Genomic DNA, 115522 nt, shown 5'->3' on the forward strand with positions numbered 1-115522 from the left:
ACCCGCAAGTGTATAGGGCTAATGTAGTAAATAGTAAGCAAAGAGTATCGTATCCACACAGACAATCAATGTCAACCTAATTACCATGAACCAACCTCAACTATTATCTAAATGAATCATAAAGTTTTGATTTTCTAAATCTACTTAAAAAAACAAGATAAAAGCAATTAAAAACAAATAGAGAACTAAAAGCAAATAAGAGAAAACGGATGTAGATCAAGGATGAGAAGGGTAGAATCCTACGGGATCGATAACAACTATCCTATGCTCAATTAACTTCCAAAGGCTCAAATCTCTCGATTATATTGGCAAAGACGTCAATTTCTTCTCTTTCAAATTAAACTACTCAGTTCTTAGTTCTTGTAGTAAAATCCACATGCATTTATAAGGTGATCAGTTAAACAAATGTATAAGCACAGAAGAAATCAAAATAACCACATGAGCCAAGGCATAGAAAAATGAAATCAATTAAACATAAGAATTGTTGTATCTCCCACGTAGAACTCTACAAAGGATTTAGCTACTCATGTTCAACACAAAAATCAAAGAAATATTCAAAGAAATATTCAAAAACATTGTTTGAGAAGGAATAAAACTAAAAGATGAACTCCTAGAATAGGATTGGGCGGATTGGAGGCCTCGTCTTCAATCTTGCGATGAATACTCGTCCTCTGCTCATTCTTCTCTTCTTTCTAGGTGAAAAAGTTGTATTTCTGGGGTAGGAGGCGTGTAAGTTGTGTTTGGAAGCATTTCCTAGGCATAGATATACTTAGGGTTGACTTTGGGCCCGAAATTAACTGTCGGACGAAGCTGGCGGATCGCCAGGTTGGGTGTGCGTCGAAGCTGGCGAGTCGCCCGCTGCCTACGGCGTTTTTCTCGAGTTTTTCTGGCGTGTCGCCGGGTTCGTTTGCATGCGAACCCGGCGGGTCGCCAGCTATGTCACTGCTTCGCGCAGTCTTGGTAAAACGGCCATAACTTCTTCTATTGAACTCTGATTGAAACGTTTAAGATATCCACGCGAAGCGCTTTCAAAGACGAAGAGAATGATATGCATTATGTGCAAATCAGACTTCAAAATCTCTAGTAAAACTGTCTCGAACTAAAGCTTCTACACATCCACATATTTTGTACATTTTTCTATACAATCTTCACAAAATGGTCAAAATACCAACATAATAGAGAAGTAGTTATAACCATGTCTCAAAGTACACAATATATGATCAAAACCTAGTAAAACTACCCTCTAAAATCATGTAAAATCCAAGTGAATCAACTCCCCCAAACTTAAACAATTGCTAGTCCTCGAGCAATGAAGAAAAAGAACTAGAAGAAACTTGGATTCAAAAGAGTTTTAGATATCATCATCGTCTCAAATAATACGGAATAAATGAACATATCACAATACAAATTCCATCAAGTTAAGCCGTTGAATGCACTTTTACTACTAACTCGTATATCACCTTGGATTCATGCTTCACTCGGTATGTATATGTGTGTATATTCACCTCACTCAAAGTGTATAGGATATCAAGTAACACTCAAATCAATAAAAAATGCTTGGTTTACCATATGCTTGCTCAATGTCTAACCTCTCCTCTACTTCGTGTGACAATAAATCTAGAGTCCGAAAGGTCTTTTATTTAGGTTATAATGTTGGCTCTTTGGTAAGGTGGGAAATATTTGGCTAAAGTGACTAAATTCCCATAAAATGTGAAATCCCAAGACATTACACAATCAACTTTTAACTTCAACCATTCTCAAAACACTTCTCGATAATAACTAGACTTTGTCCAATTTCTTCCCAACTTCCAAAGACCTCAACTTATTCTCCATATATCTTTTCTTTTCTTTTTTTTTTCGTCACGCTTTCTTTTCTTCTTTTTTTTTAAAGTACAACCAATTTCCAACTTGATAAGCTAAACACGACCAATTTCGTTCAATAACTAAAATCTCCTACATCTTCTTTTCATATCTCAACAATTCTAGAGTCTAGATTCCCATCGCACTTGATTAGCTTGACAAAAGAAAAGGCAATAGGCTCAAACTTGCTATCAAAGGTATTATATAATAAGGTTAGTGTTTAGGTAAAAAATGAGGCTAACAACGATGGCCTAACATCTTCCCTTATCTTTAAGGTCAGGTCACTACGTAGACTCAAGAAGACAAGGAGCAAGTTCTAGAAACATATATATAATTGATGATAAATCACACATGAAAGAATTAAAAGCTCAAGTCTCACTGGGCAAATAGCATGAATCAAGACAAACAAGCAATTCGTTACTTATGCATCCTATTACTCAAACTCTCAAGTCAATGATCAAGTGATAGCTCAAAGTGGAAGGTTCTTTTAACATAGACGACTAATCTTCACCCAAATTACTACCAAGATTTTCAATTCAATTTCATTTTTTTTTTCTTTTTCAATCAATCCCAACCAATCAAAGCAAGCATTCAAGGAGTTCTAACAAAATAATTCTATCCTAAAACAAAATAAAGCAACAAAAACAATAAGATACGTACCTCGTTAGTGTCCCTATCCATAATATCATCCCCCCAAACTTATTCAAAGCTAAGCAAATAATAAGTTTGAAAATTTGGTGGAGAAGGGAGACCTACATGGTAAGCAAACAACAAAAAACACACCAAAAACAAAATGAAACGATAAAATTAAAAGTTACCTACTAGGGGTTACCTCCCCTATAGTGCCTTTGGTTATCGTCGTTGGCTCGACGTCGTCCATGAGCTACATCATGTCACGCCATTGGTGTTGGATTTTCTATCAATCTTGGAAGCATATGATCTAGCCAATCTCTTCTGATATCTCATGGAAGCCGTGCGTCATGGATCTCAACTACAGCTGGATTCGACCGGCAACCGCCCTATCGATATGATATCCGAAAGCAATGAAACTGCCATCATCGTCTTCGTCTTGGAAACAGCTTCACGTGGGTATCTTGCACATATCAATCGGAGTCCGAATGAGGGAGTAATGAAGGTTTTACAGAATTCGCGCAAAACTGGCGTAGAGTTCTAGAAGGAACACCCGGCCGGGTGTTTTCACTCTGAAAATCACCCGACCGGGTGAAATGCCGAAATAACGAGGGAGTCCAGCGAGAACACCCGGGCGGGTGTTTTGCACCCTGCAATTCACCCCAGACTTTTTCCACATTTTGGACCCTTAGTATAAATGCCTTTTGATGTCATTTTTTTCATCCTAGATAAGATTGTGATTGAATTAAAGTTATCTCCCTAGTGAGTTTTCCTCTTTGAGGAATGTATCTAATTCCTTCCTGATAAGGCTCGTTTCATGCATTGGTTTTGGGTTAAAATTATATGCTTTTGGGGGAGATAATGCACAAATTTTGAGCTTAAGTGTGCAGAAATCTGTTGGATCCGGGAGTTTGTGTAAATTGACCTGGCAGATGCAAAATAGCTGATTTTGAAGTAAAATACCAGAAGTCGTCGCTCGAACCTAGGAGAATAAGGAAGTTGACGACAGGAGTAGAAATGGAGCAAAAGCGCAGAAAATGTCATCTACCTGGTCAAGGAGACATAATGGCGTAAAGGAGGTGAAGCGCAGAAAAAGTCATCTACCTGGTCAAGGAGACAGAATGGCGTGCTGACATGAAGATTCTCAATTATTGCAAGGGTAAAATGGTCAAATACCGACAAGAAGTTGCCTTAGGGTTGAAGTTAAAGCCACTCTGTTTTATTTCGTCAATGGTGTTGAAGCTCTGTTCTATGCTCTGTTTTTACTTGGTTGTTTGGAGAAGATGAAGTAGGAGTTAGTTAGAGAATCAGATCTGCTTTTTGCTTTTGCTTTTTGGTTTTCCAGCTTTTCTGTCAGCCCAACTAGTTTGAGAAAAATGGTCCCCACTTTACTTTTACACTTTGTCTGCCTATTTTAGGAAAGCCTTTAGCTTGGTTAGTAAGTTTCAATTGTTTTCTTTAGTTGGGTTGTTTGGAGAAGATGAAGTAGGAGTTAGTTAGAGAATCAGATCTGCTTTTTGCTTTTGCTTTTTGGTTTTCCAGCTTTTCTGTCAGCCCAACTAGTTTGAGAAAAATGGTCCCCACTTTACTTTTACACTTTGTCTGCCTATTTTAGGAAAGCCTTTAGCTTGGTTAGTAAGTTTCAATTGTTTTCTTTAGTTGCTTTCATGATTTATTAAAATGATGAAAAATATTTTCGTGTTTTATTTTCCTTCCGTACTTCTCCCGTCTCCTAGGTCAGGTAAATAGAGTCCAGTTTAATTCCGCCAGGTCAAGTAGATTAGAGTTTTAACCCACTCAATGAATGCGTGGCAGCAGCCGACCCCTTTTCCGCTTGTGTCGTAGAAACAATCTCGAGTAGGTCCATGGTCTCTGTGGTTCGACCCCGCTCTTGCCGCTATACTTCGTAATATTAGTTGCAAAAGTGGGAAAATTATAAATCTTGTTGAAAGGAGGGACACGTGCACACGACACACTTGCTAAAACCCGACCCTCTCAAATGGGAGGGAGTTAGTGCAAGTCAGTTGTGCGTCTGTTTTCTAGGTCTAGTAGTTAGTAGTGTGTCGCTTAGTAGATAATTCTGTGTTTATGCATAACTGGTGAATAGAAAGCAAAGCCCCTTAGTGAGAGTGATTGAAGAGAGAATGCATGTCAACTTTGATGCCTTTTTCCTTAATAAATCAAAGTCGGTTTGGATGAAGTAAGGACGATAGAATATGCCTCGACTAATCTAGCTGTGAAGCCCTTCATAAAAGTGAGTTATAAGCCTTCAACACTTCATACTAACACAAAATGAGAGGGCTACCACTTGATGCTTAGGGAAAGAACTTAGAAGAAGAAAATTTTTGGTGATAGAAGTAACCTCTCGGGCCTAGGGGAAGGGTACTGGATATAAGCTGGACGAAGTCCAGGGTCAAAAAAAAATAATAAAAATAAAAAAATAATAATAATAATAATTTGGAGTTATAAGCTGGACGAAGTCCAGGGTGGAAGGAGAAAATTATAATAAGAGCTAAGGCAGGAGAACTATCTGACCCGAGGCATCAGTGGTATAGCATATAAAGAGCGAACGATCCTAACATCCCTGGTAAGGAATGAGTGATCGAGCGAATCCAACAATTGGTGAAGTTAGGGGCTATCTTGACAAACTGACAAGCCGATTAGATAGAAGAAGGGAAGGGGAAGATTCGGAGACTGTAGGTTCTTGAATTGACCTTAATCTTGTGGGGATGGCTGCTAGAAAGTAAACCAGTTTATGCATTTATGTGTTTATGTGTTTTAGAATGTGTGTTTGTGTCTGTTTTCTTTGTCTAAGTCCTTTAGAGTCTAGGTCTAGTGTTTGTTTCATTTCTTTAAAGTCGGTCAAGTGAAAACCATGCATTGAAACTTGCCTTATTTCTTTTATCTTGTCTTTCATACTTGAGGACAAGTATGGTTTAAGTGTGAGCAGTTTGATAAGGCTCGTTTCATGCATTGGTTTTGGGTTAAAATTATATGCTTTTGGGGGAGATAATGCACAAATTTTGAGCATAAGTGTGTAGAAATCTGTTGGATCCGGGAGTTTGTGTAAATTGACCTGGCATATGCAAAATAGCTGATTTTGAAGTAAAATACCAGAAGTCGTCGCTCGAACCTAGGAGAATCAGGAAGTTGACGACAGGAGTAGAAATGGAGCAAAAGCGCAGAAAAAGTCATCTACCTGGTCAAGGAGACATAATGGCGTAATGGAGGTGAAGATCCTCAATTATTGCAAGGGTAAAATGGTCAAATACCGACAAGAAGTTGCCTTAGGGTTGAAGTTAAAGCCACTCTATAAATAGAAGCTTTCCACAATGAAGAGGGAGCGCTTAACGCTATCGTAGTTTAGGTAGGAAGCTCTCATAGGCGCTTAACGCCACCGCTCTCTTAGTTTAGTTAGTTAGTTTGTTGCTTTCTTGGCTTAAATATGTAGTTTCATCGGAGGAATTGACGACTTCACCTTTGGATCTCAACTTATTTTCAGTTTTATGAAGCTTTGGTGTTTATTTTCATGTTGATGATGCTATTTACTTATGTTTCTTGGATGCTTTTCGCAATTTGTGGCTTAGATGTTTAGATCCACACTGTTTACATGATTTCCAGTAGTTTTAGAGGTTTAAATCTAGTTGTTCACGTGCTCGATTTCTGAGATCCGATAGTTTAGGTGATGCATGCAAGGTAATCTGTGTTCATTTCGTTTTCTGCTTGACCCAGTAGCGTAGATCTGGTAGTTCTAGCTTGAATTTCGTGTTTACGTCTCGTTTTGAAGCATGCTCTGTTTTATTTCGTCAATGGTGTTGAAGCTCTGTTCTATGCTCTATTTTTACTTGGTTGTTTGGAGAAGATGAAGTAGGAGTTAGTTAGAGAATCAGATCTGCTTTTTGCTTTTGCTTTTTGGTTTTCCAGCTTTTCTGTCAGCCCAACTAGTTTGAGAAAAATGGTCCCCACTTTACTTTTACACTTTGTCTGCCTATTTTAGGAAAGCCTTTAGCTTGGTTAGTAAGTTTCAATTGTTTTCTTTAGTTGATTTCATGATTTATTAAAATGATGAAAAATATTTTCGTATTTTATTTTCCTTCCGTACTTCTCCCGTCTCCTAGGTCAGGTAAATAGAGTCCAGTTTAATTCCGCCAGGTCAAGTAGATTAGAGTTTTAACCCACTCAATGAATGCGTGGCAGCAGCCGACCCCTTTTCCGCTTGTGTCGTAGAAACAATCTCGAGTAGGTCCATGGTCTCTGTGGTTCGACCCCGCTCTTGCCGCTATACTTCGTAATATTAGTTGCAAAAATGGGAAAATTATAAATCTTGTTGAAAGGAGGGACACGTGCATACGACACACATGCTAAAACCCGACTCTCTCACTTCCTTAAAGGTTGCTTGTTTCAATTTCATAGATTGATTCAAGTAGAGGTATGCATCAATGGGTTGTATCCATTGAGTAGTGGAGCCAAGGGGTGATAGAGCTAATGAAAGTTGTCTAGGGTTGTTTCCATTGTTTTGGTCAAGGTCGTATGGTTTTAGCTCTTTTATCTCATCATTATACACATGCTTTTCATTCCTATTCTACCATCCTCTCTTGTTTAGATTCAATTTTTGTTGGTTGGATCTTTTATTATCTTTTGCTTTGTGTTGAGAAATTGAAAACCTACCTCACAAAAATATCTAGATCAAGCATCTTAAATGGGTAAATTCTTGGGAAATAGACCATAAAATACATGGATCCTTATCATTTGGTATCTAGAGCCTAGTACCCACTAGGTGTTTGATCTATTGTTGCTTTGAGTTGGGTTATTTTTCCTTTTGTTCTTTGTTTTCCTTTGTTTTGTTGGGATGATCGGATTGATTAATTGTGCATAGATTAATCTGAAATTTGGTGTGTATGATCTATGTTATGTATCCTAGAGACCTGCAAAACTTCATCGAAAAATTCCTTCGTTTGCCTAGTTAACTGTGGAGATTAACATCATTGCTCTGTTTTGGCATAGTTGGGGAAAACCATACAAAACCTATCCAATTATCAAATCTGACTATATATGGCTATTTTTCCCTTGATTTAGACTTGTTTGTGAATCTATCCACTAAAATTCATCCAAATTGGGCATGGGAAACAATACCAAAAAAATTCATAAAGATCAGCCAAATTTCAGCAAAAAGCTTCATCCCATGTCTTGTGTTCTTTAGTGTGTGTGTTTGCTCTAGGCCTAGTTTTCCTTGCTTTCATATGTTTAATCATTATTACTTTGGTATTTACTACTTGGTGTCCATATGTTCTTGAGGTGTATACCTTGATTGAGTTGTTCGGGCGCCAACGAGTGGGAATTGGATCGAGAGTGTGTGATACTAGCCCCACTATATTCTAAACCTACCGAGTGACGTTGGTGAGTGACTTGGGGGGGTTGGGATACTACATTGGGGTGAGTTAGCTTCTTAAATCTTTCTTTTTTATTTTTTTACTAATCTCTAACACTAGTCTCTAGTCTTTGTTTTTTCATGTTTGTAGGAAACTTTGGTGCTTCCTATTACTCGATCCAACAAGATGGGAGACATCCACGAGGAGGAGGAAAGGAAGGGAGCGGGCTCAAGTAGTCCCAAACCCGAAGGTGATCTAGTGAGCATGATATCCCGAATGATGAAGGAATTAGAACAAAAGGTGATGACCCAAATGGATGTTCGGGCAAGAGAGTCCGATGCTCGGGCAAAAGAATCCGAAGCTCGCATGTTTGCCGCTCAAAACACCTTGGTTGGAGATTTAAAGGAGGTTCGTGCATCAAGATCCGCCACTCCTAAAAGTGACCATATACATCTCAAAGCTTCCGGCATAGAACATGTAGTGTCGAGGGGTAATAGAGCCAATATGCAGGTTGGAGGAGGAAATGAAGGGTATGGTCGTTTTGGGGTAGGAAACCAACATGGAGGGGTGGAGTCTTGTGGGGAGGTTGAAGGAGGGAATACGAGAAATCAGGATGAGAATGAAGGCTATGGGAGATTCGGGATGGAGAATATTGGTCGAGGGCCTTTTGGAGGAGGATATGGAGGGAATGATAGATTTAAGATGGGCAATCAACGAGGAAGAGTTGGGCTTTATGGTGATGATAGAGGTGACTATGAATCAAGGTACCATGAAGATGGGCTTGGTAGGGGAAGTCGTGGGGAACGAGCTCCAAAGTCTCATGGAGAATGGAATTCTATGAGGGTGAGAAATCATGATAGCTATAAGGAGTGTGAAAGACTAATTGAAGAAGAAGTTTCATGTAGAGCTCAATTGAGGCCTACCTACCCACGTGGTGGTGTAGACACAAACCAAAGAGGTAACTACTCAAGTCATTTGACTATATCTTCTTCTTCCATTTCTCACATAAACCTCTTGGTGTATATGGAAATGTCTCCTCTTCGATGAGCTTAAACTAAATTAGTAGAGAAAAAGAACGAGAGAGAGAGAGAGAAAAAGCTTGAGAGTGAAAGTGAGTCTAAAAAGCCAAGAGAGCGTGAAAAAAGACAAGAGTGTGAGGTGCAAAAGTCAAGAGAAAGTGGTGTGGGTTAGAGAAAAGAAAAATATCAAATGAGAGAAAAACCACAAGCACAAGTGAGTAAATGGTGCTTGTTAGATGCCAAGGCCAACCTTGGGTGGGCACCAAATGACCCTTTACGTCTTGCTCTTGGTGAGGAAAATAAGCCCTTACCCACTAATACTTCTTCTATGTCTTTTTGTGTTGATGAGTTTGTAGGAAATTTAATTGAAGGTATGGAAGTGAAGCAGCAAATTGCACATGGCTTGGAAACTATGCACCCGAAGAAGGAACAAGCGGAACGAGGGCAAGTGGATGAACTCCTTGCCCAAGGTTCAAGTGCACTATCCTTGTCACCTTGTGATGCTCCCTTGCATATAATTACACTAGAGAAGTCCCTTTGTGTTAATAGATTTGTTATTGATGACTTGTGTAGAAAGTGGTCTCATGAGTTTGAATATTTGAATGTTAAATCTATCTTTGCATCATATGTTGATCCTATCTTGATAAATCCAAGCATTGATAGATGCCTAAGCTTTCATTTGTTGGTAATTTTGAGCTTCATGAGTCTGCGGATGAGAATAGTAGGACCAAGAGGAGTGACATGGATAGTGACTTTAGAACTTGGTGTTTGCTATGTTTTCATTGCAAGGTGGTTAAACCCTTCAATGGGATTGGAGTGTTCTATAACCGTTTTGTGAAGGATTTTTCCACTCATATGTCTCTTGCGGATGATGTTGTGAATATGAGCATAAAATTGCATTGTTCCCATAATTGTGGTCTTATTTTTATATTGTTGGAGGAATTGTGTAAGACCTATTTTGATAAAAATCTTATGATGCTTACTATGACTTTACACAAGTTATAATGTTGTTCTTATTATACATGTGGAGCATAAAGATTTATGGATACATTGTGCATATGCTTTTGACCACTTTTTGAAATTGTTGAAGCAAGTGAGTAAAATCCATTGTGATGAACTTTGCTTGTTGAATGATAATCCTTCTTGCAAACTTGATGTGTGTTGTGATGAACCTCCTCTATATTTTGACCAAGAGTTTGTCAATTTTTGGAAGAGAACTTCTTATTTGAGCAAGAGTGGTGTGTTAATGATTGAAAATGATTGTTCGTTGTATGAGCGTGAGAATAAAATTTTTGTGCTTAGACCTCTCTTGATAACTTTCCATTTTGCACCATATGAGGACCCTTTCTTGTATATGCCTAGTCTTGATGAGAATGCCAAATCTTTTGTCAAGATGTTCAATAATTTGGGCATCATTTGTATAGGAATGATCGAGCCAAATAGAAACAAGGTGCTTGGGGCATGTGTGTTTTGGTATGTTGCTTGATTTTATTGCATGTCCATCAAACCATTCAATGGAGTTGGGATATTTTATGGTCTATTTGTGAAGAACTTTATATCTAATGGCTTTGTTTGGGACTACATTGTGAAGGAATGCCTATGTTTATTTGCACCCACATCTTGTACCAATATTGTGAAGTTGTTTGAGTTTTGGTATGAAGGGTATCTTGATGAGTTTGTCTTGATTCCTTATAGGTGGGATTTGGATATGAAAGGATTTTAATTTGTATTCTCATCTTTATTGTGACTTGGCCTTGAGCTTAAGGGAACATGAATTTGGAGGTCCATAAAACATCTTTGGTTTAGTATTGTCTCTTAGAGCCGTTAGTGGTCTTAATCCTTTTCATCATACTTTGATATTTGATCGACTCTTTTTCCATTTCATAGGTGTGCAGAATCTGTATTTGAGGGCAAATCCTTTCCAAGAAGGGGAGAATGATATGACCATGAGTGCTAGACGTCAAGTGTCTTCACCTCGACGTGAGCCATGGATTGATTGGGGTCCAAGGAAGAGAGTGAAGACGTGCCAAGGATTCAATAAAGCTAGAGGGTTTCCCGAAGATGCGAGGAATAGAGAAGATTTGGATTCGAGGAGAAATCCTTTCCAGGAAGGGGACGATGATACGATCATGGAAGCCGTGCGTCAAGGATCTCAACTATAGCTGGATTGAACCGGAAACCGCCCTATCGAGATAATATCCGAAAGCTATGAAACTTCCACCATCATCTTCGTCTTGGAAACAGCTTCGCATGGGTATCTTGTACATCTCAATCGGAGTCCGAATGAGGGAGTTATGGTGGTTTTACTTTGAAAATCACCCGACCGGGTGAAATGGCGAAATGACGAGGGAGTCCAGAGAGAACACCCGGGCGGGTGTTTTGCACCCTGCAATTTACCCAACCGGGTGAATCACCTGAGACTTAGATTTTGTGGGCCTTTTTCCATATTTTGGACCCTTAGTATAAATACCTTTTGATGTCATTTTTTTATCCTAGATAAGATTGTGATTGAAAGTTATCTCCTTAGTGAGTTTTACTCTTTAAGGAATGTATCCAATTCGTTACTTGAAGGTTGCTTGTCTCAATTTCATAGATTGATTCAAGTAGAGGTATGCATCAATGGGGTGTATCCATTTAGTAGTGGAGCCAAGGGGTGATAGAGCTAATGAAAGTTGCCTAGGGTTGTCTCCATCATTTTGGTTAAGGTCCTATGGTTGTAGCTCTTTTACCTCATCATTATACACATGCTTTTCATTCCTAATCTACCATCCTTTCTTGGTTAGATTCAATTTTTGTTGGTTGGATCATCTATTATCTTTTGCCTTGTATTGATATATTGAAAATAGCCTCACAAAAATACTTTAGATCAAACATCAAAGGGTAAATTATTGGGAAATGATTCATAAAATACATGGATCCTTATCATCTTCTTCCACCAAGTAGTTTTCAAATCTCCATCACAAATTTTGGTTTCCACTTTGGGTGAATTTGTAGCTTTTGTTTTCTTCTCCTTCACTTTAAAATTTGATGCAGTCTCTTCTTTAGAAAGTGATCCACCACATGAACCAAACATTTACCGTGGCAATGAAAAATCCCCCAATGTGGACTCAATTGCTTGTGTCTTTTGGATCTCTACAACATGCATAGCTATGCATTCCATGTTCATAACCAGTTCATCGTCTTCACGACTCTTCATAGCATTGTAAATAGATAAGATGTGTCGTCTGTTGCCCATACGAAGGGTGAGCTCTCCCTTTGCTATATCTATCAATGCTTTTCCTGTTGCTAGGAATGGGCGCCCCAGGATAAGCGGTACATTCATGTCTTCATCCATATCCAACACTACAAAATCGACGGGAAATATAAAGTCATGTACATTCACCAGAACATCCTCAACAATTCCTTTAGGATAGGTAACTGATCTATCTGCGATCTGCAGTGTGATTGTAGTCGGCTTGAGAGTGCCGATCTTCATTTTTCTGAAAAACGATAATGGCATCAAATTTATGCTCGCCCCCAAATCACACAGTGCCTTTGTCTGTCTGTCATTTCCAATGACGCATGAGGTATTTGAAACTCCCAGGATCTTTAAGCTTAGCAGATAGCTTCTTTTGAATTATCGCACTACAGTTTCAAATATGTTCACCGTCTCATAATCAATCCACTTCTTCTTCTTGGAGAGCATATCTTTTAGGAACTTTGCATATGTAGGCATCTCTTGCAGAGTTTCCACCAATAGTATATTAATGCACCTTCCTAAAAATATTGAGAAATTTGGAGAATTGTTCATCTAACTTATTCTTCTTTACCGCAAATGGAAAGGTCACTCTAACTGTCGTAGGAATGGATGGAGGGGGAAACTTTTCTGGCACTGCGTCGTTCTTGATATGAATGTCCACCTTATTCTTTCCCTTGGAATTCTCTTTTGCTCTGACGTCTTCCTTTTGAGTACTTTTCTTTTCCTCTACATGCATGTGAGGTCCTTCATACCACCTCTCAAGTGTATGGCCTTACAGTCTTTGGGATTGTTTAGGGTTTGTGCTGGGAATTGGCCCGGTTGATGTTGGACTCCCACAGCTTGAGGGATCTGACTTATCTAGTTGTCAATGCTCTTCATGTGCACGTTCAAGCTTTGCACATCATTCTTAACTTTTCATAGCCTTTGATTAGTAATCTCCATGTACTTGTCAGTTTTCTCCATGTACTTGGTAGTCTGAATCATGAATGCTGCCAAGATATCTTCTGTAGTAGGCTTCTTCTGCTCATCGACCATTCCATTAGCTACTGTGAATCCTGGTGGTGGTTGCAAAGCATTGTTAGGATTCCCATAGGAGAGATTGAGATACACCTTGTTACATAGTTGTTATAGTTACCACCCCCTTGGTTGGAGCGATAGTTGTTGAAGTTCATGTTATTCCCTCCTTGGTGCACATAGTTGACACCTTCAACTCCCCCTTGAATCTTTGGCCCTGACTGTCTCATCTCCATAATTTCCAATTGTGTGGTCAAGAGATCAAGCTGCTTTGACATTCTGTCTATTCTATCATCTTCTGATGCAGAGGCCACCCTATAAGACTTATTTCTATCATTATTTCATCCTTCATCAGTGGAAGCTACTCGCTCAATCACTTGCATGGCATCATTCTCTCCTAATTGAAGGAGTGCTCCTCCTGCTCAAATTCAGCTCATGCATTGCATCTGGAATGCACCCCATGTAAAAAGCTATGACTTGATGTCCCGGACTTAGACCATGCTTAGGGCATCTCTTCAACAGTGTCTTAAATCTGGCCCATGCTTCTCGGATTGTCTCATGAGGCTTCATCTGGAACTGAATTATCTCTGCTTGCCTCTTTAGAACTTTGTTGGGTGGGAAGTACTTCTCCAAAAATAAGTCTACCATGGCATCCCACGTTTTAACAGATCCATGTTGTTGTACCAATCTCTAGCATCATCTCTCAAGGAAAATGGGAATAGCCTTAGTCTGATCTGTTCATTTGTCACCCCATTAAGCTTCACCGTGTTGCTGATCTGAATTAACTTGAGATGCTTGTTGGGATCTTCATTGACCTTTCCCCCAAAAGCATTAGCCTCAGCCAATTAAGCAATCCTGGCTTGAGCTCAAATTGATTGGCATCGATCTCATCGTTGCCAATTGGTGGGTTCTCTACCTCTCTGTAAGCGTACATGTTTTGAACTGACACTATGACTTGTTGTTCATCTTTTTCCTTTAGTTGTTTCACCAGATCTGCAAGTTCTATTTGAAGTTGTTGGACTACCGGATCTGAATGTTGTGCATTGTTCTCTTCGTTGTCCGCCATTGTTATTGCAACAGGAGTAGGCGGTTCTCTCTTAAGTGGCGAAAGTGATCGCCCTTGGTTGAGCCTTCTCTGAGCGTTCCTCCTTCGGTTGGATGCTTCGATCTCAAGATTGAATAACTCTAATGGTTGCCCCTTAGAGCGAGTGAACATACAACCTGAAAAGAAAAACACAAAAGTGAGAATAACTCAAAAAGAAAGAAAAAAAATAAAAAAAATAAAGCAAGTAAAATCTAGATTAGTAATCTTAATTTTTATCACGATATTAGGCTATAGTAACACAAAATTGTGACTCAACTTATTTTTATCACAAGTATACCTACAAGTGTACGGGGCTAATGTAGCAAATAGTAAGCAAAGAGTATCGTATCCACAGAGACAATCAGTGTCAACCTAATTACCACGAACCAACCCCAACTACTATCTAGATGAATAAGAAAGTTTTGGTTTTTTATATCTACTTAAAGCAAGGTAAAAACAATTAAAAACAAATAGAGCACTAAAAGCAAATAAGAGAAAACAGATGTAGATCAAGGATGAGAAGGGTAGAATCCTACGGGATCAATAACAACTATCATATACTCAATTAACTTCCAAACTATGCCAACCAAGGGTCTCAAGGGTTATTAAGCTATCACTAAAGTAAAACTATATCTTCTCTCGAAGCATATAATTTGTAGATTGCTACCTAGAACCGAAGTCTCCTTCCTAGAACTAAGGCAACAACTCCTAATAGCTCCTAAGATACTTAGCTTCATTCAAAGGCTCAAATCTCTCAATTATATTGGCAAAGACGTCAATTTCTTCTCTTTCAAATTAAACTATTCACTTCTCAGTTCTTGTAGTAAAATCCACATGCATTTATAAGGTGATCAGTCAAATAAATGTATAAGCACAGAAGAAATCAAAATAACCACATGAGCTAAGGCATAGAAAAAGGAAATCAATTGAACATAAGAATCACTGTATCTCCCCCGTAGAACTCTACGAAGGATTTAGCTACTCATGTTCAACATAAAAGTCAAAGAAATATTCAAAGAAAATATTCAAAAACATTGTTTGAGCAAGAATAAAACTAAAAGATGAACTCCTAGAATAGGATTGGGCGGATTGGAGGCCTCGTCTTCAATCATGCGATGAATACTCGTCCTCTGCTCGTTCTTCTCTTCTTTCTAGGTGAAAAAGTTGTATTTCTGGGGTAGGAGGCGTTTAAGTTGTGTTTGGAGGCATTTCCTAGGCATATATATACCTAGGGTGACTTTGGGCCCAAAATAAACTGTCGGACGAAGCTGGCGGATCGCCAGGTTGGGTGTGCGTCGAAGCTGGCAGTCGCCCGATGCGTACGACGTTTTTCTCGAGTTTTTCTGGCGGGTCGCCGGGTTCGTTTGCATGCGAACCCGGCGGGTCGCCAGCTATGTCACTGCTTCGCGCAGTCTTGGTAAAATGGCCATAACTTCTTCTATCGAACTCTGATTGAGACGTTTAAGATATCCACGCGAAGCGCTTTCAAAGACTAAGAGAATGGTATGCATTATGTGCAAATCGGACTTCAAAATCTCTAGAAAAACTGTCTCGGACTAAAGCTTCTGCACATCCACATATTTTATACATTTTTCTATACAATCTTCACAAAATGGTCAAAATACCAACATAATAGAGAAGTAGCTATAATCATGTCTCAAAGTACACAATATATGATCAAAATCAAGTAAAACTACCCTCTAAAACCATATAAAATAAAAGTGAATCACTTTTTCACATTTAACTTTGTCTTCCCCCAAGAATGGTTTACAGTTTACATGTTTATTCATGAAAAATTCTAAATCTTCCATGAAACCTTCTACTTATAAATCTAAATGGTTGATCAATTTCACGGTCTGATTTTCTATTTCTTTTGTGAGATCATATATTGCATAAGTAGTCTAAAAGCATATTAGCACATCGATAAATAGACAAGTAATAATTGTACTCTCAATAAATAAACGGCCTAACCAGACTGGTTACTATAACGTGAAACAAAAATATGAGAAATAAAATTCAATTACATTGAGAAATTAATGGTATTTGACAATGATTATAGAATAGTACCTAATTCGTTTAGGCGTTGGATTTTATGAGTGGTCCAACCACCTATCTTAGATGACTTGAAAATGATGTAACGTTAGCTTTATTTATTTACTTACCCATATCTGAATACAGCAGAGCTTTCTTTTACATAATTCTTCTGCAGCATGGAAAGATGATTAATAGCACATGTACCTAAGATAGGCTTCAATATAGATTGAAAATAAAATGCCGCTATTATAAGTTTGGTCTATCAGGGCATCCACGTCGTCGTGCTCTTGGGTGCGGGCACAACATTGTTAGAAGGAGAGCACACGGGCATTGCATGCACAAGTTCCGTCGTCCAAGTTGTTGGTGACACGTGCCATGTTTTTAAAATTAATATTTTTATTATAAATTTGTACATTGAATTTTTCAAATACTATAGTGCTCAAATGCACGTAAATAGTGTGGTGCTCGATGGTTGTGGATAGCCTTACAATCTCGTTTTTAAAGCATTGCTTAATGCTTATTTCTTCTGGGTTGTTTGCAGTAAATTGCACTACAACTAAGATTTATCTACACAGTAGTTCTGTGCTTTCAAGGGCATAATATATTTTCGACATTTTTCCATCACCATTTGCATTCTAAATTAACTAATTCTTTTATTCCCTAGATCTTGGAAAATAGCCAAATGGGGCCTTTTTTTTTATGGACCAAGTCATGTCCAGTCCATATATTGAACTTGATTAAATAAGAGGTCCAACACAATTGAAGTAACACAAAGGTTAAAGATGTTGAAAATTTGAAAAAACGTATAATTACGATACGGAGTAATTTAATATGTACGAACTATGATAGAGTTCGAAATTGAAACATTTATTTATGAAAAGAATGCATGGTTCTTCCGAATTATCATTATTTTTCCCTTATACATTAAGGTGGTGTTGTTTTAATGCTAACTCATTTCTCGTTATTTTTGTGTTAATCTTTCCTGCCAATAAATGTGGGATATGTTGGTGGACCTATCTCTATTTTGATCTGGGCTAAGCTTAATTGTATTAAGCACCTGGTCCTAATGTGTGTGATGACCCAACTGCTTTTCAACCCGTTACTTACCCTAGGCACACCGGTGGCCGCCACATAGCACTCTACGAGGATCCTGATTGTGAGCTGTTCGATTAGAGGTGTGTTTCTTATGCGAGACATTTAGTCTCATTGACTCTTGGGCTCTATTCATTTGGTCTGCTAAGTCGGAGGATATTCAATGGTTTCTAAAGAGTTTCTAAGTGTTCCAGTGTTATGAGAGTGAATCCTGTGAGTCTGGTGTGTTCTTCGTGTTGAGTAAGCTGTGGTGCGTGGTAATCGGTGAAACCCTAGGATTTTTGGTTCAGGCCGTCCTATAGTGTTCATCTTGTGATTGTTGATTGAGAAAGAGGAGATCCTTGGCCGGTGTAGTTGTTGTAATCTTCTCGTTTTTTGTTACTTACTGTTCGTTCTAAGATCCGTAAGGATCTATTGTCCGGTGTTACAAATGGTGCTATTGAGCGTGCAGGTGATATTCAGTGAACGGCTAAGGCTTGAATAAGTGGAGAATCAAGTAGTGCCAGGGTTCTTTAGATATCTTGTATTATATTATACTTGTGATTAGCTTGTGTAACTGGTGTGTGCTTGAAAGATTGACAATCTATCGAACTTAAATGCAGAAAGAGGATTCGGTAATTAACCAATCACCATTGGTCTGACCCTACAATAAAAAATTAAATTTAAGGACATTTTTATATAAATATGTTGAAACCAGTGTTTTAAAAAACGGACCGGACCGACCGGTTCGACCGGTTGGACCGCGAACCAGCAGCTGATCCAGTCCGGTTCGGCCCCTAAAACCGTTGGCATGTTGAGCCGCCCTGAACCGTCGGAACCGGCCGGTCGGACCGGTTGAACCGAAAATCGGAAACCAGTTTTATTTAAAAGCTTGTTTAAAATATGAGACTAGAAGGAATTGAACCCTAAACCTCTAGGTAAGAAACTAACACCTCTACCACTTCACCACATGGTCTTGAATGAAATATTGTGAACATTAATTATTGTTATACATTAACTCCATTATTGTGAACATTAATTATTGTTATACATTAACACCCTAGGGTTTTGTCCACACAAATTAATAATTTGTGTTTAGTTTTATACTTTAAAATAATTTTTAGTTATGATATGTTTAATTTTAATTATAAGCCACTAAATGTTATTTTTATTGATGTAATATGGAGTATATATTATTAATATAGTTTATTACTCCATATTTACTAATAATTCAAGTTTAATTTTATGTAATAACTAATAATACTATTATAGTATATATTTATTCAAATTAACTAAAAATTGATATTTAGTTTTATATATTGTCTATAATATTATTTCACCATATAAATGTTTGAGATAATATGAATTTTATCTATTTATTATATGTAAAATATGTACTTTTTTTGGCTACATTATGTAAAAATTTATATATTTAATAAATATATAAATTTTACCATTCACTTACTTTAAATACTCTTAATATTTAATTTACTTAAAATATTTAATATATGTTTTTGTTATATGTTAATATTAATTGTAATATATTACTCATTAAATTTAATATATTTTGTAAGAGCATATTTAATTTTATATTTGCAGGTAAAACGGTTCGACCAGTGATTGAACCGGTCGGACCGGTTGAACCGTGAACCAGTAGCCTCACCGGTTCACCGGTCGATCCGATTTTTAAAACATTGGTTGAAACCTTAAACTGTATACAAACGATACTCTATCTATTACTCCTTCTGTTTTTTAAAAATAGCAAATATTTCCATTTTTGGTCATTTCTTAAAAATAGAATCTTTAAAATCTTTCTATTTTAGGACATGGATCCTACAATCCACTAACTCTACTTTCACTATTTTTTTCTATTCATCTCTCTTGCTTTATTCATTTTTCTCTCTCTCTCTCTTACTTTACCTATTTTTCTCACTTACTTTACCAATTGTGCATTAAAACATGTGTCGTTTCAAATGTTTCTATTTTTTGAATACGGAGGAAGTATTTGAAGAAATGAACAAAACAGAATGGAACTGAAAAAAATTACACCAAAAATAATAAAACAACTAATTACATATTGAGGTGTCGAAAACACTCTTTCTGCAAAATAAATTACGTTCACACTAATAATCTCATATTAATGTATTGTCCCTAAAAATAAAACGATTCAATCCTAGCATATAAAAGCAGGGGCGTAGCCACCTTATGGGATATGGGGCATTTGCCCCTCCTCATCCAATCATTTCTTTGTATATTTATACATAATTTTTTGATTTCATACTTCAACCACACTAAATGCCCTTCTCAAATACTCTCTCTGTCCCACTAGAAATGAAACGTTTTCCTTTTTGGGTTGTCCCATTAAAAATAAAACGTTTCTTAAAATAGAAATAATTTTATCTCTACTTTTTCCTCTCTCTTACTTTACTCTCTCTTCTTTAACTCACAAAACAACACTAAATAAAATCTTGTGCCGAAAAGCAAACGTTTCATATTTATTGGGACGGAGGGAGTACATAAATTTTTCCTATGTATTATATTTTGAGTAAAGGCCATAACTGGTCCTGAACATATGATCATTTTATTATTTTGGTCCTAAACTTTATCTTTTGGACTTTTGGTCCTGCACATTTCAAATCGGATCACAATTGGTCCTCCGTCAATAGTTCCGTTACTTTTATAACTGTCAATGGGTTTGACAAATTTTGACCAAATTAGACTTTAAGTTTTAATTTTTAACACACTAATTAATTCCCTAATTCTGATTCCTCGTCGCCCTCTCCTTCTCCTTCACAAATCAGCGAACCACTCCAATTCGTCGCCCTCTCCTTCTCCTTTCCTTCACTCTCGGAGACAAAGTCGCCGCTGACTACAAATACTCCATCAGCATCGTCGACATTGGCCTTCCTGGTCAGATAACCCCTTACCCAACTTTTTCTCGGCGATTTGGTCGCCATCGCTCCAGCACCCGTCGTCTCCTGCTCGAAATCGGGCTGCTGGTGCCTCGCGATTCGCTGCTGCTGGTGCATCGAGACCAGCCCCAGCCCCGAATGAAAGCAGAGAGTCCTGTGAGTCGAAAATCAGCAATGAGGATTCTCAATTCGGGGCTGGACGGCGATGGCTCCTACTTCGATCAGCAGCCTCGCAACTGGCGGACAGCAGTGGCGGCGATGCCTGTAGTGGCGACGATATGTCGGCAACAGCAGCGAGAGAGAGTGATAGAGGTGTGACAGAGAAGGGGAGAATCGGAGGGGGAAGAGTGAAAGATGGGCTGAAGGTGGCCGACCGCAACTGCTCTAACTGGACTCGCGGCGACAAAGAAGCAGCGGCGGGCCGGCGGCGGCAATTGCAGACGGTGGCGGCGAACATGATGTGAGAGAGAAGAGAGGGAGGAGATGAAATTAGGGAGTAATTTGTCATATTTAACAATTTAATTTGGTCAAAATTGGATTTAATACCCCATTTTATACTGGCGATTGTTAGCGATGAAGTTGATGGCCGGCGCTTTACCATTCAGAACTTCAGCGAAGAGGTCGGAGTTGTTGAGCACGTTGACGTCGTTGTTCGAGCCGGGGACCCGAAATACGCATGCCAAATCCATAGCCGATAGTCGGCGACGGCCTCGAGTATAACGGTGGGGTGGGTGCCTTTGTGGCCGCTCGTGTATGACCCTTTCAACGCCACAGGGCAATTCTTCCATTGCCAATGCATGCAATCGACACTCCCGAGCATCCCGGGGAATCCGTGCACTTGTTCGTGAAGTCGGAGCAGAAACTGACAATCTGCGGTGGTTGGCTTCTTCAGAAATTCGTTGGTGAAGGCTGCCCGGACGCCTTTGCATAAGTTCAACAAACAAAGTCTCCCAGTGGATTCTTCGACGTGCAGGTATTCGTCGAACGAATCCGCCGTTTGTCCAGTAGCAAGTGACGGATCGCCGCAGTACATTTCTGGAGCGTCGTGTGGCTAGGACGGCCAACAACGTCGAACCCTTCTCTGAAGTACTCTTCCCGTCCCGCCAACGTATTCGCGATATGCAAAAATAGCGCGCGTGACATACGGAAACGGCGACGGAAGTAGATATCTCTCCATACCGGGTTCAGATTGAAGTAATCACGTTCCAACCTTGCGGCGGCTTCCTCCTCCCTACGTCGATCTTCTTTTAGCGATTCTTCCATTATTCGACGCATTTGCTCAAATGGATCCATAATGGATTAAATTTGGGAGAAGAAAAAAAATAAAAGAATGATTTTATAGAAGTGATTGGAGAGGAAAGAAAGACAGATGAGTGAATAGATGTGTGTTTGTGTGTAAAATGGAGATTTGAGAAGAGTATTTATAGAATAAAAAAAAAATTTAAAATATGACCGTTGAACGATTATATTACCGTTTTTTTTTTTTCAAAAAATTGATTTAAAGAAAAAATGAATTATGACGTCATAATTCCGACGCCCACTCGCGGGTCAGCGAGTGGGCGTCACGCCAGCCGCCCGCGCGCGCCACGTGGCGCCGGGCGCGTGTCTCGCGAGCTCGAGGTCGACCTCGCCGGGACGTGTCACGCGTCGAGACAGCCCATCTCGTCGGGACGAGACAGAACCTGCATCGCTGTCTCGATGCCGTCTCGTCTCGTCTCGACGAGATCGAAACTGAATGCCCTGTTTTATGTTATCTCAGAGTCATTAAAAACGAAATAACTCTCAAATTAATATAAAGAGGTAAAATCACTTATAATAGAAAGAAGTATTACCGAACCAATTGAAACATAAAGTGATTGAATTGAGCATTAGCAAATGAAAACGCATAATTTCAAACAGGACAACCTGACAATCATAAAGAAAAATACACAGAGATGACTCATGTTGTTGATCAGTGTTTGAATTTACAAGGTCGTGGGATTAATGGAAATTTTTTCAATAAAGCTTTGCAACCAAATTTTGTACAATAAAAAATTAGTTTATTTAAAAAAAATATAATTTATTTATGTATTTAATTAAAAAGTGTAGATACATATATATAGTATAGGGAACGTGCATAATATTATGGTATTTGTGTATATTTTTTTAAAAAATTTGAATCATAAAATATAATTAATGCATACTTTAATTCAAATTTAAAAAATAATAGAGAAATAATTCAAATATACAAATAAAAAATTGAAAATGATGCCAAAAACTAATAAAGTGTTTTTAATTTATTAACTAACTATATTTATTAGTTTAATATTTAATTAACACATCAAAATGACCAATATAATCTTATTTTTGATTGTACAAAATTTGATCATTTATCATTACTCTTTTGAGGTCTTATTAGAAAAGGCCCAAATATACGTACCATGGATATATAGATTAGTCAATGAACTGGAAAGCATATATAATAATGTCTGTCAACTATTAATACTTTACAAAATTGTTACCTTAATTATGGCATAGTGAACAAAGCACTACCTTTATACTTATAATAATATAACGAGTCGAATCTTTTCCATCACACAACTTTTTTTCATAAAAAAAGAAGCCCAAAGTATGAAAATATGCAACATTAGTAAATACATTCCGACATAATGAACGAACATACGTCATAAGAAACTGTTCTTTTTACAAGATGATCAATTATGAGTTTCAATTAGTATAATTACTTAATTATGAAGCTACGCAAAAGACCACTAAACAAAGCTAAGGATGACATAGTAGAGAGAGAAAGAGGAATGAATGCATACATTATAGATACACAATTGGGAGGTGGGCCCTTCTCAAACCATTTCAAAACATTCCTTTTCCTGCTTTTAAACACACTTTCAAGAAAGCAACTGCTTTATTACTTCTTCAAACACCTCTCTCTCTCTCTCTCCATGGATTCAACCGCTGCTCAATGGCCTCCTCCACAGGTATAATAATAAACACAAACTTATTTTTTGAAAATTCATGTTTTGATAAAAGATTAATATGATAGGTGAATGAGAAGGTGAGGTGGTCAGGATCAAATGAGAGGAAAATGAGGCCTCAGAAAGAGAGAGCTCTCAACTGCCCTCGCTGCAACTCCACCAACACCAAATTCTGCTACTACAACAACTACAGCCTCTCTCAGCCCAGATACTTCTGCAAAACATGCCGCCGCTACTGGACTGAAGGCGGCTCCCTCCGCAACATCCCTGTCGGCGGTGGCTCCCGCAAGAACAAGCCTTCTTCCATTTCCACTAATTTGGTGCCTTCGCCACAAAACCCTAAATCCCACCATTTCAAAGCCCTAAGCGAGATCATCTCATCTTCACTGCCGCAGCAGCAGCAGCATCTCTCCTTGCTGGCGGATCCGTACTCGTCGTCGCTGGAAGGGCTTGTGAGCGGCTATGGAAGCTTCCAGGGGCTTCCGGAAACGAGCGGGAAGCTTCTGTTTCCCAACAATGGAGGAGATCATGGATATTGGAATGGTGGTGGATCATGGTAAATTTATCCATTAATTTTCTATATTTTTTAATTACTGATGGGAGATAGCTTGGGAAAAAAACTGACCTAAATATTGTGTTCCAGCGTTAGGTAATTATATCTATGTGGAGTAGTATCTTTGGTTGTTATATAATAATAATAATAATAATAATAATAATAATAATAATAATAATAATAATAATAATAATAATAATAATAATAATAATAATAATAATAATAATAATAATAATAATAATAATTACTATTATTAAGGATGTTGGTGTTAGAAGCTTGTTTTTAGATATGGCTTCAGGTTGCAGTAGCAAGTGAATAGAAGAAGAGATTGCAATTGGCCTTGATTTTTGAATGGAATTAACCAGCTGCACTACTAGTTTATTCTTCTATCAACACAAGGAGAGAGAGCTACTATGGAAGTAGAATTAAGTCTCATTTTCTTTGTCTCTATAATTGTGTAATAGGAGTAACTTAATTATAACTCAACTTTTTAATTATTCAGCTTAGTAATGGAATTGCTATATCTTTGTTTGGAAACACTTACTTTTTTGTTAATGTCTTCAATTCTCTGATTTTGGTATATCATGCATGCTATTGATTTGGAATCAGAAATATTTACAAATATGTGGGCACTTTTTTCATGAAGATATTTGATTATTGTGGTTAGGTCTAGCTAGTTAGAGGAGATAGTTTGTACACACCTGCTGCATCTTCAGAAAAAAGAGGAAAGGAGATTTACCTAATAATGGTATTGATATCCAAACAGGCATCAACTGTGATACAGACTCATTCAATTCATTCACACATATAAATAGATATATGTAGTGGCAATAAATAGATAAATTTCCCAAGTTGCTTTTAAAGAGTTCCCCATGCCATGTTCACCTTTCCTATCACTTGTTGAAAGATCTGAAAAACCCTACTCACTTTTGTCATTCAATGGGACCCACAAACATTCCCCTAGACAATTGTGCTGCTGAGGAATAATCTCCTCTCCCACACTTATATCTATTCCACAGTACACCCTAATATATTTAATATAATATATTGTTAGGAACGTAACCCAACGCAAACTTCAAACTAGATTTAGACAGTTAGATTTCAAGATTTGACAACGTCATTATTGTGACATTGTCAATCGATTGACATTGGATTGATATGTTCTATTGACGTTATTTGTCATCAGTTAAGATCAAATTTTGAAATTTAACAGTCCAAATCATAGTTTAAAACTTTTGAGTTTGCATAAGAGATGCAATTTATATTTTATCACTATCCTATTATATACTATTATATACCATTGGGTGTATGGATTTTCATATATTGTTATTTGCTGTAATCCACTGTGTGGTGTGGGCATAATCACGACCCAAAAATGTGTAGCACCACAACCCATGAAGAAGTTTATTTTGGCATCGTTTCCATATTTATTTTCCCATTCAAAAATTTACTTTTCATTTTCTTTTTCTTTTAAAAGGAGATCAATATTGATTCTGCTTTAACATCAACATCCATGATTACTTCAACCCCATTTTATTAGATGGAAGACTCAACTCAAGTCAATTATAAATTATTCATTTATTTTCGGGTAAAACACATTTAAAGATCCTTTTACTAATAGTACTTCCTCCGTTCCACTGAAAATGACTCACTTTCCTTTTTAGTTTGTCTCAACCAAGATGACTCATTACTAAAAATGAAAACACCTTTCTCTCTACTTTATTCTCTTTCACTTACTTTACTCTCTCCACTTCACCACAAAATAAAGTTATACAAATTTCCATACCGCCCAAGAAAGCGGTCATCTTTCTTAGGACGGAGGGAGTACATTTTATTTCATTAGATCCTTCTATAAATGTTTTGGTTCATTAGGTTCATGTACCAATGCATTTTTTGATTTAAGAGGGTTTTTGGTTAAATGTTTATTTAACGGACTTCATAATTAATTAAATCTTTCTTGTGATAATTACATTGAATTTTTTCTCTTATTTATTTTGAAATTAATCCAATTGCAACGACATGAAATATTAATAAATTTTTGTTTCCCAATGCTTCTTGAATCAATATTGCAGCTGAATTCGTTCCAAAATAAATAATTTGAAAAAAATCAACTAACATAAGAAAAGTTAATTAAATTTTGAAGTATGTTAAATAAATATAACCAAATTAAGTACAAAATCTCTTAAAACATCTTGCATTAGTAATAGTATAAGGATCTAAGGGGAAAAAAATGTAGAAAGACCTAATGAAACAATATGTATTTATTGGTACAAGTATCTAATGAATCAAAGAATTTGTAGAAGAACCTAATGAAATAGTAATATACTCCCTCCGTCCCTGATTAAGAGTCACACTTTTCCATTTCAATCCGTTCCCAATTAAAAGTCACACTTCATTTTTACCATAAATAATAAGTAGGTCTCACATTCCACTAACTCAATTCACTCACATTTTATTATAAAATCAATATAAAAAATGGATCCCACATTCTACAACTTTTTCAATCAACTTTTCTTTACATTTCTTAAAACCCATGCCCGGTCAAAGTGTGACTCCTAATCGGGGACGGAGGGAGTACTTAGTACAAAAGCCTCTAGTTATGTTTTGCCTTTATTTTCGTATGTATTAATTACAAAAATACATAACCATATAAACAATTTTAGCATTTTCACGCTTAATTTTCGTGAATAAAAAGTGTATTTATAATGCCAACAGTAGAATTTAGTAATCAGATTCACATATATAGAGAGAGAAGGAGAGAGAGTAGCGTCCGTACTATTTTATCGTTTCGCGAGTTGGAATGCATGTTCCTTGTTTCTGCTATATAACGGCCACTACTAGACATATCACATTCACAACAATGCAACTACCCTCCATGTGCACTATCATCGCTGTCACTAACACAGCATATGCCTCCTTCCATAAAATTCCTCAATCAAAACATAACATCCTATTTTCAATACGAATCAAATTTCTTGTCTTCACTTTCAACTTACTCTCTCTTCTCCAGACTCCAACAAATTGTCTCTTTTGGCTCCAACCACATTATCAAATGAAATCACAATATTCTACTCAACAAGCACATCACATAATAACGTGCATTGGAAAAGTTTCAACCCCATTTTCAGTACAACATGGTAGACACGGAATCGATGGAAAACGCATATGAAACGTATCTCAGTCACAAGACCAGTCACTATTGGCAGGACTATTATGTCAAAAAAGAAAGGAAAAACGGAGAGAAGCTACTGGTTGAGGGACGTACCTACACGTCCACAATCAACCAGTAGCGTCCACAAATCCTGAATCACCAAAAAAGCACATAATTATGTGCAAAGTATTGTCTTTCCCTAATCAATAATCCATGATTATTCTAAAAATATATATGTATATCATGCCTCCAATACAGAGCCCAATTTCAAAACGACTAATGTTGTATGAGACAAGTAGGACCCCATAAAACTCAAGTGGAAACCAAAGTCTCCACAACCACAATTACTAAATACTATTTGTCCCCTACGACTAAATACCAACCCATAAATTAATGGAAACATCAATCAACTCAACAACGCACTAGTCATCCTTTTGTCTCCACAGAACATAGTACTCAAGCATCTGCATCTATGATATAAAAGTTAAAAAAAAATGTGTGACAAAATGCAAACAGTACTTAATAAAAGAGTTCCATAGAGAGAGTATCCAGCTTCTGAGGGGTTTACCAATAGCTAAACAACCGACATCTTTTCAGTTCCCAAGCTGCACAACTTCAGCAATCTCTAAACCCGAATCATAAAGATGTAGGACTTGAAGCTGAACCTTCACATGGATGCTTAATAGACACAAGTTCATTGATCAGCGTTTATTCCAAAGATGCGAACTTTATGCATGTTTGGGAACTTGGCAACAACCAGAACAAAAACAGCTAGAGTGTTGAAGAAGAGCATAGGATGTTGATAGTCAGTTGTATGGGAGGCTATCAAGTACCTGATAAAAGAAAGGATGCATCCATCAAATACACGAAAAAAAAACTTCCATATGTAGACATATGTTTGGACTTCGAGTCAACCCAAAAATGCACCATAATATACTACATGATGATTCTTTGTCTAGCTAAAAAGGAAATCATTCATGTAATAAGTTTTCCCATTTTAAGTCCCATCATGCGCACAAGCATAGAATCCCCTGAAGAAAGTATATATAGAGCACGGTAGCATTCTTGTAAATGAGGATAAGTAAAGACGATAACAGAAAAAGAAAATGCACTCTTCCGAGTCAAACAAATCCTAAAACATAAAGTACCGCCAGAAAGATAAGACGAAAATGTCGCGCAAAGGGGTCGGATCCAATGTAGGAGCTAAAAGGCCGAATGCAAGACGCCAAAAAGAAAATGAAAATCATATAAATACATAAGAATGTAGTATCTCCTGACTTCAGCAGAAATTGCATGCTTTCAATATTCCTATTACGGAATTGGAAATGTACCAGGTATGCTGCCAGGTTAAATTGTGATTTGTGATACTTTTCCAACAATCACAAGCCAATCTTTCAACAGAATGATAGATAAAACTGTCTTTTACCATATCATGGGACATTGCTTACAGCTCAATTTAAAGTATAACTCACTTTTACAGCTTTAACTTCAGAAACTTTCCAGGCATTGGAGGCTAAGTTCAGTGGTTAGTTATCTGATTGTGAATATTGATTTGAAAGTACTAAACTGCTGTGAGGACTTCTATTACCAAACGTGCTTTAAAATAATGCAAAGAAAACGAATAAAAAGCCAAGATAACGCAGCTGCATACTATTAATGTTCCATGTTAATCTTAGAAAAAAGGATGGAAAACAATCTTTCCACATGTTGTGTAGGGTAGATAATTTTCCATAGCTAGGATGGGGAAAAATAATTTGGGCAACCCCATTTCCCTCCTTTTCACTCCAATTCATTATAATAATATCATGGGCACTGCTGTCTGCTTATATATATTCAGCTTGAAAAGGAGAAATTTGTTATGCAAACAGCAATGAAAAATATGATATTTGAATAATAGATTTACTATGAGATTAATTAATGACTGGCCAGCCACTCTATTCATACAATAATTCTCATAAACAAATATCTTATAATGTATACTTTAATTCTCAGTGACTCAGCCTCTTTTAACCTTAAAGGCCACTGCAAAGAAAATCTTAAAATTAACATCACATGGCTAATGAAAGCACTTTGACTGCATGACATACAATACATTTGGAAACTCTCAAGGAATGCTTTACATGTACATTAGCTTCACAAATGAAGAGGGCAGGAGGATGGATTTAATCTTTCCCAAGGGAAACATACAACTGAACATCTCTTTTATGGCTAATGTAGAGAAGAGGAGAATCGAACAACCTTTCTAAGAATGAGGTGTTATCAAAATGTTATTTAGAAAAAGGAAAATATAGCAATCGTATCTTCAGAAAAAAAGTTATCATTGTTAATTACTCTTATCTAATCATAACCCTTCTTACACTGTATCAGAAGATAAAGGATATTGTGCTTTAGCAGGGTTCAGATCCCCTGCCAATTCTTAACCTAGTAACCTCAAACTTCAATTCTATCCCTCAGGTGACAGAAATGGTTTAGCTTAAAGGACACCAACATACAGTAAAGTACCAGTATTGTTGCTTGAGAGAAGATGTGCTTAGAGGATTCACATATTCACATTAATCGAAACAAAGCAAAAAGTATAAATAAAGCCTATATAACTAAAAATGCAGTATGAACTATAGCAAGTAACAAAAGACCAAAATGTAAGGGGAAGAATAGAAAGTGATATGAAAACTTACAAAACTACAGGAACGACTGTTAAGAACTTCCTATTACGAGTAAGTTGTTTGCCACTGTCTATTTGCTCCCACCAAGTCAACCTATTGTAGATACCCTGATCTTCTGCAAATGGAGTCCCCTTCTTCCAGTGAAAAAAGTGATATGTGACCTGAAAAAGATCTCAGAAGATAAGAATATGAAAATTTGTGACATCAAATAAATGCAAATATCCTTTCCATGGTAAAGTTGTAGCAGCTAAACAAACAGCATCAACAAGGCTCAATCGTGGAATGATGGAATACTCAACCAATTAATGGTACATTTCCCATCAGAAACTGATACAATAAGCTATCCAGATACTTCATGCATACAATTAGCACATCTGCCTTTAACAGAAAATGGACATCACTACAAAGCTCTTTAACAGTCAGAAACAACATTGGATTGACTTTATTTCAACTTTTAGCCGACAAACAATAAAAAATATCCCTGGAAGTTATAACATTACAAATTAAAGAATGAAATGCGTGAACGCCTCAGTACCTAGAAGAATTTAGATAGGTATATGTTGATTATTGAACTCTTATATTAATGCAAATGAGATTTCAGTACCAAATGTAAAGTTTTGATTTGGTTTCCACGCAAAAATGAAGGGGTTGGGGGAGTTTTTGTAAGCAAAGAGAAGTTGAGCATGTATATAAGAAGTATTACTCAAGTTGGAAAACTTTAGTGGAGAATCACTAAACGTGGCATTATTGTTGACACTGAGAGAGCTACCAAGAGTTGGTGATCGATTCAACATAGTATCTTCTATTAAAACGACATGTAACTATAATTAAATAGGCATATGAACAATCAGAATATCAATTCCCCCATACTCAAGATAAGGAATTCCTCATAATGCACTCTTCCAATGGCTTTCCAAAGACTATCAAATCCTCCTTGTTTTAACATGACAAAGATTAACAACAAGTCAATCAAAAACAGAACTCCACATCATCCTGTGTGAAGATAATTATTGGATCCGCAGCATAAATCAAATCACTGCAATGCTTTCAGGATCTTAGAATTCTCCAATTTATCATAAAAGAGAGAAAATCTAATTGCGTAGCTTAATCCGCGTAATAAATCAAAATTCGGAATCAGTATCTAAGCTTATTCAACAGAAATTTCCTAGAAAATATTAAACAGAAACAAAATTCAAATTCCATGAGGAAGCGGTAACACTCAGAATCGATGATCAGAAAATCCTAGCAATAAATCTAGTAAAAAAACGGAATCACGACATATGCATGAGGAGGAAGGAGGCATACGAGGAAATGAGAGAGATGAACGACGGTCCACGCCATGCCGGGAGAGCAAGCGAAGACAGAGAGGACCATGAGCCATGAGAAGAAGAGTATAAGGATGTAGGTGCTCCAGACGCCGGGGTAGGTAAACCATTCCGTGTTCCGGTTCAGATCCGTCGTCGGCGCAGCCCGAACGTACAAATTCGCCATATCCCCTTCCCAATTTCTTCCAATTCAGCTCAACTCAACACTTTTCTTTTTCTAATAATAAAAATTGATGTTTGGATTTACAAATTACGGTGAGACTTGTATTCCCCTCAATTTCTTTTTCTTTTGATTTTTCTTTTTGGGGAAGTGTTTAGGCTTTTCCGAGAAGCCGATTGCAAATTTGAATACGCATAAGTGGGCCCCGATCAAGGAGCTGGACACTCTAATTTAAATACTATTTAATTATTTTACTCGTATCAAAATACGCTCAACTATAAATTTATCGTTCATTCATTAGTCATTTTGAGTTTTTTATAATCATAAAATTGGTGTCTAAATAAATAAATTTTTATTTATTCAAAATTTTCTCATAAATTCCAAAATTGAGGCGCATATAGTAAGGAATGAGTTTTGACTTATGGCTTGTGAGAGAATCTGAGTATTTCCTAATTATATTGAAAAGTAGGATGGAAATAGATTGATTTTCTTTTTGTAATTTTGTTGTTTAATAATAACCAATAAAATCTATGCATCATGTATGCATAAGTGTGCTGCCTTTTGCATAACTGAAAGTAGAAATTGTAGTTCTAACAATCGAAATCAAAATGTTAGAGAGAAATATGACATTGATTAAACTGGAAGGAAGTACACAAATTATGTTTCTACAAAAGTTGGAATGGAAACTCGAAATTATGTAATTAGGCCCCTTTTGATTGCCTTGATGCTAACTGTGATAAGGTTGTTGTATATGGATTTCCTTGATATTGTGGATATAGACATATATCACATTGAGCTTTGGCTACCATAATAACGTTGTTAATTTGAGTTATATGATTTTTGTTTGGCTCACATAAACTACAGATAGCAAGGTGCAATGTTAGTTTTGTCCTCATCAATTTTTTGTACTGCCAACTTTATCCCTGGAAACCCCAAGTTATTTTGGGGCGAAATTTAGAGTGTGGCGCCCAAACATAAAACGCGCGCCTAAACTAATTCTTTTCGTTGGTGATGCCCATGGAATTTAAATAGTGTGATTGAAGACTTTATCACGAATTCGCGTTGACATATCGCGACAGGAGGTAAGTTTTCTGAAATTGTTATTGTGTTTTTGGTGATTGGAAGATGTATTTGTTCAGAACGGATGTTGGGTTAGTTTTCGAAGATTTATTCACATGGTTCCGAAGTATCCTTGCCCGATTTATTGAGGTTAGAAGTTCAGCCGTTGTGCGTCGCATCTGTGATATGTTTTGCTCCATAAATTATGTTTATTCCGATGGGTGCTTGTAATTATGCTTTTTGTTTATTTGAAAAAAAGGATTTACGGTATTGTTTGTTATATTTTGCATACGCACATTTCATAGCATACTTTAACATCAACGGACATTTTCCACATCTTTTAGGGCTGTCAGAACTTGAATATGTGGTGATAAGTGTCTAATTAACATGTTTATGTGGTGTGATTAATGATTCAAATGTGTATTCTGAGTTGTAAAATTGTTTGGTACCATTGCAGTAGACATATCTCACATATCTTGCTTGTTATGGCATCCCCACATATGGATATCACATGTGTATCGATTCCCAAATTTTGAAGCTGCAGCTACTTACTTTCAATCTCATTTGATATTGCAATGTTTGGATTGTCCCCTTGATAGGTAGTAGCGACTTGGCATCGAAAAAAATGTGAAATGGGATAGGTCAAGGCGCGTCTGGTCCGTTCGTGAGGAAGAGATCCTTATGGCCACGTTGAAGAATTTGACGGCGAATGGGTGGAAAGCCGACAATGGTTTCCGTACTGATTACCTAATGCGGGCGAGGGAGGCGATCAAGCGTGAATTTCCTAATACGGACATCATGCCACACCTGCACATATATTCGAAGATAACAACTTGGAAGAGGCAATACAATTCCCTCAAGATGATGCTGAATCTTAGCGGTATTGGATTCAATTCGGATGGCACTTATAAAATAGAGTGTGATGATGAGCAGTGGCATCAGTTTGTGAAGGTTCGTTATTGCACACATATCATTACGCTTTAGTAGATGTATACATTCATCCTACTGATTAAAATAGTCCCTATATCGTCATTACTACACTATATTCTTTGAAATTAATCACTGCCTCATTGAAGTATACATAATTACAACATGCACAGTGCTTCTTCCTACATACATTATAACAAACATACTTGAGGATTTTGTTGTGCAGAAATACAGGCATGCGAAATATATGCGTAACAAATCTTGGCCTCAATTTGAAGACTGGATGGAGGTTTTTGGAAAGGATAGGGCTGATGGAGAAAGGAGAGTTGATGTTGGGGCTGCTGTCGGACAAATATATAGACATAGAGAGGAGGTACCTGCCGACGATAGTCAATCACACCCCATGACTTGGAGGAGCTGTTTTGATGAAGTTTTCCCAGAAGGAGTTTTACCCGAGATGATCGATGAGAGTCAGTCTGTTACCGATGGGGGGTTTAGCGGGCGCAGGTATTGGTGCAGGAGTCGGGCCAGAGGGGAGCATAGGAGGTACAACAGGTACTGGATCCGGTACTGGTTCAGGTGCTGCTACGAAATTGCCCAAAAAGGATGCGAAGAAGCGCAAAATAGAAGACAAGATGGACGGAGTCATATCTCTAATGGGTCAGATACACACCGACACAAACGAGCGCCTAAAAGAGATATCTTCAAGGATTGGGTACGAGTTCGATCTTAGTACCAAAAGAACAGAGGTGTTTGAGCAGCTAAAAGGAATTCCAGGCCTATCTTTGAAGCTACAGTTTTATGTATCGAAGAAGCTTGTGAAGGAACCTGAACTCTTGGACCTCTTCCGTGGATTGCCGGAGACTGCTCGGGCGGCTTTTGTGTTTGATCTCCTTGAGACTGATGGGAAGCTTTAAATTATCTAAGGCATAATAGTACTACTATATGAATGTTTGTTAGACTTTTAATGGCATAGCTCTGTATTTGTTGGTGAATTGGGACACCTTAATTCTCATGTTGAAACTCCCCAAGTTGTGGTTGTTAGTACATCCGACTATAGTATATGATTCGCCGCAAATTGTGTTTTTTGTAGATTCCATGAACAATTGTATGCTCATCAGATCCGAGTATGAATTTCTTCCAAAAAATGTTGCTGGATTTGACCCGTCGATAACATATAGATAATACTTACGTCGTAGGCTCAATTGACACCCCAAATTATACAACATTTTTACTAAATGAGACCACAGAACCCCATTACATTAACTGATGCTTACATCAACAACACACGACTTAAAAATTTAAGGATACACTAGTCCACAAACAAATTATCTCAGTACCAACATACCACCATGCACATAAGAAACCATAATAAAACGACTACAAGTGTCCATAAAGGTCAACTCTCCGAGAATCTTTATTGCGCGTTTGGAACGGGACTCCAAGAAGCACAAGAGGAGCCTTTAGGCGATGATAAAATCACCGTCCCCCAACCGTTAGCCTGAGAGGCAGAACTCGGCTTGGATATGTCGGGAAAGCATGTAAGGTCAACATCAAAAAGCTTCCGACGAACCCTAGCTGATGGGCCGAGCATCGGCGACGTTACTTCCTCAGAGTCAGCCGGTGACTCATACTCCCTCCGTCCCATAAAAGTTGAGTCACTTTCCTCTTTGAGTTGTCCCAAGAAAGTTGATACATTTCCATTTTGGGTAAAAATTAGGGATTTTAAACACCTTAATTAATGATGCCCTTATTACAATTAAAATCTAATTAGTCTTAAAATTTTCAGATAAAAATAAAAATAAAAATTCACCCACCCCGGGTCCCCAACTAGCAAATTCATTCCATCCGTCCCTCTCTCTCTCATCTCAACAACTCTCTCTCTATTTTGAAAAACCCTAGATTCACAATTAACTTCTTCTCTTCGCCGACCCTTCCTTCTCTTCCCCTAAATCTTTCTCTTCATCCCCTTAATTGCTTCGTCGTCATTGTGGGAACGTTGGCGGCGTTAGCCCATCATCTCTAGCCGCCCTATCTCTCTCGATTTCAATTGTACCATGGACGATTGTAACCCAAATGCAGAGGGTTGGGTGAATCCTCGCCGCCCCCTCACGGTGCAACACCCTCGTCGCGGTGAGCTCGCTGGCAATGTTGGCCCATCATCCCCAACCTCAGTTTCTCTCCACCCTCTCTGCGCCACGGACGATTGCAACCCAAATGCAGAGGGTTGGGTGAATCCTCGCCGCCCCCTCACGGTGCAACGCCCTCGTCTCGGTGAGCTCGTTGGAAACATTGGCCCATCGTCTCCAGCCTCAATTTCTCGAAATTCCCCCTGTACCGCAAGCGATTGTAACCCAAATGCAGAGGGTTGGGTGAATCCTCGCCGCCCCCTCACGGTGCAACGCCCATCGTCTCCAGCTGCCTTAGTTTCTCTCGATCATCTCTGTATTGTGACAGAGAACAATCGAAATGATGATAGTTGGGTTCAACCTCGCTGCCCCCCCACCGCGACGCCACCCCCACCTGAATTTGAGCTTTTCGGTGGCTGGATCGACAAATGTCACATGGATTTGGGCACTTACGATGATTCAGCCAACAAAAAGAGAGAGCGCAGATCAGAGAGCATAAGCATGGATGATTCTTACTTCGATGAACTCCCTCCTCACCCATGGCCTATGGAAGGTGAAAGTTGGGATAGGGCAGTAGCAGAGGCTGAGGAACATTGTGCAGCTTTGTTTGGTAGTGACTATACAAGATACCATCCAGGAAATCCACCATCTAACGAGCCTTGACAATCTTCCTTGGTGAGGTAGATTTTTCATTAATTTGTTCTTGTGGTGTGTTGAAGAATTAATACGCTGTTGGAGTTGAATAGATTAGTTTGTTGCTGTTGTTGTGGTGTGTTGGATGAATTATTATGTTGTGGTTGTTGGGGCTGCACAGATTAATGTGTTCTTGTTTGTTGTGGTTATTTGGCTTGTGTGTGCATTGGTTTATATGGTGTGTGTGCAACAATGAATTCATTTACAAAAACACATCATGCATCAACTTCTGCCCTACAAAATCATTGACAAAAACTGATTATGCATTATCCTATTCATTAGAAAATCCATTTACAAAAACACATTCTACTTAAGCTTTAGCACTACCAAACCATTGACAAAAAACTGTTAATGCAGTATCTTATGCATTATAAAATCCATTGACAAAAACAACATTTATACCAAAACATAGATGCACCAATCTTCACAGTCAGCAACCTTTGTCTTCACATACCTATAGCCCTGATACTCCAATCCTTCAATGCTATCCTCTGCTCGGAGATAAGAAATGCATTCATTGAACAACTCTAGTGGAACTTGTAAGTTCTCAGGAAGTTGTCCACTTCTCCTTAATGATGCTTTCCCCATGTGTGGAATTTTGTAGCAATTCTGGCCCTTCAGCCTCATTATCTCTAGCATACAACTTTGCAATGATAGGAATACATTGTCTAGAGTCACAGGGCATAAGTCATGGAAAGACTTCTCCACTGCCTTAACTAAATCATCTATGGTGTTGCATGCAGTCTGCAATTGCAATGATTGTATTGCTCTAAACCAACCCAAATCATTAACGTCAGTATCGGGCGAGTTTGGGGGTTGCTGCACTAGTTGTATATTGAAACCATTTTGAGTGGCAGCAGCCCTAAAATCTGGGTCATGATTTGCTATGTGTGGTTTTGCATTGTCTTGTTGAATAGTGATAAACTTACTTTTGCCTTCAGGCCATTTCTCCATTATAGTTGGGATGACCTGAATCCATAAACAATGAACGCATGCATCAAAACATTTATTCCACAATTATATGAAATGCATATATGTATGTCTTTATTGCACAAATATGCAAAGATTTTCATTGTATCATCAAATAATTGATGCACTGAAATGCAACAGATTGTGCATGTATAAAATGCGTATATAGAAAGAGATATAGAATTCATACATTACCTTATTTATTATGCATTGCTTAGTGACCTCTTTGGTGATGCTTGCAATAGGCTTAGTCTCTAAAGTACCTGCACATCTGTTTTTGTTGTTTCTTTTTGCTGGAACTTGTTCCGTGAATGGGAAAATGCCTATTTTTCCATCAAATAGAACCTCTCCATTGTCTGAACAGTGATCAGGTAACAGCGCACATAAACATGATCTTCGAGATGTAATTTTTGTTTCTACAAGTGCGATGTGGTTCATCCTCTTCCGGTGCCAAATAGTATCGTTGGGATCCTTTAGTGATGTAGAACCACTTCTCGTCTATGTGGACAGTATTGTGCATGTTCCTAAACAAGATCTTGTTTAACATTCTGTCAAGTTCTATGGCTTCTAGTGTAAATGTCAATCTTAAAAGCTTGTTTGGGGCTGTTAAGTCAGGACGTATTGCTGAAGTATGTGACCTAATCAGCCCAGCGCCCACTCACCTCCATACTGTCGATTTACTGCATCCTAATCCAATCGCTAAACTTCTAATGTTGGATTTTTTCGAATAATGCAGACTTTTCATCAAGGTTATATCAAAGTGAATTCTTTTTGCATGTGTGGTCTTCTTCCTATTCACTAATTGTATTGCTTTACCTTTGTCTTGTTGTTGTTTTGCAGCATTCCAATATCTTGAGATAGTTTGTCTTGACATACCGAACTTTTGCTGAGCTTCCTTGATGGTGCCACGAGGGGGTTTTCCGTTCACGCACTTTCCGAGGATGAATTGGACGACCAAGTTCTTCGTTTATGTGGAATACTCCGTGTGACCCATTCTGCAAATTCTGTAATGAAGTGACGAATGTTGAAATGAAATTGCAGAAATGAAGTTGTGAAGATATATATTGAAGTCTGTGAAAAACTTATTGAAGTCTGTGAAAAACTTGTAGGCGCCATATTTCTGAATTTTTGTTTTCTCCGTTGGCGGCAGTTTAAATTTTTGAAATGCTATGTTAAATGTATTCGCAGGTTACATACAGTAATGAATGAAATGTTTGTTTATTCTATTCAAGGAAATGTTTGTTTATTCTGTTCAATAAAATGTTTGTTTATTTGGGAATTTTGTTTTGAATTCCAGGACACGTATATAAACTGGACTAAATTAGGAGTATAAAATTAAATTAAAATATTTTTGAAATTATAAAGTGAAATTCAATTCATAAACTAATTAAAATAAAAACAAATTTAGATTTGAATTTCATATAGAAATAAAAAGTAATCCTACTACTCCACTTCAGAATAATATTACAATATTACTACTAGTCAAATCACTTCATCCACTATCCACTTAATTAGCAACCCACTTAAAACACTAATCTCTTCTTTCTTAACCTCTGTGCCCAAAAGTTGTGACTCAACTTTTATGGGACGGAGGGAGTACGATTTTCCAGGTAAGGGCGCGGCTGAGATTACGGAGTCGGATATGACGATGACCTCTGTGTCGTCAGAGATAGTAATCACTTCATTAGGGCTCTCAACCTTAACGTCATTTAAGCCAAAGTAGCACGCAAGAAGGTTGAATTTCGGCTCGTCACTATAGAAATATGCGGCGGCAGATGCGTCCCTCTTAGATTTTGCATACATAGAACATCATTATGTGAGTACTTCCATATTTAAATGAGTTTTGCCATAAAAATAGAACAATGGAAAGGTACACACCTTGAAAATAAGCTTCCAAGTCGACGGTTCGGCAGTCACCACCCGGGCTTCCATATTCCACTGCACTCATTTAGTTTGAATAAGTTTCTTAAACCGTTTGTGTCGGGCCCGCAGTAGTTGAACACAGATCGAAATTTCTTCGGAAGTGAGGTCGGCACCAAAAGGTGGTTTCATGATCGAACATAAGCTGCGCAGCACATCATCGGGAACATTTCCATTCTCCCGTGTACGATCCCTCCTCAGAGATATCAACGTTGAAAGAAGCATGACATCCATTTCTCGCGTCCACTTACCTCGGTAGAAGAACATATCTTGTTGAGGAACTTCAAAATCCATCTCCACAACAGGTTAATTGTTTTGCATAATGCCTTTGTTGGGGGTTGTGTGCACTTATACAATGCGTTTGGACTACACCGGTACATCTAGTTTCATTTATGGGGTATGGTTGTGCAATTAATATGTTTTAGCTCTATCTCTAGTCTACTTCCTAAACGGCGCCTACCTCGTTCTGTACTATGAATTATCAACGAGGTAGGGAGGATTTACTCAGCAATTAATTATCAGAAAAACAAAACACACACAAAGTACTCCTTTAGTTTTGTTAGATATGAATGTGTCCATCTTCTAAAAATCACACATTTCTAATATGAGAGGCACGTGTTGCATACTAACTTTGGTGCTTCATCGGTGGCATTTTTCCAGTCAATCATACACCGACATGCATATAGGCAAAGCATATTGCCGTAAAATAATACATGCTATATAAGTTAGCAGAATCTTGAAAATAAATGCAGACAATTTACAATTGTGATCATCATAATTCCTCCCTCTGTGGAAAATTAATTATTTGTATATATGACATGTTAACTTGCCTCCAATAATCAGCGATAGTTTTGTAGAAAGAGTCGGTTTTTAATAAATATATGATACTCCTTGACGTATACTTATTTGTTATTAGTTTAGTTTTAGGTGTGATTTTTAATAATGTAACTAATTACCCACATGAGCAATTTTTATTACTTTATATGAAAGCATCCATCTATTTTATGAATCTATGTGACTTTATGTTAATCTACCTGATATTTAAATTAATTCTTTGCAAACCCTCATAACATTAATTCAGTAGCCAATCCATATTGTTCTAAGTTTTAAAAAAAGGAATCCTATGTGCATAGTGTTTGACTATAATCAATGAACCAATCCATATTGATTCTTTGATTCAGTGAATACCACAGACTCATTTTTTACTCTGCTAAAGTAGCTGACAATCTTTTAATTCATGGGCCATTTGATTCTGCGGAAATGCAGGCGGTAGGCGTATGAATTTACAATTCCACAGCCTCATTCACACGCATAAACCAACCCTCTGTTCTCTTTATGAAATTGCAGTGAATTGGTACTTCAAATCTAATCGTTGATACAGAGCTTATTCGTGCGTTGTTTATGTTAAATACCCAATTCTCCCAACTCATCAGCCCACCACAAATCAACTATCAAAACACGAAGCATTTGTAGGATTGGCTACAACAGAGCTATGGACTGTTTTAGACTCCCTTCTTTCATGAAGAAGTTCAACGTGGATGAGAGTTCGAACTAGTTGGTAAGGATTAGATTAAAGTTCAGATTGGTTTGGGATGTATATATAACACATATTCAATCTTGCAGAGACTACCACCGAAGTTTGTTGCGCTACATGGGGCGGATCTCCCCTTCGACTGCCGACTCGTGAGAGAACGGAGAAGGAGTTGGCCTGTGCGCCTACTCAAGATTGTGAGTGGCTGCCATTTCCATGCCGGTTGGCCCGAATTCCGAATCATTAACAACATCGTCCACGATGATATTCTAACATTCACTTTGGTCGACGTTGGTACGTTCCATGTGAAGCGGTATAACCCCCGGCTGAGTGATGTACAATGTATGCATATCGGTTCAACGTCGAAGGGGTATGTTGTAATTCAAATTCATCGCAGGCGTGTAGCCTTTTTGATTAATAAAGACTTTATTTTCATATGTAACAAATGAGCAGATGTCCTAGAGTGTGACTCCGACCACAGCAGCGTGCCGGATGTTGATACGTCAGACGATTACGAGCCTTCAGAGGCCGAAGTGGAGTCCTCGGATGAAGATGGCTATGCTCCCGAACACGGTGGTGTGGGTGACGATGGCTGCCCAACTTTCGTGGTCACCCTTGACCGCTCGAATATAAATCGTTCATTGGGGATACCACTTGCTTTTTGGCGTCGCCACCGGATGAATGCACTACAGGACCCCGTGTACTTCAATGTGAACGGAGACACATGGTACATCGTCCTCGATTACAACGATCACAAGATTTGGGTGAAGAGAGGATGGTATCTGTTCAAGTATGGCAACAATCTGGTGGCCGGTGTTCGATGCCATTTCAAGCTCATAGACCGTAACGAAGTCCAATTCTTTGTATGGTTTGATCGTCCGTAGGAGGTACAAGGGTCAGCGACACGTAGGCAGCAGCTAGTAGTAGTAATTTGCGTTTCTTTTTCGGAGCTCGGTAATAGGTGACATTAATTCACCCAATTTTCCCTTTCATCTTGGTTTTAGATGTTTGATAGTAGTACTCGATCGGTTGTATGGCTAGTGATCGTTTTGCTCCATGTATCACCGGCCTTTAATGGAAATCAGTATCGCTGTGTTTGCCAATATTGTTGCCATTAGTATATTGGATCAGTAGTAATTATGTTTGTTGCATATCGTGACGAATTTGGTGCTAATGCGAAAATCCACTATTGGAAAACTAGAATAAAGCAGTCATCTTTTATATCCAAACATGTCAATTTCATGAAAATTAGTCTACAATCAACTGAATAATGTCTGATTTTACTGAAAATTAGAATAGGTTCGAAAGGAAACGTCTGCACAATCTAAGTTACTTATGGTGTCGTTCTGCCCACATTGCCCTGGCCAAATCATCGCGTTTCTTCGTCCACGATGCAGATGGTTCGACGCTGCTAATATGCCCCCCCGGCTGCTGGCTCAATGTCGCTTTCATCGTCATGTCAGCCTCATTATCCAACTCCGCCTTGACCGAATCATTAGCCATTTGACTCCTTATGTAGTTATGTAGCATGAAACAAGTGATAATTAGTCCAGTTTGCACATCTATTGGATAGAAACTTGCCGATCTGAGTATTCCCCATCGCATCTTCAACTCAGCAAATGATCGTTCGATCACATTCCTTGCTTTCGTGTGTCTTAAGTTAAACAACTCTTCTGGATTTTGTGGGGCCCGTCTCCCGACGCCCCATTCTTTTAGATGGTAGCGCACGCCTTTGTATGGTGTCAAACGGCCCCTTAGAGTTACAACTGAAAAACATGCACACGTCACTCATACCATATTTAATTTGAAGGTAAAAATTAGATAAGTAAAATCCTTTGCAAAGAGAGTTTACAAATTGCAAATTGCAGTCACCAAATAATTTCACTAGGAAATTAGTTACTTAAGTTAAATTGAGTGTCACAATTTTATGCAGTGGATTTTTGTTGTACTTATGGGAAATTGTTTTTACTATGTCGAAACCAATTTTAGGTTTTTGGGTCAACTTTCTCTGTTGTCTCTCTTGTCAAATATGGATTACAATTCACCTCAAAATTCTCCTTAAAATCATGGTTTGATCTAAATTCATGATTTTTTTACTGTAAGATGATTGTCATGACAATCACTACAATACTAGGGTAGTTTTGATAATTTGAGTAGTTTTGAAATTTGACGTGTGTGGGAATTATAATGTCTTACCCATACGAAAATAGAATGTAGGTTGTAAATAAAGTATATGTTGTGCTGTAAAAAATCACTAAAATAAATGGTAGAAAAATAATGATAAATGAGATAATTTAGCTATTGGGTCATAGAGCGTTTTTGTTGTGCTAAAATTAAATTTGTGGTCTTATTTGGGCTTATATTTCATGGACTTTTTTCTCTTTAATATAGCTATTGGGTCATACCTCAATCGCTCATAAAATCTTAGGTTGATAAAACATATGCCATCCATCCCATCAAAATATGCGTTATATTCATTTTAGTCTGTCCTAGCAAAATATGAACTTTCCTTAATCACCGGGACAAGTGATTAAAAATTTTAAAAACACCAACTATTGAACATACATGTGGGCTCCACATTAATAATATTTAAATGTTTAAAATTATTCATATTTAGAAATTGGTCTTATTTTGGTGGAGTGCCCAAAATAGTAAACTTGTCTGTTTTTTTTGACGGAGGGAGTAAGTTTTTTAAAAATTAAATGACTCCAAACAAAATGACCCGTGATCTTACAATTTGCAAAAAAATTAATTTTTTTTAAGTAACTTAGTTGTTTATTTAATTTTGTGGGATGTACTAGTAGGGATATCAATTAGGCTAACTTGATCGAGTTCAGGCCAACCCACTCGATTTGCCGGGCTATTTGGATGGTGGCTATTCACGTTATGAAGTTTTCGTGTCATAAATTTTCAATCCTAACCCTAACCCATTGGGCCACTCAGGCCTAAAAACTTTCGAAAATAATTTCATGTATCAAAATTTTTCTCTAATTGATTTTAAATTTCAAATATTTTTCTTCTTCTTAGTTTTAGAATCATATAAAATCTTCAAATTTTCATAATTTTCTTTAATAATAGTTGGGAGAAGACTTTCATCTCGATTAACATAAACAAAGATAATTCAAAATTAAATCAATCAATTTGAATTAAAGCTTGTGTCCGTGAATTATTTTGGATTGTTCATAATTAATTCTCCGTGGAAATTAAAAATCATATCTTACATGAATCATTATTAAAATGATAAATATATTGAGATTTTTAATGGATTAATTCTTAACTTTATCTTGATTGGCGTTGGTGGTGGTAGGACAGATAATGAGACGATGGAATAATGAGTCGAGGTGGAACTTGAAAGTTAATAGTGTGGGGTCAAGTGGAAAAGTGTAGAATGTAATAATTGTGAGTATGTGACACTTGAAATTCAAAAATACAAAAAACCCCTAAAACTTACTCCTCCGTCCCTGAAAATTTGCCACTTATTTCCATTTCCCATGTCCCTAAAAATTTGCCACATTTCACTTTTACCATTTTTTATAGTAGATCTCACATTCCACTAACTCATTCTCACTCACATTTTATTATTAAACTAATACTCCCTCCGTCCCAAGGTATTAGACCAACTTTCCTTTTTGGACCCAACATATTAGACTCATTTCCTTTTTTAGCAAAAAGCATCTATCTTATTCTATTCTCCACCTACTTTTTTCTCTCTTCTCTCCCCTACTTTTTCCCTCTCTCATACTTTACTCTCTCCACTCTAACTATTTAAATATCAATTCCTTAAATCATGTGCCCAAAAGAAGTGAGTCTAATACTCCGGGACGGAGGGAGTATATAAATGTAGGACCCACGTGCCATCAACTTCTTAAACTCACTTTCTATTAGTACATTTTTTAAAAACCGTGTCAGATCAAATGGTGACAAATTATAAGGGACAGATGGAGTAATATTTTTTAATTTAAAAGTTGCAATCTGTTTGGACCAACCCGTTTAACCCGTTTTGTATTCGGGTTACAAAATTACAGCCCTAATGTGACACCCCGAATTTTTGTTCGCTTTTATCGAGATAAATCAGATTTAGTAGCATAATTAATTTCTTTTAGAAGCCGCGTGGATTGGTAATTTTTGGAATATCGTGTGATCTCAACCTTTAAATACTAAGTATTTTATTTTGGGAATGAAGTGCAAGAATAAATTACAAGTGGTGCTCTTATTAAGTTAGCATTAAAGTACTTGTGAAGAGCAAGAATATTGGATGCAAAAGAAAAATATTAGAGAATGGCTTGCTTGGAGAAAATAGGATTCAAGGAGTATTATTTCAAGAATGATGGAGATACAAATAGAACATGCTATACAAGTTGTAATATGTGAATGGAAGGGACAACACATCCCAAGCTACTCTACCCTTCCTAACTACACAAAAGATTACATCCTTCTTTTCCTCTCTCCGCCTCGTTTCCACCCCCACAAAGCTCCAAAGGGACAACCAGGTTACACCAAGGATCCTGCAAAGGTGATACACCAAAAGGGTATTAGAAATGGATCAACAAAAAGTAGAGCCTTGGAGCTTCATCAAAATGGTAAAATGCCAAGTTGTATTAGATTATGCATTGCATCATCATCCTGCCAGAGTGGAGGAGAAAAACAAAGTAACAAGGGCCATGATCTCATCAAAGATACCTTGACTTTCACAAATTAAGTAAAGAAACATTATACCAAGGCCGAAAAAGAGATAGAGCTGGCAGCCCCAAAATAGGAGTCTCTTTGCCCCCAAGACGTGCACAATTAAGTAAAGAAGCATGATGCCAAGAAAGAGATGGAGCTGGCAGCCAAAAATAGGAGGCTTTGCCCCAAAGTTTCCAACACAAGAGACCAAGTTGAGGCCTATATAAACTGCCTTCTCACCTCCCTTTTCCTCTACCACTTTGACACTCCAAATTTCACAAACATAAGCATTTCAGCGAGGAGTAGAGAGGAGGGCGAGGAGAGGCAGCGGCAACGCGGAGGAACAGCCGCATAAACCGAGGATTCACCAAGTGAGGATAAATTGCTCAAGGCAAGTGATGTCAAAGCGAATAATTGATGTAACACCCCGACTTTTGGACATCTTTTAAGCTCTTCTAAAAGGAACGCCGAATGGCTAGACAAAATTTTTTTTAACAAGATGATCGTTAAGACGATCAAAGGAGAATTTGGACATTTAAGATCGATCAAGAGAAATTTTCGAATTTCGTTTAAGTACAAAAGAATTGAAGTCCAAATAAACAATCAAGTCCACAATGATATAAAATACAAGTATTGGGCTATGTCTATTTTTTCTCTTGAGCCCAAATTCTTTTATGCTTGGCCCAATAGCTAGAGAATCAGCCACTTGATGCCCACCTATCCCCTTCCCACTTCCTGCAGTGAACAAACAAAGACATTTAATACCAAGGAGGACCAGCAAAAATAAAACAAATATGACAAACCTCCTACCTGTGAAATATTTTTAGCTCCAACCTCAGCCCCTCTTGCACCGACAGCTTCAGTGTGTCCTACACATCAAACAAAATCAGTTAGGGGACAGCCCCTTAATGTTATGCAGTACTTACCCAAAATGAGCTTGATATGCCTAAAGAAGGCTTGAAAAGGGGAGTCAACTCCTAGCTCAAAATAGTTGATCCCCACCTGCACAAAATCTGCTCCCAACAGACTTAGCAAGAAGCCAATAGAGCAGATTTGCTCTCTGCACACACCCCTTGACCAAATCCCAACCAACTCCAGAATTTAGTATATATATATAGGTGCACAGCTCTAATCGTTTCCTTAGTGATACAAAATCCTTTTCACCACCATAACCAAGAGAGAGTGTTAGGTAAAATGAGCTGCCTTGCAACTCCAGCTTCAACCAAATCCAACAGCCACCCCAAGAAAGGAAATCAGGTATCCACACTCTCGTCCTTCTATCTTCATGCATCTCAAAGTTAGAATAGGAAAGCATGAATCATCTTAGAGAAAACATTTCAGTATGCTAAGATTTAGTTGAACAGTAATAGACTAGCACCCTCTCTGCATTATTACGGACATCATAGTCGGCTCAAGAACATAGAAGCATGGCTATAGGAACCTCATAACAGTAGCAACTATGGGACATATACCATATAGATTAAAACACCTTTGAAACCAAGCTTGATCAAAACATAGGTGTGCATAACAAGTAGATGCTTTAAAAATCACATAGCCACTGCCCAAGTCCCAACAAAATGCTTAGTAATGAAGGGGGTTAAAAGAACTTAGCTTTAGAGAGAGAAGCTGTCCGGCGGTGGTCGAGCAACGACGGAGGCAGCCGACGCGGGTCGCCGGCATCGGTGTGACTGCCTCGCGAAGAGGGCAGCGGCGAGCGGCGAATGACGGCGATGGAGAACTCGTCGGAGGGAGCCGAGAGAGGGCTGGAGCCCCGACGGGCGTGAGTCACCAGAGAACGCCGGAGGAAGAGAGAAAGGCGACGCCTTTCCCCTGTCGGCGATTTCGCCGGCAAAGAACGAAACGAGAGGAGGGAGTAAGCGGTGCTCGCTTCTTCAATTTAGGGATTTTTGAAACTGGACGAATTTGGGGAATGTGTACGAATTGGAGAAGGGAGGCGAAGCGGGCGACACTCCGGTGACGCAGAGAGACGGCGATTTCGCCGGAGAAGAGTGGGGCGTGAGGGAGAGACGCCGCTGTGTTGCCTCCAAATTGGGGATTTTCTAATTTTGAGTTGTTGTAGAAGAGAGAAAGAGACCGATAGATGAAGGAGTATAATTTGGGCCTTCTATTAAATTAATTAGATTTGGGCCTAGAGGCTATAATGTTGGGCCCAAGTATTATTTAAGGAGTGGGTTATGGTTCTGGGCCAGTTAAATAACAAGGAATGGGTTGCCTAATTTAATTAGTTGGGTTTATAGATGAATTAATTAAGAGGGCCGATTAATTGTGAAGAAAAATACACCAATTATATGTCTAAATAGTTTGAGTCGAGAATTATTTATGAGAAGTTGGAATTTATTTAAGGATTGAGTTGGAGCTTAATTAATTAAATTCCGAATAATTTATTTAGATTCCGGGAAAATAAAGTAGTAAAGTGGGAGACGCGAAAGTCGACCGGCGTCGCCCCGCGACGCCTTGGGCGGCCACTAAGGAAATGGGAGGAAAGAGAGACGACGTTCTCGAGCCACGTAAATAATTAAGTTTAATAAAGAAGTGCCATTAATTAAATTTCCAAATTTAATTAATATGCAAGTTCTAAAATTTTCCAAGTAGTAAGCAAAGAATAAAAGAAATTAATTAGGGCATGCATTCCTATAAATATGAGATTTTGTCTCGAGTCTAATTAGTATGTTGTTATGTTATGTTTTTCACAAAGGACTATCTCCGCAAGTTAAGATCAGAGCAAGAAATTCAAGTAAAGGAAATTAAGCGAACAAGGTGGGCTTTTCTAACCTACACTATGATTGTGGGCTTTCTATTTAAGATACGAATGATGCCTTTAAGTTTAAAGTACAACTTTTATGAAAAGTGTTATTGTGAAATGATACTACGTGAGCTTTGTATGATATGCTTTGAGTTGTTTACGTTCCCAGTATGTTTTGCAGTTCAGTTATTTACATTCTCATTATGAATGCGCTTTCTGTTATTCAAGTTATCAGCGTGTTTTGTCTTGCCAAGTTTTGTTTTGAACTTTGTCTATCTGTTTGTCTAGCAAGGGCCCTAATAGACCAGTTCAGTTTAAGCGAATCTGGGTCTGTAAGTGGGGTAAGCTCATACATACCCAGTTCACACAGTTTCAGATATGGCCTTAGTTCCAGGAAAAATAGACTGCAGTCACAGATTTTACTTAGAAAATGCTTATAGTGTCCTCGGGCCTTTAAGATAAAAACCCCGAGCAGTAGTGGCTTGACAAAACTAGTTCCTTTTCAGTAAAAAAATATTTCGGCACGTGTCCACTGAGTACACCAAGTACTCAGCCCTGCATATGTTTTAAAAATGTGCAGGTTGAGCAGCGATGACGGCGGGCGGTGTTGAGCATAGACAAATGAAGATCCTTCGATAGAATAGTACTTGGATGCGTCGTGTCTCCATACACGATGTCATCTGCTCTTTACTCTTCCGCTGCAATGTAAAAGTCGAGTTTACACTCCTTGTATTATGCACTCTGATTTATACATATATTCCAAGTTATTTCAGTTCATGTTCAGTCGTGCCACAGTTTCCCCCTTTCTTCCCCGCTTCTTTCATCCTCCCCTAGTCGCGATCAACCGGGCTTTCTATCCTTAGAAAGTGCGGTCGTGACAATTGAATTGAAGAATAAGCATATCAGGTGGGCTTTCTTTTAATATCCAGCACATTAGTGTGGGTATAAATCAAATACTTGCGAAATTATGAAAAATCATCTTTTCTCAAAATGGAGCTATGATTCTTTTCAAATTGTTGTCATGACATAAATGTTTGTTTTGATGAATTGAATTGAATAGAATGGAATGGAATGGACGGAATGATGGGTGACTGTGGGAGACTACCATCTCCCGAGCACTTGACTGCAATGGAATGATGGGTGACTGTGGGAGACTACCATCTCCCCGGCACTTGACTGGAATGGAATGATGGGTGACTGTGGGAGACTATCATCTCCCCGGCACTTGACTCGAATGGAATGATGGGTGACTGTGGGAGACTACCATCTCCCCGGCACTTGACTAGAATGGAATGGAATGGAATGCTGAATGAATGGGATGATAAATGATGAATGAACTTAGTCTGCAGTCGAACTTTAGCTCACAAAAGAACTTAGTAAGCTCGGGCCTTTTAAGAAAAACCCCCGTGTGTTACTGTGATGGCTTGACAATTATATATTGTATGTTTTGCTTTTCGGCCCGTGTCCACTGAGTACTCCTGTACTCAGCCCTGCATGTATTTATAAATGTGCAGGTTGAACGTCAAGAGGATGGAATGATGATCGGAGTCGATGCAATTAAATAATCAAGTGGATCTTCCAACGATTCGTGTCTTCGTACACGAAGTCGTTTAGTAAGGACTTATTCCGCTGTGCTTTTGTGAAGTGAGAATTGTAGAATCTCACCATCAACTCGGATTTATTTGAGAATATGTTTATTCTATTTTCAAGACCATGTAATGAAATACTTGACTTCTATGATATCAATTGACTTGGCCTTTGTGCAAATTCTCAAGTTCTAGCCCTTTTCTTTCCCCGCTTCTTAAATCCCTCTCATTAGTCGCGGTTTACCCGCTTTCGCTATCCTTAGCAAAATACGGTCGTGACACCTAACCCGCTAATTTACCGGATTATTCGGGCCAACCAACGAATTTCGGAATCCCTATATACTAGTCTCCATCAGCAGATTTCACACGCGTCTACGGAGTCGATCGCTTTACTATACATGAAAAAAATATTTTTAAAATTATATGGTCAAATATGGGCCACCAGATCCTAAAATTAGGTTATTCATATTTTAAGTTATCAATTGATTATATCTTATTTATAATGTTGTTTTTTAGTATCCTTGCCTATAGGAAACTAATTTTCGATGGATATTATGTTTTGAAAGTAATTGAGTTATTTGTTATTTTATGTTGAGTATTTGTTTGTTCTAAGTTTTATTTCAGTTATTGCGATCCTTGTTTCTGGTGGACTGAGGCTTTGGATTATTTAATAATTGCTTCATCCATAAATCTCTTTCAAGCAATTTTTTCAACCGAACTTTTTATTTTCATTCAATCCTTCTTTTATTAGAGCATCTCCAATCATTTACACTAAACTCAAACTCATTTTAATGTAAATGGCACACCAAATATGATTTTATTCTAACCATTTACACTAAACTCAAACTTAAAAGAATATTCTCTATATTATGCCTTTTTTACTCACAAAATTTGAAAAACTTTTAAGTTTTGGTTTAGTCTAAACCAAAAGATAGGTATTTTTTTCTCAAAAATAAAAAATGTGATTGTTTTTGAGTACTATTGGGACTAAATATCTATCTCATTTTAGGCTTTAGAGTATCCTTGGAGATGGTCTTACAATGTATATATATGTATATGGGTGTGATCAATTGCTAGCTTTCTTAAATTGCTAACTATGTTAACTCATCAACGCAGTGTATAAAAATATAAACACAATAATATTAAAATGTCAAAATATAATTTTGATGACATTTTTAATATAATGCGTTAATGAGTTAGCAAAGTAAGCAATTTAAAAAGGTAGCAATATAATATACCCTAAGTTGTATGCATATACGTGTGTTTTATATAAATTTGAGGACTACATGCACTTCAACTGAAAAAAAGAACATTGTCGAGAGCAAGAATTGCCAACTACTAAAACAATTAGGAGTACATTTTATATGCTGTTCAAGATTGAATATGAAATAAACATATACTGGTACTAATCATATGATTTGTACTCCCTCCCTTCCGTCCCTGAAAATTTATCATTTATTTCCTTTTTTGCCCTTCTCTAAAAATTTATCACCTTTTACTTTTATTATTTTTTATAGTGGATCTCATATTCCACTAACTCATTCTCACTCACATTTTATTATAAAATTAATATATAAAAGTAGGACTCACATGCCACCAACCTTTTCAACTCATTTTCTATTACATTTTTTAAAACTCGTGCCGGATCAAATGGTGACAAATCATGGGGGACGGAGGGAGTACTATATTTTTAAGATAAAAGAAAGTTTAGCCGATAAATTCAAAAAGAGAAATTAAAGCAAAAGTGATTTAATTGGCATTGCAAATTACAAATGTACCTTTGTCTTCAACCCCAACAACCACAGGACTGAATAATTTGCTTATGTCAGTATCTTAATTGTTTGTTTTATTTTGTTGGTGGGTAGGTGCGTGTCTAGATTACAATGGTGATATTGAGATTTTGATATGTTCATATTTGTGAAGGCATTGATTGGACTCGTAATTATTTTTGCCGTTATAAAAGAAGCATATCACGTTAAGATAAAGAAAATTATATTACAAAAGAAAGTGTGGAATCCAAGAATATTAATGGGACAAAACATAATACAGTAGAAAGAACCTTAAGAAATTAAGATTCACAAGAATTAATTGGTAAAACGCATAGGTGAATGATTTTTGGTGGTCCTTGGACCCAATATGAATACAACAAAAATGTTGTTGGACAAGGGTTTAAAACCGTTATTGTAACCTGCAAATTGAATTAATATCATGTAAACAGTACTGACCATGATAAATCGCGTAAATATATAGGAGAAAATAAAAATATCCATGATTTGAAGTAAAAAGCGGGACAGGGAATAAGTAACGAGATTTGGGTTGTGAAAAAGAGTAGCTAAGCTAGTTAGTGGATGCTAACTAATTAGCAAAGAATTATTAAAGATGGATCAAAAACGCAAAAAGTTTCCTTTTTAGATTCAATTTGAAGAAGTAAAATCAAAGTAGATAATGTTGATGTGTAGTAGTATGAGGTTGACTTGGTTAATGATGAAGCGTGTGGTACTTAAAGGCGACAGAATTATCAACTATGTTATGTGTGGGCATACCACCTCAACCTCTATATGTGGATATCTAACTAGCTTTGCGTCTCCACTCTCTATCTCTATCTCTATCTCTATCTCCATCTGTATTTCTCATAGTATAGTATAGTATAGTATAGTAAAGTATAGTAGTGTAGTGTAGTGTAGTGTAGCGTAGTGTAGTCATGGACCAAAAATGGTGCTCACAAGGGGCTAAAGTTATTACTAAAACTAATTTTTAGTGTTTTTCTTCTATAAGATCTTACATTTTGTCCAAATTTTTATATAAATTATCAATAATATGAATAATCCAGAAATACTTTTAAACAAAATTAAAATCATATCTTCCATCAATATTATTTTCTTCGTCCAACCCTAATTGTAGTGTAGTATAGTACTATAGTATAGTACTAGTATACTCCCACCGTCCTACAAGAATATACACATGCGTTTTAATGCACAATTAATAAAGAGAGAAATAAAGAGGAAAAGTAATTAAAGTATTGTTAGTGGGGAATGAGACTCACCTTATTAGAGAGAAAAGAGTTTTCAGATTTAAAAAGTGAATTTTTTTGCGGGATGAGCTAAAAAGGAAAGAGTGTATATTATTGTGAGACGAATGGAGTATTATAGTATAGTACAATATAGTTTCTCATGTAGAGAACTACCATTATTTAATGAAGTGAAGACCTAAAAAATCAAACCCTAGAAAAGTTCAAGTTATTGATCGAGATGGGAATTGATTTACAAATATTGAGTTTCTAATCATTCGTACATTAGGGTATACTATACCTATTCCAATTATTAAATTAAAGAATTGAACATTTAATCTCGGATGCCATGCATAATCAAGCACAAGTTTGTTTAGACAAATCTTGATTTTCACTTATCATCATCTAGCATATAAAGATATCAAAATGATTAAGCAACCAATTAAATTGCTACACCACATTATGTAGCTACACAAGGAGTGGGCCTTGCTTAATTAAGCATGCATCATTTGACAAAAGTGATGTGCTGAATGATTACGAAGGAGAGAAAGGTAAAAGGAAAAATTGAAACAAAAGTCAATCAATGGTGTTGCGTTTATGATGTTGGGTTGGAAAGGGGAAACACAATATTGGTGTATATTAACTAATTAAATTAATTATTAATTAATGTGGTAAGTAAAAAGAGTAGATTTTGAGGCAGGCAAGAACCTTAATAGAGTGGGAGAGTCAATATTGTCATGCTAGATTTAGGTGCATCCCATCTCCATAAAAATATGTATATGTAAATATCATGACAAATAATTGATGTTCCTCACCAATCTAGACAATGGACCTCGGATTCCCTACACCATCAAATTTGCACAAAATTGGCAGCTTTTAAATTTCACTTTTACTATGTATGTTGCTTGGCGACTTATTCTATTTCATTTTTCTATAATTATATGTAAATATAAGTGAGGTATAGCTAGGCACAATTTTTCCCAAAAAATAATTCTCAGTGTAAAAACCTTTGGTGATTAATAAGTAAATTCTCTATGGTATCCTTAATCCTGACTTTAGCAGACAAAAATAGTCACTCTTATAAGATGATTAATTAAGTACTAGTAATCTTTTGATTAACCAAAACCCATCAATTTTATAATTGTAATTAGATCTTAAATTTTGCAATGAATCCATTATTTGTGCTTTTTTTCTTGAAATTTAATTATATATAATTATATATTTCATTTCTAACTTCTCTATTTACAATGAAAGTTCCGGTGCTAAGTTCTCCAATTATAACAAAATGTCGCGAATAGTTGTTGTTGCTTTTGGTGTTTTCTTTTGTCTGGATATTGATTCTGAATTCTGATGTCGTAAAATGTGTAATAAAGTTACCATTATATTTGTAGACACTAGATACAATAGCATTTCCTGATCCCAAGTTTATCAATACTAGGAATTTTATTGTACTAATTTAAAAAATACTCCACAATAGTGAGTATGTTATTGTCTATTATGTATAGTGGGAGAGGTTTTTCATATGTGAAAAACTGAAAATTAATAACGCTCGCTTGTATCCCACAAATTAAGAGTCGTTATATGAATCTATTATTTAAATTGGGACAATGTAACAACACGAATAAAGGATGTTTCAATTATGTGCCGATTTAAAATTTATCATAAATCAAATCATTGGTCATTTAGTCCAATGTTCCCATGACAAAAAAACATAACCTGATTTGTGTTAATAACTTTCGGATCTACACTAAAGGTTGCAAGAAAATTTATTGACTATTGAAGCTTGATCTCCATTGAAAAACGGGCCAATAAAATTGCCCTATGATTTGAAATAGCTAAAATTCTGAAGATATAACTAGATGCTCTTGATGATTAGGTCAAAAAGTAATTTGCATATATAGATAGTAGTATCATTAGACACTAGGAATCTTTATGATAGTAATATATATTCTAAAATTTAATTAATTTTTTGGTGGGAAAACCGTTATGATTAATATATATATATATATATATAGGGGAGCACTAGGGTGCCCCCTTAATTAGAGTCACAACGTACATCCAATCTATTAGTTGTTATACTAGTACACCCCTATATATATATATATATATATATATATATATATATATATATATAGGGGTGCGTTAGAATGATAATCATATTTATGGTGATAACCTAATAACCTATTATTTTATGGGTCAAAAATATCATTTTTACTAAAAATGATTTTATACTATAAAATGATACTTTTAATCCATAAAATGATATTCTGTTCTATAAAATGATATATTTCGTCGATAGAATAATAGGTTATCACCATAAATATGAGTTATCATATGATCACATTATCATATGATCACATCCTATATATAGCAATATTGCTTGATAATTGTTGTCTATTACACACAGCCAGTGATGTAGTTCAAACTAATAACGCCGAAAAAAGTCACAGTTTCGTTCTTTCGACATCCAAGCTCGAGAAACATGTTTTACATGTGACTTTAATTAGCTAGTGAGATATATTGCCAAACTTTTGGACGCATGACAAAACGAACAAATTTATAAAGTTCAGTATTTTCAAAATATATTAAAAATTAAGATCATAAATTAGAAGAATGAGGTTGTATTTATTCCCCATAATGTTATCTTCTTGCATGTAATTAATTTGCTTTTTCGCGCTTAATTTCTTCATGTACAAGTAGTGTTCCTTTCTCGAAAAAAAATGCAACGAAAGTGCATGAGTGATTTACTCGTTTAAAATCAGTTAATGATATTGGGAGTATTATAGTATTAGTAACTAAAAAAAGAAAAGAATAATGAAAATGGGTAGAATGATCCATTAAAACCCCACCAAATTCAGAGACGACAGTAATAACAGTAAGCATTGCTGTCAAAAGTATTCTCACCACCCAAGGCCAAGGGGGGCCACTGCCCAATGTGCATCGTGCTCCACCGCCGCCGGAATATTCCCCCATTTCTTCACTTGCTTTTTCAAAACAAATTTGTATCCTATGGGGCTCATTTTATCTTTTCAGCCTAGTTTAATTCATGTCGTCTTTCTATAATGTTCGTGTTGACAAGGTTATGTTTTTCTTCGGATACAAATAGGTGTTTTTGTTGTCCAATCAGTGGTGGATCTAGAATATTATTTTGGTCAAGAAATAATCAATATAGAATGGTACTCCCTCCGTCCCACAAAAAATGTCACACTTGTGGGACGACACGGGATTTTAGAAGGTTTTGTTTTGTGTGTTAAATGAAGAGGAAAAATATAATTATAATATTTATGTGAGAGAATATTTTTTCCAAAAAAGGAAATGTGACATATTTTGTAAGACAAACTAAAAAGGAAAGTGTGACATCTTTTGTGGGACAGAGGATATGAGTTAACGAACTAGGAGAATGAGATTTCTCTTTTATATCAATTTGGGGTAAATTTGTACTTTTATAAATCAAACTTTAAAAATCTCAAAAATGACTTCATGTGACGTTTTGTTTATTATTCGAAACAAATTTCTGCAGACCAAGCGGTGATTATATCGTTTCCTGCAACTAGACCCTAAGAGCATCCATAATACAGATAGGCCAGCCACTCTCTCTCCCTACCACATCAGCAGTATTAAAATTACACTTGCCACATCAGATTTAGGCCAGCCATAGGCCAGCCGCAATAAAAATAATTCCAAAAAATGCCACATTTACAGAATTAAAATTACGATTAAATTACGGAATTAATTGCACGAGACATATACGGGAAAATTAATTCATTTCATTAAAAAAAAAGTACAAAGATTAAAAAAAATACATGATTTGGATTTTAAAAAAAAGGGCTTCCACACGAGCCCGGCCACTCCCTACTCCTCGTCGCCGCCGCCGTCCTCGCCGTTGCCGCCGCCGCTGCCACCCGGGGTATCTGAGCCCACGTCGGAACCCCCCACCAATGCCTTCGATGCATTCAAATCCACTTGCATGTTCTCGAGCATCGTGTGGAGAAACATCTTCTCTTTGGTGTCAGTCGCGGTCTTCCAGTCTTGGAAGACCTGGTACATCCGTTCCTCCGTTTTTGCGCGCGATAATAACATGTACGCGCGTGGGGGTGCGTATACATAGGTTTTCAAAAAAAAACGAAAATAGGCGCTGGCCGATCGGAACGCCACAATTGCGGCCAGCGCATCGGCCAGCGCCACTGAATCGGCTAGCCCAGGCTGATTTTCTAGCCGATTCGCCGCTGGCCGATCGCAATGGTTCGGCTAGCCGATCGGCCAGTGCCGCGAATCGGCTAGCCGGTCGGCTGGCCGGCACTGTGGATGCTGTAAGAAAAAAATTAGGTCTATCATTGTGATTTAGAGCGACTACATCTATAGATTATACTTACGTTTCATAAAAATTGCATGAATTTAAGAATTTTTAGGCTCCAAATTAAGGTTGGTTTTACTCAAGAACATGCGCACCAAAATTTCTCTGTCATTATCTAATAAAAACAGAATTTAACTATTATTCGTATATGAGTATTTTACTATTATTTTCTAAGATATTGTTACCACATAAACATATTATACTATATGCACTATTAAGATATCATTAAAAATTTTAAATATATAATCTTACAAATATATTTATTAATGTAAATAATTACATATTTTATGATAAATGTAAAATATAAACTATTAAAAATATAATATTATCAAAAAAATAAAATTACAAAAATAGTAAAACTGACGTAGTAAAACTTTAATTCTAATAAAATAAATTAAAAAATTATGATATGTATGAAATAAGATGTATTATGAATATAAAATGTAAACAAAATAAAAAAGTCTTAATTGAGAATTGAATAAAAAATCTCAAATTTTAAGGATTAACAAAATTTACATTAGCCATTAGGAATTTAGGATACTCCCCTTAATAACATGGATTGAATAACAATATATTTCTACAAATGAAAGGGTAATTAAGCTTTTCGGGCGGGCGGGTCAACCACCCCCTTAGAGCCATTATGCTTTGATTATAAAAAATAAAACGAAACCCTGTACTCCTTTTGTCCGATCGAAGATGACGCACTTTCCTTTTTGGAGTGCCCACACCCAAAATGATTTATTATTAAGAGTAAAAATTTCTTTATCTCTATTTTATTACATCTCTCTTAAACTCTTATTTTATTCTTTCCACCTGACACTCAAAATAAAATTTCATATCGTCCAAGGAAGGATCATCTTCTTTAGGACGGAGGGCACGTAATCTTTAATAATGGATATCCATCAAATTAAATTCCTGAAATAGAAAGAAGATATCTCTTTTAATGATAGTTATTGAAGATAATAATTTTTAATAATCCGAAGAATCGAAAGATCACAAAAACATTTATTTAGCAATTGTATTATATTTTATTATAAATAAAAGATTGTCATAATTTATCTGGTCTATCAGCGGTCAATAATACTCCACTTAGTTTGTATATTTCCTTTTCTAGTTGTCATAATTGATGAAATGGACATTTGCCATAATATTTTGGCCTCAACTAAAAATTAAAAGATCGTTTGCTATAACTGTTGAAAGGGACATAATAGCGTTGGTGCACAGATGTTGTGAATTTGCTGTAAAATTTACCAAAAACATTTATAAATTTCATCATTCACCCCTTCTTTTCATAACCATTCAAATTCTTGAAGTCAACCTTAAATTCACAACTATGAATATGAGAACTTTAACACAATATTAAAAGAATACAAAAAAAGTTATTTTATAATAAAAATTACTCCTGTATATATTAAATCACTAAACTATTCTTAAAACAACATTAGAATATTATAGGCCGGGTTAATCAAAATCTGTATGAATACAACACTTTCATCATAATGATAATATCAAATTACATATATTTATTTAAATTAAATATAAATAATAATAATATAATAAGGAAATCAACTTTTGAAAATAAAATTCCATTTATATGGTATAGATTTAGAAACTTTAGGGGTTTTTTCATATATGCTTAAAATATTTAACATAATGTAGTGTCAATGTAATCTATCAACTAGGTATCTATCACAATAAATGATAATGCTAAATCACTTGGTTCAAAATAAAATACTTTTATAACTAAAAATTAAAGCTAAAATAACGACATCTTTCACTATCGTGTGGAATCGCAACGAATTATAAGTAAAGTTTTTCGTAACAAGGGTATTATTGTCTAAAATATATTCGGTCATTTGAGTAACCAAATTTTATGAATGACACTATACATATAACATATTAACATCTATATTACTGTTAACATTGTGATAAAAAATCGTATTGACTTTATGAAGAAAAAAAACATATCATATGTAGTCATTTTCAATTCATATAATTTATGAATGATCGAAATCACAGAATGGAAGACATTATACATGCATGATGCATGCGAAGAAAAAAATATTAGCATTTTGATGAGAAATTATCTTAATTGTAATTTATTTACACTTGGTAAATTTATACTATCCATTAGATCTTCAATAGTACAGTATTAATTTAACTACATCCGTTCTACCTCAAAGTGATTAGTTATTTTCTAGTACAATATTTAAGAAATGATATTTTTGTTGAGTTATGTATTTAAAAATTAAGTAAAATTATTTAATACTATGCACTAAAATTTAATTAGTACTAGTTATTATTACAATGGTATTGGTAGCCATCCATAATTGTAAAACTAATGTATATTATAGTAGTACACTATATTATAGTTCCTTTTTTAAAAATATAAATTTTAGAAACGACACAGGTAATTTTAATGCAACATTAGTAAAGTAAGAGAGAGAAAGAGAAATAATGGGTAAAGTAAGAAAGGAAAAGAGAAAAAAAAAATAGTGGAATTAGTGTTAATTAGTGGATTGTGAGATTTTTTTTTAAAAATAAAAGGTTTCTATTTTTAAGAATTAAATTAAAAAGAAAAGAATTTTCATATTTAGAAAACAGATGGATGGAGCAGTTTTTTTTTTTTTTTTTTTAAATTTATCATATACCCCATTAAACTGCAGTGAACTACTACTATTGTAGTAAGATTAATATCTCGTGCCATTTTCTTGTGCTGAAGACTTGCAATTTCCATGATGTTATAAGAGACTACTGGCATGCTTTATATATTTATCCACCACCCCATATTTTAATTGGCACTTTAACTTTTTTATATTTTAGCTCTAACACGCACTTGTAATATATTCAGCCCATTTCGGCTTAGTATAATTTACCATTTAAAAGTAAGAGAAACTACTTCTTATTAATAAAAAATGGAGTAGAATATTACAACAATTTAAATCTAAAAATTACAATTTAAAATGCTTCATAATTTAAACTTACAATTATAAAGAGAAAGTAAAATGTGAAAATAGATTCTCTCTCCGCCCACCAAGTGTTATTCTCATTTGACATGGTGCGAGTCTAAGAAATGTGAAGAAATTAGTGTCAAAAAATTAATGGAATCTAATATTACTTTTATATATTAATTTTATAATAGAATATGGGTATAATAATTAGTAGAAAGTGGAGTCTATGTATCAAAAATGAAAAAAAAAAAAAAAAAGACAAAGTGGTATATATTTTACAGACGGACCAAAAAATAACAAATAAAGACAACATTTGATGAAAAGAGGGATTATATAATATGTATATTTATAGAAAAAATTTGGCTATTACAATAAATAAAAAAAATTATAAAGGCAACTTTCGGTGGCTGGTGTGACTGTTGAAAATTTGCAATGTGCAATGCAGCCACGCCAAGGGCAAACCGTCTGGGACTGCTACATTGCGTCGCAGATACTCTAAAACATATTGTGAATCATTTATTTTAATTTCTTTACTATACTATGATATTACTACTCCAAATATTCTCCCACCTACCTCAAGTACTAGGAGCCTGGGATATCTCTCATCATTATATCTTATCTCAGCTCCCCGTAAAAAACAGATACTACATTCGTCCATCAAAATTTATCTCACTTTGATCCGATATGAATTTTAAAAAATGTAATAGAAAGTGAGTTGAAAAAGTTAGTGGATTATGAGTCCTACTTTTATATATTAATTTTATAATAAAATGTGAATAGGAATGAGTTGGTGGAATATGGAGTCCACTACTAAAAATGGTAAAAAGTGAAATGAGACAAACTTTATGGGACGGATCAAATTGAAAAATGGGACAATCTTTGTGGGAGTAGTATAAAAAATGAAAATTACATCAAAAATAAAATTCTCTTCTTTTCTAAAAATAAAAACTTTTTAAACTACACATATTTTAATATAAATTTGATAAAATAAGAAAGATAAAAAGAAAAGTGCAAATTTTTAAAATAATTGGAAAGTTTTGAATTCTTGCAGAAGGTAGTTTCTATTCTTAGGGGATACATCACACAAAATTTGCAAAATGGATCCATTCCCATCTAAAGATCTTCCAAAAACATATTCTCCGCATTAAAGACAGATATAAAGAATCCATAAATGCATTTACATAAATGAGGAAATCTTTGTTCCCTTGAAAAATAATATTTTATCTGATTTTGCTTTTTTCTTGATATTTTCTCATCCTCCCAAGTCCCTACCCAACCCAACCCAACACACACACATATATATATGAATATATATCTATAGGCCTTTGTATTAAAAGTTTTTAGCAAATCTGCAATTGCTGTTTTTATGTTTTTTTTTGCTCTAATTATGATGGCCTCTTTTTAAGCTTTAGACATTTGGTTCAGAGCTTGTGACAGACATCCAGCCTTCATCTTCCTACTACTATTCCACTTGCTGTTTCTCTACTCTTCAAAAACCACCACTTTCACTCACAACCATTCATTCTTTGCTCTAAAACTCAGTGTTTGTGTTTGCTTTTTCTACCCTAATCTGAACCCCCAGCCAAAACCACTTTCACTTCCACCAAAGCCTGCTTTATCATTTTCACCTGTGCAGGCTGTGCTTTTATCAATCATCCCTTGAAAAAGACTGCATTTTGTTTATGTTTCTTGATTGTGCTGTGATCTCAGCTGCTGGGTTTTCGACACCATATATAAAAGAGAGATCTTTGGAGGTCCGCAACTGATTGACAGCGATTTACTTGGAGTTCTTGCATCTCCTTTCTTCGACAAAGTTTGATTCAATCATGAAGGAAACCCTCAAGAATCTTTGCTATAGTTTTGGATGGAGTTATGGAATTTTCTGGGGTTTTGATCAGACAAATTCATTGTAATCCCTCTATCTCTCTCTTTGCATGTGTTTCAGATGTTATAACATGATTTCCATTGGAATCAAAGTTGTGTTCAAAAAGATATTTTGGCTTCTCTAATTCAACTTTAAACTAAGTGTTTTCCGACTTTCAAGTTTATAACTTTATTTTACCATGAATTCTTTAAATGAAGCAAGTCTTTTCCTTTTTCTGTTTCTTGTCTAGAAAAGTAACTACCTTTACTGAATACTTACCTTTCTCCGCAAACAAAAAAATTGTCGAAATGGATACTGCTACTAGATTGATGATTAGCTGTATTCCACTATAATGTTTTTGGCTATACTTTCAATCACTACATAACATTGGTTGCATACTTGCTAAAGACATCCTAATTCTATCTTGATTTCAAGTTTTGAACTTCTAATTTTGTTCTCATTTCTTTTCATAAATTTTTTTGACTAATTTAGCAATTATTGGAACTTTTTTGTTCGTGATTTAGACTATTGACATTGAAAGATTGCTACTATGAAGAACAAGTGGAAACGCTGATTGATTCTATGCTTCTGCAAGCACATGTTGTGGGAGGAGGGTAAGCTATTTATGGATATTAATTATTTTAATCGCTCCATATATGTTTCTTGAATAGGAAAATAATGAAAAATCACTGTGCAGGATAATTGGCCAAACTGCAATTGGAAAAAACCATCTATGGTTGGATTCAGATGCTTTTCATGAAAGAAGAAATAGTGTAGTATCGTTTGATAGTCATGACAATTCCCAGGTATCTATTAATACTTTGAAAAGTTCTTATTTTATATTAGGTGTGAGTGTGACATCTCTTCTAACTTGAAGAATGCCTTTTTTGGCAGGATGATTCTGAGTTCTTTTGCCAATTCTCTACTGGGATAAAGGTGTGAGCTTTGGACAAATTAAAATGTTTTCAGTTTTTAAAGTTGGATATCATCATCTGCTCCAAATAGAAATTGATCCAATTTTGTGTTACAGACTATTGCTGTTATCTCAGTAGAACCGTGGGGAGTTGTGGAGCTTGGATCCACTCACAAGGTTAGTAGTGTCTCTATATGTGAAACGAAGTCTATTTCTGGATACTCTTTTAACCAATCTTTAATTTTTTTTTTGTTTCAGAATCCTGAGATGAAAAGTTTTGTAGAACAAGTGCAGCAAGTTTTCAGAGAAATGGATGGGATTGAGGGTGTAGGAAATGAGACTCAGTTAGATAGCCATTTCTTTGATTCTAGTAATATGCTGTTTGATTCATCGCTGTCGAGTGGCATTTTCCATTCTGAGAATTTGATGGGAGCAGATCTGCTCTTAGAGTCTGCCAATTTCCTTGATTTCTCTGATTATGGTGATTGTTCAACTCTGACCTCTTCTTGGCCTCATCCCACATCCTTGCCCGAGCCAATAGACGAAGAATCTTGCAAAGATTCAATCTCCAATGATCCTCTTATCCTCTCAAGAGATATGTCTAACACCCAAGATTCATCTATCATAACTCCAACTGAGAAACTCTCTGGCTTACTAACTCTGGAGGAGTACTTCGGCTTGTATTCTCCACATTCTAATGCATTAATGAAGGGGTCACGTTTGAGTGGAAAAACTTCAACTTCTGTACCTACCAATTCATTACAAAGTTCAGTGACTAATGCATTGAGATCAAGTGATGATGCTAAGTGTTCAATGGGAGTCGAAGGTGTTAGCAAAAACCCGGTGGTTTGGAGTGGATCTGATTGCATCTCCCAGAAAAATGTTGGGAGCAACTCCAACAGTTTGTTCTCCAAGTTAGGCCTTGACCAGCTTTTGGATACTAGCAGCCCTTGTTCGTTTGAGGATCAGTCTTCGTCTGCTGCTAAGAGAAGGAGAATTGGCAACTTCTCATGGAGCCAAAGCCAAGTTAAACATGTTGGGGAAATGAAATCATACAACCCTGAGGCAACGAATAGTCTAGTTAGTAAGGAGCTGCGTTCATGTGTAGATGATAGTTGTTCATTGGATGCTAGTACGTCTCGGAGGCATGAGGAACAGGTGAAAACCAAGAAAAAGAAAGCTAAACCGGGGAGCAAACCAAGGCCAAAAGATCGACAGATGATCCAAGACCGGCTTGGAGAGTTGAGGGAGCTCATTCCCAATGGAGAGAAGGTGAGGATTTATCTATCTATCTATCAATCTATCTGATAAACTTCTTGACATAGTTTGTTGTTGATATGACAGATGAGCATTGATCGTTTGTTGGAACGAACCATTAGACACTTGAACTTCATGCAGAGTCTCAGTGGATATGCTGAAAGTCTAAAACAAATTGCCAAGCCAAAGGTAAAAAAATATTCTTTAGTTATATGTGACACTGAACCTTGCATCATTGCTTTTTGACAAGCCCTTAGCATACTCATAGATATAAATTTCTATTGACATTACAGTGTAGGGAGGTCTGTCAAAATGAATCCATCAATGGTGGTGATAGTGGAGTGACATGGGCATATGAAGTTGGCAACGATGCTATGGTTTGTCCACTGAAAATAGAGGACCTTAGCACTCCCGGCCAGATGCTTATAGAGGTAATAAATTGATCTATAGCTGAAGATTGAAAAACTTAGTAAATCTTCATTAGAAGCTTAAGTAACTTTCAACTTTGTATGCAGATCCTCTGCGAAGAACAGGGCTTCTTCTTGGAGATTGTACAGATTATTCGAGGTTTTGGCTTGACCATCTTGAAGGGGGAGATGGAGGCTCTTGAGCAGAAGAAGATATGGGCTCATTTCATGGTGAAGGCTGAGGTAAAAACCTAAACAGTAGTGAAAAAGACAAGGCTTTTGCCATTTTCTTGATCTTTCTTGTTGCTGACACGAGTAGTTGTTTGCAGGGTGCACGTTTTGTTACACGTCATGAGATCTTTTCGTCGCTCATTCATCTCTTTCAGATGACGGGACAGGGTGCAGCCTACATGGACGAGGGGTATGGCAATGTTGGCATCTCGGCCTTCAACAGTTTTCAACCTTATGCTTCATTTCCCCTCAGCTTTGGTGATGCCCTTCAATGTGCTAACTTGTGACATGTCTCATTGAGAGATTAGTTTAGAGTTTGACGAGTAAAATTAATAGAAAGGTTTGTAGTCTTAGATGAAGTGAGAAATTGACTGTTGGAGTATATACAAATTGATACTATAGTGAATTTGTTTTCTTTCTAGGAGAGGTGTGTGTATGAAGGGGAATTTGTTAACAGAGAACAATGCTTAAGTTCTCCATATAAAGTTTCTGTTTTAGATCTTTCTTTGAGAGTAGGCTCATTCAATGAAGCTGACAAATTTAGTTCTTGTAATTTGTAGCCTAACTTCTCTGTTGTGAAGTTGCATTTCTGTATTTGTGTATAAATTAATCAATTAGCTGTGTGGCTTCATCTGATCAAGAGAAAATACCAGTGATGTTATCAATATTGCTTGGTAATTTGGGATCATGTATTTTGATTAATCTATCTTACCTTTTTGGTGTATTTTGAGTCTAAATGTTTAGAGTCTTAATGTTTTAAATGGGCGTGAATGAGTTGTGAATGAGCCCAAAGGCTCAAATTAAATCACATTGGGCTCAACAACAATTTTTTTGTTACAGTATTTAATTCCTTGAGCCCAAATTAATTCTCATTAAGATTCATGAAATCAAATGCATATTGCATACAAATGAAGAAACAAATGTAAGAATTTTATAATATAGGTGTTTGAGAAAAAATATAATCTTATATATTGATGCGAGAGTGATTTTTTTAAAAATAAATTTTTTTGTGAGACAAAAAAAAAGTGTAATATTTATTTGGGACAGTTTCCTGTTAAGTTTGGAACGCACTAACGCTTTATAAATTGAGTCTGTAGGTGATTAAATTTTACTACCAATATGTAATGCATTTAATGTTTGAGCCCATATATTATACTATCAATTATATTTTCTACTACCCAAAGAATGAGTCAATCTAAATTTGAAAGCAAAATCAATTTGATAATTGTTGTATTTGTATGTACGTAATTACTAAAAGCTTGGACATTTATGAAACAATATATTATATATAGTAGTATATGGTATCAATGTATATCACATTGACGGAAGTCAGGTATCCCGTAACTCGTGAGCTGGCCCGAATAGCGCCAAATTTATATTAGGGCTGGAAATTTCTAACCCGATAAAATCAAAACCCAATTAGCCTTCATCCGATTAACCCGCAAACCGTTAGGGACAGGCCCGAAAACCCGATAAAATTTCTATCATTCTATTTTTTTTACTCCTAATTCGACACTTTATTGATGCACTATTTATTAGTGCTAAAAATACCTGCAAGTTTACATGGTAGATCTAGTATAACTAAAGATCAGTACCGGATATCGAACACAGAGAATAAGAGAGACACAAAGTATTTTTGGATTTGAATTTATAAACTAGACAAAAATATAAACAAATAAAAGAAAACAAAATAATACAAAATAGGCTAAAGAAGTAGAGTTTTAGGATCCAACTACTACGACCTAGTGATGATTAATCTCATAGAACCTTTACCTTTATGTGTCTCCAGGATTATTAGGAAAATCACGATTATCAAATAAGCCCTCTCTCGAGTGTACCTATCCAGTAGATTAGACTCTAACTATCAAAGTCTCATTCCAATGGAATAGATTCTAACTCTAAGTTCCTAAGACTCAAGCCCTCACAAAGGATCCCCTCTCTCGAGTGCAGATAAACCTATGTGTTGTACTCGTTCCTTTCACCACGTAAAACTAGCTATCTCTCGATTAATCTAGTTAAACGGACGTAGTTCTAAAGTTGGCCAAACAAAAGAACAATAAAAGCACAAGAACAAGCAAAACAATCTCAAGAACTAGGAAAAAGTTCAATTCAATAAATCAAAACATGTTCATAATAGTCTTCACCAAAAAATCTAAAAAGTATGTTTAACTACTCATAGACAAGTAGTAAAAACAATAATAAAAGCAATGGCGGATCCAGAAAATGAAATTCGTGGGGTCGAATATAGTAAAAAATATTTTTATTATTTTTCGACTCTGATGGTATCTACTTTTCTCGACTTTGATCCTTTTTGTTGCTTCCTCCTCCGTCGTCATCTTCATAAATCTTACCCCACTAAAGTAATCCTATCTACAAATACATGGATTAGAAATAGCACCTCGCTTTACGTAACATTTGTATTCTTTTTTTACTTCATTGTTAATGTGAAATCATAAACTTTATAAGAAGACTTTTGAATAAAGAGTAGTCTGTTGTCTTTCGTAACTAATTAAAATTTTATGAAATTATTAAACATAACCTTTAAATATAATGAAATCTAGTATTTTATTGTTTTTAATAAATGAGATACATATGTATAAATAATTATTAATCAATTATATGAAAAATAGTAGCAGTAATTAAATTTCGTGGTATTAGTTTGATTCTAGAGGCCATCACAGTTAATTAATTAGTAATAAAACGTTAATTAGAGTGAATTATTTGAATTATTAAAACTATTTTGTTAATTTTGAATACGTTAATTCACATTTAACAAAAGAGATAAAAGTGCCTTATTAACAAGTCTGGTCCCACAATGAGTATTTTCCTTTTCATCGTCTTCTTTCCCAATTCTCACCATTTCCCTCTTCTCACTCTGCAACTCAATTTTTAAAAATTCTTCTTCTCAAATTATTCAAATAACTCCTCAATGTCTATGAGTATCTCGTCTCACACACATATGACCACCAAGAATCGTGACTGCTCTATTTCCCGTTCCGGCGCACCGCGGGGTTGGCGGAGACTTCAAATGCCGGAACTAATGGAGTTCCCCATGCCTTCGTTGGCCGGCGGTGGGGTCGGCCGACCCCGCCCGACCCCACCTGGATCCGCCGCTGAATAAAAGTACGACATGAAAGAAATTGATAAAACCCAAGTTGAATCTTCAATCTTCAATTGCTTGGATAAGTAGAGCTTGTGTAGAAGGGGAAGGATTGGAGGCTCTAAGATGAGAATATGAATTAGGTTAAAATGTATTTATAGAGTGGGAAAAAGTTTAGCTTTGATAATTTTCGTGCCCTACAATAAATGGGAGAGATTGAGCTTCACAATATAATGTGTCATCTTAGTTGGGACAAACTAAAAAGGAAAACGTGTCATCTTAAGCGGGACGGAGGGAGTAATTTATTTTCTTCCGTGAATTTCCGCCTAAATTTCCGTCAGCTTTGACTGTACTGCGCAACGTTCGTAGAATAAACATAACTTTCTCCACAAAACTCCGATTGAGACGTGCAAGATATCCACGCGAAGCTCTTTCTAAGACGAAGATAATGGTATGAATTATGCACTGATTGAACTTCAAACTCGTTGGCAGAATGGGTTCGAACAGAGGCTGCTGCACCTTGGCCTTTTTGCACCTTTTTTCTATCTTTTTCTAACATTTATCAACAAACACATCAAAAATACCAAGTGTATAACATATACTCCCTCCATTCCATAGTAACAGGGGCGTTTTTCCATTTCCGTTCGTTCCATAGTAATAGAGTCATTTCCCTTTTTAGTAAAAGTCAACACATTTTCCACACCTACTTTACTCTCTCTTACTTTTTTCTCTCTTCATCTCTCTATCTTTTTCATTTTCCACTTGATTCTCTGTTTACTTAACTCACCTAACACAATTTTTCTTAATCTCCGTGCCAAAAAGTTTTGTCTCCGTTACTATGGAATGGAGGGAGTACAATTTAAGAACATAATTTGCATGATAGACATTTAAAACGAGTCAAATCTAACCTTAAAAACATGCAAAATCCGTGTTTGTCATTTATTGATTAATTTTATAATATAGATAACTAAAAAAGTAACTTTCAATTTTATATTAAATATACAAACTATATATTAAATTTTTATTAATATAATAATTGATAAATAAATTAAAAACTTCAAATTCACTAAAAAAAATATTTAAATTTCTAAAAGATGCACTAAAATTCCTTGAAATATCTCAAATATTTGTATTTGATCATGTTTATGATTGAGTTTAAGCATATAACTCAAATTTATCATAGTTAAATATTTTACATTGCATGAATATAAATAATTTTAATCATTATTTATTGGATTGATCGCATGTTAATATTATCGGTAGCAACCCGATTAACCCGCTGGGCTAGCCCGAAACCTGAGTTATTAGGGTTAGGATTGAACTTTTATAACGCGAAAGACATCACAACCCGATTAGCCCCCACCCGATTGACCCGCAACCTGAATAGGGTTTGCCCGAAACCCGATGGGCCGGCCTGATTGACATCCCTAATCGCATTCGTACTTATACTAAACTTTGATAGTCGGTTGAGATTTATCATTAGTTAACAAATAAGATAAATATTTAGTTTTATATGGATAAATAAACATGAGTTAGTTTTGGTAAATTAGATAAATAAAATATTTATTTAAATTTTATGTTTGATATATTGGTTTGGGGGAGTGATCAATTGCTAACTCATCGTTTAGTTGCTAATTACAACTAATTTAAGACCATAGGATTTTAGAAATCTTGTGGTCTACTCATATGTAATTATGTTTTTTATTTTTTAATATTAAAAAGATAATAGCAACTATCAAATTTAGGGTTTAGATACACAATGTCAATACAGTATATGAAATACATCAACACAAAGATTGTACAAGCATCATATTGACATATTATATGTCGTGTATTGATATAAAGTTGTTAACGAAATTTATGTAATTTTTTTTTTAATTTTGACATCGGAACATATGCAAGTGAGATCTCATTAGAATCCTTATGAAATTATCTTTAAAGTTATGAGATATTTTTCAAAAAGTTAGTTACGACTAATTTGTTTTAAATTGACATTAATACCCCTATTGACATTTTTTTATCGTATTGGCATTTCGGGGCTGATAATCTAGGCCCTTGATTTGAATATCTAATGACTATTATTTAATTGTAGTTAGCAATTAAGTATTGAGTTAGCAATATAACACTCCTCTATTGGGTTGTATATATTTAGTTTGAAGTGTAACGGAGTGTGATCAATTGCTAACTCTATCTTTAATTGTTAACTACAACTAATTTAAGACCATAAGATTTTTAGAGATCTAGTGATCTATAAATTGTCATGTTTAATTTTGTTTTGTTATTATTTAACTTTAAAAAGATAAGAAAACTATTAAAATTAGAGTTTTGAATCAAATTGTCAATTTAGTATACTAAACATATCAATACCCTTAAATATGTCAACATAATTTAACATTGACATTGTATATGCATCTAATTGACATATTATGGTAGTTATGTTGACATTCAACTCTTATTTGAAAAATATGAAAATTCAAAAAAAAAATTCAAATTTTGACATCGGAACATATGCAAGTGAGATATCGTTAGAATCCTTATAAAATTATCTTTAATCTATATATGTTGTGTAAAAAATAATTTAAATTGAGATAGTTATAATCATTTGAAATTTTGAGATATTTTAAAAAAGTTAGTTGTAACTAACTTTTTGTCAATTAATATTAATACCATTAATTGACATTTTTTGTACACGGTATTGATATTCGTGGCTTAATGGTCTTGTACCTTGATTTTTTAATCCGATGCATATCATTTAGTTATAGTTAGCAATTTAGTGATTAGTTAGCAATATAACGCACCCCGAAGTATAATCGTAAAAAAATACTTTTTAATATTTCAATAAAAAAAGATAGGTGAAAAATTTAAGGGTAAAAAGAAAAATTTAAGTTAATTATCATCGTTGAATTTTAATGTAGATTAATTAACCCACATGATTGTTTTTTCTTGTACATTAATTAACGCACCGACTTATTGGGTTAATTTAACACATTAAAACATAAAAATATGAGGCGGGCGGAAAACTAATTAAATTTACACACTACCTCCGTCGATGATTAAACGTCTAATTAATATATGATGGTTATAAAGAAAAGTGAGTACATAAAGCTAGTATATGTTAGGATTTTATTTTTATATATTAATTTTATAATAAAATATAAGTGAAATGTAAGATTCATTTATTAAATATAATCTAAATGAAATAAGATATTTACTGAAGGACGACGAAAATGAAAAAATGAAACATGTAATAGTGGAAGGATAGTACTAATTAAATAAAGCTAAAATAAATATTGTTATCATAGTGAAACATAGCTACCAAATGGACATGAAACAAGATATTACTTCCTCAGTTCCATAAGAGCATGTGCTCTTTTTCCTTAGTCCGTTCTACAGGATTATGCACTTTCTAAATTAAATTTTTTTTTCTATAATGAGATGTAATCCATTTTCCACTAATAATACTTTGATTATTTTTTCTTTCTATTTCTATTTTACTTTATTAAAATTTATTTCCAACCAAAAGTGCATAGGAGGATTACTAGCAATGGTAGTACTCCTATATGTTATCATCACATTCGTACCTATACCAAAGTTATACTCCCTCCGTTTGGCATTTGGCGACAGTGGAGATATTTTTTTTTGGCATACAATTTAAAAATAATTATATTAAGTAAAAGAAGAATAAAATAATAAATGAAAAAGATTGACAAAAGAAGAAAGAATAAAGTAAGAATAAAATAAAAGGAGTAAAATAAACTAGTGGAAATGTGATGAACTAAAAAAAATGACTAAAATACTGTGAAACCTACAATGAATTTCTACTATGGAACACTTGTTTGTGCGAAGGAAAAAAAAGAACAGTGTCACAAATTGACAACTCATACATCGAAGTTAGTAAAAACAAGGAGTAATTATTAAGGCATGTAGCACATGAACATTTATTTATACAATAAACAACCACGTACAATAAGTCAATAGTACAAATTTCTCATTCTAATATCTACCCCCACACCAAACCAAATCAACTCAAACCAAACCTTCAACATCAATTTTTAATGGAGAGTAAGTAAGATAGGACAACAGCCAGCTGCTCATTGATTCCTTCCATATTCTCCAAGATTCTTCCTACACTTTTTTTCACTATTCTAGGCAACAACCATGGAAGCGGAAATCACATCCCCTCTCTGTAAGTCCACCTCCCCACCAAACTCAATCTGAATCTGCATAATCTTGTCATTGTGTAATTGCTACTATGTGTTATCAGTGCCGCCATCGACACAGAGTGATGAATCAAGCAGTAGTAGCAACGAGGTCGAGGTGGAGAACTCTCCGATCAAGCAGGTGGCCCTCACGGTGTCCACCTCCGACGACCCGACCCTACCCGTCCTCACCTTCAGAATGTGGTTCCTGGGGACTCTCTCGTGCGTCCTCCTCTCCTTCCTGAACCAGTTCTTCTGGTACAGGACGGAGCCCCTCTCCATCACCGCCATCTCCGCCCAGATCGCGGTGGTGCCGCTCGGCCAGCTCATGGCCGCCAAGATCACCGACCGCGTCTTCTTCACAGGGACCCGCTGGGAGTTCACTCTCAACCCGGGCCCCTTCAACGTCAAGGAGCATGTCCTCATCACCATCTTCGCCAACTCCGGCGCCGGCACCGTTTACGCCATCCACATCGTCACCGCTGTTAAGGTCTTTTACCAGAAACACATCAGTTTCTCCGTCTCCCTCATCGTCGTCATCACCACTCAGGTACGTATAAGTAAAGTTGCAAGCAATATATGATTTTACCCTAAAGCGGACAGTATCATACTAACGTGAATTTGACTGTGGTTTGAATGGTAGGTGTTGGGGTTTGGATGGGCTGGAATATACAGAAGGTATCTGGTGGAGCCAGCGGCTATGTGGTGGCCCGCTAACTTGGTGCAAGTCTCATTGTTCAGGCAAGTTTTTCTCTTTCCAATTCTGTTTTTTTTTTTTTTTTCTTTTTTCTAATTTTAGGTCGGACATACAACGTGACAATATGTGTATACAACTGAATTTTTACTTCTAGTGGTATTATGTTTTGGATTTAGAGGAAAATTATAGATAATTTAGTCAATTTTTGGGGGTTGCTAATTTTTAGAAGCAACATCCATTTGCATAACCAATTCTTTTCGTTCATTGCCAAAACGTCTTGTTTGGATATTTTGATGGTTTTTATTTATCGTCATTTTAAGTGTGACGGAATAGATAGATAGCTACTAGACGCAAGTTGCGTTCAAATTATTGAATGCTCATATTTAGACCACATAAATATAAATGCGGATAGTTGGGCAGGGATTCTTATCTAGCAGTACGTGACATGTCCTCTTCCACACATACATATAGAAATATCAAATATCCCCAGATTAGCTTTTGTTGCCAAGCTATAAAGACCTTACTTTTTGTTTTTGAGTGTTTTTTTTCCAATAAATATAAGGGTTTTTGGCTTTTTAAACCAAAACCTTTTCCCGAATTCCGGTTTTTCCCATAAACTATGAGATTTGTTTTTAAAACCATGAACTTTCATTTCGTTAGGATTTTTCCAACCCAACCCAAATAGCACATTTCCGACCCAAATAGCATAATTCAAAATGTTAAAGTTGTGTTTTGTTTATTCAAAAGTTGTCATTTGTTATGTAATAATTGTGACTGTATGTATTATTGTGCCAAATAGTATCCAAGTAATCAATTTAGTGACAAATATGATTAAAATTGACATGTAGACAACCCGGGTTACGTCGTTGACCCGCCAGGGGAAAATCCTAACCAAATGAAAGTTCGTGGTTTTAGAAACAAATCTCATAGTTCATGGGAAAAACCGAAATTCGAGGAAAGGTTTTAGTTTAAAAAGCCAAAAACCCTAAATATAACAATAAGCATTCTAGAATAGTTAGCCCAAAATAATTTTAAATCAGTTAAATTTTTGTTTACTAGTACAATTTAGTTTAAAACAAATATATATGCCGGTCTGTATAGCCCAGGAAAAAACTGAAGTTTAGGGAGAAAATGTTGCAAATTAAACGATTCCAATTAGACCAATCCCAAAATAGTCGTAGGCGCTGGCTCAAAATAGTGTACATTGCTATTTTGGAATATTTCATAAAATAGTATGCACCTCTATCTTTCTCTTTTAAATGGAGTAGTTCTTTTTTTATATATTTTAACCTCATTCTGCATACCTATTTACAAAAAGAATAAAACATGACTCGTTATGATCTCACCAATACCTACCTTAACTAACATAGAGAAATAACAAAGTGAGATCATTTTTCAGTAACACAAAGCACAGTACCTAACTTGTTTGAAAACTATGCCACACCATTACGTGCACTATTTTATGGGAAACAACCAATATCCCTTATTCTATGGTAAAAATTACACTATAATAAAATTGTCATGCACTGATATGATTTTGGTAGTACTATCAAGAATGAAGTCATATATAAACTTTATACATTCGTAGTGTAAGAATTAGTTACGTTCTCATATACATGTATATGTATATTGTGATTAATTGCTAACTACAACTAATTTAACTACCATAGCATTTCATTAATGTATCATGAATGTACAACAGGGCACTGCATGAGAAAGACGAACGTGAAAAAGGCGGCGTGAGCCGCACCCAGTTCTTCGTGATCGCCTTCATCTGCAGCTTCGCTTACTACATATTCCCAGGCTACCTCTTCCAAATGCTCACCTCCATCTCCTGGATCTGCTGGCTCTTCCCTCAAAATGTCCTCGTCCAGCAGCTTGGCTCCGGCCTCCACGGCCTCGGCATTGCCGCCGTCGGCCTCGACTGGTCCAGCATCTCCTCCTACCTCGGCAGCCCCCTCGCCAGCCCCTGGTTCGCCACCGCCAACGTTGCCGTCGGCTTCTTCATCGTCATGTACGTCGTCACCCCCATCAGCTACTGGTTCAACATCTACGACGCAAAGGTCTTCCCCATCTTCTCCGAAGACCTCTTCACCTCCTCCGGCCAGATCTACAACATCTCCTCCATCATCGACGACTCCTTCCACTTCGACGACGCCGCCTACCAGCAGCAAGGCCACCTCCACCTCAGCACCTTCTTCGTCATGACTTACGGCGTTGGCTTCGCCGCCCTCACTGCCACCGTCGTCCACGTCGTCCTCTTCCACGGAAGGGAAATTTGGGAGCAGAGCAAATCGAGCTTCAACGAGAAGGAAAAGGACATCCACACCAAGCTCATGAGCAAATACAGGCAGGTTCCGGAGTGGTGGTTTTGGTGCATTCTCGTCGGAAATGTCACGCTTACTATCTTCGCCTGCGAGTACTACAACGAGCAGCTTCAGCTCCCGTGGTGGGGCGTTGTACTCGCTTGTGTCATCGCCATCTTCTTCACTCTCCCCATCGGCATCATCACCGCCATCACTAACCAGGTTCTGTTAAAAATCTCTTAAATCTGGTCTCACATCGTTTCGTTAATGATTTTGTCTCATCTATATAAATATGAATAACCCTCCTTTATAAGGCCTTTGACCTGTTAGTGATTTTGTCACTCTAACAGGTTCTGTTAAAAATGTCTTAAATCTTATCCTACATTGTCTTGTTTATGATTTTGTCTCATTCATATAAATATGAATAATTACAGACGCCGGGGTTGAACATCATCACGGAGTACATAATCGGGTACATCTACCCGGGGTATCCGGTGGCGAACATGTGCTTCAAGGTGTACGGCTACATCAGCATGACGCAGGCCATCACTTTCCTCCAAGACTTCAAGCTCGGACACTACATGAAGATCCCACCAAGAACAATGTTCATGGCGCAGGTGGTGGGGACGCTCATCGCCGCCGTCGTCTACCTCTCAACCGCCTGGTGGTTAATGGAGACCATCCCAGACATCTGCGACCAATCCTCGGACAGCCTGTGGACGTGCCCGGGCGACCACGTCTTCTACGACGCATCAGTCGTGTGGGGCTTGATCGGGCCGAGGAAGATGTTCGGGGATCAAGGGCTGTACGGGGCGGTGAACTGGTTCTTCCTGGGCGGGGCCATAGCGCCGGTGCTGGTGTGGGCGGCGGCCAAGGCATTTCCGGAGCAGGAGTGGATTAGGCTGGTGAACATGCCGATATTGATCGGGGCGTGCGGGCAGATGCCGCCAGCGACGGCCGTGAACTACACGTCGTGGATCATACTAGGATTTCTGTCGGGTTTCGTGGTGTTCAGGTACAGGCCGGTGTTGTGGCAGAGGTACAACTACGTGCTGTCGGGGGCGCTGGATGCGGGGCTGGCGTTCATGGGGGTGTTGCTCTACATGTGTTTGGGGTTGGAGGATATTGGGATAGATTGGTGGGGGAATAATCTCGACGGCTGCCCCTATGCCTCCTGCCCTTCGGCTTCCGGTGTTGTGGTGCAAGGTTGTCCGGTTGTGTCCTAGCTCTCTATAGCCTTGCTCGGTTGTCTATGTTCTTTTCAATTTGTAGATTTGGTTGTGGTTGCTCATATTGCTTGATTCGTTCAGCTATATTATTACTACTTCCAAGGTCAATTATGGTAGTACTATTACCCCTTATATCCTATTTTTTTCATTAAGACCATCTCAAACTGTACTGCAAAACCTAAAATGCAGTAGAATAATATCTCCAATAGTATTGCAAAACCAATCCTATTATAGATTTTTAAAGAAAAAATACCTATCTTTAGGTTTACACTAAAAGTATACCAAAAACATTTTTCATAGTTTGAGTTATTGCATTCAAGTCTAAATATTTCATATTTATTAAAATAGAAAAAGAGAATGAAGAGAGATTAAAATACAGTGAAATAAAAAACTTACGGGAGAAGAAGGAAACGACTTACAGGGGAAGAAGGAAACGGCGGAGAAGAAGATATGAATTAACCTGGGTCCTATTCTAATGCTTATAGCACCCTAATCCAAAATCAAGACTAAATCTCCACCCTTGGATTTTAAAATGAGTGGATGAGATTAAAGCTCACAAATCTCAATAAATAGTAGACAAAATATCGACAAAAGGGTAATATCGTCATTATGTTATCATATGATAATTTTCGTGGGTGTTTTTTTATATCAACATTGTGTATTACAAATATCAACAATATGACATTAGAATATCAATACAAGGACAAGAAAATATCAACACATTTTTATTGAGATTGGACATGCATAATATTGAGATTTTGCCTACAATATATTGAGATTTTTTGTTGCATTTGTTGAAAAAAGCTGCTTATCAACATGTACGAAAATTGAAATATAATTTATCAAATTTCATCACCCGAACATCGTCGGAACATATGCAATTGAGATCTCGTTGGAATCCTTATTAAATTATCTTTAATTTGATATATTTTTTGCGAAAAAATAATTTAAATTGAGAGAGTTACGTAAATTTAAAGATTTGAGATGATTTTGAGGAGAGAGAAAATAGTTAGTTATAATTACTACATTTAACATTAATACCCTTTTAATTTAATTAATAATTATTTAAATTTAAAATATATTACACTTGACATTATATTAACCACAAGATCTTCTAATCTAATAGTTGAAAATCGGTCTCAATTTGGGATTGGTAATTAGTTAGCAATTGATTACGTCCCGAATTAACCTAATCTAATTTTTTTATATTTAATTTAGCTATTAAATAATGGGCTGGCCCATATTAATATTATACTCCATTATTCAATATAATTGAATCTATTATTTACTAAGAATGAGCCGTTAATTTATTCCACCACAAACCCAATTTTATTATATAGATCAATAACGGTACAAATAAAATCTATAGAAACAATTATTTTATTAGTTAGTAATTAAACACTATACCGTACATTAATATTTTCAATCAAATATGCTATCATAAACAAAATAGTATTTTTATTATATTTAAATTTTCTAAATTTTATAATTTATTATTCAATGAATAATAGATTTCATATTTAGTTATATTAATTAATAAATCTTATATTATATTATTTTATTTTATTTAAGATCTTTACGAAGTGTGATGGGGTTAGTGTGTAATTTAGATAAAATATATAGGTATGATTGAAAAGTATAAAAAGTTAGTGGGCGAAGAATATTCTTTTGGGTTTGAGTTTAGTGTAAATGGTTGGAATAAAATCAATATTTAGTGTGAGATTTACACTAAACTGAGTTTGAGTTTAGTGGAATGATTGGAGATGCTCTAATGAACCGATTATACTGTAGGTGCCAATTGGTTGCTCACGAACTTAAGACAGAAGTCAGATTTATTTTTTCTAGAAATAAAATTAGTTTTTAAAATCATGAACATTAACAGATTTTGTCAATTTTCTAACTCGGTCAGCCCCTTCTTTCTACGGTAAACACATTTTGCAGCTCATCGTTCTTGATTTCAGCTTCTGCAATTCTGCTATTTAACTCAAATTTTTGAGCTATTGAAGAAGGAAAAGCGTTTTACCAATTAATTTGTGCTTCATTATCAACTTAACTATTAATGGAATATCCGAAGAAGCTTCCATAAGCCGATTCAAGTGTTGAAGGTATTCCATCTCTAGAAAATCATCCATTATTCCTTATATACCGTAGGTATGCAGCTAGCCATGCATAAAAGTTCTACTCCAAATAGATGAGTATACCATCACCTAGGTTTGAATCATGGTCGAAAACACTGAATTTAGAAATTGCACAATTCATTATAGTTCACTATTTTCATGATTAATTTTATAATTTATAAACCATAAGTTCATGGTTTAGGGAGCAATAGACCCTGATTAAATTAGTGAAACCTTGCGATTTGTAACATTACATGCACCAAATCTCAAAATATCGTAATAGCAACCACAATAGCGGCTAGCCCACCGGCTAGCCGATTCGCGTCGCTAGCCGGTCGGTTAGCCGAACTATTGGAATCGGCCAGCCGTGAATCGGCGAAAAAATCGGCGTGGGCTAGCCGATTTGAGGGCGCTGGCCGCCATTGTGGCGTGCCGATCGGCCAGCGCCCAATTTTCATTTTTTTTTAAATTTTTTTTTGAAAACCTATATATACGCGATTTTAGTTTCATTTTCATTTGCACCACTTGTTTTAACGAGTTTTCTCTCTCTCTAAATTTACGTACAAGAGCAATATCGAGCAATGGACAACAACAACGAGTCCGGTCCGGCGACCAGCCAGATCTCAGACTCCCATGGTACCCGTGGGATCCGGATGGGGCCGATGCGCCCGGGGTTTAACGTCCCTTGGCAACAGTTGATGGGGATGATGGCGGGAGCGCATGGGGGTGCAGGGGGGAACCGGGGGGATGCCGGGCGAGGCGTAAAGCCGGGCTGGCGCGGCAAGCAACGCCGGAGTGGGGGAGGTATGCCCTAGATGCGGCAGCAGATGATGCAACAGATGATGAGGATGATGCCGGTATGGCAGGAGGAGGGATGCATCCCGGTATGCTCGGGGTCACCGGGGGAGGGGGGGACACGGTCTATCGTCCCTCTCTTGATTTTTTGACGGCTTCGTCTCACACGTCGACCCAAGTGGAGACGCAGTTCACTGGCGATGACCTTTTGTCATTGCATGAGATGGGGATCGATCCCGGGGAGCCGAACACTCCCGTTCCTTAGGGTCGGGCCGCGCCGAAGAAGAAGAAGACCAAGGGAAGGGAAAGGTGGTCGGCGAGTCGTCGCGTGCCCATTGTTCACGACACCCCCACGCGGAGGAAGTGGACAGAGGATGAGTACGCCGACGTGGCCAAGGCGTGGTTGTCGGTTTGCGACGATCCGCTAGTTGCGAACAACCTACGGGTGCCGGAAGGGGTGGGAATGCATCAGTCCGCGGTCGGCCGATTTTTTGGGGTTCACTACGTTCCTTAATGCCGCGCAGAAGAAGAAGAAGACCAAGGGGAAGGGTAAGGTGGTCGGCGAGTCGTCGCAGATTGTTCACGACACCCCCACGCGGAGGAAGTGGACGGAGGATGAAGTCGCCCGCCGTGGCCAAGCGTGGTTGAGTTGCGACGATCCCTAGTTGCGAACAACCTAGTCGGGTGCCGGAAGGGGTGGGAATGCATCCGGGTCGCGGTCGGCCGATTTTTGGGGTTGTACGCCAATGCCTCGGCATGTTGACTAGTGGGCGGCGATGAGGAGGACGCACGGAGAGCCAAGGAGAGTCGGGTTCCCCTTCTTAGGGAAGTATAAGGAGTTCACCTTATGCAGGAATGCTACTATGTGTTCTTGAAGAATTGGTGAGAAGTTCGGGGCGGGGTGCGACGTTGGGTGGCCGAGAAGCGAGAGGCGGAGATTATTCCGGCGACTCGGCGGCGGCGGCAGGCGGATCCCACTGGCACCGGATGCGAGGAGTTTCCGTCCCCTCCATCCTTTACTCGTCGCCCTCGCCGGTTGGCCAAAAGCGGGCGCAACGGGCAGCGGGGGAGGATCCCCCCTATCGCCCCAGGAGGTCATCTCGGCAACCCCCCCACACGCAGTACACCTTATTCTCGCGTGCAAAAATGGAGGAACGGATGTACAAGGTCTTCCAAGAGTGGAAGGCCGCAACCGACCAACGGAGAAGAGGTTTCTCCACTCGATGCTCGAGAACATGCGGGTGGATTTGGATGCCACGAGGGCACTGGTGGGGGGTTCAGACGTGGGCTCGAGATAACCCGGGTGGCGGCGGCGAGGGACGACGAGTAGAGAGTGGCGGGGCTCGTGTGTGGAAGCCCGTTTTTTTTAAAAAGAATCATGTATTTTTTTTTTATCTATGTACCCTTTTTTTAATGAAATGAATGAATTTTCTCGTATATGTCTTGTAAATTTAATTCCGTAATTTAATCGTAAATTTAATTTCGTAAATGTAGTTGTTTTTGAATTATTTTATTGCGGCTGGCCTAAGGCTAGCCTATTTGAGTAAAATGCTGATGTGGCAGGTGGATTTTTATTGCTGATGACGTGACAGAGAGAGAGTGGCTGACCTATGACTGGCCTATTCTTATTGTGGATGGTCTAATAGAAAAAAATGATAGGAAATGATATATACTCCATAATGGAACAAAAATGAAACGTTGAAGATGGGATAGTACAAATTTTGGCAGAAAACAATCTTAATTCAAATTTATTGGCATACATTTTCATATGGAGTAGTAATAAGAGAGTAGTAAATTGAGGAAAAAAAATTAAAATATCAGGTCCTCCAAATCCTAGTCCTATTCCAATGGTAAAAGTTTTTTTTCATAAAAAGAGCACAACAAATTAAACCGACACATCTTTTTCATTGAGAATTATAAGCTTCCTTTACATTTAACCAATAAAGAATTTCTCTTTACACAAAAATGTGTGCCGACAGATCTCTCAACTCTTTTCAAAGATTTGGTCCGTTTTCCGAAGAGTAAAATTGAATTATCAACAAACAAAATGGATGAATCAATACATAACAAGCGCAAGGGCAGCCAACAAAACTGAAGCCATGAAAGCCGGGATCTGAAGCGACGGCGATGCAGAGGCGGCCTGGACCGGAATGGCGCCGAAAACCGTGGGATAGGAGGGCGCAGAAGCCGGGTCGTCGTCTTCAACGAAGGATCCATTCCCAGAAACGAAAATGTGAAGCTTCTGAGATTTGGCACATCGGCCGCTGGTGAAGTAGAAATTGCCCACTTCTGTGATGTTGAAAAGGGAGTTGCCATTGTTCATGTACAAGATCGGATCTTTGAGGTTGCACCTCTCGTAGGATTCCTTTGTCACCTGGATCACTGAATCTTGGCTTGGAGGGTACAAGAAAACTGCACATTCACATTTAATTTAGGATTGAGACTGAGAGGGAGAGAGAGTTATATGATTGTGTACTTACATAGAGAATCTCCTATGTTGAGGCCATCGTATTTGGTGGCCCAATTTGTGTAGACTTTTGGGTTGGAAGAGGATGGAATGCCCCAAGCAGCTAAGCCTCCAACTTGGTAAGTGCTGCACAATACTTTGAATTGGATTGAGAGGAAGAATACAATTACGGTGTGAAAAAGATTTGATTTTGGAAAGGCCATGGTGTGAGTTGAGCTTTTTCCTCTATCAAATCTTGAGTTTGACAATCTAAGGAGGGAGGCGATATTAATGCAAGTGGGCAGATGGAATTTGGATTGAAGTGATTGGGATATGAAGTTAGGTAACCTTAAAGGCTCAATGTGGACTTGTTCAGTTGAGCCCAAATCGGATTTGGATCCCCCGCTTGTTCATTCAGTTACTAGTTATTGCTCCCTCCGTCTCATAAAATTATGTGCATTTTTTATTTTCGTCCGTCCCACAAAATATATGCATTCCACTTTTGGAAAATTATATCAATTTAATAATATAGTTCCACTATCCACTAACACCACTTTAACTATTATCTCCTTCTGTCTCTTACTTTACCATTTTTAACTTAATTCTCGTGTCACATCCATTATTTATATTTTTATGGGACAAAGGAGTACTCCCTCTGTCCCACTTAAAATGAAACATTTGGAAATTGGCACGAAATTTTATGTAGTGTTGTTTTGTGAGTTGATGAGGAGAGAGTAAAGTCAGAAAGATGAAAAAGTAGAGATAGAGTTGTTTCCATTTTAGGAAACGTTTCATTTTTAATGGGACAAACAAAAAAAGGAAAACGTTTCAATTTTAATAGGACAGAGGGAGTATAATTTATGAATATATATATATTGTGCTAATAGCATCCTTGCTATAGCTGAATACAGAGCAGCAGGGTATCCAAATCCACCCAATATAGTTCATCGCCGGTGTAAGAAGCTTTTTTTATTGTTATTGATCAAAATGAATGGATCAAATTTTAATAATATGCTTCGCTTAGAGCATCCACATCGATGTGGACTAGCAATAGCCTAAACCCAGTCTAAAACTCCTTCTGCCACATCATCATGGACTAGCAACAGCCTAGCTAATGCCCGAGCCTAGCAACCGCCGAGCCAATGTCCTAGCCTAGCAAATATAAAAATGACAAATACGAAATAAAACATTCAAAAAATACATAGAGTTGAAATAATAAATAAAATTTAAAAAAAAACAATTATATCGGCTAGCGACCGGTTAGCCGATGTCGTCCATGTCCTAGCTCTAGGGATTTTTTTTCGTCCTTGCTGTTAGCCGCACGCAATGGTGGACTAGGCGAACGCCTAGCTGCTCGCCAGTGGCTAGGGGGTTGGCTAGTCCACCGTTGGGGATGCTCTTAAAGTTTGTATAGTTTGATATGTGGTTTGAATGTTCTCAAAATAAAACGTGAAATTTAGTGGTAATTTAAGGCATAATGTGAACTTGTACAATTGTGCACTCGGGTCAATGTGTTAAATTCTTTTACGAGAAACAAATTTACTGAAAGTGCATCTCCCTTGTCAATTTCCTTTGTAATTGTAGGGCATTTCCGAAAAACAAAAGGATTTTTTTCCATGAGGTTTTTCATTAGTTTTTATTTTGTTTTGGAGGAGAATATTTATGTTCCAAATGGAGGAGGGTAAATAATTCAATAGATAGCACATGTTGGAGACACTGGATGCATCTCAACATCCCCAGCCACATTCTAAACAAGAATTGATCATTATATGCTATATAACATGGATTCATAAATTTGTGTGATAAGCTGAACATCAATCTATAACTACATGTGACAATCTAATCTCTGCTTGTGATGTAGTAGTAAACTTTCCTGATCAATGCAAGTAAATTTTAGTGATCAATGTATGTAAATTTTTAACTTGGGTTATCTTAGCAACGCTACTAGCCAACAATGTAACCAACAAGAATTTGTGTCATCGCATAGAAATGTTAAGCATTACCATCATCAGCCCTTAATCTCTATAGCAAGTTCCATTGAAGAGCATTACAAAATCAAATCAAGCATCTGACGAGATGAAGAAATCAAACACACAGTGATTGATCATTTACCATTCACTCACTCCAGTACTTTTCCTCAGCAACTACAACACTCTCCTTGCCAGCATCATCATCATCCACCAAGCTGGCCTTAAACCTCCTCACATCCTCCACCGCCGCACTCCTGAACAGCCCCACGTCCGCCGCCCCCGACACCATATGGTACCCCCTCCGCCGCAGCTCCGTCGCCGGATCGTGCGGCATCACGAACCCGGACAGATACGCCGCTTTCCCCTTGAGCACCGCCTTCTCCGCCCCTCGCAGCGCCTCCTTCACCTTCTTGTGCCCCGGGTCCCACAGGTACCCCATGCTGGCGCTCAAGTCCAGCGGCCCCATCTGCACGCAGTCCACTCCCTCCACCGCCGCGATCTCGTCGATCTTCTTCACCCCCTCCTCCGACTCCACCTGGCACATCACCAGCAGCTCCTCCTCGAAATTACTCAAATACCCCTCGTCGATCCCGTAGTCCGACGCCCGCACGATCGTGTGCGCCGACCCGCGCACGCCGTTGGGCGGGAACCGGCAGTACGACACGGCCTTCCGGGCCGATTTCGGGCTGTCGATCATCGGGAACATGATGCCCTGCGGGCCTAGATCTAGGGCTTTTTTCGCCCACGCGGCGGTGGATTCCGGGATGCGGAGCACGGCGGCGGTGTTGGTGGCGGCGAGGGCGTGGAGGCAGGGGAGGGCGTCGGAGATTCCGCCGTGGCCGTGCTCCATGTCCACCACGGCGAAGTCGTAGCCGGCGAGACCTGCGATTTCGGCGAGAGTAGGGGAGAAGGTGAGGAGGAAGATGCCATACAGAGTCTCGCCGTTCTTGAGGCGGGATTTGAGGGATCGCGGGGGAGATACGGCGGGGACGGCGGTGGAGTTGGTGGAGGAGTGCGTCAGGTGTTGGTGTTTGCGATTAGTGGTTAGGGTTTGTGGTAGGGTTTTTTGCTGAGAATTTGGGAGTGAAATTGAAGGAAAGTTGGAATTGGGGGTGGAATTAGCGAGGGATTTTCGGAGAGTGGAGAGTGAGGATGAGGAGAGAGAGGAAGACGCCATTACTGGAAAGTGGAAACAGTGACGAACTGAAATGAAAAGGGAATAAGTTTTAGCTCAACAGATACGCACTGGGAATACGGGTATCGGGTATTGGTTTACCCGTACCCAACCCGATACCCGACGGGTATTGAATACCCAATATCCAATTCTATAAAATTGGATATGAGATTGAATATTGAAATTTAAGATAAATCGGATATTGGGTATTACCCGAATATCCAATTTATTATTTAAATTTTTTTTTTAATTAAGTTTAGTCATTTTGGGCTTCAAGAGCTAGGCTAATTTATTTACTAATTACAACTTACTTGGTTAACTTTCTCTAAACTTATATAAATAAGTCAATCTCTCTTACTCTAGGCCACAGCTTCTCCAAACTCTCACCTCGTATTCATCCTTTGAAATAATTATTTTGACTTTTGAATTATATTATCGGTTGTTTCTACAATTTAATTAAATGCGTAACTTTTATTACTTTATTTACATATTGCATTACCAATTCTCATAAATGTAATCTTATACTTTAAAATAAAAGTGATCAATTTTTTTTAATTTTATACTACCAAATAAATGCAACATTAAACATATTAGTCAATTTAGATATTCTATATTTATATTAATATATAAAATTTGAATTTTTTTTTATTAGTTATTAACGCACGTAAAGAGTCGGGTATTTGGGTACCCGATAGGTCGGGTATGAATACCCGGGGCGGGTATTGGAGTACCCAAAAATATATCAGGTCGGGTTTTGGATAGACATTTAGATGATTTTCGGGTTTGGGTACCCGATTTTTTCAGGTCGGGTATCCACGGATACCCAAATTCCCACCCCTAGGCACAAATCCTCACTTTTTTTGTTTTTTTTTTTCCGAGTAAAGGCCAAAATTGGTATTTTTTGGATTTTGTAGTCTTGAACATATGGAAATTTGATCATTTTGGTCCTCCGTCAATATTTCCGTTAAAAACTAACGGTCAACAGGATTTAATACTGATTTGATGCTTAATATCAACAGGATTTACGTATTCTTAATTTGCTTAATATCAAGTATCAACAGTTCGAGATGTATATCCTTGTTCCCAGAGAGACTTTGATGCTTGCTCGATATGTTTCAGATAAAGCATAGCAGTGATAATCCTTCCTTTTTAAGCATAAGCAAAGACTTTTCCTACCTGTTGAAGCCCTTCATGATTTAGCACAAATTGAGTATTTTTCCAATCACTGTGAGGTGCAACTGGGTTCTCAACAGGCGGTGCTGTCAGATATCCAACCTTTAGATATGGCAACGGAAGGTGAGAAAATACAAATTTGTTCAGATGTAGTATTAATTGGACAAAGGATCTCCCAAATATAACTAGCTCCAAGAAGAAAAAATGAAGTGCAAAGGTAGACTAGCCAGCGCCCTAGCCGCCGGATGCTCTTAAAATTTGTATAGTTTGATATGTGGTTTGAATGTTCTGAAAATATAACGGGAAATTCAGGTGGTAATTTAAGGCACAATGTGGACTTGTACAGTTGTGCACTCGGGTCAATGTGTTAAATTCTTTTACGAGAAACAAATTTACTGAAAGTGCAACTTTCTCTTGTCAATTTCCTCTGAAATTGGTAGGGCATTTCCGAAAAACAAAAGGATTTTTTTCCATGAGATTTTTCATTAGTTTTTATTTTGTTTTGGAGGAGAATATTAATGTTCCAAATAGAGGAGGGTAAATAATTCAATTATTTAAATAAAAGATAGCACGTGGTACAGATGGACATGAATCTATAACTATAAGTGACAACCTGATCTCTGCTTGTGATGTAGTAGTAAATTTTACTGATGAATGTATGTAATTTCTTAACTTGGGTTATCTTATGATGTAGTAGTAAATTTTACTGATGAATGTATGTAATTTCTTAACTTGGGTTATCTTAGCAATATCTTAGCAACACTACTAGCCAACAAGTGTGTGTTTGTGTCATCGCATAAAATGTCAAGCATTACCATCAGCCTTAATCTCTATAACCAGTTTCATTGAAGAGCATTACAAAATCGAGCAAAACTAAATCAGATTGATGAAGAAACCAAACAAACAGTAATATCATTTACCATTTCACTCACTCACTCTAGTACTTCTCCTCAGCAACTACAACACTCTCCTTGCCAGCATCATCATCATCCACCAAGCTGGCCTTGAACCTCCTCACATCCTTCACCGCCGCACTCCTGAAAAGCCCCACGTCCGCCCCCGCCAACACCATATGGTACCCCCTCCGCCGCAGCTCCGTCGCCGGATCGTGCGGGGCCACGACCCCCGACAGATACGCCGCTTTCCCCTTGAGCACCGCCTTCTCCTCCCCTCGCAGCGCCTCCTTCACCTTCTTGTGCCCGGGGTCCGACAAATACCCCATGCTCGCGCTCAAATCCCGCGGCCCCATCTGCACGCAGTCCATTCCCTCCACCGCCGCGATCTCGTCAATATTCTTCACCCCCTCCTCCGACTCCACCTGGCACATCAACAGCAGCTCCTCCTCGACATTACTCAAATACCCCTCGTCGATCCCGTAGCCCGACGCCCGCACGATCGTGTGCGCCGACCCGCGCACGCCGTTGGGCGGGAACCGGCAGTACGACACGGCCTTCCGGGCTGATTTCGGGTTGTCGATCATCGGGAACATGATACCCTGCGGGCCTAGATCTAGGGCTTTTTTCGCCCACGCGGCGGTGGATTCCGGGATGCGGAGCACGGCGGCGGTGTTGGCGGCGGCGAGGGCGTGGAGGCAGGGGAGGGCGTCGGAGATTCCGCCGTGGCCGTGCTCCATGTCCACCACGGCGAAGTCGTAGCCGGCGAGGCCTGCGATTTCGGCCAGCGTAGGGGAGAAGGTGAGGAGGAAGATGCCGTATAGAGTCTCGCCGTTCTTGAGGCGGGATTTGAGGGATCGCGGTGGAGATACGGCGGGGACGGCGGTGGAGTTGGTGGAGGAGTGCGTCAGGTGTTGGTGTTTGCTATTAGCAATGGGGAGGGATTTTCGGAGAGTGGAGAGTAAGGATGAGGGGATAGAGGAAGGCGCCATTAGAACAACTCCAAGGGTAGAAGCTCCAAGGGGAGAAGGTAAATGGAAAAGGTATATTAGATTTATAGAAAGGTATATAGAAATGCAATATACCTTTTTAAAAATCAATCAACTCTAAAGATAAAAAGTATATAAAAAGGTATATCATTTAAAAAAAATGAAATAATAGTATAAAAGCATTAAAATAACATAAATGTAATATCTTCTCAAATATTTTCCCCTTAGAGAATAATTTTTTATGAAAAGAAGTAAATATGGTGGTTATATGATTTATCTCTCCATTGATGGAGAGGTAAAGATACCTCTTCAAAATGGAAAAAGGTATAATACCTTCTCAAATACCTCTTCCCTTGGAGAATGATTTTTCATAAAGAACATGTAAATATGGTAGTTATATTAGTTTGCCTCTCTATTTACCTCTCCCCTTGGAGATGCTCTTACTGGAAAGTGGAAACAGTGACGAAGTGAAATGAAAAGGGGATAAGTTTTTGCTCGACGGATAATTATACCCCTCCGTCTCCGATTAATTGTCATTCTTTGACCGACACGAGTTTTAAGAAATATAAAGAAAAGTTGGTTGAAAAAGTTAATGTGAGGCTCACTTTTTTATATTGGTTTTATAATAAAATGTGAGGAAAATGTAGAATATATTTATCATTTATAGTAAAAACGAAAGGTGGCAATTATCGAGGGACTGATCGACGTGTAAAAGAGTTGTCTATCAAACCATTTCATGTGCAGTTTTGACTTAACGTTGGCACAATTCGGATTCATTTACTTGTTTTTTTTTCGGGTTTTTTTTCTTCTTCTTTTACTTGTTTTGGTAATACTGTATCATTTCGATCATAAGAAATTTCATTGAAAGAGAGTCATGTATAAAAAAATCTTAAATCAAATGTTACTATGATAGTATGCCCTAAACTTAAATTTGCATATGCTACATGGTCGAAAAAAATTTAATGGAGAGCAATTCTTTGAAATGGCTTGATTATGAAATACAGTAATTTTGGTTAATTAACAATTCGACATGAATGACTAATATGATCTTGGCAGCATATGATAAAATTGTTATATAGACCCAAAACTAAAACCGAATTCCATAACCCGAACTAGATAGTGCAACTTGTCTGAAACCAGAACCCAAGCTCACTAATCGCCATTAGTTATTTTTCATACGAGAACAATTTCATGTATATTCAAATTCACAAATCAATGCAAAACACTGTTAGATACCCTGCTTGTAATCCATAACATTGATGTAAATGCACATATCGAGATTTAAAACAAAGGCAACCACGGATTGCAGTTAACCATCAAGCATTGCCCTCTTCATCTTCACTCAATAATTCATGATCGCTGTGGTGTTTCTGGGGATTGGACCAATCACCTAATTCATTTCTATAGTGTTCACGTGCAGAGGGAAGATTGTGGAAATCATTTCTCTCCTCCCTCTGTCAAGCAACATTGATCAAACTAAATGAAAACTCGTAAGCATTATACATATTCCAATCTTTGTTTTGGATAGCATACCTACCTCTTTGGATTTTTTGCCTTTCTTCCTTATTGATGAAAGATGGTTTGCAGCCTCATTAAATATTTTGAAGCCCTGAATATCTCCATTTTTAATGCTTGCTTCTAGCTGCCAACAACAAAAGGTTGATTTAATCTAGAGTTAAGAGCTCATATACCACCTTGAAGAATCTGAGATTCTCCCACCTGAATGTGAAATATGCAAAGGAGAATGCTAGCAATTGGCAGCCAGCTCTCCTCGGGAGATATTGATAGATTCGACCTGAAAAACAAGACTACTCAGTCTAAATGATATTTTGCAATTTGCATTACAGGAGGCAGATGCTGGCAAATTGAAGTAAGAGTACATGATTTTAGAGTTTACACCTGAAAAAATCCACTGACAATAACCACCTATCTGCAAAAACATGCAGCAAGTGCAAATTTACCAACTACTATTATTGAACACATATTCCAAACATTTAGAAGATTGTGCCAATAGAGTGAAGTTTTTTAACTTTCTATCAAAGCAGTCTCCATTGTGCAATATGATATAAGAATAGGATAATAAGACCAGTGTTACTTATGCATCAGGAGTCTATTGAAGATAAGTTCGTCTGTATAAGCTTAGAAACGTATTGGATAGGCAATACAAAGCTACTTAAACAACTTCAAAACATTTTGATAATCTTCAACTCATATGAGAGAGGCCAGCTGATGGCATTTCTCCCTTTGAATACCATCAAATAATAACTTGTGAGTTGATTCACTCTTTTATGAATTTCAAATCTCCTCCATCTGCCAAAATGTGGTACATTTTTGCTATGCCATGGAATATTGTTTTACTAACTTCACCTGCTAAGACTATATTCATGAATTTGAGCATCCAAAATGCAATTAAAAGCTTAGGATGGAAAAGGACTGAAATGTTTATGTTTCAGCAACAATGTGCCATTACCCCTTAAACCAATGAGAGACTCAGTTGGCAAGACATTGTTCCCCTCCAATCAACAGGTTAGGGTTCAAGTCATCCAGTGTGCTTGAGTGTGGAGTATGTGAGTTGGTGCTAAAAAGAAAATGAGAAACCTTCTTCTCTGACTAAGTTTTATTATGTAAATTCCATTCTAAACTTAAACGTTAGCTACCTAAGGAAGCAAAACTAATCACATTTACTAAAACAAAGAAAAATGAAAGAGTGATTCAAACCTCAAGTAAGGGGCTAAATAGACGATAGCATAAACAGCGTAACGCCGCTTTCCGGTATCCATCCAAGCGAACACCCAGCTCTACACCAATAAAGCACCATATCTCAAATCATTGACTAAAAATCAAATTATCAAACCAGATCCCCAAAATGGAGACGAATTACCATCCAATTGAAATAAGGAATGAAGCTAATGATCCCCATAACGGCGAATCTCGCGTCGGCGGAGTCAATCAATGATTCAGCCTCCATATCCTCCGGCGAGGGAGCCGCCGGAAAAATCAGCGAGTTGAGAATGCACGCGCCGATAGCCATAGCGACCGGCGCGTCGGTAGAGAGCTCCGCCCTGACCTTTCCATTACCCGACCTCCTCTAAATCAAACCAATACTAACTTCAAAAAAATCACATCGGCAAAAGAAAATCAAACCAACAACGCTAAGTATAGATGTTAATATGAATACCTGTTTGAGTTTTTTGAGTTGGTTGTATCGTGTGTATATAGGCCTGGTGGAGGAAAAGTAAGAGGGCTTAAGCGAGAGAGAAGCTGACGGCGACGAAGTGAGGCAGAGAGAGATCATTGAAAGAGGTTGGACGGCGGTCGCAGCTAACGTGCGCCTTGTGCGATATGATCGGAAATGTATTAGCTAAACTTTAATTATTTGTGTTTCTATTAGTACTAATTTTATTTTATAATTACTACAATTAGTCTTAATTAATTTTAATCCTCGGGCAATGGAAATTTGAAATCTGTGCCATTTTAGAGGTTTGGCATCTTTTATTGGGTATGTGCGCCTGCATAAGGTTTTGTTTGGTTTGGGGAGAGAGGAAAATTTTAGAAATTTTAGAAAATGTTGTCATATGAAATAAAGTAATTTTAGAAAATGTTGTCGTATGAAATAAAGTAGAGAGAAAAAAGATAGTTAAATATTTTAATGATTAGAGATAAAGTTATTTTTTAAATTGAAAAGTTATTATCTTGATTGGAAAAAAAAAAAAAAGAAAGATGGTCTTCATTTAATCCTCAATAATTTCAAGTTTTGTTGCTAAGGCTTTTTTTCGCTATTCAATAAATTTAGTATTCGAATTATTACAATTATGGGATAAATAGGAAATTATAATTTAATTGCTAAAATTAATAAATAAATTTGATTTTCAAATTATTACAAATAGAAATTTATACTCAATTTTTTTGCTCTCTTATTAAATAATCTCTCTTGAATGATTCAACAAAAATCATAACAAAAAAAATCGCAATCATGCTTATTAGGTTAGTTTTAAAAAAGAAGACATCCATTGTGACGTATGCCCAAGTTTGTCATTAACAATTACGTTAAAAACATTAAGCAGTAGTCATACATTTTTAATGGTTAATACTACAATATATAGAGCCCAAGTTTGTCCCTATTTAACAAACGCAGAAAGGCAAATTGCAAAATAGAAGAGTGAAAATGTGCCTATTTTACATTTTATTTAGGCCTAAAGTTTCATCCCATCAAATATAATCAACCCATTTTCTCTTAATTTAATTACTACTATTATTATAAAGAAAATATAATACTTCATTTGTCTCAAGTTAGTACTTTTATACAAAAACTTTATTCTATTTTATTTACTTTTTATATCTCTTTTCTATTTTGTTTTCTCTCTTATTTTAAGGAGTAATATAATATTAAATAAAAAAAAGGAGTAATATAATATTTATTTACAATTTTTGGAAGGAGTAATATAATGCTCCATCCGTTCCTCCCTTATAATTTGTCACCATTTGATCCGGTATAATTTGTCGCCATTTGATCCGGCATAGATTTTAAGAAATGTAATGAAAAGTGAGTTAAAAAAGTTATAGGCATTTAGATCCTACTTTTATATATTAATTTTATAATAAAATATGAGTGAGAATAAGTTAGTGGAATATAAAGTCTACTATAAAAATGAAAGATGATAAATTTTTAGGAACATACAAAAATAGAAATAAGTGACAAATTTTCAGGGACAGAAGAAATATTTATTTACAATTTTCTTTATTTTGATTTAAAATTAAAAATCCTTAAGAATCATGTTAAATATATATATAATATATAGAATAAATTTTACTCCGTATCAATGTTATCATTTAGCTGGTACAATAAAGAAGACAGAAAAATAACCACCCGAGAGATAGAATTTGAACATAAAACCAGCACATGATATTACAGATTATTTACACTCAGTAACTTGAAACCAAAATACACTGAAAAGTGATTATTTTTTTGTTAAAAAGTACTATTAGTGGTGCATGAAAAACAAAGTATTTATATTCATCTATATCAAGAAATGGCTCTGTATATACCAGCACATAATATTACAGATTATATATTCACAGAATTACAGTTACCATTCGGCATTACATTGAATGCGACTCTGGTTTTTTCATCTAATCTCAAATAATACACATTGGCTTGAGGGGTTACCAACACAACACAACACCACCTACTTTCCATTCCCACCAACCAAATGAATCAACTCAACTCATTACCTTTTCATTATTCTCTTTTAATCCTCAAACAAGGTGCTGGAATGTTTTTTAACCCTCTTATTCAACATACAACCCATCATTCCAGCTATAACCAACAACATCTTGCATTTGTTTCTACATTTTCACCCTGAGAATCAAACCAATGCTAATTAATATTAGAGCAGCAGTTATGCGGCCCAATACATCATTATAATCTCGAGTTTTACCTGAACTCTCAAGGTGTGATGGATGAACAAAAACATTTGACATATATACCCGAAATCATGAATCTCCTCCCCTTCTATCTTCATCCTCTTCAGGTGTTGGCACTGCATTTAGTCTTTGTTGTAACTGCCAGGAGTGAAAAAGAGTGGGTCATCAAACTAAATGCCGTGGTGAGTACTTTGAACCCCTAAACTCGCAAGTGTTGCAACACATAAACACTATCTATATGTGCAAGAAGAACTCACTTGCATGTATTTGAGCTTTTCCGAAGTTAATTCATCCGTCAAGCTATTCATCCTGCAGGCGACCAGATAGAGAGTTTGAGTGTCTTGAAATGTAAGGGGTGATTGGATAGGAAATTTGATGACAAAGACGATAGAAAGATATGAAAGTTGTGCTTGATAGGAGGAACGATTCAGTTTCTTTAGGGTGACAGTGATTCCCCCATTCCAATTCACAAGCCAGGTAACCCCCCACCCGAAAGATGGATATTAGAGCTCTTAGAGAATTTGTTTCTCTTTCAGTCAAATTACAACACACCTAGCTTGGAGTTCAGATATCGTCATAAGCAGCATCCTTTCCCTTTCAGAAACAATAGATTCAACCTGCAAAAATTGCAACAAGCATCAGCATATGCACCAGTGCAAACTCATATCACCATGCTGTAGAGATTTATCTATCATAATATTCTGCGCCACAACAAGCAAAGATATTATTTCATCACAAGCCACAGTTGATATGGAAAAAATATCTCAGGTTGGAGTCTTAGATGAAATAATTGAAAACAAAGAATAGGATGGCGCCTTTTTAAACTTTGAAACTTTAGATTGAGATACATAAGACGTTATGGGTGTTTTTTTTCTTACTGTGATTTTGGACTTATAAGTAAGGTAAGGAATGCTAGGCTATGTTGCGGTGGAAGACAAATGATGGTAAATATTAAATCAATTCCTTTTTGCAGTTTAACGGTTGAATGTACTATGATTAATCTACAATATTCACATTAATCACACACAAAGAATGCTAATTAAAATCAAATAAATTGGTTTGGTAATATTGAGAAAACAGAGCAAGAAAGTCTTCTAGATGTCAAACCTATGCACTGTATGCGTAAATACTGAATAGATTAGCAAGAATTTTTATAATGCAATTTTCTACTAATTGTTATAGAGGTTAAAAAACATGACATATTGGCATATAGTTCTATCGTACAGATGTAGGTAGTTCCCTAGACAATAATTTCACACGTGTTCACTCTAGAAAAGTTAAAATTTTATGTTGAACCATAAAAACCTGATGTTTTTCCACACAAAATCCCTTTGATTTAAACAAAAAAAAAATACCAAAATGAACAAATTATCAGCAAGTGTACTTACACTGCCATTAGTGTCTGAACCACGAGGTAAAGGAGGCAGTTTCCCATTTTGAGGAGCTGGAAAGGGGAACAGGTTCAGCCAAATAAACACGTGATCATTCAGTCATATGCTAACTATAGAAAAAACGCACCATTTTCAACCTCAGCTATTTGCAAGCTACTTAATAAATTCACGATAAGATCCTGGAATTAAGACGGAGAAATGAGATCCAAGGTTTAATAGAATTTGAGACATAAAGGAAATTGCGATTTGGCCGAAGCCATGCATACTGAGAGAAAAGCTGTAAACCTGACAAGACAAATGAATTTTGAAAACTATCTTACCTGCTGAATTGATGTTTGTTGGAAGAGATTTTGAAGGTGAGGCATCAGAACTGAGGCAAATCCATTACTATTGCCGATTTCTTTGGGTGGCTGGCTTTGGGGCTGAATAGCAAGAGCATCAGAAAGACCGGTAATTTGGAATCAAATATCCAGTTAGCGGCAGTAATTTAAATATCAATAGATACAAGAAGCATACACACCATTTGTTTGGAATCAAATATCCAGTTGCCTACGCTAGCAGACTTCCTCAGTGGTGACCCCTGAGAACCACATGAACATCCAGTTATATGATAAAAAAATCTGTCACCATCTTTTAAAAGAATAAAGGTGGCTCCTTTCTTACCTGAGAACTTCGCCGAGAGACTGTGGATAGTGGAATATCCTAGTCATTGTGTTAGGTTAGGAACAATCATGAGAAACAATCAAGTAAAAGTCATAAAAAAAGAATCTAGTACTTAAAATGAGCTATACCTTTACAAGATCTACATTTTCGGACGTCACGGAGAACCGCCCTTTTATTTGTACCAAATTCGTTTTTGATTTGTCCTCCAATGTGTCTTTGAAACCTGGAAACAAAAAAGATGATATAATATGCTTCCAAGAATTTATCCAAAAATAGCTATACGCAAGTATGCATGCTAATTAAATTTACCTCCTGAAGATTTGATTGGAGCTGATAAACTGTTTGCTGAAGCTCGGTTCGGAAGGTTTAGAGGACCGCTAAAACTGGGTGCTCTTCGCACTTGCTGGGACTTATCAGCCACTAAGTGGTTATCAATTTCATACCTAATGAACAAATTTTGTACACCAGTGAAATTAGATTAGGGGAATTATCCTGTTGAATTGAAAAAGCCAAGAAATGACCCTATAGATCTAACAAAGATTTCATAATTTGCGCAGGGAAAATATAGCAAGTTAAATTTGCTCAGTTTTAAAATTCATGAGAAAACAACCGATGCATTCCACATCTCCACAATATAGAATCAGTTTAAAAATTGATGACTAAATAAACCCATGCACTCCACGAAGGTGAGCCTCCCTTCTTCATGCTCTTCACAGCATGAAACATAGCATCACACTAGAAAATGCATGTATATCAGAGCATATACTGAACTGCGTGCAATGAATACCCTACCTAATAATGTATTTTATCCCAAGATCAGGAAGTAAGAAGTCTTTTGTCAAGTTAAAGTAGTTGAAACTAACTCTTCAGATAAGAAATTCAAATAGAAAATGGTCCAATAAAGTTCTCCAGAGACAGCACACAAACAAGTTTACTTGAAGAGCATTTCCAATTAGCATGAAAGGAGATATTCTGGATGTAAGACAAATTAAGCGTTCATTTTAGAGTCATAGTAAAACTGATGGAAGAAACATCAAGACAGTAGATTCCAGGTGTATAAAGATCAAACTATCAAGTTCACAGCGACAACTAGAATGGTAAGCCACATTAAAGAATGAGAATAGCGATAAAATTCATGTTATTAGCAGTTAAGTAGTTCCCCTATCATGCTACCCATTATCTCGAGAGATTTAGATAACCCACCATTGCTGCAGAGTGCAGAAACATAACAAGAGTAAGATGAGGCAGAAAACCTTTCAAATTTTCGAGCTCTTTCTGACTGTGAATTACTTAGCACCATACCAGGCACAAGTGGTCCACTTTGAGTTTGACGGGCTCTGCCTGTCTGATTTTTATTCTTGGCTTGAGCTCCTTCATTCTCTACGAGTGATGCTGGCAGCTCAGATTTTGAATTGCTCTTCTTCATATCAATTTTTGCCTTATTGTTATTGTCAAACTCTTTGATGCCACTTTCATATGTCTGTCCCTTATTTGTAAGGTTCTCAACTACAAGCAGCTCATCACCATTTATCTTTTCACTGGAGATGAAAGGAGACACAGCAGAAAAATTATTTAGGTATTAATAGGGACAAAACAGAAACAAAAACTAAAACTAAATTAAGAACTGTAGACAAAAAACCTTTACAAAGCAACAATATAATAACGTAGCATAAAGATGGAATGAATATTTTCAAGTTACCTGTCAATATTGTGGACTGCTGGTTTTGGTACAGAATCAGATGCACTCTACAAACAAGAAAAAGGTACTTTGTTATCGACTTTCTTAACTTTTTATAAGCATCAAGTATAGCAAGATGTATACAACAAAAAAACAAAAGAAATGACAAAAAACTGACAGTTCTTAAGAAGTAAATAATTGTGAAAACAACCTTTTGGCTCAAATTAGATCTTATATTGTCTGCTTCTTCTTGGATTTCTTGTATTTCATCCTCGTCTAGCAACTGCAGAATAAAACAGCCCATAGTATCACTTCCAATGTTCACAATTATTCCATACTGATGATGGGCATAAATAAGACTTCTCTCAACATACCAATGATGCTTGAAACTTCAAATCCTCAACATCAAAATTCCAAGCACTTACTCCTCGCTGGTACTCACTCTGAAATAGAACAGAAGCTATGCAATCAAGAAAGATAATTACAACAAATGCACAAACCACAAATTACAATGTAGTATTATTTTTTCTAAATCCTGAGCAAAGTGTTTAAATGGCAGATTCTACATTTCCTCACATCATTACTTCTTCAAAATAGTAATAAAATAAATAAATAGAGACAGGCCCCATAATTATCAACTTTTAATGAGATAAGACAATTCCAGCTGTTGTTTGATCATACACCAGCAGTTTAGCTCAACTGTCTACTCAATAGAAAATAAGGTCTGTTGGTAGCGGTTGGCTAATGAGCAAGAAAGGAATAAGGAGAAAACGAGGGTTTACAAACTTCCTTCGCTCCAATCAAATATAAAAACACTCATAAACGGATACAAACTCTTTTTCATTCTACTTTTTGTGAACACCAGGGGTGGAGAAGTTATCTACTCCCTCCGTCCCATTGAAGATGACCCACTTTCCTTTTTAGTTTGTCCCAACTAAGATGACCCATTACTTAAAATGGAAACACCTTTATCTCTACTTTATTCCCTCTCTCTTACTTTACTCTCTCCTCTCAACACACAAAATAAATTTGCATAAAATCCCGTGCCGCCCAAGAAAGGGGTCATCTTCCTTGGGACGGAGGGAGTATAATCTTTCACATGTAGGTCATGTAAAATGAAAATAGCATTAGAAGCATTAGACCAACAGGAGAAGAGGGATATGTGTCCCATTGCAGTAAATCTTTGCTTAGCATAAAATAGGAAACAAAACAGAAGAAATACTGGGATCTGAGGCATTTCAAACCTGAGATATAGCCTCCTCTTCAGCTGAAGGCAATTTTTTCAAAGCAAGTTGTGCAGCATCTTTGATCTGCGTGCAATTCACTACAATATCAGCATAAATTCTAGAAAAAATTACTTCTGAACCCTGCTTGTTTCCATGAACGGGATATACCTGTAGATCTTTCACGCGCTTCCATAGTGGTGGCAGGTCAACAAACAACTTTTTAACAATGAGTTCAGGAGGCTTTGCATTCTTGAAAAATGAGTGCTTCAACAACTTTTCTGCAGTTGGTCTCTTTGTTTGATCTTTTACCAAGCACATAGCAACCATTTCTTTAAAGGACTGTCAAAAACCAAACGCGACTAATCATGGACACTGGTAATAATAATTAGAGGCCATAAAAGTGTTCAGTGAACATGGTGCACCTGGAAATATCATGAATACCTTAGAGAACCTCTTATCACGGTCATAATCAAGTCCAGGGGGAGCATTTTGTATGGTCATTAACAAAACCTATTGGAGAGTAGAGGCATATATAAGAAAGTGTTTAGGAAAGTATCATCCACAAAAAGATCTCTTATGTAGAGATGTATACCTTCATTGGAGGATATTTGGAAAATGGTGCGTGTCCATGGGCTAACTCCAGTGCAGTTATTCCAAATGACCAAATGTCAGCCCTGTACATTTAACAAAAAGAACTATAAATAATGCACAAAAGGAATAGGTATCTATAACTGCTTACAATCATGATGGGAGACCAACAAATAGGAGTACAAGGAGAGCATGGGTCCAATATGATAAAGTTACTTGGTGTGATAATTTAAAGAGAGAAATGTTCTTTCCAGAATAGATCAGCTAGAGTTTGAATTTGACTTTAGTCTTTCAAATAGACATGTTCAGACTTCAGATGTCATATCAAAGTCACACAGTTAGGATCGTGCCAAAGTAGCTTATGGAATGGAAACAAATTTCTAGGTAAACATTGCACCACTCATCTTACACATACCTCAGATTTGAAATTAATTTTCCAGTACAGATTCTAGGAGATATCATTAATAATATCCAAATCGCAATCTACGAGAGTAGATTACACTTAAATGATACATACACAAACACTTTTTTTGTGCTCGTCAAATTGTGCATGCATAAAACACAGTTTATGTAGAACCACAAGACAATACAAGAATATGGAGTAACCCACTTGAAATCATATCCAGTTCCTGGCTGCAACACTTCTGGAGCCATCCTGCATAATGAATTAAAAAGGACAGATTATAGCAGCAGGTATCAAAAGAGTGAGTGAGACTGGGAGATATGTATAGTAGAAAGTAAATGGGTATTGGATAACTACTGGTGTTAGTGTGGTATTTTTGCCTCAATGTGTGTGTATGGGTGTGCATGTAAGAGAGAGAGACACACACCAGCATGGTGTGCCTACAAAGGTATTCCTCGAACGCTGTCTATCACCTCTGTCAAACATGCAGGCTGAAACACCAAAATCAGCAAGCTTCACCTCACCATTACTATCCATCAATATATTTCCAGCCTGTAAAGAGATGTTAAACAAAATATAAAGTAATTTACTTAATGCATACTGTCCACTGAACAAGTCCAGTGTCTGTGATCTGCCTAGATGCAAGCTTGCACAATTAATTAACCTTAACGTCACGATGAATATGGCCATGATGATGAAGGTAGTCCAAAGCCTTCAAAGTTTCTTTCAGGATAGATCCAATGGCAGATTCTTCGAACCCTTCTTGATATGCTATCTTCATGAGATGTAGGCAAGACCCCTCAGCCATAAAAGGCATTACCACCCAAAGGTTGCGGTCAACAACAAATGAACAAAAAGATTTTATGACATTAGGATGGTCTATTAAACTCATCGTTTGAGCTTCCCGGCGAATATCATCCTGCAGAAAAGACAATATCATAAACTCCAGCCTAACCACATCTACTCATCCTAACAGAATAAACAAGCTACATTAACTTGTGAAAATATTCTTATATTTTGAAATTAGTATCCAAGGGAGAACAAGAACTTTCCATCAAAGAGATCTAAACTTAACAGGAATACTACAATATACCTACATTAAGAATTCCGAGCCAACTGAGATAGTTAGATTACATTTCTCTGCATACAATTCATTACTGGTAGTAAACGCCCATAAGGAAACATATCTCAAAAGCAGCAAGTCATTGGCAAAAGCTAATTATACAGATTCCCTTCATACGATTCGAGAAACAGCCATTAATAATTCTTACATTGTGCCATAAGGTAGTCAAAGCCTAACTGCATGTTCACCGGTAGCAGATGACAAGCAGTAGATACAGAAATTTTAAAAGTTTGGTTGTGATATTTTCTCAAGTTCTATCACATTCAGAGGGGGGGGGGGAGGGGGGTTAAGATAACTAAGCTATTCCATAGTGGGTAATTACTAGTCAGAGATGGTGAGAAAATGTCAGGATTAATTTGATATTGTATAGTGAAAATCCATATTTTGATTACATGAACCTCAAAATTTTGTGAAAATTAATATCAAGAAATACAGTTTGATATACACCCACTTATATAGATGTCAGAGCTTCAGGATAGATCCGATGTCAGACTTCACACCATATGATCGCATATGTGGAACTCATAACATGCAATATTGCTCTTGGCATCTTAAAAGTGTTAATTTATATGCTCACATTTATCTCATAATTTATGTGTTAACATGATTAAAAAAACTGGCTATTGTCAGCATATTTGACTTTTTACGACTTCATTAGCCCATTCTACGTCTAACTTAATCTGGAGTAACTCCAGTTCAAATTTCATTGACCTTCATTTAGATTCTAATTAGCACAAACTGCCAGTAAATAATAGGAGTACTCCATAAATAACATCGAAAGAATTTACATTTTTGACCAAAAAAGACATAATGGAATAACTAATACGTAGGATATAAGATGTACTCCCTCCATCCCTCGCTAAGTGAGGCACTTCTTTTTTACATGTGTTTTGGTAAAATAATACTCCTAATAAACAGTTAAAGTGGAGAGAGAGTAAAGTAAGAGAGAGAATAGTGTAGATGAGACCCTCCTCTACATTATTCTCTTTCTTACTTTACTCTATCTCCACTTTAATTATTTATTATCATTTTCCTAAAACACATTAAAAGCGCCTCACTTGGCGAAGGACTGAGGGAGTATGTTATAACTAACAGGGACGCAATCAACAGCTGTAGCATTTATGTCAACCTTATATCACAGTGACACGAGAAAAATGAGGCTTAATTCTGAACAAGGTAGCTTTAACAGAAAAGGCAAAAGATTTGCATTGATGCTAATAAACCAATACTGAACATTAGCTTTATGGTCGTATATTAATGAAATAGGACAACATTCTTGGGGAAATGAAAATCGATTGATAATTCTTTTGGTTGTACGGAAACAATTCCATTAAATATAGCCGATAACCAACAGAGAGCCAGGTTAGATGAAATCTTTCTCAATCAGCCCTTCCTCGAGATTTTCAATGGCATTCTTCTAACTTCTAAGTTAGCTCAACAACAGTATTTCTCAAATGAAAGAGTGATCTTAGCTGATAATGGCTGGACTTCATTACACAAAATTTCCTTAAGAATAAATAAATGTGGTTCAAGCCTTGAAATCACATATTGATGATAAGCCGTTAGGCCCGCTACCTCACTTAACCTATAATCATATAGAAACCAAATTCCACAACAGATTTCAAATTGAACCATTTCAAAGCTTCATCCAGGATTCGCCCTCAACACCCTATCTAGCTAATTGAGCACATCAATGCACTGAGATCTCAAACTGCGGATGCATTGAAATTCTCCAAGCAACAACAGAAATGCACCCCCAACTAGATCAAAAGTCACCTCAAATGAAATTAAATCCCCAAAACACGCGGAATCAAAGCAAATTAACAGAAGCTAAACACAAATAGAGGGAAAGGAATAGATTGAACGAACCAGATTGCTATGGCATCGATCGAGATCCAAGCACTTAACCGCCACCACTTCATTGTAAGGCAAATAGATCGCTCTGTAAACAGTTGCGCTGGCGCCGTATCCCACCTCTTCTAGAAGCTTGTAATCATTCGGATTCGCCGAGTAAGTCTTCCCCATTTCTATCTCACGCAGCCATGAAATATTCCGCTTCGATTCCACCAAAAGTTTTGCTTTAAATTACTATGAATTTTCTTCTTGTTTTAGCTATCTTTGTTACTGAATCATGAGAGAATCCAGAAATGGACAGTGAGAGTCTATAGATATGGACTGTGTTGAAGTCTGCGGAAAATTTCTTACTTTTCCTATTTTTCTCTCTCTTTTTGTTACGATACTCCTAATTCTATCGATATTTTTTCGATTTTAGGATTGTTTTTCTGACCAAGTGTCTTAATTTTATTATTGGCCTTTTAATTTTACTGATTAATATTTTTAATGTTTGGTAATAATACTAATTATAAATCCTATCCTATGTTAGAAGTATAATTATGCAGCCGTTGACTGCAAATGGCCATACATTTGCCAGCAAACAATAAATTTCCAGCGTTGTTCAAAAGCATTAACATGGTTTTAGAGTTATTCATAAACTTATCCAATTAATTTATTTATGTAAATAAAGTATCACTTCTTCACGTAAAGCTCATGCGGACTCACCTAATTGGAGATTGATAAATTTTAATCAGATGTAGTCTTTCGACATTCTTATGTATGAAGGTTCTCACAAAATCTCACTTCATTTATATTTATCAAAATCTGCGTTGTCGCATCTCCAATTCCGGTGTTTGGTACCATAAAAATATTTGAATTTGAAATTAAATTGCAATTCCAAATCTTTCAATTCTACGATTTATATTCTATATCAGAAGTAGAAAATTAGAATTTCAAATAGTCATAAAATTAGATAGCTTCATTATATATCCACATCACACACTATACACATTTCACACATACTTCACACACTTGTATATAGTGTGTAGTGTGTGTATTTGTGAACAGTATATGTATTTTGTGTAAAGTGTGTTAGTGTATTTTGTGTATAGTGTGCGTACATTGCATGCACAGATTCTTCAAATTCAATTTCATATCAATTACTTCATTTTACCAAACATAGGATATGGTATGTAATTAGAATTTCAATTCAATTCCATAGAACTGCAATTCCAATTCCATGTAACAAATGGAGCCTTATTACTTTTGATATGCAATTCAAATTATAAAACTGCGAGAAATTAAAATTGTAATTCAATTCATAATCCAAATATTTTGTAATACCAAATATTGGATTTGGGATTAAAAAGTCAACTTCCCGTTCCGCAAGCCTAATTTTCTATAATACAGAACGGAAATAGATGGTACAAATATGGACCAACAGGTATTGTTTATCTAATGGTTGATGTAAATTTTTAATGCTTTTTAGGTAAGAATGACACAATTATAATATTGCGTACCAATTTCAAAATATACGAGAAAAATTAGATTAGACACAAAATTGATGATATTCTCGATCAAAAATTTAGCCGTCTATCAACATAGTTTGGATCACCTGATCCTTACTCTACTCTATCCCCTACTCCATCCCTCACAAACATAAAATATGATGGTGGGCCTCTCACTTATGCTTGTGAGGGATGGAGTAGGGGATGAAGTAGGATAAGGATTAGGTGATCCCAGCTGCAATCTACAAAACAACTGTCATTCAGAAAAAAAAAAAAAAAAAAACAAACAACACAATAATTTTGAAACCCTTCCAAATGGAATTAGAGAATTAGTAATCGCGCTATCCGTGGAGAGTCGGCCATTAACTATTCATAGGTCTCACACCACTCTTAATTAACCATTTTTTATTCTATCCATTAACTAAGGACAACACTTGCAACAATTCATTTCATCCCTTAACTATTCATGGTTCATAATTCTTTAAAAATACAATTAATATAAAAATATTTCATTACTTAAACTTCATTAAAATTTCAGAAAATAATATCACAAAATCCAATAAATTAAAACTTACATAATTTAAACCCTAAAAATTAAAAATTGACATAATTTAAATACTAAAAATCAAAAATTAAAACTACTCATGTGGCGGCGGCATGATCGTTAGGTCCAATTGACGTTGGAGGGATTCAATCATCTTGCCATGCGCCCATTCTTGTTGCGGATTCATCCAGCTAATGTCAGCCGCAATTGTCTGGGTAAAATATCTTAATAAAATAGTCAGATTAGAAGGCGGTTGAGGGGGTGGAGCTTGGGGGATGCTTGGCTTGGGTTTGTCCTCACCTGTGGCTAGCTTTTGCCTTCTTTGTCCTAATTGGACCATGTTGAGAACCGGCTCCGGACCCACTCGCACTGGAGTCAGAACCACCCAAATTAGGTCCAATGAGCTGGCTTGCGGCCTTGTCCTTGTCGGGGTCGGCTCGCGACCTTGACCGTTTGGAAGTGGAACCTGAGGAGGATTTCTTGTCATCTGCCCACTGATCCAGATTTCGAACCTTCTTCCAAGAAGTGATATGCTTGAAAGCTTTGTGGTTGTCTTTTTGGAAGATAAGCATGGCCGAAGCCATAACATCGACTTCGCTCGATTCACTGTCGTTCCGCCTCATTTCATTGACGTAGATGTCGCTGAACTTTTTCATATCTTCGTTTGCTCGTCTAAAATGATTGTGAAGCATGTTTGGATGCGGACATATTTGCACAATTGTTAAAGAACATTGTGGAGAGAAATTTAGAGAGAGTGAAAATATTGAGAGTTTGGTGTGATTTTTTAATGAATAGGGTATTCATAGATGATTTGTGGATGAAATGACTCGAGGATAAAAAAAATTAAAAATGAAAAAAGGGTAACAATCGGTAATATTTGGGGGCGACGCCGTTCTTTTTTCAAGGATTGAAAATAAATTGGAAAAAAAAATAATTCGCTGATATTTAAAAAAGGAAAAAATATCAAATTTGAACGGTTATAACAACGCCCATTTGCAGGGGCGAGTTGGTGTCACGCCCAGGTTGCGCCACATTCGACGAACCACATGCAACGGTGACCCATCCCGTCGGACAGGCCAGCCCTCCCAATCGGGCACCATTACAGATGCTCTTAGCGTAGCTGAAATTTGAAAAGAAATGAAACTTAGGTAAAACTAGCTTTAGCAAATTAATTACATCAAAATGATTCACATTTATAATATCCAAACATCCAAAAGACCACAATACTGAGCAAACTAAAGAAATCTGTTTTTTCTAAAGAAGAAGCTGAAAGCATGCAACCAAGTCCAACCCCCAAACAGATCACCCAATGACCCAAAATTAACCGCCTCCACATCTACCTTAACCCCCATTCCATCTCCCCATCTCCGCCGCCGCATTCGCTACAGCAGCAGCCACCCAATCCCGCCTCCCCTCCATCACCTCCAGCTCGCAACACCTCCTCTTATTCCTCCTCTGCACCACCGCCGCCATCTCCACCTTCTGAGTCATGACCCCGGACAGCCCCTCCCCCTCCACGGCCACCTCCATGACGCCAGCCGACAACAGGCAGTTGCATTCCATTCTATCTTCCAGTCATCGCCCTCATCCAATTTCCTTAAAACGCCCTTCAACACCTTCGCATATCTAGCGTACGTAGATCTCGAATCTGGCGCCCTCGCAAACCGTCACCCTCTCTCTGCTCCTATAGTTGAGCGCCCTCTCGGAAACGACGCGGTGGAGCGTGACGATGGCGGGCGAGTCAGGTCGGATGGTCGACCCGTTGATCTCGAGGCGGCCGCCGCTGATGCGTGGGAGGAAATGCAATGTCAGGAAAGGATATATTCTATTTCTAGACAATGTAATTGTGTATCAATCACTCCACTAATTACATATTTTCTCCCTTTTATCTCATTCTTGTTTTGGTAAGTCTTCGTGACACTCCTCCTCAAGTTGAGCAACGGCATCTCCGATGCTTAACTTGCTTAAGACCTCCTTGAACACCTTTGGTTTTACAGCCTTTGTAAGTATGTCTGCTAGTTGATCCTCTGATCTAATGAATGGTAATTCTATAACTCCTCCTTCGATCTTCTCTTTTATAAAGTGACGATCTACTTCAACGTGTTTCGTTCTGTCATGTTGGACCGGATTTTCAGAGATGATGATAGTTGCCTTGTTGTCACAGAATAACTGACTCTTCTATTTAGGTGGAACACCGATCTCAGTGAGTAACCGCCTCAACCACATGATCTCCGTTAGGCCACTCTTGATTCCTCAGAATTCAGCCTCAGCACTTGATAATGCTACCACCTTCTGTTTTTTGCTTTTCCAAGTGACCAAATTTCCTCCAACGAAGGTAAAGTATCCGCCAGTAGACTTCTGGTCTATCGGGTTGCTTGCCCAGTCAGCGTCGGTGTATCCATCCACTTCGAGGTCATCATTCTTTCTTAGCAGCACTCCATAACCTGCAGTCCCCTTCAAATAGCGAACTATCCTCAATGTTGCATCCATGTGATTTTCTTGTGGTTTGTGCACGAATTGGCTTATGACTCCTACTACATAGGCTATGTTTGGCCTTGTGTGTGCGAGGTATATTAGCTTGCCTACAAGACGTTGATACTCATCTCTGTTGGCTAGCTTTTCTCCATCTTCAAACTTTAGTCCATGATTCACCATAAGTGGTATGTCTACTGGTTTGCAGTCTAGGAGCCCGGTTTCTGCTAGGAGATCCAACACATACTTTTTCTGTCGCAAGAATATTCCTTCTTTGGATCAAAGTACTTCAATTCCCAAGAAATATTTGAGAGTTCCCAAATCTTTCATCTCGAACTCCTGGAACAAGTTTCTCTTTAGGTTCTCTATTTCATCTTCATCATCCCCTGTTATGATCATATCATCCACATAGATGATTAAACAGGCCATCTGGTCACCTCTTCTTTTTATGAATAAAGTGTGGTCTGACTGACTTTGAGTGTATCCATACTTGGCCATGGCTTGCGAGAACCTCCCGAACCATACTCTCAGGGACTGTTTTAGTCCATAGAGACCTCTTCATTCTTCTTCAGTTCTCCATGTAGAAAGGCATTTGTTACGTCAAATTGGTGCAGTTTCCAATCTTTGTAAGCAGCTACTGAAAGCAGGGTTCTGATTGTGCTCATCTTTGCAACTGGGGAGAAGGTTTCCTCATAGTCAATCACATAGGTTTGAGTGTACCCTTTTGCCACCAACCGTGCTTTGTATCTCTCGATAGACCCGTCTGCCCGTCGGTTGATGGTGAACACCCATCGACACCCTACTGGTTTCTTTCCATCTGGTAAGCTGCATTTTTCCCAGGTATTGTTCCTGAGAAGTGCATCCATCTCTTTTTTCATCGCCTTTCGCCAGTGTTTATGTTTCATTGCCTCTTCTACCGATCGTGGAAGATCCTCTTCATACAAGGCTACTTCAAAAGCTCGAGCCATCTTAGTGAGGTGTCCGACTGAGAGGTTTGCTATAGAGTACCTTTCTTTGTGCCCCTTCCAATCAGGTGAGTATCTCTTTGGTGGTACACCCCTTGTGCTCCATGATGGTAGCTCAAAATTCCTACCACTCACACTTGGCTCCTCAGTGGGCTCAGTTGTCTTATTTTCCTGTCTCACATGGTCAGTATTAAGCTAAGTGGTGCAACTATTCTTAGGATTACTAACGTCCGGAATCGTAGGCGGGTCTGACGGTGAGGCCATGTCACTGGATTCACAAGGTTGATCATGGGACGATGACGGCCCGGTAGTGCTGCAGCTCGCATCGTCTGTTGGACCATCTTCTGTCACAGAACTTGGTGGCAGTGGCAAAAGGCTAGGAAGTGGATGGTCTAGAGTTGGGCTAGGGGACCAACTTAGCAGGTCACTAACTGGTTCAGATCCCTTTTCCTCCCCCTGACTACTTAATTGGCTATAAAATATTCATTTTCAACGAAATCACAATTCATAGTAATGTAAAGTCGTTTGGTTTTTGGATCGTAGCACCGATATCCTTTTTGATCCCTCCCATATCCTACGAATACACATTTTACTGCAAAAGGAGATAATTTAGTTCGGTCTTGTTTTGTTATGTGTACAAAAACAGAGCATCCAAAAACTTTTGGGTCGAGTGTAAGTGGTGGTGGAATTTGGTTTTGTGTAGAGAATATATCGAAGGGAGTTTTAAAGTTTAGGATATGGGTAGGCAGACGATTAAGTAGGTAGACTGAGGTAGCTACGGCTTCTGGCCAAAAGGTTTTCGGTACTTGTGAATCGATCAGAAGAGCTCGAGTCATCTCTAGGATTTTTCTATTTTTCCGTTCTGCAACTCCATTTTGCCAGGAGTATGTGGTCATGTAGTTTGATGTACTAAACCCTTTTCAGAAAAAAATTTGTTGCATTTTTGAGTTAACAAACTCTCCCCCGTTGTCTGACCTAAGGATTTTGATTTTCTTGTTATACTGTGTGTGCACAAGATTGTAGAACAGAGTAAACTTCTCAAAAACATCCGATTTAGATTTTAAAAAGTATACCCATGTTAAACGCGTGCAATCATCGATAAATAACAAAAAATACTTAAATCCAAGGCTACCCAAAACTGGTGCTGGACCCCAAACATCAGAATGAATCAAAGAGAAAGTAGCTTCCATACAAGAATTATTGAGCTTATACGAGTGTCTATGGCTCTTAGCAAAAAAACAAGTATCACAATTGAAAGAAAACTGAGTACTGGCTAATTTAGGGAAAACATACGTAGATATCCTATGGAGGGATGTCCTAACCGGCGATGCCAAAGCCAACCCTGTGATTTTGTTGGTCCGTGAGTCAGCATCACAACACCGGGTTGGGCCATCTTGTCCACATAATACAATCCTCGTTGTTTAATGCCATGCCCAACTGTCGTCCCCGTCTTGATATCCTATAGAACACAAAAATTTGGTTCCATTAGAAGTTTGCACTTTAATTCGCTAGTTACATGACTAACTGAGAGTAATTTGTGTGCAATAAAGGCACATATAGGCAATTCGAGATCTGCAGTGTTGGAGAGATCTTGATCGTGCCTGCCCCCTGGACTGGAATTATATTTCCATTTGCTGTCTGAACATACTTCTTATGTGGAGCAGAAATATTAGTAAAATCAGAGGATTCATAAGACATAGTATCAGTAGCACCACAGTCAAATATCCATTCATAGTCTTTGGGTCGATTTTTGGATATTGATGAGTGTGCAAGGGCTTGGAATTTATTGTGGCAAGGGATATTGGGGTCAATTTCCAATTCTGGGGTATTTGGGGCTATTTTCGCAAAAGCACAAAAACTGGTGGACTCATCTAAGCATTTTTCGGAAGTGTGGGGTTGGTTTTTAGAGAGGACGGTTTTTCCGAGGTCAAATTGAGAATACTGAGAGCTATGGGGTTCATCTTGTAGGTGGACCCTTTTCCGGGGTTCATTATGGATTTTACTGAAACTTTGGGGTCGTTTTTTAATTCCAGTAAAGTCAGGGTATAAAAGAGGGAAATTGATACCTCCTTCCCACACCCTAGCCGCCGATGCCCTGGCTATGTCTGTTGGGGTTTGTATACTAAAAGATGCTTCGAGCGTACATGCCTTTGTACAGTCAGCTTGTGCATGTATACGAGAAACGCCATGTCCACTTGTTTACCTAATTATGAGAATAAATAATATAATATAATGGTTTATTATTGAAATATGATAAACAAGTCTAAGGCTTTTTACTAAGAAGGTCAAGTAGGGAAATTCGATGAATCTCCTCATGAGTTTTCCAGTAGGGGACTTGGCCAGATCTAGTAAGAAGAAAAACGTATTCACAACCTAGATAGGCTTTGGCTACCTATTGGTACGGTTGCGGTGTTTGTGATAATTCTCTTTTACCTAAGACAAGATTAGTAACACCGGTGTGGTAAAGCACTGAAAGGATCTAATATGAAATGTATTCTTTATTGCTATCTACTGTAAGAATATATTTCAGAAATTTTAGTATTTTCTAGTCTATGGAATTAATATCAATATTGTTTATTCAGTCATACGCCACTTTGACTTATCAATATGTGAGAGTTTGTTTGTAACTCAAGTTCATGATATCTTGAGTGGTAGTAATTGAATAACATGAAGGTATTGGAATATTATTTCATAGAATTCGCGTGCCCAGTGTGGTATGATTAAATCCCTAAGGGATGATCCCCAAGAGGTGTTTGAAAAAGGAATTTATTATTCAGAAAACTGCGCAGTTGGAATTTATTCCACGAATAATAAATAAAGTTTCAAACTAGAAAAACTCTTTGGAGAATTAATTTAATTCTAGTCACATAGCAGACAAAAGAATTAAATTGATGGATCAAGATAATCTTAAACGCGGGAAATATTATAAAATAAAATGGACCCAAGTTACTTGTAATTTGGTGATTTAGGTGGGAGTGCAATATTATTCTTTAGTGGAACAAAATAATATTTCATTGATAATATATTAATCATGTGTCATTTGATTTAATTAGTTAATTATCTAATGGGTGAGCCCAACACCTAAATCATTCCATGGATCCCCTTACTAGCCCATTAAGTCTATTTTATAAATAGTGAGGAGTATGGGAAACCCTAGCACACCACACAATACACAACACACACTAAACCCTAACCCTAGCCGCCATTCTTGGCGTCTCTCTCTCTCTCTCCCTCTTGGCTCGATTTTCATGCCTAGCACGTGGGAGATTTAGGGTTCTTGTTTTGTTCTTGACCTATCCTAATTCATAGGATTAGATCGAGGCAATCTCGTGTTTTGTGTTTGGTTTTCCTAGATCTCTTCAAAGCTATTTGTTGATTATCCAAGATCCGCCCACACGGATGGATGATCAAGGACAAGGGAATAGTACGGAAGATACATGGTCGGTAAACCAGGGATCGCCCGGAGGTGCAGCAAACAACGTCAATCCGATGTCGGATTATGAGGTAACATTTAATTCACGTCGAATATGCATGTTTAGGTGAATATTTGATGTGTGATCTATAGATCTATGGTTATTGCATGAAATTGGAATCGAATGCATAATTACCTAAATAGATTTGTTAAGGACCTGTTTGTTTTCTGTGTCTTCCGCTGCGGTAGTCCAACAATGTCTTCTCCGGCGTGCGTTGTTCCTCCGTTGGCTACCTCCCGCCGTGCCGTGCCGGTGCTACCCGCCGGAGTTCCGATGTCGGCAGCCGGTCAGTTATCGCAAGTGTTGCTCTTCCTCCGCCGTTTCTGTTCAGTGCACGCGTCGCCCTTGCCTTCTTCATATCATCCCACCAATCGGGAAATCCAATGAGGTGAAAGCACCCATCCTTGGTGTGTTTCTTCCCGCCGCAGTGGGAACACGTTATTCGACTTTTATCATCGTCGGAGCGTCGATCCACGGTCGATTAGCGGTGTTGGGCGGCTGATTGGAGCGTCCACGGTCGACAACAGCAAGGCCGGAGCCGATTCCATCCTTCACGGTTCCTCCAGTTCCAACACCAAGGATGGCGTCGTTGTTCGATGACGAACAATTCCGTAAGCCTCGCGCACCGTTGGTAAAGGGTCGCGCCTAACTATCTCATTCTTTACTGCATCATATTTGTCATCCAATGCGGTGAGAAACTGGTACAACCGTAGTGTCTGTTTGGTCATTGGCTTCACAATTGATATTCACAGCCCTTGGAACTTATTCCATAGGGCTTCAAGTGACATCCCTTCTTGTCTGACTATGTTGGTTTGCCGATGTAGATCGTAGACCTGGAGCGGGTCAGCCCCACTGCCGTATATAACAGCGAGACCTTCCCATAGGTCGTATGCTGTTTCATATTGCGATACCTCATTGATCAGATCCGTCTCGATGTTGTTGATGATCCAGTTAAATACGCAGTGGTCGCGCTGTTGCCATTTTGGGAACGAAGGATCAGATCGGGCGGGGGGCTTGAAACTCCATCTATGTGAGACGTCAGCCCCTTTCCCCCGATTCCTCGATCCATCAGATTGGAGCAGAGAGGATAGTTCTCCCTGTTCAGTTTCGGGTTGACGGTGATTTCGCCCAATGATTCTGGGTGATGAGGGTGATGATTTGTTGGTGGTGTTTTTGGTTTTGGTGAGGCAGAGGCAGAGTTGCTCTGTCTTAAGAATTCTGCGAATTGTGTGGCTAATTCGGGTGGAAACTCTATCAGATTTGGGTGTGATGTTCTGGTGGTTTAGATTTTGGTGTCGTCGGAGGTGAATTCCTCCGTGTCTGACATGATTTCTGGCTGGTTTTGCAGGTACAATATAGAGGGTAGGGAAAGGTTATGGACGATGATGATAATTCTATGAGTCCTCACCCGCTCGTGATACCATATTGAAAATTGATATGATTGTAATATGTTTCTGTGTATTGATTCATCACTAAGACTCCCTTAATATAGGGCATATTACAATGTGTTTATGGTAGGATATATTCTATTTCTAGACAATGTAATTGTGTATCAATCACTCCACTAATTACATATGTTCTTCCTTTTGTTTCATGTTTGTTTTGGTAAGTCTTCGTGACAAGGAAATCCGGCAGGATGGAGATGTTTTTGGGGTGAGAGGCTAATAGGTAGAGCGACGTCAGGATTTTCATATTGGGGGGTCAAATTACGTAAACAATAATGGCATTTTTGGTAGGGGTGATAACTCATCTAGAGATGGAATTTTATGAACAAAAATGTTTTGTTCATAAAATTCCATCCCTAGATGAGTTTTAGGATTTTTAGTATCATCATCGTTAAAAGCATTTGCAGCATAAGCAACAAGGACTATAAGAAAAATGGATGATGAGGAAGACAACATTTAGAAAACGAATAATAAAATATAGAGATATGTGGGAAAAATCCAACTTTTTGAAAGTTCTATGATATTAAAGGCTAATATTCCTTTTTTTTATATTAAGTTCTCCTCGTATAATCTATACAATATATAAAAGGGAAGTTTAGGAAAAATTTACAAGATTACCATTTAATTTAAAAATTATATTAAATTGAAAATGTATAATTAAATGCCATTTAAATGTTTGATTAAAAGCTAAAAATGTGTGATTAAGTGGAGTGAGTGGGAGCTTATGTGTGATTAAGTGGAGTGAGTGAGAGGTTTTACTATGCCATTTAAATTTGGAGAAATTTACAAGATTAATTATATAGATATTTTTGTTTGTCGACGTGCACTGTGACCCGAATGCAATGCTTGAGATACTAGTAGTATATTACAGAGCACGGGTCAAAGAGATACGAAAACACGAAGAATCTATCATGAAAGATACTCCCTCTGTCCGGCATTAGGAGTCTTAGTCACTTTTTTTGCACTCGTTTTGCAAAAATCTCACTTTCTATTATATTTCTTAAAACCCGTGCCGGATCAAATGGTGACAAATTATGGGGGACGGAGGGAGTAATAAATAGTTAAAGTGGAGAAATGACAAAATAAGAGAGAGAATAATATTGAGAAGAGTCTTGTCAATATTATTCTCTCTCTTACTTTTTCATTTCTCCACTTTATCTATTTATTATCATTTTTATAAAACGAGTGCGCAAAAGTGACCGGGACTCCTAATGGAGGATGAAGGGAGTACAAAGTTTTATTTTTATTTTTTAACTTTTGGCAACATTGTGTCGTCAATATTTATGTACTAATTCTAAGAATGTATTTTTATAATTTTTACTTTTAATGCATAATAATTTGTTATTATACACATTTTTAAAGGAAATATAATATGATGTGCATAGTATAGGTGTGATACTAGTTTAATTAAAGTTAACATTGAGAAGAAAAGACCCTCCAACACGACAACGTATTAAAAAGAAAATAAAATAAAATAAAATAATTTTTTTTTAAAAAAAAATCAATACATTAAAAGCATCTAATGTCTAACGTGAGACCACCTATAAATGCCCTTTTCCCATATTAAAAATTAAAGTCGTTGGGCATTTTCTCTCTTTTTGGAGGAGGAAGTTGTTGAGAGTGCAAAATATAAAAGGAAACCTTCGAACTACACATCTCCTTTAAATACGTCTTCAGAAATATAATGGTGTATTCATAAAAAAAAATCTCGTAGATTGAGTAACTGTTAAGCAAGAGGTTGAACGTTCCATGCATGACCTAAATAATTAATTATTATTGCTGTAATTTTATAATTATAAGACTATTAATATCTAATATGTTTTTATTGGTCAAAATATTTAAATAATTAGTTTTATGCTAATTGGATAAATTTAATTAGCATTAAACTTCGTCTTATAGCCTACAAACTTTGAATTCAAATTTGTCAGAGTTGATTTGACAAAACCTACAAATTGTCTTGAATCTACTCTGAAATTTCCATACCGACTGATAAATTCTCTGAATTCTATCCCACATCGACTTGGTGATGATCTTAGCTTCTCTATATAAGTGTGGATAACCCTCCTCTTTATGAGGCTTTTTAAGGGGTGAGTGCTCATTTCTAATATGGTATTAGAGCCAAGTCGACGATGGATTATATCTCTTTATCTCTTCTCTTGCCTACCCACGTGATGGAAGTCCGATGTGTCATTCCGGCCCACACGTGAGGAGGCGTGTTAAACTCTCTAAATTCTAGCCCACATCGACTTGGTGATGATCCTAGCTTCTCTATATAAGTGTGGATAACCCTCCCCCTTATGAGGTCTTTTAAGGGATGAGTGGCCCATTTCCAATACCAACTAACTTTATCATCATTAATCAGCACCATTCACCTATGCTATAATTCATCAGCTATATAAATTTTTTATCAAATTCTCAACATAATCAGAAAACACTGGGTTTTTTGGTTAGATCATGGCAGCCTATGCAGCCTTGGTTTCTCTAATGAATATCATAGATGCCATAGAACACCATCATTCCCCACCCATCTCTCTCAAAAAACTCCAAATTCAATCTCTCACTAAAAGTGTGACCTTCCTGCTAGAATTTCTCAAAAGTTACAAATCCCCTTATTCTGACAGCGATGAAGCAGATCCACTGGAGATGCGTATCGTGGATGCAGCTTATGCGGCTGAAGATGTTATCGAGTCTCGTATTGCAGACAAGATTCAGCTCCGAAGATACGAAGCAACCAAAATCAGACGCTTCTTCAATTTCTTTCGATGTCACAAGGATCCAATCAAGTTGTATCAAGATCTACAAAATGTAATAAAAGAAATGGATCGGATCAAGATAGTGGCGATGGAAACCAACACTGAGAAGGTGGTGGTGCTCCGTGATGAACAACGTACATTTAATGTCTCTTCTACCACGGGGAAGAACAGTTGTGGCAAGATTGTGATATCTAATCATGTCTTATATGGGATCATGGAAAAGCTCGTTGCAGATGAACCCAGTCGCCAAGTCATCCCCATAGTAGAAATGGGAGGGATAGGTAAGACCGCTCTCGCTCAAACTATTTATTCAGAACAAGTTATTATTTATTAAGGAGCGCTTTGATATTTGTGCTTGGGTTACTATTTCTGAACATTACAACACAAGAGAAATTCTATATGAAATTGTTTGTCAAGCCACTAACAAAGACAAGGAAACAATAAGTGAAAGGAGCGAAGAAGAATTAGGCTTAGAACTCTACCAATATTTGTCGGGTAGAAGGTTTCTAATTGTAATGGATGATATGTGGGATATTGAGTCTTGGAATGAAATACAACATTTCTTTCCTAACAATGGAAATTGTAGTCGAATAATGGTGACGACAAGACAATCACGATTGAGTTTCCAATTAAACAATCGTTATAGTCATTCAATGGAATTTCTTG

General features: G+C 37.1%; 13 protein-coding genes and 1 long non-coding RNA gene across 19 annotated transcripts in view; 6 read left to right on the plus strand and 8 right to left on the minus strand.

Moving 5' to 3' along the window:
* The first annotated feature begins 23098 nt into the window (after positions 1 to 23098).
* LOC125220052 (dof zinc finger protein 1-like) lies at positions 23099 to 24731 on the plus strand. 3 transcript variants are annotated; one of them, XM_048122170.1, is made up of 3 exons: positions 23099 to 23203; positions 23269 to 23756; positions 24421 to 24731. In XM_048122170.1, exons 1-3 carry the CDS (start codon positions 23168 to 23170, stop codon positions 24428 to 24430), a joined length of 534 nt encoding a protein of 177 aa, XP_047978127.1. In that variant the 5' UTR covers positions 23099 to 23167; the 3' UTR covers positions 24431 to 24731. The 3 variants fall into 3 exon arrangements, with proteins under 3 accessions (XP_047978127.1, XP_047978128.1, XP_047978126.1); XM_048122171.1 differs by lacking the exon at positions 24421 to 24731 and adding an exon at positions 24040 to 24335; XM_048122169.1 differs by lacking the exon at positions 24421 to 24731 and adding an exon at positions 24052 to 24335.
* Positions 24732 to 27294: 2563 nt separating this feature from the next.
* LOC125218391 (ORM1-like protein 3) lies at positions 27295 to 31219 on the minus strand. Its single transcript, XM_048120048.1, has 3 exons — positions 30873 to 31219; positions 29580 to 29728; positions 27295 to 27737 (listed from the first exon to the last, which is right to left on the minus strand). Exons 1-3 carry the CDS (start codon positions 31056 to 31058, stop codon positions 27599 to 27601), a joined length of 474 nt encoding a protein of 157 aa, XP_047976005.1. The 5' UTR covers positions 31059 to 31219; the 3' UTR covers positions 27295 to 27598.
* Positions 31220 to 32050: 831 nt separating this feature from the next.
* Positions 32051 to 34146, plus strand: LOC125217585. The gene is made up of 3 exons (XM_048119105.1): positions 32051 to 32134; positions 32711 to 33062; positions 33265 to 34146. The coding sequence occupies exons 2-3, from the start codon at positions 32793 to 32795 to the stop codon at positions 33769 to 33771; spliced, it is 777 nt and encodes a 258-aa protein (XP_047975062.1). The 5' UTR covers positions 32051 to 32134; positions 32711 to 32792; the 3' UTR covers positions 33772 to 34146.
* A 2110-nt stretch (positions 34147 to 36256) lies between these two features.
* LOC125220207 lies at positions 36257 to 39043 on the minus strand. Its single transcript, XM_048122372.1, has 3 exons — positions 39001 to 39043; positions 37025 to 37185; positions 36257 to 36829 (listed from the first exon to the last, which is right to left on the minus strand). Exons 1-3 carry the CDS (start codon positions 39041 to 39043, stop codon positions 36257 to 36259), a joined length of 777 nt encoding a protein of 258 aa, XP_047978329.1.
* Positions 39044 to 44610: 5567 nt separating this feature from the next.
* Positions 44611 to 46551, minus strand: LOC125224062. Of its 2 annotated transcripts, none has more exons than XR_007176819.1 (3): positions 45756 to 45895; positions 45186 to 45680; positions 44611 to 44785 (listed from the first exon to the last, which is right to left on the minus strand). XR_007176819.1 is itself a non-coding variant. In XM_048127409.1 (3 exons), exons 1-3 carry the CDS (start codon positions 46258 to 46260, stop codon positions 45663 to 45665), a joined length of 390 nt encoding a protein of 129 aa, XP_047983366.1. In that variant the 5' UTR covers positions 46261 to 46551; the 3' UTR covers positions 45480 to 45662. The 2 variants fall into 2 exon arrangements, 1 of the variants encoding a protein (XP_047983366.1); XM_048127409.1 differs by lacking the exon at positions 44611 to 44785 and adding an exon at positions 45948 to 46551 and having other exon boundaries at positions 45480 to 45680; positions 45756 to 45814.
* On the plus strand, positions 46069 to 49476 carry LOC125224063. 2 transcript variants are annotated; one of them, XR_007176821.1, is made up of 3 exons: positions 46069 to 46202; positions 47662 to 47723; positions 49224 to 49476. It is a non-coding gene; the product is annotated as an uncharacterized LOC125224063 (long non-coding RNA). The 2 variants fall into 2 exon arrangements; XR_007176820.1 differs by lacking the exon at positions 49224 to 49476 and adding an exon at positions 48290 to 48492.
* Positions 49477 to 60967: 11491 nt separating this feature from the next.
* On the plus strand, positions 60968 to 64832 carry LOC125219651 (transcription factor LHW-like). Its single transcript, XM_048121682.1, has 10 exons — positions 60968 to 61516; positions 61996 to 62085; positions 62169 to 62277; positions 62366 to 62407; positions 62502 to 62561; positions 62643 to 63656; positions 63729 to 63830; positions 63935 to 64072; positions 64157 to 64291; positions 64378 to 64832. Exons 1-10 carry the CDS (start codon positions 61434 to 61436, stop codon positions 64564 to 64566), a joined length of 1962 nt encoding a protein of 653 aa, XP_047977639.1. The 5' UTR covers positions 60968 to 61433; the 3' UTR covers positions 64567 to 64832.
* A 6539-nt stretch (positions 64833 to 71371) lies between these two features.
* On the plus strand, positions 71372 to 75962 carry LOC125223821 (oligopeptide transporter 7-like). The gene is made up of 5 exons (XM_048127116.1): positions 71372 to 71565; positions 71644 to 72128; positions 72222 to 72319; positions 73978 to 74803; positions 75016 to 75962. Exons 1-5 carry the CDS (start codon positions 71538 to 71540, stop codon positions 75805 to 75807), a joined length of 2229 nt encoding a protein of 742 aa, XP_047983073.1. The 5' UTR covers positions 71372 to 71537; the 3' UTR covers positions 75808 to 75962.
* A 4645-nt stretch (positions 75963 to 80607) lies between these two features.
* Positions 80608 to 81485, minus strand: LOC125224514 (early nodulin-like protein 3). The gene is made up of 2 exons (XM_048127923.1): positions 81203 to 81485; positions 80608 to 81134 (listed from the first exon to the last, which is right to left on the minus strand). The coding sequence occupies exons 1-2, from the start codon at positions 81390 to 81392 to the stop codon at positions 80779 to 80781; spliced, it is 546 nt and encodes a 181-aa protein (XP_047983880.1). The 5' UTR covers positions 81393 to 81485; the 3' UTR covers positions 80608 to 80778.
* Positions 81486 to 83125: 1640 nt separating this feature from the next.
* LOC125185527 (2-keto-3-deoxy-L-rhamnonate aldolase-like) lies at positions 83126 to 84351 on the minus strand. The gene has a single exon (XM_048082076.1). It carries the CDS (start codon positions 84313 to 84315, stop codon positions 83284 to 83286), a length of 1032 nt encoding a protein of 343 aa, XP_047938033.1. The 5' UTR covers positions 84316 to 84351; the 3' UTR covers positions 83126 to 83283.
* A 1951-nt stretch (positions 84352 to 86302) lies between these two features.
* Positions 86303 to 87394, minus strand: LOC125223766 (2-keto-3-deoxy-L-rhamnonate aldolase-like). Its single transcript, XM_048127059.1, has one exon. The coding sequence runs from the start codon at positions 87368 to 87370 to the stop codon at positions 86423 to 86425; it is 948 nt and encodes a 315-aa protein (XP_047983016.1). The 5' UTR covers positions 87371 to 87394; the 3' UTR covers positions 86303 to 86422.
* A 1061-nt stretch (positions 87395 to 88455) lies between these two features.
* Positions 88456 to 90748, minus strand: LOC125219339. 2 transcript variants are annotated; one of them, XM_048121288.1, is made up of 6 exons: positions 90546 to 90748; positions 90249 to 90455; positions 90086 to 90165; positions 89087 to 89162; positions 88901 to 89009; positions 88456 to 88821 (listed from the first exon to the last, which is right to left on the minus strand). In XM_048121288.1, the coding sequence occupies exons 1-6, from the start codon at positions 90660 to 90662 to the stop codon at positions 88805 to 88807; spliced, it is 606 nt and encodes a 201-aa protein (XP_047977245.1). In that variant the 5' UTR covers positions 90663 to 90748; the 3' UTR covers positions 88456 to 88804. The 2 variants fall into 2 exon arrangements, with proteins under 2 accessions (XP_047977245.1, XP_047977244.1); XM_048121287.1 differs by having other exon boundaries at positions 88905 to 89009; positions 90546 to 90744.
* Positions 90749 to 92353: 1605 nt separating this feature from the next.
* On the minus strand, positions 92354 to 102105 carry LOC125222807 (serine/threonine-protein kinase BLUS1-like). The gene is made up of 23 exons (XM_048125631.1): positions 101733 to 102105; positions 99405 to 99659; positions 99168 to 99292; positions 98948 to 98992; positions 98342 to 98423; positions 98191 to 98259; positions 97918 to 98088; positions 97768 to 97833; positions 96898 to 96966; positions 96735 to 96806; positions 96545 to 96591; positions 96099 to 96383; positions 95155 to 95288; positions 94974 to 95068; positions 94846 to 94884; positions 94703 to 94762; positions 94503 to 94604; positions 94310 to 94361; positions 94180 to 94235; positions 93344 to 93408; positions 93049 to 93100; positions 92806 to 92929; positions 92354 to 92726 (listed from the first exon to the last, which is right to left on the minus strand). Exons 1-22 carry the CDS (start codon positions 101886 to 101888, stop codon positions 92861 to 92863), a joined length of 2166 nt encoding a protein of 721 aa, XP_047981588.1. The 5' UTR covers positions 101889 to 102105; the 3' UTR covers positions 92354 to 92726; positions 92806 to 92860.
* A 12452-nt stretch (positions 102106 to 114557) lies between these two features.
* The window catches only part of LOC125220208 (protein HLB1-like), a 6156-nt gene continuing 5191 nt past the window's right edge, over positions 114558 to 115522 (plus strand). Inside the window, exons 1-2 of the mRNA XM_048122373.1 lie at positions 114558 to 115137; positions 115274 to 115358. Coding sequence (XP_047978330.1) covers positions 114558 to 115137; positions 115274 to 115358 — 665 coding nt within the window. The remainder of the gene's footprint in view (positions 115138 to 115273; positions 115359 to 115522) is intronic.

The sequence above is a fragment of the Salvia hispanica genome, chromosome 4 (genome assembly GCF_023119035.1).
Source record: "Salvia hispanica cultivar TCC Black 2014 chromosome 4, UniMelb_Shisp_WGS_1.0, whole genome shotgun sequence".
Lineage (NCBI taxonomy): Eukaryota > Viridiplantae > Streptophyta > Magnoliopsida > Lamiales > Lamiaceae > Salvia > Salvia hispanica.

What these genes read in the sequence shown, in the direction of transcription:
- LOC125220052 (XM_048122170.1), top strand. Translation starts at nt 23,168, where the DNA reads ATGGATTCAACCGCTGCTCAATGGCCTCCTCCACAG. An exon ending in CTCAATGGCCTCCTCCACAG is followed by an intron (nt 23,204 to 23,268) that starts GTATAATAATAA and finishes TTAATATGATAG; the next exon opens with GTGAATGAGAAGGTGAGGTG.
- LOC125218391 (XM_048120048.1), bottom strand. Translation starts at nt 31,058, where the DNA reads ATGGCGAATTTGTACGTTCGGGCTGCGCCGACGACGGATCTGAACCGG. An exon ending in TTCATCTCTCTCATTTCCTC is followed by an intron (nt 29,729 to 30,872) that starts GTATGCCTCCTT and finishes GATCTTTTTCAG; the next exon opens with GTCACATATCACTTTTTTCA. An exon ending in ACAGTCGTTCCTGTAGTTTT is followed by an intron (nt 27,738 to 29,579) that starts GTAAGTTTTCAT and finishes TTCTTTTATCAG; the next exon opens with GTACTTGATAGCCTCCCATA.
- LOC125217585 (XM_048119105.1), top strand. Translation starts at nt 32,793, where the DNA reads ATGGCCACGTTGAAGAATTTGACGGCGAATGGGTGGAAAGCCGACAAT. An exon ending in AGTGGCATCAGTTTGTGAAG is followed by an intron (nt 33,063 to 33,264) that starts GTTCGTTATTGC and finishes TTTGTTGTGCAG; the next exon opens with AAATACAGGCATGCGAAATA.
- LOC125220207 (XM_048122372.1), bottom strand. Translation starts at nt 39,043, where the DNA reads ATGGATTTTGAAGTTCCTCAACAAGATATGTTCTTCTACCGAG. An exon ending in AGATATGTTCTTCTACCGAG is followed by an intron (nt 37,186 to 39,000) that starts GTAAGTGGACGC and finishes ATCACTGTTCAG; the next exon opens with ACAATGGAGAGGTTCTATTT. An exon ending in AGCAATGCATAATAAATAAG is followed by an intron (nt 36,830 to 37,024) that starts GTAATGTATGAA and finishes TTATGGATTCAG; the next exon opens with GTCATCCCAACTATAATGGA.
- LOC125224062 (XM_048127409.1), bottom strand. Translation starts at nt 46,260, where the DNA reads ATGCTTTCCTATTCTAACTTTGAGATGCATGAAGATAGAAGGACGAGA. An exon ending in TGGGAGCAGATTTTGTGCAG is followed by an intron (nt 45,815 to 45,947) that starts GTGGGGATCAAC and finishes TTTGATGTGTAG; the next exon opens with GACACACTGAAGCTGTCGGT.
- LOC125219651 (XM_048121682.1), top strand. Translation starts at nt 61,434, where the DNA reads ATGAAGGAAACCCTCAAGAATCTTTGCTATAGTTTTGGATGGAGTTAT. An exon ending in GCACATGTTGTGGGAGGAGG is followed by an intron (nt 62,086 to 62,168) that starts GTAAGCTATTTA and finishes ATCACTGTGCAG; the next exon opens with GATAATTGGCCAAACTGCAA. An exon ending in ATAGTCATGACAATTCCCAG is followed by an intron (nt 62,278 to 62,365) that starts GTATCTATTAAT and finishes CTTTTTTGGCAG; the next exon opens with GATGATTCTGAGTTCTTTTG.
- LOC125223821 (XM_048127116.1), top strand. Translation starts at nt 71,538, where the DNA reads ATGGAAGCGGAAATCACATCCCCTCTCT. An exon ending in GGAAATCACATCCCCTCTCT is followed by an intron (nt 71,566 to 71,643) that starts GTAAGTCCACCT and finishes ATGTGTTATCAG; the next exon opens with TGCCGCCATCGACACAGAGT. An exon ending in GTGCAAGTCTCATTGTTCAG is followed by an intron (nt 72,320 to 73,977) that starts GCAAGTTTTTCT and finishes AATGTACAACAG; the next exon opens with GGCACTGCATGAGAAAGACG.
- LOC125224514 (XM_048127923.1), bottom strand. Translation starts at nt 81,392, where the DNA reads ATGGCCTTTCCAAAATCAAATCTTTTTCACACCGTAATTGTATTCTTC. An exon ending in CAACATAGGAGATTCTCTAT is followed by an intron (nt 81,135 to 81,202) that starts GTAAGTACACAA and finishes GTGAATGTGCAG; the next exon opens with TTTTCTTGTACCCTCCAAGC.
- LOC125185527 (XM_048082076.1), bottom strand. Translation starts at nt 84,315, where the DNA reads ATGGCGTCTTCCTCTCTCTCCTCATCCTCACTCTCCACTCTCCGAAAA.
- LOC125223766 (XM_048127059.1), bottom strand. Translation starts at nt 87,370, where the DNA reads ATGGCGCCTTCCTCTATCCCCTCATCCTTACTCTCCACTCTCCGAAAA.
- LOC125219339 (XM_048121287.1), bottom strand. Translation starts at nt 90,662, where the DNA reads ATGATCTCTCTCTGCCTCACTTCGTCGCCGTCAGCTTCTCTCTCGCTT. An exon ending in AACTCAAAAAACTCAAACAG is followed by an intron (nt 90,456 to 90,545) that starts GTATTCATATTA and finishes GGTTTGATTTAG; the next exon opens with AGGAGGTCGGGTAATGGAAA. An exon ending in TTCCTTATTTCAATTGGATG is followed by an intron (nt 90,166 to 90,248) that starts GTAATTCGTCTC and finishes TTATTGGTGTAG; the next exon opens with AGCTGGGTGTTCGCTTGGAT.
- LOC125222807 (XM_048125631.1), bottom strand. Translation starts at nt 101,888, where the DNA reads ATGGGGAAGACTTACTCGGCGAATCCGAATGATTACAAGCTTCTAGAA. An exon ending in ATCGATGCCATAGCAATCTG is followed by an intron (nt 99,660 to 101,732) that starts GTTCGTTCAATC and finishes TCTTTTCTGCAG; the next exon opens with GATGATATTCGCCGGGAAGC. An exon ending in AGCGCGTGAAAGATCTACAG is followed by an intron (nt 97,834 to 97,917) that starts GTATATCCCGTT and finishes AATTGCACGCAG; the next exon opens with ATCAAAGATGCTGCACAACT.